This window comes from Cannabis sativa, chromosome X (assembly GCF_029168945.1).
Source record: "Cannabis sativa cultivar Pink pepper isolate KNU-18-1 chromosome X, ASM2916894v1, whole genome shotgun sequence".
Taxonomy (NCBI): domain Eukaryota; kingdom Viridiplantae; phylum Streptophyta; class Magnoliopsida; order Rosales; family Cannabaceae; genus Cannabis; species Cannabis sativa.
This window is the reverse complement of record NC_083610.1, coordinates 42,164,219-42,308,397: the sequence shown is the minus strand read 5'-3', so window position 1 is coordinate 42,308,397 and position 144,179 is coordinate 42,164,219. Positions and strand designations below refer to the sequence as shown.

Below are 144,179 nucleotides of genomic sequence, written 5' to 3'. Positions count from 1 at the left end.
TCTGAAATTATTTTTATTGGATAGTATGAAAAAAATTAAGCAAGTTACTTTTTTACAGAACTCAATTTCGATTTAATTTGAATTAGTTATGATTTTTTGAAGTTTCGGAAAAATTGGGGTTGAGCAACAGGGCACGTGCGCGCGTGGAGAGGCTGCTAGCAGCCCCCTGCACCGAGGTTACACGCCCATGCAGCCCCTTGCGCGCCCATGGACAGTATGCCAATACTGTCCGTACAGCTCGCAATTTTTTTCGTTTTTCTTCGTTTTTTCATGCTTTTTCATGGAATTAACTTCCGATTTTGTGTAGTTCTGTAATTATACATTTACTATTCCTAATTCAATTCTAATTATCATGATTAAATTAATTAATATTTTTTAAATTTAATTCATGATATTAGTGTAATTTGAATTTGAAAAATAGTAAATATCTATCTTTTTTGCTTAATTATCTATCTTATTTTTAAATTTGATTATATCTTATCTTATTTTTAAATTTAAGGTCAGATTTTAAATTTTTAAATTAATTTTTTTTAAATAATTTGACCTTATTTAAATTTAAAATAAGATAACCATAATCATGTAATTTTAAATAGATGTAACATATTTTGCAAACTTTTAAATTTTGTTATTTTATTTATTTAAATTACATTTAAAATCTGAAAAAGATATTCATTTATCTTTTTTTTTAATTTTTTATTTAATTTTTATTTATAAAATAACATTTAATTTTTTAAAAGTAGTTAGCAAATTTTGAAATGATATTTAGGTTGGTTGAAACCTAATTTTTCAAAATTGTAGGTTTAATTTTAAATTTAATTTTTTTTTTAATTTCGAAATTTTTCAAATTTTTTAAATTTTCGAAAATATTTTATTTATTTAATTAATTCTTTAATTAATTAATTATTTATTTTTTGAAATTATTTATTTAAAATTAAATAAATCCTACATCCTACTATCCAGCTAACCTTGTTGCAGGAGTATGTGTTTTAGCTTGTTTGTAAGTTTTTAAAACCTATTATTGCTTGATTGCTAATAGCCATGGTTAACTTGTTGACAGATCCAATGATTTGATTTTAACTCATGTCTCCCTTGGTCAAGTAAATAATTTGTAACAGGTATATTTACAATTTTCTTTCATCTGTGTATGACCTAGCAACATGATAGGACTCATCCAAAGTGTGCCTGTGTGAGCCTATGTGTTTAATTTCATTATAGATGCATATAGGTTGTTGTTGTTAAATAAATATCATAGTTCTTGATAGATTTTATTTAGGCCCATTTAGTTTTGGGCCTATTCAATTAATAACAGTTGTTCATTTTAAGGTTAAATTCCTCTCTTTTGGGCCTTGTGTGAGAGTTGGGAGCCATAGTAGTGGGTACGACATACTGAACCTAGCACCCCCTCACACAAACCACCCCAATTGTGAAGGCCCATTTGCCTGATTTGAATAACTGTACTAGGTTAATTAAACTAGTTTAACCTAATAAAATTGATTAGCAACATAATTAATTTCATTTATTTTGAAATTAATTTAAGAAAATCATAGTTTAAAGAATTTTATTCTAAGCTAAACTATGTGTATTTTCTTGTATTTAATTAAATATAGAATTATAACCATCTAGATTCTTTCTGAAGCTTAATTTAAAATTTTCATTAAATATTCCTATTTAAGTTGATATTTAGTTATCTCTAACTAATCAACTTAAATCTGAATATCATTTGGATTTAAAATTTCAAAATTAAGTTGAGGAATTTTAGGCATTGGTTATTAAGATTCTTTAGATATTTTTTTAAGTTAATATCTTTTCGAATATTAACTTAAAATGGAATATTTTAGATATTTTTTAAGTTGATATCTTTTCGAATATTAACTTAAAATAGAATATTTTCAAATTAAGTGGTTACAACTTAATTTTTAATATTTAATTAAATTTAAATTTGAAAATATTTAAGTTCTAGATTTTTTCTAATACAACTTAAATTAGATATTTTTTTTTTCAAATTTTGTGGAAAAGATACTTAGTCAAATAAGATATTTTCTAGATAGTTATTTCTAGACTACTTATTATTTCTAATATTAAATAGGAAAATATCATACATTGTGAAATTAATTATTTAAATAATTAATTTTGGTACAACTTATTTTAAGTATATTTTTCCTAGTATTAAACTAGAGATTAATAATTAAGCCTTCTCTACACTTAATTATTTATTTATTGAATTTAATACATTTAATTAATTTGAAAATTAAATATCTAAGTTGATTTTCATCATGATACTTAAATATTTCTTTTTCAAGACATTTAATGAAATAGAAAATTATTTTGAGTTGAAATTTATTTTTTCAACTTAAATTTAAATAATTTTTCAAAATATATTTTTCTTTATTTTATTAATCAAATTTCGAAATTGCATTTTTTAAATGCTGGAATTTCGAATTTTATTTGAAAAATAGATTAAAGTTGTAAATTATTTATTTTAATTTTGGACCAACTTAAATCAATGATTTTTTCATTTATTAATTAATTTAAAATAAATGAATTAAAGTATATTATTAGAAATTGAATTAATTAGTCAAAGGAAAATCTAGATAGATATTATCTCTCTATGCTTGAAGTATTTTTCTAGTGTATTTAATTAAATAGAAAATTAATATTTAAGTTGATTTTCATCATCATACTTAAATATTTGAAATTTTTCTTATATATTTAATTAAATAGGAAAATTAATTTTTTTGTTGTAAATTAATTTTATTAATTAATTTTGGGCCAACATTAAATTAGAATAATTTTTCCAGGATTTATTTTTTTTATTTATACATACATTTTCGAAAATTGTATTCTTAAATACTTTAATTTTTCGAAATGCAATATATATTTATAGAAAATTAAATTTGAGTTGTAAATTAATTTTGTAACAACTTAAATTGAATATTTTTCTAAATATTTATTGGAAATTATTACTAAGATGGAAATAATTCATGTTATTTTCATATCCATCTAAGTAAAATTTATAAATATTAAATTAAAATTTATATTCAGAATTTTCCATTATAAATTGGAAATTTTAATTAAATAAATATATATTTAAAATAAATAGATTAAATAAAGAGAATCAAAGAAAATACAACTCTCTTTAAATAATGAGCTTTATTATTAAGATATTCGATCTCCATTATTGGTTTTACATCGCGTTTGTTTTAGTGAGTAATCCTCCCTAAAGGAGGAACGTTCATTAGCAATTTCGCACCGTTTAATCTCGAAAGATAAGTAGTTTGTAAGTGTTTTATATGGTATGGATCACCCTAATGGTGGCGACCATATTTGACTTGCAAATTGTGAAACAATGGTGGAAGCTCATAAGATAGAATTACCTTGACTCTCGCCTAAACGGGACAACGCTGAATTCCAATCTTGATCGAATAAAAGGTTGCTAGAATGTTTAACATTTTAGATGAGCTGACAACTCTATTCAATGGATGGTAGCTTTGACTCTCGCCTAAACGGGACACTGATATCAGTTTGTTGAAAACCTTGGAAATTATTTAGGATTGTATGTTTTAGTATTTTCACTTGTCATTCCTACTTGCTATATGTTTAATAATTTCTGAATTGTGTATGAATTTATATTGAACCATGTTATTTTCTGTTATTAAGTTGTAGTTTAATTTCGAATCTTCATTGTTGGTCTAACTTGGTTTGTTTATCTAATGAGATAAATCCCTAATGGATTTTCACCATTAGACATACATAATAGTGTTAGATATCGACAGATAAATATTGTATATGCGACATCTAGTTGTTCATCAATTGATGACACCTTAGACTAGTATTTTTACGATATGAAACAAGAAGATTATATAAATAAGATTACTTTGACTTTCGCTAATCAAAGCATCGTTGGATTCTTATTTAAGCAACGAAATTATCCTAATTCCTCTTAGCTTATTCATTTCGAATTAGCTCAATAACATATCATTGGATGAATGGTCTATAAATCATTTCATGTCATTCTATATTTTCTCTTAAAAATTAAATGACGCATATGATTATAATCCCAAAATTCTATTCCCAATTGATATAAATCCTCAATCTTAGAAATTTCCTACTTGTATGGGCAAATCAGACTTAGAGTTAAATTAGTAGTGGTGGTTCAAGAAAGAATTACTCAATATATTTGGTTAAATTTAAGTCTTTGACTTTAATTTTAGAATCCAAACAGAAATTTTCTTATATTTCTATTTCCAGGAAGCAATACAGTTACACTTTCCAAGTGTTTAATATCCATCTTCTATTAATGGATTCAAACTGTATGAAATATGAGTTTGGTATTCTATGACCAGGATCCACTTGCACTATTCTAAGAACTCTTTGATGTAACTAAACCTAAGTCATCAAAACGACACAACCACATTTTTATTAATCTATGGCATTGTATCTTGTTCATAGTGGATTTGACAAAATCAATCTCTGCAAAGAGTTAATATGCCTATATTTACTGAAAGTAGTTCATCTCATTCGCAGATGGATGTACATTCAGGGGTGGATATGAGTTTTTCGTTGTATTCTTAAAACGATCACTCTAGATTATACCTTATGCAAAGAAATTTGAAATTTTTGAAAAATTTCATAAATTTCTAGCAATGGTTAAAACCATTAAGGTAAGTGGTTAAAGATCTTGCGAACTGATAGGGGTGGAGAAATAGTTAGTAGATATGCAGTTCAAAGATCATTAAATTGATTTTTTTGAATTATATCCAAACTTACCTCCCCAGAAATTTTGAGTTGCATATTGATGATTAGTTACTAGTCGTTGCCTAAATCCTTCTATGGTAATACAATTTCAGAATGATGTAATGGTTGTATACTTAATGTAAATCATTACTAGATTCATGGATGACCTAATCAAAATCTTAAGAAAAGCTAGAACTGTTAACCATGGTTTGTTAGCTATTCTAAGTGATTAGGGGTGGGCCATCCCATTGTCAATAGATAAGAAAGTGTTTGTTCAAACAAATACTACTTTTCTAAGAAAATGACTAAGTCTGAAAATAAAGTAGCAAATAAAGGAGATATTTTTCTTGATTCCAAAAGTGTTCTATCATCTTATATGACATATCATGATCCCACTGGCTCTGTTGTCTTGTCACAAGCAAAGAGGTCAATACCATTTAGTTTTCTTAGACATAATTCACAGTACCTTGTCGTAGTGGGAGAGTTTCTAGGAACTCACCTTCTTATGACTTGGGAGACACTAGTGATTAAAATCCATTGTGAGTTTAAACAAGTAATGGATTGTCAAGATAAGAAACTAAGAAGAAAAGCCAATAGAACTATGGTTTAATCCATTCACATGGAATAACCTAAAGTTTTCTATTACAAGGACATAAAAGGAAATTTCAGTTAATAAGTCTATTCTATGGACTTAAGAAACTTCCTGTTCCAAGTATTATAGGTTTGAGTTTATATAAACCTATGGCTTGTGGTATACCTGATAATTACTAACTCTAATGCAAGCAACTTACTTTAGTAAGATGCTGAAGCATTTTCTTTCTAATGGCAATCTATAGAAGCTTCACAACTTCTTAGGCATAGATTTTATTTATCTAAGGAAAAGTCTCAACTATTCCAGAAAAGATAAAGCCATGAAAGAATTTCTTAAATCAACAGTGAGAGGTCTTAGATATGCTTTTGTATGCCTTAGACCAGACACCTGTTGTTGAGTGGGAGTAATGAGTAGGTATCAGATTAGTCCAGGAGAAGAACATTGGAAGACAATCAAGTAAATCTTAAGATTAAGAAGAGGAACTATATGTTAGTCTATAAGGGTGTGTTTAAAACTCTTAGACTACACCATATCAGATTTCAAAATTTGCCTTTGTGCTAGAAAATCTTTCTGATAAGATGGTGATTACTCTGGGGGTGGAATAGTGATTTTGGAGAAGTATAAAAATCTATCTGAAGTCTCTAGGTCTACCAGGAAGGGACTGAATGTTAAAGTTGCAGGAAAGGTACTTATTCAGTCTAAGGAAAGTTCTATACATTTTTGGCACCATTCTAAATTGCCTTAACTACTAGTGTTAATTTCCTGATTAACCAAAAAGTAGTTGCCAAAGGTATAGAATCCAGTATCCCAAGAGAGTAGACATATAGAGAGGAATTTCACATTATCAATGATTTTGTGATTAAGGAAGAGTAATGGTGGAGAAAAGGTTGTGTTTAATTCAACCTTTCAGATCCTATTACGAGGAGTTTACTACTACTTCACTTGATTTGTATATCAAGGTGTTGAGATTATTTGAAATGCACATTTTGTTTTATATTAGTGCAAGTGGGAGTTTGTTGGGTTGTATGCCCTAAATAAAACTCATTTCAATATAATCAAATTTACTTATTAATATAGATAAAAAATAACATTTAATGTTGCATGGTTCACATGATTTATTTCATGATTATATATACATAAAGTATGAATTCGTCTGAAACCCTTTTCACATACCTGATCCTGTTTATTGTGCTGTCAACACATTGGAAAGTAAACATGACTATGTGAATAAAGTTTCCTAGATTTATCAGACACAAGATTTTACTGATATGATAATCTACAACAGAGTTTACTTGCATTTGGAGAAATGCTATGTTCTTTCCAGAGCATTGGTTAAAGTAAAGCTCAGGTTGGATGCATGGAGTATGCATCGGAAGGGACCGATATTGAACTTTGACTTAGATTTATTAAACTTACCGTAATATCTATTCAAGTCAATATCGCCTAATTGATCCTAGATCAAATGATCTTAATCCTGTTATGATTAGGCTTAATCTCAAGAGGCTATTCGTGTTCCTTGATTTGTTAGTTAAGCCTACTTTTAGGTCAGGGTGATACGTACATTTTGGGAACACGGTAGGGCAATTGAGTGGGAGCGCTAACATGAACATGGAATCTATAGCTTCTATCTAGCGAATAGTAAGTACAGGATGATCTCCTTCGAGCTTGACCAAACGAAAATAAATGGTGGAGATCTCATTTCACATAAGCTGAAATATCATTTATACGGGGTTAAGTGTTTTAATGAATAAATACATTGTAGGGTGTAACGGTAATCTAATCCCTTTACAATGTAGATCATGTTAGGTTTTATGCCCTAAATAAAACTCCATTTCAATGTAATCTATTTTATTCAACATCAATAAAGAAACAGAAGTATTTTTCATTCATTTGTGTATGTTTTGGTTCACTTTATCAATTGCTTGTCTAATTGATTTATAAATTCATCTTAAACCCTTTTCACATACTTGATCATGTTTATTGTGCTGTCATCACATTGGAAAGTAAACATGACTATGTGAATAAAGTTTCCTAGATTTATCAGACACAGGGTTTTACTGATATGATAATCTACAACAAGAGTTTACTTGTATTTGGAGAAATACTATGTTCTTTCCAGAACATTGGTTAAAGTAAAGCTCAGGTTGGATGCATGGAGTATGCATCGGAAGGGACCGATATTGAACTTTGACTTAGATTTAATTAAACTTACCGTAAAATCTATTCAAGTCAATATCGCCAAGTTGATCCTAGATCAAATGATCTTAATCCTGTTATGATTAGGCTCAATCTTGAAAGGCTATTCGTGTTCTTTGATTTGTTAGTTAAGCCTACTTTTAGGTCAGGGTGATACGTACATTTTGGGAACACGGTAGTGCAATTGAGTGGGAGCGCTAGCATAAACATGGAATCTATAGCTTCTATCTGGCAAATAGTAAGCAAAGGATAATTTCCTTCGAGCTTGACCAAATGAAAATAAATGGTGGAGATCTCATTTCACATAAGCTGAAATATCATTTATACGGGGTCAAGTGTTTTAAGGATAAAATACATAGTAGGGTGTTACGGTAATTTAATCCCTTTACTGTGTAGATCATTCATATAGAGGATCATTGATCAAATTAGGATTATAACAATGGATAACTAATGATGTGTCTATATGGTGGAACATATAGAGCATTCTATATACTGAGAGTGCAATTCTAAGTTCTATGCGTGGATTCAACGAAGAATTAATAAGTTAGTGAATTTTAGTGCTAAATTCTTGATCTACTTATTGGAAGCTCGGTTATATAGACCCATGGTCCCCCCACTAGTTGAAATAATATTGTTTGTAAGACTCGTGTAATTGGTTTTGATTAATCAATTATAATTCACGAATTAGACTATGTCTATTTGTGAAATTTTCACTAAGTAAGGGCGAAATTGTAAAGAAAGAGTTAATAGGGGCATATTTGTTAATTATGATACTTTGTATGGTTCAATTAATAAATATGATAAATGACAATATTATTTAATAATTATTTATAGTTATTAAATAGTTAGAATTGGCATTTAAATGATTGAATTAGGAAATTGGCATTTTTGAGAAAATCAGATACAAAAGGTGTTAAAATTGCAAAATTGCAAAAATCAAGGCCCAGTCCACCTAGCCAGGGCCGGCCACCTATTTTAGCTTTTTAAATTGTTTTTTTTTCATTATTTTAATGCCATATAATTCAAATCTAACCCTAGTGGAATGCTATAAATAGATAGTGAAGGCTTCAGGAAAATTACACTTTCTGAATCAGAAAAAACTGAGCCTCCACTCTCTTCTCTAGCCGCCACTCTCTCTCTCTATTCTTCCTTCATATTTCGAACCTCTCTTAGTGATTAGAGTAGTGCCCACACACATCAAACAATACCTCAATCATAGTGAGGAAGATCGTGAAGAAAGATCATCAGCAAAGGAGATTCAGCATCAAGGATTCAGAGAAGAAGATCCAGGTTCAGATCTTGATAATACTCTGCTACAGAAAGGAATCAAGGGTTAGAGATCTGAACGGAAGGAGTCATTTAATTCCGCTGCACCCAATGTAAGGTTTCTTAAACTTTATATGTGTTTAATTTATCGTTTTAGAAAGTTCATATTTAGGATGTTAATAAACATACTTGTGAGTAGATCTAAGATCCTGGTAAAATAATATCCAACAGATCATTCATATAGAGGATCATAACAATGGATAACTAATGATGTGTCTATATGGTGGAACATATAGAGCATTCTATATACTGAGAGTGCAATTCTAAGTTCTATTGTTATATAGAATTAATAAGTTAGTGAATTTTAGTAATAAATTCTTGATCTACTTATTGGAAGCTCGGTTATATAGACCCATGGTCCCCGCACTAGTTGAGATAATATTGCTTGTAAGACTCATATAATTGGTTTTGATTAATCAATTATAATTCTCAAATTAGACTATGTCTATTTGTGAATTTTTCACTAAGTAAGGGCGAAATTGTAAAGAAAGAGTTATTAGGGGCATATTTGTTAATTATGATACTTTGTATGGTTCAATTAATAAATATGATAAATGACAATATTATTTAATAATTATTTATAGTTATTAAATAGTTAGAATTGGCATTTAAATGGTTGAAATAGAAAATTAGCGTTTTTGAGAAAATCAGATGCAGAAAAAATAAAACTGCAAAATTGCAAAAAGTGAGGCCCAAATCCACTTGTATAGGGCCGGCCACTTTTGTAGGGAATTTAAACTGATATTTTCATTATTTTAATGCCAAATAATTCAAACATAACCCTAGTGGAATGCTATAAATAGATAATGAAGGCTTCAGGAAAATTACACTTCTGATTCAGAAAAAACTGAGCCTCTCTCTCTCCCTATCTTTGGCCGACCTCTTCTCCTCTTTCTTCTTCATTGAAATTTCGAAATTCTTAGTGTGAGAATAGTGCCCACACACAACAAGTGATACCACAATCATAGTGAGGAAGATCGTGATGAAAGACTTTCAACAAGAAGGAGTTTCAGCATCAAAGAATCAGAGAAAGAGATCCAGGTTCAGATATTGATAATGCTCTGCTACAGAAAGGAATCAAGGGCTAGATATCTGAACGGAAGGAGTCGTTATATTCCGCTGCACCCAATGTAAGGTTTCCTAAACTTTATATGTGTATATTTCATCGTTTTAGAAAGTTCATATTTAGAGTGTTAATCAACATACTTGTGAGTAGATCTAAGATCCTGGTAAAATAATTTCTAACATTTTATTCAACATCAATAAAGAAACAGAAGTATTTTTCATTCATTTGTGTATGTTTTGGTTCACTTTATCAATTGCTTGTCTATTTGATTTATAAATTCATCTTAAACCCTTTTCACGTACTTGATCCTGTTTATTGTGTTGTCATCACTTTGGAAAGTAAACATGACTATGTGAATAAAGTTTCCTAGATTTATCAGACACAGGGTTTTACTGATATGATAATCTACAACAAGAGTTTACTTGCATTTGGAGAAATGCTATGTTCTTTCCAGAACATTGGTTAAAGTAAAGCTCAGGTTGGATGCATGGAGTATGCATCGGAAGGGACCGATATTGAACTTTGACTTAGATTTATTAAACTTGCCGTAAAATCTATTCAAGTCAATATCGCCTAGTTGATCCTAGATCAAATGTTCTTAATCCTGTTATGATTAGGCTCAATCTTGAAAGGCTATTCGTGTTCTTTGATTTGTTAGTTAAGCCTACTATTAGGTCAGGGTGATACGTACATTTTGGGAACACGGTAGTGCAATTGAGTGGGAGCGCTAACATAAACATGGAATCTATAGCTTCTATCTGGCAAATAGTAAGCAAAGGATGATCTCCTTCGAGCTTGACCAAACGAACATAAATGGTGGAGTACTCATTTCACATAAGCTGAAATATCATTTATACGGGGTCAAGTGTTTTAATGATAAAATACATAGTAGGGTGTTACGGTAATCTAATCCCTTTACAGTGTAGATCATTCATAAAGAGGATCATTGATCAAATTAGGATTATAACAATGGATAACTAATGATGTGTCTATATGGTGGAACATATAGAACATTCTATATACTGAGAGTGCAATTCTAAGTTCTATGCGTGGATTCAACGAAGAATTAATAAGTTAGTGAATTTTAGTAATAAATTCTTGATCTACTTATTGGAAGCTCGGTTATATAGACCCATGGTCCCCGCACTAGTTGAGATAATATTGCTTGTAAGACTCATGTAATTGGTTTTGATTAATCAATTATAATTCTCAAGTTAGACTATGTCTATTTGTGAAATTTTCACTAAGTAAGGGCAAAATTGTAAAGAAATAGTTATTAGGGGCATATTTGTTAATTATGATACTTTGTATGGTTCAATTAATAAATATGATAAATGACAATATTATTTAATAATTATTTATAGTTATTAAATAGTTAGAATTGGCATTTAAATGGTTGAATTAGAAAATTGGCGTTTTTGAGAAAATCAGATACAAAAGTGATAAAACTGCAAAATTGCAAAAAGTGAGGCCCAAATCCAATAAGCCATGGCCGGTCACTTTTTTAGCTATTATCCTCTGATATTTTCATTATTTTAATGTCAAATAATTCAAACCTAACCCTAGTGGAATGCTATAAATAGGTAATGAAGGCTTCAGGAAAATTACACTTTTCATTCAGAAAAACCCGAGCCTCTCTCTCTACCTTTGGCCGCCACTCTCTCTCACTCTTCTTCCTTAGTATTTCGAAACCCCTTTGTGATTAGAGTAGTGCCCACACACAGCAAGCAATACCTCAATCATAGTGAGGAAGATCGTGAAGAAAGATTTTCAGCAAAAGGAGTTTTAGCATCAAAGATTCAGAGAAAGAGATCCAGGTTCAGATCTTGATAATACTTTGCGACAGAAAGGATACAAGGGTTAGAGATCTGAACGAAAGGAGTCATTTAATTTCGCTGCACCCAATGTAAGGTTTCCTAAACTTTATATGTGTTTATTTCATCGTTTTAGAAAGTTCATATTTAGGGTGTTAATCAACATACTTGTGAGTAAATCTAAGATCCTGGTAAAATAATTTCCAACAACTGGCCTTAGAGCCATGGTAATTGATTTGCTTGCAAGAATTTTGGACTTTAAAACAATTGTTTGATGTTTTGGATGGTAGCATGTTGTATTGAGTGTTATTTGATGATTGATTGATGTTTGTGAATTTTCGTGAAAAATAATTGAATATCTGTTTCTGAAATTATTTTTATTGGATAGTATGGAAAAAATTAAGCAAGTTACTTTTTTACAGAACTCAATTTCGATTTAATTTGAATTAGTTATGATTTTTTGAAGTTTCGAAAAAAATTGGGGTTGAGCAGCACACCTCATGCGCGCGCGGATTTCATGCAAATCCTGCTGCCACCGAGGTTACACGCCCAAATCACCCCTATGCGCCCGCGGACAGGTATGCACAGCATCCCGTCCGTACAGCTCGCAATTTTTTTGTTTTTCTTCGTTTTTTTATGCTTTTTCATGGAATTAACTTCTGATTTTTTGTGTAGTTCTGTATTTATACATTTACTATTCCTAATTCAATTCTAATTATCATAATTAATTTAATTAATATTTTTTAAATTTAATTATTAGTGTAATTTGAATTTGAAATAGTCAATATCTATCTTTTTTGCTTAATTATCTATCTTATTTTTAAATTTGATTATATCTTATCTTATTTTTAAATTTAAGGTCAGATTTTAAATTTTTTAAATTAAATCTTTTTTTAAATAATTTGACCTTATTTAAATTTAAAATAAGATAACTATAATCATGTAATTTTAAAGAGATGTAAGATATTTTGCTAACTTTTAAATTTTGTTATTTTATTAATTTAAATTACATTTAAAATTTGAAAAAGATATTCATTTATTTTTTTAATTTTTTATTTATAAAATAACATTTAATTTTTTAAAAGTAGTTAGCAAATTTTGAAATAATATTTAGGTTGGTTGAAACCTAATTTTTCAAAATTGTAGTTTTTTTTTTTAAATTTTTTTTTAAATTTTCGAAAATAATTTTATTTATTTATTTAAATAATTATTTTTTTTCGAAATTATTTATTTAAAATTAAATAAATCCTACATCCAACTATAGTTAACCTTGTTGCAGGAGTATGTGTTTTTAGCTTGTTTGTAAGTTTTTAAAACCTATTATTGCTTGATTGCAAATAGCCATGGTTAACTTGTTGACAGATCCAATGATCTGATTTTAACTCATGGCTCCCTTGGTCAAGTAAATAATTTGTAACAGGTATATTTACAATCTTCTTTCATCTGTGTATGACCTAGCAACATGATAGGACCCATCCAAAGTGTGCCTGCGTGAGCCTATGTGTTTAATTTCATTATAGATGCATATAGGTTGTTGTTGCTAAATAAAATGTCATAGTTCTTGATAGATTTCATTTAGGCCCATTTAGTTTTTGGGCCTATTCAATTAATAACAGTTGTTCATTTTAAGGTTAAATTCCTCTCTTTTGGGCCTTGTGTGAGAGTTGGGAGCCATAGTAGTGGGTACAACATACTGAACCCAGCACCCCAATTGTGAAGGCCCATTTGTCTGATTTGAACAACTGTACTAGGTTAATTACACTAGTTTAACCTAATAAAATTGATTAGCAACATAATTAATTTCATTTATTTTGAAATTAATTTAAGAAAACCATAGTTTAAAGAATTTTATATTCTAAGCTAAACTATATGTATTTTCTTATATTTAATTAAATATAAAATTATAACCATCTAGATTCTTTCTGAAGCTTAATTTAAATTTTTCATTAAATATTCCTATTTAAGTTGATATTTAGTTATCTATAACTAACCAGCTTAAATCTGAATATCTTTTGGATTTAAAATTTTAAAATTAAGTTGAGGAATTTTAGGCATTGGTTATTAAGATTCTTTAGATATTTTTTAAGTTAATATCTTTTCGAATATTAACTTAAAATAGAATATTTTAGATATTTTTTAAGTTAATATCTTTTCGAATATTAACTTAAAATGGAATATTTTCAAATTAAGTGGTTACAACTTAATTTTAATTTAATTAAATCTGATTTGAAAGATATTTAAGTTGATTTTTTAGATTCTTCTAAAACAACTTAAACAAGATATTTTCAAACTTGTTTCATTATATTCGAATTTATTTTTCGAATTTAAATAATAATTGAAATTTAATTAAAGTTGATTTTTTATTTAAACCAACTTTGATTTGTAATTTTTCATTATTATAATATGGAACTTGTTCGATATTTATTCAAATTTATTTTTCGAATTAAATAATAATTGAAAATTAATTAAAGTTGTTTTTTTTTTATTTAAACCAACTTTAATTTGTAATTTTTCATTATTATAATATCGAATAAAATGATTATACAAAATACATATTTTTTTTTTAAATAATGAGCTTTTAATCAAGAGACATTCGATCTCCATTGTTGGTTTTACATCGCGTTTGTTTTAGTGAGTGATCCTCCCTAATGGAGGAACGTTCATTAGCAATTTCGCACCGTTTAATCTCAAAAGATAAGTAGTTTGTAAGTGTTTTGTATGGTAAGGATCACCCTAATGGTGGCGACCATACTTGACTTGCAAATTATGAAATAATGGTGGAAGCTCATAAGATAGAATTGTCTTGACTCTCGCCTAAACGGGACAACGCTAAATTCCAATCTTGATCGAATAAAAGGTTGCTAGAATGGTTATCATTTTAGATGAGTTGACAACTCTATTCAATCGATGATGCTTTGACTCTCGCTTAAACGGGACACTGTATCAGTTTGTTGAAAAACCTTGGAAAATAAACTATGTTAGATTTAGTATTTCTATAACATAAGTAATTATTTGTTATTTTCTGAACTGTGTATGAATTTATGAACCAAAACCTTACTTCTGTTTTATTGATGTGTTGTAGTGTCATTATGAATAACCCTCACCCCGATCCTCTCCTAGTTAATATCTTAGCAAAAGAACTCTATAGTGTGAAAATGCATCCTAGTAGTTGCATAAATCGCACCTATTGATGATGAATCTGAAGTTCCAAAAGGCAAATCTACTGGGAATTGATTTATCAAGAGAACAATGGGTCCAACTCATTCTTAATAGTCTTCCTCTGGAGTATAATGAATTTGTTATCTCTTACATGATCAACAATTTCAACTCATCCGACATGGACAAGCTCGAAGCAGAATTACGAGCCCATGAACGGAATCTGATTGCAATAGGTCCCCCTGGGTTTGCAATTCATAATAAGAGGAAAAGGACTAGGTATGAAGGATCTAGCAAAGCTGCTTCTTCAAGTACAATTATCAGACATAATCTTCTATGTTCGAATTGTAATGAAAATGGACATCAGGAAGAACGATGTCCCAAGCTTCTAAACAATTCAAACGAAGGTAATGCTTTTGTCTTTGAATCATGTGTTTTAAAGAACGACAAATCCGTCTGGATTGTTGATTCTGGGTCTACTAACCATGTATGTTCTTCACTGTAGTTGCTTAAAACTTGGGAAAATCTGCTTCCAAGAGAGTTAAAGCTTAAAGTTGGCAATGGCGAATTAGTGTCGGTCAAAGCTAGAGGAAAAGCCCGCATCAAGTTTCAACAAAGATTTTTTATTTTAAAAAATGTTTTATTTATTCCAAACTTTAGTAGAAACTTGATTAGTGTCTCATGTTTGCAAACACAATCTTATATATTGAATTTTTCGAGTACAAATTGTTCAATTTCTCGTAATGGATTTCAAATATGTGTTGCTACCATGGAACAAGGGCTTTATGTTTTAAGACCGAATACACAAATCTCACTAAATAGTGAACTTTTCAATGTAGCTAAACCTAGAAACCTCAAAAGAAAAGAGATTGATAATGATGATCAAACTTATCTATGGCATTTACGTTTAGGTCATATAGGCTTTGATAGACTCAATACGCTAACCAAAGGCGGTCCATTGAAAAATGTCGCCTTAGGTGAACTGCAGTATGCGAGTCCTGCCTAGAAGGAAAAATGACTAAACGTTCTTTCTCTGCAAAGGGAGAGCGTGCCAAAATCCCCCTAGGGTTAGTGCATTCCGATGTCTGCGGACCTTTGAATGTCAAAGCCCGAGGTGGTTATGAGTATTTTGTCACTTTCATTGACGATTTCTCTAGATATAGTTTTCTTTACCTAATGCAAAAGAAATCTGAAACGTTTGAAAAGTTTCAGGAGTTTCATGCTTTCGCTCAAAACCAATTAGGTAAATCATTAAAGATCTTGCGAACTGATAGGGGTGGAGAATATATGGATATGCAGTTCAAAGATCATTTAATTGAACTTGGAATTGAATCCCAATACACTGCCCCAGGCACTCCACAACAAAATGGAGTTGCAAAAAGAAGAAATCGCACTCTTTTGGAAATGGTTAGGTCTATGCTAAGTTATTCAACTCTGTCTACGTCCTTCTGGGGATATGCTATTCAGATGGAAAATGACATTTTAAATGTTGTTCCATCTAAAGCAGTCCCTAAGACACCCGTCGAACTTTGGAATGGTCGTACACCTAGTTTACGCCACTACAGAAGTTGGGGGTGCCCTGCTCATGTCTTAAGAAAGAAAGAAGGCAAACTTCAATCACGTACCGAAGTATGCATGTTTGTCAGAAATTCTAAAGAGACTAGGGGTGGACTATTTTATAGTCACAAGGATAACAAAGTGTTTGTCTCTACAAATGCTACTTTCCTTGAAGAGAACTATATTAAAGACAGCAAACCGAAAAGTAAAGTTGTTCTAGAGGAATTGTTTTCAGATATAAGTCCTTCCAATGTTCCGTCCTCTTCCACTCGTGAAGAAGACAATCCCACTCCCTCAGTTGAACCAACTGAGAAATCTACTACTAAAGTTTCTGTTCAGAAGATCACCGCTCCTCGTCGTAGTGGGAGGGTTTCAACAAAACCAGCTCGTTATGGCTTGGATGGTGAAATCAATATGGTCCTAGGTGACGGTATTGATGACGATCCATTAACCTATAAACAGGCAATGGCTAGTCCGCAACGGAAACGATGGTCGGCCAGCTTGGATTCAGAAATGGATTCCATGAAAAAGAACAAAGTCTGGGAATATGTAGACGCACCTGACGACTATCATCCGATAGGATGCAAGTGGGTTTACAAGAAGAAAAGAGGAGCTGGAGGCGAAGTCGAAACTTTTAAAGCTAGACTTGTAGCCAAGGGTTATACCCAAAGAGAAGGCGTGGACTATGAGGAAACTTTTAGTCCTGTTGCCATGCTCAAATCCATCCGAATTCTTCTCTACATAGCTGCTGCTTTCGATTATGAAATCTGGCAAATGGATGTCAAGACTGCCTTCCTTAATGGGGTACTTGAAGAAACCATCTATATGGAGCAACCAGAAGGTTATGTTCTTCCTGGGCAGGAAAAGAAAGTTTACAAATTAAATAGGTCTATCTATGGACTTAAGCAAGCTTCTCGCTCATGGAGCAAGAGGTTTGATGAAATCATCAAGACCTACGGATTTCTTCAGAATGAAGATGAACCTTGTGTTTACCAACTTAAGGAAGACCAAGTAGTAGTATTCCTGGTCCTTTATGTTGATGACATTTTGATTATTGGAAACAATGTCAAGAAAATGACTCACATCAAGGAATGGCTCAACACTCAATTCGATATGAAAGATTTGGGTGAAGCAGCCTATGTTCTTGGTATTCAGATTATCAGAAACCGGAAGAACAGATCTCTTGCTCTCTCTCAAACAACCTACATAGACAAAGTCTTAGAGAGATTCTCCATGAATAACACCAATGGGGCAAATATGCCTTCTAGATATGGTATTCGTCTATCTAAGGAACAGTCTCCGACTGATCCTCAAGAGATAGAGGACATGGCAAAAATTCCCTATGCTTCTGCAGTTGGAAGTCTAATGTATGCAATGTTATGCACTAGACCTGACATCTGCTATGCAGTTGGAATCGTGAGCAGGTATCAGTCTAATCCAGGACATGAACATTGGAATGCAGTTAAGTATATTCTGAAATACTTAAAGATTATAAGGAATCTTGTGTTAGTCTACAAGGGTGGTGCTTTAAATCCCATAGGCTACACTGGTTCAGATTTCCAGGCAAGTCTTGAAGACAGGAAATCTACATCTGGGATGGTGTTTACTCTTGGGGGTGGAGCAGTGGTTTGGAGAAGTGCAAAACAAACCGCGATATCGGACTCGACTATGGAAGCTGAATACATAGCTGCAGCCAAAGCTGCTAAAGAACTTGTCTGGCTAAGAAAGTTCTTCACCAGTATAGGTGTCGTTCCTGGAATGGAAAAGCCTCTGGTCCTCCTTTGTGATAACAATGGAGCAATAGCAAACAGTAAAGAACCTCGAAGCCACAAGAGAAGCAAACACATTGAAAAGAAGTATCACATTATCAGAGAATATGTGGCAAGAGGGGATGTACTAGTTGAGAAAGTTGACACAGAGGACAACCTAGCTGATCCATTTACCAAAGTCTTCGCCGTGACAGCTTTTGAAAAGCACCGTCAGAATTTAGGATTAATTGATATGTACTGATTAGTTTTATATTAGTGCAAGTGGGAGTTTGTTGGGTTTTATGCCCTAAATAAAACTCCATTTCAATGTAATCTATTTTATTCAACATCAATAAAGAAACAGAAGTATTTTTCATTCATTTGTGTATAAGATGGTTCACTTTATCAATTGCTTGTCTATTTGATTTATAAATTCATCTTAAAGCCTTTTCACATACTTGATCCTGTTTATTGTGTTGTCATCACTTTGGAAAGTAAACATGACTATGTGAATAAAGTTTCCTAGATTTATCAGACACAGGGTTTTACTGATATGATAATCTACAACAAGAGTTTACTTGCATTTGGAGAAATGCTATGTTCTTTCCAGAACATTGGTTAAAGTAAAGCTCAGGTTGGATGCATGGAGTATGCATCGGAAGGGACCGATATTGAACTTTGACTTAGATTTATTAAACTTACCGTAAAATCTATACAAGTCAATATCGCCTAGTTGATCCTAGATCAAATGTTCTTAATCCTGTTATGATTAGGCTCAATCTTGAAAGGCTATTCGTGTTCTTTGATTTGTTAGTTAAGCCTACTTTTAGGTCAGGGTGATACGTACATTTTGGGAACACGGTAGTGCAATTGAGTGGGAGCGCTAACATAAACATGGAATCTATAGCTTCTATCTGGCGAATAGTAAGCAAAGGATGATCTCCTTCGAGCTTGACCAAACGAACATAAATGGTGGAGTACTCATTTCACATAAGCTGAAATATCATTTATACGGGGTCAAGTGTTTTAAGGATAAAATACATAGTAGGGTGTTACGGTAATCTAATCCCTTTGCAGTGTAGATCATTCATATAGAGGATCATTGATCAAATTAGGATTATAACAATGGATAACTAATGATGTGTCTATATGGTGGAACATATAGAACATTCTATATACTGAGAGTGCAATTCTAAGTTCTATGCGTGGATTCAACGAAGAATTAATAAGTTATGTGAAATGAGACGTACATTTTGGGAACACGGTAGTGCAATTGAGTGGGAGCGCTAACATAAACATGGAATCTATAGCTTCTATCTGGCGAATAGTAAGTAAAGGACGATCTCCTTCGAGCTTGACCAAATGAAAATAAATGGTGGAGTACTCATTTCACATAAGCTGAAATATCATTTATACGGCGTTAACTGTTTTAAGGATAAAATACATTGTAGGGTGTAATGGTAATCTAATCCCTTTACAGTGTAGATCATTCATTTAGAGGATCATTAATCAAATTAGGATTATAACAATGGATCACTAATGATGTGTCTATATGGTGGAACATATAGAGCATTCTATATACTGAGAGTGCAATTCTAAGTTCTATGCGTGGATTCAATGAAGAATTAATAAGTCAGCGAATTTAGGTTATAAATTCTTGATCTGCTTATTGGAAGCTCGGTTATATAGACCCATGGCCCCCCCACTAGTTGAGATAATATGGCTTGTAAGACTCATATAATTGGTTTTGATTAATCAATTATAATTCTCAAATTAGACTATGTCTATTTGTGAATTTTTCACTAAGTAAGGGAGAAATTGTAAAGAAAGAGTTATTAGGGGCATATTTGTTAATTATGATACTTTGTATGGTTCAATTAATAAATATGATAAATGACAATATTATTTAATAATTATTTATAGTTATTAAATAGTTAGAATTGGCATTTAAATGGTTGAATTAGAAAATTGGCATTTTTGACAAAATCAGATACAAAAGTGATACTGCAAAATTACAAAAAGTGAGGCCCAAATCCAATAAGCCATGGCCGGCCACTTTTTTAGCTATTATCCTCTGATATTTTCATTATTTTAATGTCAAATAATTCAAACCTAACTCTAGTGGAATGCTATAAATAGGTAGTGAAGGCTTCAGGAAAATTACACTTTTCATTCAGAAAAACTTGAGCCTCTCTCTCTACCTTTGGCCGCCACTCTCTCTCTCTCTTCTTCCTTAGTATTTCGAAACCCCTTTGTGATTAGAGTAGTGCCCACACACAGCAAGCAATACCTCAATCATAGTGAAGAAGATCGTGAAGAAAGATTTTCAGCAAAAGGAGTTTCAGCATCAAAGATTCAGAGAAAGAGATCCAGGTTCAGATCTTGATAATACTCTGCGACAGAAAGGATACAAGGGTTAGAGATCTGAACGGAATGAGTCATTTAATTCCGCTGCACCCAATGTAAGGTTTCCTAAACTTTATATGTGTTTATTTCATCATTTTAGAAAGTTCATATTTAGGGTGTTAATCAACATACTTGTGAGTAGATCTAAGATCCTGGTAAAATAATTTCCAACAGGCCCAACACTAGTTAGATTTTTGCCATTTTTCTTAACCATTTATCTATTTTTCACAAATACCACTTTTTGCAATTTCAACTCTATAAATACCATAAATATTTATTTAATAATTAAAATAATTATCAAATAAAATTATTATTTATATTATTTATTAATTAGACTCCATAAAGTCTCTTAATTAATAAATAAACCCTAAAATTCTATTTTTTTTTCACAATTAAGCCATATCTTAGTGAAAAATTCACAAACTAGACATAGTCTAATTTTAAAATTATAATTGATTAACTAAAATCAATTAACTGAGTCTTACAAGCAGTTTGTCTCAACTAGTATGGGGACCATGAGCCTATATAACCGAGCTTCCAATAAGCAGATCTAAAATTTACCAAGTAAATTCTCTAACTTATTAATTCCTCCTTGCACCACTATAGATTTGGAATTGCACTCTCAATTATATAGAACGCTCTATATGTTCCATGATATAGATACGTTATGAGTTATCCATTGTTATAATCCTAATAATCAATGATCCTCTATAGATGATTTACATTGAGTAGAGACAAAATTACCGTTACACCCTTCAATGTATTTTATCCTTAAAACACTTAGCAACCTCTAAATGATATTTTAGTGAACTAATATAATCACTAAAATGAGCGCTATATCATTTATCTCTATTAAGCCAAGCTCAAAGGAAATTATCGTTTCACTTCTTTGTCCGGATAGAAGCTATAGATTTTGTATCTATGATTAGAGCTCCCACTCAATTGAACTACCATGTCCTTAATCTATATGTCACGAGAAAATCTATTGGTCGACTTTAACGAATAGATTGAAGAACACAAATAATACAATTAAACTAGAACCTAACCATCTCACAATTGAGATCAGTTGATCTAAGATCAACTAGGTGATATTGAATTGAATAAATATTACGGTAATTTTATTATATCTAATTCAAGTTCAATATCGGTCGATTCCGATGCATACTCCATACATCCAACCCAAGCTTACTTTAACCAATGCCCTGGAAAGGACATAGTGTTGGAATATGTTTTACCACGATCTAGATTTACTAACAAGTATGTTTTATTAACATCCTCATATGAATTTCTAAAACAATGAAATAAACACATATAAAATTTAGGAAACCTTACATTGGGTAAAGCGGAATAATATGTCTCATTTCACTCAGATCTCTAACCCTTGTATCCTGTCTGTCGCAGAGTATCACCAAGATCTGAGCCCGAATGTCCTTCTTTTCAATTTAGATTCTTCACAATCTTCTAGACTATGATTGAGATACCACTTGATGTGTGTGGGCACTCACTCTATCACTCAAAATTTGAAGAAGAAAATATGGAGAAGAAGTTTCGGCTATAGAAGAATAGTTGATGGCTCAATTTTTCTAAAGACAAAAATTTTTCTGATTTTCAATCTCTTTTAAGTGTGAACCATCACTATCTATTTATAGGTAACCACTAGGTTTAGGTTGAGAATTATTGGGCATTAAAATAATAAAAATATTAATTGGAAAATCACCATTAAGTGGCCGGCCAAGGGTTAATGGGCCCCACTTTGGTATTTTGCAATTTTGACAATTTTCATTGCTATTTTCTTAAAAACGCCAATTTTCCAATTATAACCATTAAATGTCAAAACTAATTATTTAATAACTAAAATAAATTATTAAATAATATTGTCATTTAATATATTTATTAATTAGACATAATAAAGTATCCAATCAATCAATATATATATAAAGGAGAAGTATAAGACAGTGACATGGCGCTTTAGAATTACTCTAAATACATTTATCTATTTTCTCTTTAATTCTCTCACTTTTTAATTTTTTATTAAGGTAAAATTATTTAAAATACATTTATTTATTTTAAAATTATTTATTTTTTCTCTAACAGATATTTTGTTTCAATAAAATAAGCTAGCACGTATTAAATATTTATTAGTTATTAATTAATAGTTTTTTTTAAAAAAAAAAATCTAAATTTTAAATCGCATTTAGTGAGAATTATTTATAACTATCATTTATTTATATCAATTATAACTCTTTGGTAATTGTGAGCAAATAGGCATCATGGCTACAATACTTTGTTATGCAACAAAGCTTTATTTTGATGGGTACCTATGAGACTTTTGAGTTATTTGATTTATAATTTTATTGATTTGTAGTTTTTTTTTTTTTTTTCGCTAAGGACCAATTTCAAAACAATACAATTGTGAAGAGTTTAATTATTCTTCTAATTATTATGATATTAACAGAGTTATTTTAAGTGAACATTGAGAGAAAATAGTGATAATTCTACATAGAGAAGTGTCCTCGAAGAAAAGAACGAACATACAAGTTTGATTCTTTCTTTTAGTTATTTTTTTTACTCTTGAATATTTTTTTTAGTGTAGCGTCAGTGACGGACCCAGAAATTTTTTTTTTGTGAGAGCTTTTTATTATTAAAAAATATTTGTACATATATTATAATCATTTTTACTAGATTTATTTAATTTTGTGGGGGCTTTTCTACTATTTTGGTCTATAATTATCAAATTAAAAAAATAATTTAATTTTTTAAAAGACAATATTTTTGTTAGTGGGGGCTATAGCTCCCACATTAAAACCGTCCCTGTGTAGCGTAATGGTATTTTATAAATAGCTTCAAAGTCCAAGGTTTGAACTCATGACTTCTCCCTTTTTCCCATCCCTCCCTCACCACTAAGCTAACCTTAGTGGCCTATTACTCTAAAAAAAAAAAAAAGACTACTCTTGAATCTTTTTTTACTCTTGAATCTTAACTCTCAAAAGACTACTCAAAACTTTGCATGAATAAAAATTTTCAGATTCAAATTATTTAGAAGTACTAAGTTATTGATCTATTTTCTTTCAAAAAAAAAAGTTATTCATCTATTTAATTTAATTTAATTTATATCTATATATAAAGGAGAGATATGAGACGACACTCTAAACTTTCTCATCTAAAATTTCTCTAATTAGCATTATTAATTTGTTTTCTCTTTAATTCTCTCATTTTTTAAATTTCTTATTAGCTTTATAAATATTAATTGATATAAAATATATATTTTTATTTATTTTCTCCGTAATTCTTTCATTTTTTTTTTATTTTTTTAAAAAATAATTCTTTTTTTTTTTTACTTTTTTCTTTTTTTCTTCTTCACCTTTTAATTGATTTTTTTTTTTTAAATTAAGATTGATGTATTTTTTTTCTTGTGCTTTTGACTTTTCTAAAATAAAATTGAAAACAAAAAAAAATTAAAATATTTAAAAATGACATTTTTTTAAAAAATGATAACTCCAAAATTTTTTATAGATGAGAAAATAATTATTATTTTTATTCATATTTTTTCTCCATTACTTTTTTTAATCAATTTATCAACTATTAAATACTCAATATGTCTAACATTTATTTTACAGGAAAATCTAATGCATACAACAAATAAGAAAAAAATTAGTTTCTAATTAAGTTTAAGAAGCTATTGAGTGAAGATTCTTTGTACTGTCTATAAAATTTGAAAATTGTGGTAACTACAAATGAGTACAGACCACTCTCAAATGACTATAAAATTTTATTTTTAGTTACCAACTTCAGTGGAGAGACTAGAAGGAGAAATAGTTAACATTCCGATCAATGAGTTTCAATTCATAACTCTAAATTTGACTCGTGTTAATGATAATACTCCTATTTTTCTAAAGAAGAAAAATTAAAGAGTGTTGCTCTGAAATTTTGTTTACCATATATTTCTTTAAATCTATTTTGTGCCTATGTAACAGAATTCTTAGTTTTTGAGAAATTTATGGGTGAGTTTTTATTTATATTAAAAATAAGATGGTTTATTATTAAAAATAAAATAGTTTATGAGAAATTCATGGGTCACTTTTTATTTATATATAATAAAATAAAAATAAAATAAATTCCATTAAATCCAACAAAAAATAGGGTTCTAGATTTTCTTTAATTACCGTATTTCTAACATATGGTTTATTATTAAAAATAAAATGGTTTATGAGAAATTCATGGGTCACTTTTTATTTATATATAATAAAATAAAAATAAAGTAAATCTCATTAAATCAAAAAAAAAAAAAAGATTCTACATTTTCTTTAATTACCGTATTTCTAACCATATTTGATTATTTATGCCTCTTTTATAAACCCTATTTGATTAAAGTTAAGATTATAAGATTAATTCAAATTATTATTCATATATTGATTAAAGTTAAGATTATAAGATTAATTCAAATTATTGTTCATATATTCATATTTTTCTTTCCAATAAAAGTTTTGAAACAGCCAAATATAATCTTTATGGCAGCATGTTATATCATTGTATTTGGAATTGGATGTAATTTGGTATATCAATGTCGGATGGTTCTTTATGGCAATGTACTTAGTTTTAAGCAATGTGTGTTATGAGATGTGTTTATGTTTAAATCGTATTGTTCTTTAGTTTATTTTTATGATAGAAAATAATAATACTAATAATTGAAACTATAAAGTCATTGTAAGTTATTTATTTATTTGATTTTTTTTTTTTAAAAAAAAAGTGAAACTATAAAGTGTGAAAATATCTCAAATTTTTTAAAGTACGATTTTCATAGTATAGTTTTCTTTTTAAATGTAATTTGAAAGTAAAATAGGATATTTTATGATATTTGATAACTTATTAATTGAAAATTCAAATAAAAAAAAAATAGTAGATGATATTTGGAACATGTATCATTGGAGGTACTTGGATTGTTCTACAAAATATTCTGTGACAACAAAATCTATAACATTTGCATTGTTAACTTTAGTTTGGATATTTGATCAATTATTTGTACCAGTATTTGGTTTCTTAATTACTTATTTTAGATTTTAGAATTTAATTTGGTTACACATTTAAAGATTAATCGATGCACTTAATTATGTATCACTCAAAATTTTTCTAAAACTTTTTTTTTTAATTATTTATTATTTTTATAATAATTTATGATCAATTTACAATTACATCATTATGATTTCTTCAAGTGTTAGATAGTTATATTAAATCATTAGAACTAACATATTGCAATTAGTATTTACTTTTAGATTGTAACACTATCATTTAAATTATTTAAATATGCATAAAAATTACTTCACGCAATAATTAAAATAAGTTTTTCTTGAATTAATTACTTTATTAAAAAAAATTAATTAAATTATAATAATAAATTAAATTATATCATCATTTATTAAAGCATTTTTAATTATATTATAACAACTAACATAAAACTCAAAATACGTGTCTTGCACGTAATTTTTTCCTAGTATATATATATATATATATATTAGAATAATAATTAGAAGATGTATCATTACTATTATTGTGTTTTTCTATCTTATCAAATTTAGATAGAAAGTGATAAAATTAGTTTTTTTTTTTTTAAAGAAAAAAAGTAAAACGTATTATTCTTTTTCAAATCTAAAAGGTTAAAAATTATACTCATCTCTCTCTTTCTTTTTTAACATTATTAAAAATAAATTATTTAATTATCTATCTATATAAATGAGAAGTATGAGGCGGTGACGTGGCGGTCTAAAATCTCTCCAAAGCTATTTTTCTTTTTTCTCCTTAATTCTCTCAATTTTTTAATATTTTATTAAAGCATAAATTTACAAATTAATATTTTACTATTATTTTAATAAATTTTCTACAAAAATATCAATCATAAATTAATTATTTTTTTAAAAAATACATAATAATAAATATAAATTAAATTAATAATATTAAATTAAATACTCTATCTATATATCTATAATCAATATATATAAATGAGAAGTATGAGGCGGTGGCGTGGCAGTTTAAAATCTCTCCAAAGTTATTTTTTTTCTCCTTAATTCTCTCAATTTTTTAATATTTTATTGAAGCATAAATTTACAAATTAATATTTTACTATTATTTTAATAAATTTTCTATAAAAATATCTATTTTAAATTAATTATTGTTTAAAAAATATATAATAATGAATATAAATTAAATTAAATAATTATTCAATTATTTATATATATTCATAACTATATATATGTGTGAAGTTTTCTTTTACTTTGCAGAATATAGGAAAATTTTTTTTTTTTTATAAAAAAAATTTATTATGAATTGAACAAAAAAATAGGTGTGAAATTATGTAGAAAAAAATAAACAAGTGTGAGATTATGAATCAAATTTTTTCATAATGCATTATTTTTATATTCCAATCATATAGAGTTGATGTCATCATTGTAGTTCCTATTGATATCCTCAAATTTCTAAACTTAACACTCAATTTATCGTTCTGTTAGTTAATCAATAAAGTGCTACATGTAAATATAGTACTGATCAAACTATTAATTCTATTAGAAAAAAAAAAATTAAAAAATAAAAAAAAATATTAAAATAAATTCATATTATTCAAAAAAAAAAAAAACATTATATACATATTAAATGAAATAAAAATAATTTTTTTTCATATTCTTCCACCCATATTATCTTTACAGATTAATAATAAATTTATTTTGTAAGGAGATTAACAATAAACTTTAATTTTCGATTCTGTTTTTCAATTCTATTTTCATATACTCAAAATTCTTATTCTATAAACTTTCTACTAATATTTTTCAATCAATGAAACGAAAAGGTAAATTTTAATTCCCTTATGAAAAATCAAACTTTCAATCTCAATAATCAATAGAAACAACATCAATTTTCAAGTTCTCAAAATCTATAAAAATAAATAAATAAAAACAGATCTCATAACACACAAACTCAAACATTAGAACCCCAGTAAAACACTAAAACTCAAACATTAAAAACACACCATAAAATTCAAACCCAGAACTTAACACACGCATCAGAATAAAAATTAAACCATAAATGAAGATTTAAGTTGCTATTTTTCGAATTTCGGTATATATTAGTAACAAATTTAATATTTAAGTATTTATGTCATAAATTTTTTAATAGTAAAGTTAAAATTTTACTATAATTTTATCAAGTAATTATTATTAATTAAAATACACAATTTATTTTTCATATATAATTTAAAATATTTTATATATTCGCCGCGAAGCGCGGGATATTTACTAGTTAATAAATAAAACCTAGAATCTCTTTTCTTCACAATTAAGCCCTTGCTTAGTGAAAAATTCATAAACTAGACATAGTCTAATTTTAGAATTATAATTGATTAAAATCAATTATTTGAGTCTTACAAGCAGTATGGTCTCAACTAGAATGGAGACCATGGGCCTATATTACTGAGCTTCCAATAAGCTGAACTAGAATTTACCAGGTAAATTCCCTAACTTATTAATTCCTTGTTGCATTCACTCTTAGAACTTGGAATTGCACTCTCAGTCATATAGAACGCTCTATATGTTCCACCATATAGATACGCTATCACATTTAACCATCGTTATAATCTCAATAATCAAAGATCCTCTATATAGATGATTTACACCGAGTAGGGATAAATTTACCGTTTCATCCCTCAATGTATTTTGATCCTTAAAACACTTAGCTACCTGTAAATGATGTTTCAGTGAACTAAAATATAATCACTGAAACAAGAGCTCTTCCATTTACATCTATTTAGCCAAGCTCGAAGGAAATCATCATTTAACTTCTTAATACCTATAGAAGCTATAGATTCCATATCTATGTTTAGCGCTCCCACTCAATCATACTACCATGTTTCCAAAATGTACGTATCACCTTGACCAGAAAGTAGGCTTAACTAACAACTCAAAACACATGAATAGCACTCCTGAGATTGAACCTAAGCATATCAGGATTAAGATCTTTTGATCTAAGATCAACTAGTGATATTTACTTGGAAAGATTCAACGGTAAGATTATAATATCTTAACCAAGATCAATATCGGTCTAGTCCAATGTATACTCTATACATCCAAAGCTAGTATACTTTACCAATATTCTGGAAAGAACATAACACTTATGCAAAGTGTAAGTACACTTCACCGCTGATTATCACATCAATGCAAATCCAATGCACTGATGAAACATGGATTTTGTCTTTCGAAGCATATAATCACAATCACATTCCACTGTGTTGACATCACTGTAATTGTAAATGACTATATGTTCTGGATTTAACAGATTTTTTATATATTAAACCACAAACATGAAAATAACATGCAAACATAAATGATTTCTAATCTTTTATTGATAACAAATCAGATTAGATTGTAATGGGTTTTATTTAGGGCATAAAATCCCAACACATAGCACTTATCCAAGGTGCAAGTAAACTACGTTGTAGATTATCTTATCAGTTAAACCCTGTGTACTGATAAATTATATGAATACATTTAATCACACAATCTTGATTATTTTCCACTGTGTTGACAACACAATAAACAAGAATATCAATGTGATAAGGATTTAGATGAATTTATAAATCAAATAAGTAAATAAATGATCACATGAACCACATAACACATTAAACAAGTAATGAAATTAAATCTATTTTTTATTGATAATTGAATAGAAAAGATTATATTAAAATAGAATTTTATTTGGGGCACAAAGCCCAACACATGTTTGGAGAGTTTTCTACCTAGTTATACTCAGTTGAATCCTCTCATTCATTCTCAGATTGTTGGTTGAATGGTTCGTTGTGTATTTGTTGAACCAGTTCTTCCACAATCTTATTTTGTATTTGCATTGGTTGTTCAAAAGAAGGATTTTCTACTATTTGTATAGTTGTCTCTTCTATAGTTGTGATGCATAGTAGAGAATCAGTTACTCCTGCCCATGTCTTTCTGAGCTTAATGTAGAACATGAGGGAATTATCACTTAGTAGCTTCATTGGTGTTGTTCCTGGTGATATCTGGTAGGATATGTCTATGGTATTTTTGTTGCATTATATCTTAGTTTTTATTAGCTCAACCAAGTTTTTTAGTGAAGAATTGATTGGAATTAGTATTCCAAACCTTGTGTAGTCATCATAACTTATATTGTCTGCCAATTGGCTCCCATACTTGATCACACACATGCTGTGTTCCATTCCTGCATTTTAAAAGGAAAAAATTGTTGGGTTTTATGTCCTAAATAAAACTCTTTACAATCTGATTAGTTATCAATATAAGAAATTTGAAGTGATTGATGTTTGCATGAATTTTACATGCTAATGGTTTAATATGTTTAATATGTTTATTACATACATACACACAAAATCAATTAAATCCAGGTCATATGTTTATTCACAATTACAGTATCGTCAACACAGTGGAATGTGATTGTGATCATATGAATCAAAAGTTTTGGTCCCTGTTTCATCAGTGTTATTGGATTTACACTAATGTGATAATCAGCGATGATGTGTACTTACACTTGGAGTAAGTGTTATGTTCTTTCCAGGACATTAGTAAAGTATACTAGTTTCGAATGTATGGAGTATACATTGGACTGGACCGATATTGCAACTAAGTTAAGATATTACAAACTTACCGTTATACATATCTTTCCAAGTCAATATCAGTAGTTGATCTTAAGATTAAAAGAATCTAAATCCTGATATGCTTAGGCTCAACTCAGGAGTGCTATTCATGTTCTTAGATTTATTAGTTAAGCCTACTTTTGGGTCAGGGTGATGCGTATATTTTGGGAACATGATAGTATGATTGAGTGGGAGTGCTGAACATAAATATGGAATCTATAGCTTCTACTGGTGTATAGAAGTCAAGTGATGATTCCCTTCGAGCTTAGCAAATAGAAGTAAATGGATGAGCTCTTGTTTAACTGACTAATCATTAGATCACTAAACACTATTTACAGGTAGCTAAGTGTTTTAAGGGGCAAAATACATTGAGGGGTGAGAACGGTAAAGAAATCTCATCTCGATGTAGATCATCTATATAGAGGATCTTTAAATCACAATAAGATTATAACAATGGTTAAATGAGATAGTATATTGATATCGTGGAACATACAATATGCTCTATATAAGTACGACGAGTGCAATTCTAAGTTCTAAGAGTGGATTCAACGAAGAATTAATAAGTAGGAATTTACTTGGTAAATTTGGTTCACTTATTGGAAGCTCAGCATATAGATCCATGGTCCCCATTCTAGTTGAGAATATTCTGCTTGTAAGACTCATTAATTGATTCGTGATTGATCAATTATAATTCTAAAGTTAGACTATGTCTAATTTTATGAATTTTCACTAAGCAGGGGTGAAATTGTAAAGAAAAGAGTTTCTAGGTTTATTTATTTATTAATGGACTTTATATGTCTAATTAATAATTAAATTAAATGACAATATTATTTAAATAATCTATTTTAGTTATTAAATAATTAGTTTTGGCATTTAAAATGTTAGAATTGGAAAATTGACGTTTTTGAGAAAATAGAGATAAAATTTGATAAAACTGCAAAATTAAGTGAGGCCCAATAACACACCATGGCCGGCCACTTAAATAGGTTTTTCAAATTAATATTTTCATTATTTTAATGCCAAATAAATCCTAACCTAAGCCTAGTAGTTGCCTATAAATAGAAAGTGATGGCTCAGTCAAATCACAAGTTTTCAATAACCTTTTCTGACAGAAATTTCTCTCTTCAGAAAAACTGAGCCTTCCCCACTTTCTATACCTGGCCGAAATCCCTCTCTCTTTTCCCTTCATCTTTTTCGTGACCCTAGTGAAAGAGTAAGTGCCCACACACAGCAAGCAGTAACTCAATCATAGATTGGAAGACTGTGAAGGATCAAACTTGAAGAAGAAGGACATTCGGGCTCAGATCTTGATTATACTCTGCTACAGAAAGGATTCAAGGGTTAGAGATCTGAGTGGAAGGAGACATTAATTCCGCTGCATCAATGTAAGGTTTTCTTAACTTTATATGTGTTTATTTCATCGTTTTAGAAAGTTCATATTTAGGGTGTTTAAACAACATACTTGTGAGTAGATCTAAGATCCTGGTAAAATAATTTCCAACAACTGGCCTCAGAGCCATGGTAATTGATTTACTTACATGAAATTTGGACTTTAAAACGATTGTTTGTTTGTTTTTGGATGGTATCATGTTGTATTGAGTGTTATTTGATGATTGATTGATGTTTGTAAATTTTCGTGAAAAATAATTGCGATTCTGTTTCTGGAATTATTTTTATTGGATAGTATGACAAAAATTAAGCAAGTTAGCCTTTTACATAACTCAATTTCGATTTTATTTGAATTAGTTATGAATTTTTGAAGATTTGAAAAAATCGGGGCTGTGCTGAAATTTTCCTGCGATCGCGAAACCTGTCCGTACAGTTCACAATTTTTTCGTTTTTCTTCGATTTTTCATGCTTTTTCATGGAATTAACTTCCGATTCTTGGTATAGTTTTGTATATATACTATTACTATTCCTAATTCAATTCTAATTATAATTTTGAATTAATTTAATATTTTTTAAATTTAATTCAAGATATTAATGTAATTTGAATTTGAATAGAATTAGTATCTATCTTCTTGCTTAAAAATCTATCTTATTTTTAAATTTGATTATATCTTATCTTATTTTTAAATTTAAGGTCAGATTTTTTTTTTTTTAAAAAAAAAATTATTTTTTTTTTTAGATATTTTGACCTAATTTAAATTTAAAATAAGATATTTATAATCATGTAATTTTAAATAGATGTAAGATATTTTGCTAACTTTTAAATTTTGTTATTTTATTTATTTAAATTAAATTTAAAAGTCTGATAAGATATTTCATTTATCTTTTCTAATTTTTATTTAATTTTTAATTTTAAAATAACATTTAATTTTTAAAAGTAGTTAGCAAATTTTTGAAATGATATTTAGGTTGGTTGAAACCTAATTTTTCAAAATAGTAGGTTTAATTTTAAATATTTATTTTTTAAATAATTTCGAAATTTAAATTTATTTTTTATTTTATTTTCGAAACTAATTTTTTTTAAAATTTTATTTTTTTTTGAAAATTAAAATATTTTTTATTTAATAATTTATTTTTCGAAATTATTTATTTAAAATTAAATAAATCCTACTTCCAACTATCCAGCTAACCTTGTTGCAGGAGTATGTGGTTTTAGCTTATGTGTAAGTTTTTCAAAACCTATTATTACTTGATTGCAAATAGCCATGGTTACTTTTTGCTAGATCTAATGATCTGATGGCTCCCTTGGTCAAGTTAATAATTTGTAACAGGTAAATTTTACAATCTTCTTTCATCTGTGTATGACCTAGCAACATGATAGGATCCATCCAAAGTGTGCCTGTGTGAGCCTATATGTTTATTTTGTTTTAATATAGATACATATAGGTTGTTGCTAAATAAAATGTCACACCATGATAGATTTTATTTAGGTTCATTTAGTTATTGGACCTATTCAATTAATAACAGTTATTTATTTTAAGGTTAAATTCCTCTCTTTTGGGCCTTGTGTGAGAGTTGAGAGTCATAGAAGTGGGTACGACATACTGAACCAAGCACCCCCTCACATGAACTACCCCAATTGTGAAGGCCAATTTGCCTGATTTGAATAACTGTACTAGGTTAATTATATTAGTTTGACCTAATAAAATTGAATTAGCAACATAATTAACTTTTAAAATATATGAAATTTATTTTCATTTTAATATTTTAAAGTTAATTTTAAGAAAAACACTTTTAGTTTAGATATTATTTCTAGACAAACTATTTGTATTTTTCTTGTATTTAATTAAATATAGAATTTTAACTAACTAAGATTCTTTCTGGAGCTTATTTAATTAAATATTCCTATTTAAGTTATAAATTAATTGTAACAACTGATTTTTCTAATCTAACTTAAATTTGAATATTTGATTTAAATTTTAAATCAAGTTGAGGAATCCTAGGCATTAGTTATTAAAGATTCTTAAGATATTTTTTAAGTTAATATCTTTTCAAATATTAACTTAAAATGAAATATTTTAGATATTTTTTGGTTAATATCTTTTCAAATATTAACTTTAAAAAGATATCTTCAAATTAAGTGGTTATACTTAATTTTTGATATTTAATTAAATCTAAATTTGAAATTAATTAAGTTTTAGATTTTTACTATCTAACTTAAATTAGATATTTTTTCAAATTTTTGAAAAGATACTTAGTCAAATAAGATGTTTTCTAGATAGTAATTTCTAGACTACTTATTATTTCTAATATTTAAATAGGAAAATTATACTTTGTGAAATTAATTATTTAAATAATTAATTTTGGTACAATTTTATTAAGTATATTTTTCCTAGTATTAAATAGAAATTAATAATTAAGCCTTCTCTACACTTAATTATTATTTCTTGAATTTAATACATTTAATTAACTTGAAGAATCTAAATATCTAAGTTGATTTTCATCATGATACTTAAATATTTATTGATTTTTCATGACACTTAATTAAATATAAAATTATTTTTAGGTTGAAATTTAATTTTTCAACTTAAATTTAAATAATTTTCAAAATATATATTTTTTCTTTATTTTATTAATCAATTTCGAAATTTGCATTTTAATTATGCAATATTTTTCGAATTTTTTATCTTGAAAAATAGATTGAGTTGTAAATTAATTATTTATTTTAATTAATTCTTGGACCAACTCAAGTCAATGATTTTTTCATTTAATTGATTAATTTAAAATAAATGAATTTAAAATATATATATATTATTAAAAATTGAATTAACTAGTCAAAAGAAAATCTAGATAGGTAATATTTTTGTTTGAAGTATTTCTTTTCTAATTTTATTATTTTCGAAAATAGTATATTTCTTTTATATACTTTAAATCTTCGAACTCAATAAATATATTCTCAAAGGAAGTTTTTAAGTTGCTAATTATTTAATTTAATTCAACTTAAATTAATTTCCTTAATATTTATATTTAAGATTATTACTAAGATGGGAATAATTAATTTTATTTCAATCACCATCTAAGTATAATTTTATAAATATTATATTAAATTCTTATTTTTGAATTTTAATTCTTAATTTAGAATTTAATGAGATTTATTTATTAGAATAATAAAGAAAATACATATTAAAGAATGAGCTTTATTATTATTAAGATATTCGATCTCCATTGTGGGTTTTACACCGCGTTTGTTTTAGTGAGTAATCCTCCCTAATGGAGGAACGTTCATTAGCAATTTCACACCATTTAATCTCGCATGATAAGTGGTTTGTAAGTGTTTTATATGGTATAGATCACCCTAATGGTGGCGACCATATTTGACTTGCAAATTGCGAAACAATGGTAGAAGCTCATGAGATAGAATAGCCTTGACTCTCGCCTAAACGGGACAACGCTGGATTCCAATCTTGATCGAATAAAAGGTTGCTAGAATGTTTAACATTTTAGATGAGCTGACAACTCTATTCAATGGATGGTAGCTTTGACTCTCGCCTAAACGGGACACTGATATCAGTTTGTTGAAAACCTTGGAAATTATTTAGGATTGATTTTTTTTTTTAAGTATTTTCTCATATCATTCCTACTTGCTATGTGCTTATAATTTCTGAATTGATTTTGTATGTTAAACCATTATTAATTTCTATTTGTTGATTTCTATTATTTTGTAGTATCCTGTTTTGACAAAATGAATCCCATGTTATCACTGTTGACTGAAAATAAGCTGAATGGATCTAACTTTAATAAATGGAATGAGAACATTAATATTGCTCTCAAAGGAGAAAGTGCCTTGTTTGTTTTAACTGAGCCGTCACCTGAAGTGCCTGGGGATAATGCTTCCAAAGCTGTGAAAGAAAAGTATGAGCGTTGGCAGAAAGCAAATGACAAAGCTCTATACTTTATGCTTTCTAGCATGGTTGACACCCTCAAAACTCGGTTTTCTAAAACCGAGAAGGCTGCTGAAGTTATGACGAAGTTAAATGAGCTATTCGGTAAGGCATCACTTCAGTCACGCTTTAACGCGACTAAGAAGTACATTAATGCATGGATGGAACCTCATCAAAACGTGCGTGACCATGTTCTCCTCATGTCTAGTTATTTCCAAGAAGCCCAGGATCATGGTGCTGAAATGGACAGTGCTACTCAAGTTAGTCTTATCTTGAATAGCCTGACTCCAGCATTTCTACCATATACATCAAATTATGTCATGAATAAGAAAGAAATTGACTTTCATGAATTAGTCAATGACCTTCAAACTTATGAAAATTTGATTGGAGGACCCAAGAAGAAAGGAAGTAAACCTCATAATCCTGGTAATGGTAATGGGACGATAAAACCTGAAGCAAATGTTGCCTCTGCTTCAAAGCCCAAATCGAAGAGGAAGTGGCACAACACTAAGAAGCGATCAAAAGCCAATAAAAAGGCTGCTCCTTCCGGTGATGCCACACTTAAAGGAAAGTGTTTCTACTGCAATGAGAAAGGTCATTGGAAACCCCAGTGTCCTAAACTTCTTGCAAAGAAACAAGGTATTTCCATTTATAAACTTTAAGAGTTTTAGTGAATTATTATCCAATTGGATTTATGATTCTGGACTAACTTTGTTTATTTGTTTTCTTCTTCTTATAGGCCAAGCTACTTGAACTCAATTGAGTTGGATCAGAAAGCTGGACCAAGGGTGAAATCGTCCAGATGAAGATGAAGCTCTTCAATTTTTTGAATTAATTGTTTTAGTTTAAAGACAATTTGGATTTCAAATTTTAGTCAGGGATATTTATCCCTGTTTCTCTCATATTGTTGCAATATTTTTTTTAATATTAATAAAGTTTCTAATTTTCGAAATTTACTATTGCAATTTATGAGATTGAGCTTCATTTAATTTATCTTCATCAATTATTACCACATTATATTTGTATGTTTGTATGTGTAAGTGTTTTTATTATTGATGCAAATTTTATAATATTTTCAACTCTTCATAGAGTTATATTAAATAAACACTAGAAATTATTTCTATGTTTATTCATAATTGTTAATTCTCATACAATTATTAAGAATTTGTTTAATAAAAGGATCTTATGATCTGATAGGGGTGGAGAAAAGTTAAGAAAACTATGCAGTTCAACGATCTTTTATATCTAATGAACTCTGGATAGTATTCAACTCCACATAAACTCTATCACACTAAGAGAATCATGATCTTTACAACCTTTAAGGGTGGATCATAATCTCTATATACTTAGGGGTGGAGGTTATCCATAGTACCCTATATGTATATTCTTAGGGGTGGAGTCCATTCCACAATTCCCTATGAAACACATATCTTGTTTAAACATGGAAGTAATATAATGAGTCAGCTATTGTCAATATAAATTCTTGATCTTGATTGTATGTTCCATTTCGATTTTACTGTTGTAAGTAAAAGTATGATACCTTTGAAAGTTCTTTGTTAAAGTTTCACACTACCTTAATTGAGTGGGAGAATTTTAAAATTCTATACCCATCTTCATTAGGTTGATAATTGTGATAGGTACTTAAGAACACTGCTGAAAAGAAAATCTAACCATTCACATGGATAGGTATAGCTTATCAGAATTATGAGAATAAGATAAAGAACTCTAGTTCAGTCCATTCAAATGACTTGAACCAAGAATTCTTAATCCTCATAAAATTTGATGGTATCTCAATTTTGATTACTTTATCTCTGGCATGTATTTTTCACTTCAAAATACTAGTCTGCTATGTTGATGACTTAGTCTTAACTTAAAGTTTCAGACTAATACAAAAGTCACAACTAGGTAACTCTCTAAATAATCAGAGGTTAAAAGTATTATTTAACCAGACATCTGCTATTGAGTGGGAGCTATCTGAGATGTAATCAAATAGGGAACATTAGAAGATATTCAAGAAAGATTTATGAAAGTGATCTATATGTCAGATATTAAGGAACTGTGTATCAGTTATCCTTGTATCTCACCATCTAATTTCGATTTCTATAAGATGGTGCTTACTTTGGGGGTGGAGGAATTATTGTATAATAATTCAAGCTCTACCAGAGAAGAACTATAACTTGGTCTATTCGAAAACACCAGAAAGTTATATCACTGAAGAAAAGTCTACACTGTATTATCTCAATAACATATTTTAAAATATGAGAGATATGTCTTCTGTTAATTCAGATGTACTTTTAAAAACAGTAAAGATTTCAGTATCCCTTGATGAGTAAAGCATATAGTAAAGGATGTTTCATAAGAGTTTTTATGAACTAGTTTCCAGAAGTTTGGGTGGATTCAAATATACTACACTTGATCTGAAGATCAAGACATCAGATTGACCTATTTGCACAGTTTGTTTTATATTAGTGCAAGTGGGAGTTTGTTGGGTTTTATGCCCTAAATAAAACTCTTTACAATCTGATTAGCTATCAATATAAGAAATTTGAAGTGATTGATGTTTGCATGAATTTTACATGCTAATGGTTTAATATGTTTATTACATACATACACACAAAATCAGTTAAATCCAGGTCATATGTTTATTCACAATTACAGTATCGTCAACACAGTGGAATGTGATTGTGATCATATGAATCAAAAGTTTTGGTCCCTGTTTCATCAGTGTTATTGGATTTACACTAATGTGATAATCAGCGATGATGTGTACTTACACTTGGAGTAAGTGTTATGTTCTTTCCAGGACATTAGTAAAGTATACTAGTTTCGAATGTATGGAGTATACATTGGACTGGACCGATATTGCAACTAAGTTAAGATATTACAAACTTACCGTTATACATATCTTTCCAAGTCAATATCAGTAGTTGATCTTAAGATTAAAAGAATCTAAATCCTGATATGCTTAGGCTCAACTCAGGAGTGTTATTCATGTTCTTAGATTTATTAGTTAAGCCTACTTTTGGGTCAGGGTGATACGTATATTTTGGGAACATGATAGTATGATTGAGTGGGAGTGCTGAACATAAATATGGAATCTATAACCTATTTGGTGTATAGAAGTCAAGTGATGATTCCCTTCGAGCTTAGCAAATAGAAGTAAATGGATGAGCTCTTGTTTAACTGACTAATCATTAGATCACTAAACACCATTTACAGGTAGCTAAGTGTTTTAAGGGGCAAAATACATTGAGGGGTGAGAACGGTAAAGAAATCCCATCTCGATGTAGATCATCTATATAGAGGATCTTTAAATCACAATAAGATTATAACAATGGTTAAATGAGATAGTATATTGATATCGTGGAACATACAATATGCTCTATATAAGTCTGAGAGTGCAATTCTAAGTTCTAAGAGTGGATTCAACGAAGAATTAATAAGTAGAAATTTACTTGGTAAATTTGGTTCACTTATTGGAAGCTCAGCATATAGATCCATGGTCCCCATTCTAGTTGAGAATATTCTGCTTGTAAGACTCATTAATTGATTCGTGATTGATCAATTATAATTCTAAAGTTAGACTATGTCTAATTTTATGAATTTTCACTAAGCAGGGGTGAAATTGTAAAGAAAAGAGTTTCTAGGTTTATTTATTTATTAATGGACTTTATATGTCTAATTAATAATTAAATTAAATGACAATATTATTTAAATAATCTATTTTAGTTATTAAATAATTAGTTTTGGCATTTAAAAGGTTAGAATTGGAAAATTGGCGTTTTTGAGAAAATAGAGATAAAATTTGATAAAACTGCAAAATTAAGTGAGGCCCAATAACACACCATGGCCGGCCACTTAAATAGGTTTTTCAAATTAATATTTTCATTATTTTAATGCCAAATAAATCCTAACCTAAGCCTAGTAGTTGCCTATAAATAGAAAGTGATGGCTCAGTCAAATCACAAGTTTTCAATAACCTTTTCTGACAGAAATTTCTCTCTTCAGAAAAACTGAGCCTTCCCCACTTTCTATACCTGGCCGAAATCCCTCTCTCTTTTCCCTTCATCTTTTTCGTGACCTAGTGAAAGAGTAAGTGCCCACACACAGCAAGCAGTAACTCAATCATAGATTGGAAGACTGTGAAGGATCAAACTTGAAGAAGAAGGACATTCAGGCTCAGATCTTGATTATACTCTGCTACAGAAAGGATTCAAGGGTTAGAGATCTGAGTGGAAGGAGACATTAATTCCGCTGCATCAATGTAAGGTTTTCTTAACTTTATATGTGTTTAATTTATCGTTTTAGAAAGTTCATATTTAGGGTGTTTAAACAACATACTTGTGAGTAGATCTAAGATCCTGGTAAAATAATTTCCAACAAAATTATATTAGAATTTTAGTATAAGTTGATTATTATAACCGACTTCTTTAATATGTCTTTATTTTTGTTACATTTCATTGTTTGAGTTGGTTTTTTATTATGATTATATTGTCAGACCAGTTTCTTTTGGTTGTAGCTGTTGTAATCAGATCGATTTCGTTAGTTATGGTTGTTATTTTTTTAGAACCGAATCTATTTATTAATTTGATTATTTTTAACTAGTTGCTTATTATATTTTTATTTTATTATAACAGTTTTGTTCCTATTTTTTATAACTGATTTTGTATTATTGTTATATATAGGAAATTAGGAATGCATAATTATTTTAAGTCTGCTTATAATGTTGTGCTTGTTGTTGTTGTTTTTTTTTTTTGTATTTTATTTGTTAATTTAATTGATTTTATTTTATTGATATTGTCGAAATATTTTTAAATGTTTGTATTTATATATTAAAATTTAAAAATTTGATTTCAATTCAATTTTCAGATAATATATATATTACACATATCGTAAGTTAATAAATCATTATGATCATATATAATTTTAATTGTTAATTATTGTATATACATGATTTGATGAGTTTGGTGAACTGTCGTAGAAGTTGTTGGTTGTATATACTCTGTTTTGAGGTTTTTTTTTTTTTTTTCACATTGAAAGTTCTAGTTTTTTAGCTAAGCAATAATGTATCGTTTAAGTTGCATGTAGTCGTTGCTGAAGAAGATGATCAACATGAATTAACGAAGCCACCGTAGCTGGGGAAGACGATTGACGATGGTAACTTTTTGTTAGAGGCTATTGACAACAATCAATTATGGAGAAATCACGAGAAAAGATGATGAAATTTCTGGTTTTGAGATTGAATTATTGAGAGAGAATTGTAGAGGAAGATTGCGATTTGGAAAGTGATACGAGGAGAGAGAATTCGAGTTTGTTGGTTTGGGGAAATTTTGATTTTTTTTTTTAAAGTAATTTCATTTATATATATTTTGTTTTCCCATATTTTGATCAATGATTTTTTTAAAGTAATTTCATTTATATATATTTTGTTTTCTCATATTTTGATCAATGATTTCTTTTTGTTCCCATATTTTCTTCAATTATTATTTATGCTATTAAAAAGTAAACTCCAATAATTTTTTTCAAATTTATGAAAATTCTCTTTTTAAATATTAACTTAAAAATGGGAAGAAAAATGCATATAAACTAAATATCACTCTTCATTTAGTTTAATAACTGATCCAATCTAATTAGAATCTACCTTTTAACATCCAATCCAATCTAATTATAATTAGATATCTATTTTTTTTTTACAATTGAATTGGATTGAATGGTAAAAAATACTAATTGAAACTCTCCAAAATAACTTTTTTCCTATCAAAAAATAAAAAATTCTAGAAAACAACTTGAATAGATGTATAATAATACATACCCCACAAAAAAGAACAAATTACATTGTATATCCACTTTACCTTACTTGTTTTAATTCTTACCTCCATTTTCATATTCTTTAAGATATACCCACTTTTATAGATGATGTCCCCATTAGACCACTTAGATTAATGTAAATTATATGCTAGACTTAAGTAGAAAGTAGGGGTATATTGGGCAACCTAATGATAAAACTAGGTATATTTTAATAAAATATAATACGAAGGTATTTTTAATTTTAATGAATATAAAAAAGAGGTATTTTTCAATTTTTGCTTTATCAGATTACAACAGCCCATATATTTATAAAAGCCCAGCCCAGTCAGGTAAATAGAAAAGCCCAGCCCACTAATTTTAGGGCAACATCCTTATGTTTATTCCCACTCTTTCTTCTTCATTCTTTCTCAGCGGTGGAACACATCTTCTTCATACCTAAACCTCTCCTCCTTCTTTGCGCAGACACCACCACGGTCGGCAGTTTTAGACTTGTGAGTTTCTTCTTCTTCTTCTTCTTCCGACCTAATCTCTTTTTCTGTTAATGATTTTGCTTTTAGCAAGTTGGAATCGACATTGTTGTTTGTTTGGTTTTGTCATAGTTTGAATCTGGTTGAATCCATATTTTCATATCTCATATTAGTTTATTTTATGAATAATTGTTATTCGATTTCATGTGTAAAAGATACCCTTTTGAAAAATAATAATCAGTGAATGCTTCCAAGTTGAAAAAAGTGATTCTTTTTGCGAATGGTTCTCATTTATATTATTCTATTATATGCAGAAGCAAAGCTACCATGGTGAGAATCAGTGTTCTTAATGATGCTTTAAAGAGCATGTACAATGCTGAGAAGAGAGGCAAAAGACAAGTGATGATCAGACCCTCCTCAAAAGTGATCATCAAGTTCTTGATCGTCATGCAGAAGCATGGTAAGTATATGCGGAACTTGGCTTTTTTCACACGTTTAATTCATTACATTGCTGTTGTGTTTAAATGTAAACTATTTATTGTGATAGGTTACATTGGTGAGTTTGAATATGTTGATGACCACCGCTCTGGAAAAATTGTGGTGGAACTCAATGGAAGACTGAACAAGTGTGGTGTCATTAGTCCCCGATTTGATATTGGAGTCAAGGAGATTGAGGGTTGGACAGCAAGGTTGCTTCCATCTCGTCAGGTTAGTCTAATCCTATGAATTATGATTACTAAATTGTATGTGTTTGCAACTTGAGCAGGTTCATTTATATTTTGTACTTTAGGGATTTTGTGAACTTGGGATTGTTGAAAAAGTAGATTTTTGGTTTTGCGAAATGCTAGGAAGTTTTGAAATTTTGTTTAGGGCCACACTGCAAATTAAGAGTTATATCTTCTTTATTGTATAGCTTAGAGTGTCTGTCTCATTCATTCTTTCATACAAGCTTTCTTACATTCCTCTTTATGTGAAAACTTGCAGTTCGGCTACATTGTTTTGACTACCTCCGCCGGAATCATGGATCACGAGGAGGCTCGTAGGAAAAATGTTGGAGGCAAGGTTCTTGGTTTCTTTTACTAGTTCTATCCATGTTACTGAGTGTGGGGTTGTCTTTTTGTCATCAATTTTGAGATTTTCTGGATAATACGCTATGTAGGTCGTTTGTTTTAATTTAGACGATATTTGTTCTTAAAGAGGGAGTTTTTGTTTTTGGAGTTTTGCTACTTTCATGGAGAAATTCATCCATGTTTCTGGTTTCATTTATCCATTAGCTCAATACTTAATGCTTCTACCAAGTTTCTCATTACTTTGCGGTATGTGTTAGTGTTACTGTGTTAGAATTGCTGAAAAGTGTTTACTCAAGTGATCTAAAATATAAGATAAATGCAAGAACAGATGTCTTGTTATCATTGTTAAACAATCTTCTATTTAAGAATTTTTAATGTTAAACAAATACATTTATTCTAAAAGTTTTGACATTAGTACAGTATTTTGTTTTTATTTTTTATACAAAGATGGTTTTGGTGTTAATAGTAGTGTGCCTAACAAATAGTAGACCGGATGTGCTTATAATAGTAGGGAAGTCACTTTTGTCACTGGGATATTATTATTGATTACTTGTCTCAGGAACCAAAAGATTGAATGGTTTCAATGATTGATTTAACAAAGAAGACAAAACCATTGTCATCTTGGGGACACAGAATTATAAGACAACTATTGAAAAACAGTGTAACATCATGGGACAGTGGGGGGTCATCTGGTTCAAATTTTTCATAGCAGATTCCAACTAGAACACCATTGGCTTGTGTTTTGTTGAGAACCAAATGCAAAGTAACCTGAACTAGATTACCAATATGAATAGGCTGTTTAGGGTGTTATTGATCTTTTGTTGAGATGTTAATGAGAACATAGTAGAAATCAGAAGCAGCCAATGTTGCAGTCATTAATTTTTTAATTCTTGTTGTCCCCAGATCTCAAAGAGAGGTTCTTATATTGCCATTGAGGGGTGTACATAAATTTTTTTAAACTGCTCAACCCGCCTAATGTTTATATTGAGTGGGTTGAAAATAATATTAATCCGTCCAATTAACCCGAACTAACCCGACTAACCTAACTGAGAGAGTTTTTTTTTTTTTTGAATAATTTATATATATATATTTATAAAAAAATAGAAAATTCAAATTACTATATTTGTTTTATAGCGGATGATTTGAACTTTAAATTCAATTTTTATATTTATCTCATTATCACAATAATTAAAATATAACAATTGAATGTAAAAAAATAAAAATAAACATTAGTGCTCGGTTTGGACGGGTTAACCCGACTAAATCGATCAATGGTGGGTTGAATTTTTTTTTTCTTAATTGGGCGGGTTGCACTTAAATTTTTGTAACTCGATTTTTATATTAGGTTAAAAAAATAGATAAGTTGAGTAATACTTCTTTTTTGTTTTCATTAATAAAAAATTAAAGTAAATAAAGTAAAATGGGTATACAATGCAATTTTCTCTAAATAAAATGTAACGTTAACTTACTAAACCGATCGATGTACACCTTTTAAAGAAGAAATATTGTTATTTGAGGTTTAAGACTTGAACAATTCAATAAGTTACTCCATTTTTTATTGTTAGTCTGCTGAAAACTGTACGAGTTTTTAAGTCAAAAATTGGATAGCAATACTTTCTATTCTAAAGTATAATTTCATTGCTACATTGAACGGTCTTAAATATAGTATATACACACTCAATTGATGATTGTGGTTAAATACCAAATGAAAGTAGTTTATCATGTTTCCTGTCAAGCTCTCAACCTAATAATAATGAGAGACATTTTAAGAAGGGTAATATACTAATATCATTGGTGCAACTAATTTTAATAAATATTATAAAAAATTATTAATTAATTGTTAGACAATATTTTATGGTGGTGCTAGACATAACAGGTCTCATAGCAATGAATCGACTATAATCCTTTTATATATACTAGGTAGGAGTTACGTGCCGAGGCACGTAAATGTTAGTTTTAGGTAAAGTTTACTTTTTTTTTTCTTCTTATTTAGATTGTATGTGAATGTATGATTACACGAATGATTTGTTTTAGCAAATTAATATTTGTGCTATTATAATTGGTTGGTAAAATATAATTAGGTATATATAAATCAAAATAAAATGATACTTATTATTTACTTCTAGAAAATTGGGTATATGAAATACTTGCATACAATACTCCATGTAAATCCGTAGATAACAAGTCAATAGAAAGTGAAAGAAGCTCGGCACCAAGAAAAGTCTTAACACTAAATAAAATAAAATTACTGTAAAAGAAAAATGGCAACTTCTGCCTAATCTTCCATTGGTTCAACTGCTTGAATGGTGAACTGATTGTGAACTGAGAAGTAAAAAGACAATGAAGACAGAGTACTCTTACCAGTACCAGTAGAAAGACAATGAGAAGAACTTGAAGTTGTCGAGGCCACGGAGCGAGTAAATTGGAGTGGAGGCTTCAGGATTGACCTTGATTGAGAAAGAAGAGGAGAAGATGATGATAAAGAAAGAGAGTTTTAGTGTTAGTTATTTAAATGTAAACATTATAAATATGAAAGTGAGATTATTAAAAATTGCATTACAGTGAGATGGAATTGAGACCTGAGAGCAAATCTATGGAGAGAGGAGAAGAAGAGATGAGCGGGCAGAGATATTAGGTATGATTAACCTAATATCACATCCCCAAGTTCAAATTCAAAAAATTAACAATTTTCAAATTAAAACTGCTTCTTTATTTCATGATGATATTTATGAGTATAACTAAAAATATTCAGTTTCTTAAAAAAAAAAATAAAAAATAATAACAATAATTTGAATAACATTCAAATAACTTTTAAATAGGAAACACATGTATATTTATATTTATTTAATATACACGTATATTACTTTAATTCAAATTCATATTTAAAAAAAAAAAAACAGGGGAATCAAGCTCAGCCATCCTTTTGTTGCCCATGCAGGAATCAAGTCACACTGAGGAGACCAACTATTAATATTTTAAGAAGTTACAGGGGAATTTAATAATAATAAAAAAAAAAAGGAACACGAGATGAGAAACAGACCTATTGTTTAACAAAAGAATCATGTTTTTGTGTTTGCAGTGCTCTTTCAAATGCCTTTCTAAGTGGTGACACTTGTTCCTTGTGGGTCCCTCGCATCCAAAACCTGTAAAATGAAAAATGAGAAGGAAATTTAGAGAAAGAATGAAGGATAAAAAAATCATTCAATAGTGAATTAGCAATTTTTTAAGATGATCATATATGGTAGGACAGCAGAAAACTATCTAATATAGTACACTAAGATACAGTGATTTACTGATGATGCTTCTACATCACTAATAAGCAGGAACTGGCACTAAACTAACTGGCAATGCTTCTACATCACTAATTGAATTAAAATCAAATTAAGTTAACAATCTAGAGTGAAGTACACACACCTGGACAACAACATCCGAAGTATCTATCACTTTGTAGAGTTCACCCCAAATACGTTTACTTTGACCCTTCTCAAACATATTATGTCGAACCAGGTCTCTGAATCCATCCCCTTCACCTTCGTCAACATTGACATCATCACCATGCTTCTCCTCAAAAGCATCTACACATTACCACAAAAAAAAATTATCCTCAAATGAAAGGAAAAGCAATCAGTACTTAATAGAATCTAATAAAGAGTAGAATGCTTATAGCAATAATTACCCTGGGAACCATCAGCTTTCTTGAGTAAAGAATCATAATCAGCAGCTAAGAGTCTTGGTCGCTTCCTCTTAGTCTTTGGTCCAAAAGCATCCTGAAAGGGCTCTCTGTCGAGCAGATGAACTCTCGCTTGCTTCACAAATATCAAAAGAGCAAAATTATGTTAAATATATACTGCTATATAATGTTACTATAGAAAATCTAAACATTACCATTAGTATACCTCAAAAAGGCAATGGCTATCTTACAATGCCCTCACAGAATGAAAAATAATGCTAGAGAAAGGCATCATTCGTACCTTGTGGTGATCATTCAAGAGAGACAAAGGCAGTTTTCTCTCCTTCAAAATAACATTATAGTTATTCGACATTCGGCTTTGAAGTTCTTCACGGAAAAACTCGAGCTCCTTCTGATTTACAACACGGGTATTTCCTATAAAATGCAAAATAAAAATTAAAAAACACAATTCCTTCGCACAATAACTGGTATCCAAATATAATGAACTCTTCACAGGGAAGAGTAAGTACTTCCACAAAGCACAAACAACAATTTCGGTAAGTACCCAGAACCCAATTTCTCACTTTATCTAAGCCCAATACTGTATTCTATAACAAGAAAGACAGTACCCGAAAACTGCCAGTGCGCCATGATTATAAATATACAAAAGTAGGACAATTGCGTACCAAACCATCGGCGGTCGGGTTGGATTCGGGTACATGGCAGCTCGTCAGACTGAAACAATTCATTTATGTAAATAAACAGAGCAAACAGAGCTACGATTGATATATTTTTATAAGAAAAAAAGTTGACGGCGTTAAAAGAACCCGTTAAAAAAAATAAAAATTATTTATTTTTGGGTTAAAAAAAATAAAAGAATCGTTAAACCAAGAATTCCCGTTAAACCAAGAATTGCCGTTAGATAGGCACTTTTAATATATAAAGATATTTGTTTAGTTTTGAAACCAAATCAATTATAATCCATTTATATTTTATGTATTTTTATATTTAGGTCTAAAACTTGAATACAAACATTTGTTGGGTAAATTTTATTTTTATTTTTGTTTTCAAAGAATGAGAAATTAAGGTGAGAGAAATTTGGTGAGGCTGGCTGAGTTTTGGGTCTGTCTTCAAAGCTGGAGTTTTAATAAGTGTTTTTTTATTTGTTCAAAATTTCATTTTAGAAATAAAAAAATTAAAATAGTTTTGTATTTTTTTTTTTGACAAAAAGAAATGTATTTTATTCATGATCGGACAAATTATCTACTAAAATAGTTTGAAAAATAGTAGGGACAAACCCTCACCATAGCCACGACTTGGGAAAGAACAAGCGACAGTCGCCAAACAATTGACTGACTTGTTCCCAGATCGTTTAATAAAAACACAAAAAACATTATTAAGATCAGAGATTAAAGTATAATAATCAAAAATAACTAAACCAAAATGAGATAATAACTGAGTCGAACTATACAGAGCATCAATGATGCTTTTACAATCCGACTCAACAACAACTTGATCTAGGTCCTGTTCTTTGATCCAGCTCAAAGTTTCTTTCAACCCAATTGCCTTCGCCAAAAAAAGAGAGGCATGATCATGCAATTGTTTAGAGCAATGATAAAGGACAACTCTATGATGATGACGGGCCAACCTTCCAATCCCAAAATAAAAAGGCCCAGACGTGATAGAGGAATCTACATTGACTTTAATCATATCAATACTGGAAACCGACCAATGCTTCACATGAACACAAGAACTGGAATTCATTGTGTTTGCAGAATTTTAGTGAGCGATCATCCATTGATTAAAGTTAGACAATACAGAAACCACCACTCCATTTGCAGCAGAATTTTACTTTGTCAAACAAGTCAATTTCTTGCTTTCCAAAGAGACCAACAAATCATCGCAACATGACAAACCAAAGTCTTCAAAAATCCTATGACCAGTTGATAAAATCATCCTGACAAATCTATGACCGAAAGGTTGGAAATAGCCCCATCAACCCGTTGTTAACAAACTTTGGCTAAAGGACACTCAATCAAAATGTGGAGAATTAATTCATTCATACTTTAGCACACCAGGCAAATGACGACTACATCAACATGCCCACCTTTTCAACTAGTTAGCTTGCAACTTTCCACTATTTAGCTAGCAACAGTAATGAAAGGGTTGTTGAAATATGATTTATTAACCTTTTTTTTTTTATCGATCTCTTGCTAAATAGAAAAATATCCAATATACTTTTGAGAAAATTACATTCTATACCTTTTTTATATTGTCCTCTTTTATTTTTAGTCTCTTTTTTAAAGTCTATCATTTTTACTTCTTTTTTTAAATATTGTACCAATTTCGCCCCGTCACTTCAAGATACTATCTTATGTCAGGGTATTTTGGGTACAATACATATAAAAAGAGGTATATTTCAATTAAATATAAAATCAGAGCTAAATTTAATTAATTAATTAATAAAAGTGGTATTTTTTTTATCTTTTTGAGAGTCAATATAACATTTATTAGTAATTTAAATTATGCAAAAAATTAGCATAGAGGTGTATACACATGACATGACCAAAATGGTTGGATGGTTGTTGGAGAAAAAGAAGTTTAATTGTTAAAACAATTATTAATATGACACAAGTAAAAAATTAAAATCAAACTCAAAAGTGAATTAGCCATGTAAGAGTTGTGAATTTGAATCACTTCCATAAGAAGATAAACTGGGTGGGACAGGAATATCGACAGACCCTTCAAACATGGACACAACTTTCTTCATTCCAGGACGAATTGAAGGCTCTTCTTGTATACACCACACTCCAATTTTCACAATTTTTTCAAACTCCAACATGTTCACTTCTTCATCTTGCACTAGATTCCTTACTTTATTAGCCTTGAAACACTCACAAACCCAGTCCACCAAGATGGCTTCTTTCTCAGGAACATTCACATCAACATGTGGACGACAACATGTGATCACCAACAGAACAATTCCAAAGCTGTAAACATCGGCTTTAGCTGTTATAGCCATGTTCTTATGCCACTCTGGTGCAACAAATCCTCTTGTCCCTCTAATACCAGTCATTGTCCTTGTTTGATCAGGCATCAGCAGCTTAGCCAATCCAAAATCCGCGATCTTAGCACAATGGTTTTCGTCTATTAATATGTTGTTGGGATTTATGTCACAATGAATGATTTGATTCTCACATTCTTCATGAAGATACAAGAGTCCTCTGGCTATTCCTTGAGCTATACAAACTCTTTCATTCCAGCTTGGCTTCACCTCAGATTTGTAGAGAAAATTTGCAAGAGAACCATTACTCATGAAGTCATAAACTAGCAGCCTGTTGGAGCCTTCATGGCAGAAGCCAAGCAAACGAAGCAAGTTTCGATGGTGAGTTCTTCCTATGGACCTCATTTCATTGCGAAACTCAACTTCTCCTTCGGCTGCAACTTTCTCTAGTCTTTTCACAGCAATGGCTCTGTCTCCATATGGCAATATTCCTTTGAAGACTGTCCCAAAAGCACCTCTGCCCAATTGCTCATTGAATCCATTGGTTGCAAGTTCGAGTTGGTGGTAGGTAAATGACTTCAGTGAGAGTACTTCTTTATCATTCTTTGAATCAAGCTCGTTTTCACTAGGCCTGAAATAGTTTCTGCAAAGAAAGAATAGAGAAAACAATATGATGATAAGGGAAAAACTTGTACAAGTAAGTCCAATGATCAATGTATCAATTCTATGCTCTTTCTTGACATGTTTACTTGTGCCAGCATCTGTATTGATGAAGCTGTTGCTTCCATTATGGACCTTGATTATGGTTGTATCGAAACCTATTCGCCCAGCTTTGGCAAATCTCAAGGGAAACTTTTGTTTGTAGCAACCATTTCTGTTAGAGAAAGCAGCTTGGCAATTACACTCATTCAAACAGCTTTGTTTACAAGTATCCTTGTCAACCAGTGAGAGGAATTCGTAAGTGTCCGGTTCCCATCTCAAACCGTCTAATTCAGCTATAGAAACCGCCTTGTCACAGCCTTCTATGGTTGAATTTCTGTTGCAGCCTAAAGTCTTCTGGTTTTTATCAATGTAATCTAAACCAGGAAGACAAAGACAAACAGGTTCTTGATTTATAAGCTGACAATATGAATTGATGCCACATAATCCAATTGGAGCACAAAGATTGGTAGTTGAAGACCACTCAACAAACCAGCTGCTGTTCTGAACCAAATTATGAGAGTACAATCTAAATATTCCATCTACATCTATTGTCAAACGACACATAACTAAGCTTCTACCTTCAATAACATTTTTAATGTTGAAACCAGTAGAGTTGACAAGGTATAATTGACCATTAGAATCAAGATTCAGACTTAAGTTGTCTCCTTCAGTATCTGAAGTCCAGTACTCTTGCTCAGGCAAGAATCCACCTTGAAAAGTTGCCAAGTACTGCCCGAGATTTCCACTTGTCTCCAACTGAAGCCGAAATCTTCCTGTGGAGTGATTCGTCTTTGACACGGCTGAAACAAGCTGGTTTCCAGCAACTAAGCTCTGTCCTGGCAAAAGGGTATCTGTAGGATGATCAAAACTCTGCCAAATGATGGTTGAATTTGAGTTGTAGAGGACAAAATTGCCCGAATCGAGCATGGATGCTGATGCAGCTGGCTGAGATGAATTTGCAATGAGCGCCTTTTGCAGGCCTTGTTCATCTTGCAAAACAAGTCTTCCTTCACTCCTTAAAATAAGTAAAACATCATTGGAAATTGGAGGTCCATCCCGGTTAGCTGTCCATGTAACCGTTTTCTGGTTTATTTTCTCAAACCAAATTCCAACTTCATAGCCATTGTTTTGTGTTTTGTAGAAACCAAATGCAAACTGACCAGAACTTGATAACCAATATGAGTTAGTCATATTGGGATTGAGAGAAGAGCCTAAGCTGATTTTGGTATCATTTTTTTGACAAGTTATCATAGAAATGTTAGTCATGAGAAGAAAGAACAAAACTATAAAAGCTTCCATTTTTAGTTTCAATGCCTTTTGAGTTTTTACTAATTCGTTTTAAGTATCACTCCCATGATGTAGAGACTTGGTCTCCACATTCAATCATGGGACCTTTCATCATTGAAAAGGAAAATAAAGCCATCACTATTGATAACATCAAATAATATCTTTACATTGAAGAAATTTCCTAGACTAGTAGTGTCCATACAGCTTGTAGTATATTTTATAAAAATGCAATTAAAAATTGGTTCTTTCATAGTAGTGAACCATTACATGGCTGCTATTGTTTTATAATAAGGAAGAATGAAAGATTTTTGACTTTCAACATAAGACAGATCAGAACACAGACTGTTTAAGATAATGAAACATTGGAAAATGTAAAAACATTTGTTGATTATAGAATTCTAACAAAACTAATAATTATTTTATTTGCTATTAGGACAAAAATAAATCTAATTAATTTTGGTGGAGCCAAACCTGGTCTTGAGGAAAGGCTCAGCATGTATATATACTAATATCTAGCATCATATTTTTGTAATAAAATATAATTAGAAATATTAATGTAATTTAGGCTTAGCTAAAGCCAAGGATAGGGTGTTATTGGGGTAGGTCAAACACACATTTTAAACAAAATTTCACATGAATTATAATTTTTTTTGCATCTTTTGACAATACTTTATCTTGAATTCCAATATTAAATTTATTAAATTAACCATCTTTTTCTCAAATAGTCATACAAATACAAGAAAACAAGTTATTACTTGAAGACTAAATAAAAAACAAGACTTTAAAAGGTTCTGAATCAAAACTGACCATTTAATAAACACAAATGCCACAAACCAGTAATGTAAGGCTATTATGAATTCGTACTTTATTTTTGACAGTTTTCAAAAGAAAGAAAAAAGAAATCCACAACCCATTTGACATGTAAAAAGGAACTTAAATGGAAACAAAAATATAATACACATGATTGGATGTTTGAAAAAAAAAATTAACTGGTTAAGATGTGTGAGGTACTGCTGTAAGAGGTGAACATGGGAGGAACAAGAATGTCTGCAGACCCTTCAAACATGGCCATAACTTTCTTCATTCCTGGACGAATTGTTGGATCTTCTTGGACACACCACAGTCCAATTTTCACCATTTTTTCGAATTCATGCTCGTCTACTTGTTCATCTTGCACTAGATTTCCCACTTCATTAGCCTGAAAACACTCATAAACCCAGTCTACCAAGATGGCTTCATTCTCAGGCACATTGACATCAACATGTGGACGACAACATATGACAACCAACAGAACAATTCCAAAGCTGTAAACATCGGCTTTCGCTGTTATAGCCATGTTCTTGTACCACTCTGGAGCAACAAATCCTCTAGTTCCTTTAATACCAGTCATTGTCCTTGTTTGATCAGGCATCAACAGCTTAGCCAATCCAAAATCCGCGATCTTAGCACAATGGTTTTCGTCTATCAATATGTTGTTGGGATTTATGTCACAATGAATGATTTGATTCTCACATTCTTCATGAAGATATAAGAGTCCTCTGGCTATCCCTTTAGCTATGCAAACTCTTTCATTCCAGCTAGGCTTCACCTCAGAGTTGTAGAGGAAATTCGCAAGAGAACCATTAACCATGAAGTCATAAACTAGCAGCCTGTTGGAGCCTTCATGGCAGAAGCCAAGCAAACGAAGCAAGTTTCGATGGTGAGTTCTTGCTATGGATCTCATTTCGTTGCGAAACTCAACTTCTCCTTCGGCTGTAACTTTCTCTAGTCTTTTCACTGCAATGGTTTTCTCCCCACATGACAATTTTCCTTTGAAGACTGTCCCAAAAGCACCCTTGCCCAATTTTTCAGCAAAGCCATTGGTTGCAAGCTCGAGTTCGCGGTAAGTAAATGACCTCTGAGAGAGTTCTTCATCAGCTATTGCATTATGAGGAACTTTGTCATAAGGCTTGTAACGGTTTCTGCAGAGAAGGAACAGAGAAAATAGTAGGAAACTTAAAGAAAAACTTAAACAAGCAAAGCCAATGATCAAGATTTCCTTTCTTCTTCCACTTCCACCTTGTTTGATTCCTTGATCTGAGTCTTCATTAGTGAAGCTTCCATTATGGACCTTGATTATTGTTATGTCAAAGCCTTTTCTCCCCACTTTGGAAAATCTCAAGGGAAACTTGAACTTGTAACACCCTTCACTATTAGAAAAAGCAATTTGACAAGTACAATCTCTCAAGCAGCTCTTTTCACAAGTTTCCTTGTCCACCAATGGCATGACTGCATAAGAGTCTGGTTCCCATCTCATCCCATCCAATTCGACTATCGAAACCTCCTTACGACAGTCCTCCATTGTTGAATTCCTTTTGCAGCCTGAAGTCCTCTTGCTCAGATCAATGTAGTCTAAACCAGGAAGACACAAACAAACTGGCTCTTGATCAACAAGCTCACAATATGAATTTAAGCCACATAAACCAATAGGAGCACACTTATTGCTAGTTGAACTCCATACAACTAACCAACTGCTGTTCTGAGCCATATCATGAGAGTACAATCTAAGTATTCCATCAACATCAATTGTCAAACGACACATAACTAGGCCTCTAGCTTCAACAACATTCATTACATTAAACCCTGTGGAATTGACTAAGTATAATTGGCCATTTGAATCAAGATTCAGACTCAAATGTTCTCCTTCAGTGTCTGAACTCCAGTACTGCTGCTCAGCCAAAGATCCACCTTGATACACTGCAGGGTATTGCCCCAACTCTCCATTAGTATGCAGCAATAGCCGAAATCTTCCTGAGGAGCGATTCGTCTCAGAAACAGATGAGACTAACTGGTTTCCAGCCACAAGAGGCTGCCTTGGCAAAAGGGTATTTGTAGGATAAGCAAAGCTTTGCCAAATGATGGTTGAATTCGAGTTGTGGAGGACGAAATTCCCCGAATCGAGCATGGAAGCTGAGGCTGCAAGCTCAGTGGAATTGGCAATGATGGACTTTTGCTGGCCTTGTTTATCTAGCAAAACAAGTCTTCCTTCACTGTTTAGAAGCAGTGTATCATCAATGGACAATGGAGGGCTGTCCCTATTGGCTGTCCATACAACTGTTTTCTGGTTTATTTTCTCAAACCAAATTCCAACTGCAAAGCCATTGTTTTGTATTTTGTAGAAGCCAAATGCAAACTTGCCAGTTTTTGATAACCAATATGAGTTATTGGTATTTGGAGTGAGAGATGAGCCTAAGCTGATTTTGTTGTCTCTTTGTTGAGCAAATACTATAGAGACTTTAGTCACTATAAGAATGAAGAAAACTAATGTTAATGCTCCCATTTTTGGTGTATAGAGTTCTGAGAGTTTTGTTTATGTAACTATATTTTATGCTGTGAAGAAGAAATAACTCTTCATGGACTGATTCATTGGTGGCACTGATATACAATAAATAAGCTAAAAAGAATTGTTACATATGTATGGACAAACAAGCTAAAAGAAAAGTCAACTTGCTAGCAAAAAGAATGAACAGCTGGCTAGAATAAAATCAATAGCATTTCTATAAAGCTCAACCTACATCTTTAGTTTTAATTCATCTATTTTGTCTTTTTGTATGGTCATTCTATTTTTTTCCCTATCAATAGGTCAATAAACGTAACGGGATAATTTCACAAATTTAAATAAATAAATAAATAAATAATATAATAATTATGAAAATACGGTTTTATAGAATTTTAAATATTTTTACAAATTTTTTAATTTTATTTACAGAAAAATACGGTTCTTTTATGTTATATTAATGTTAATTTATTGTTGATTTTTTATTATCTGCATGTTATTTTTTATTGTTGTTTTGATGTTATTTAGAAGTTATTTTCATGTTACTTTTATGTAGTTTCTTTTTGTTTTCGTGTTGTTTTTATGAGAAACCGTTAAAATATTAATAAAATGTATTTTTTTTTTTTATAAAAATTAGTGTCTTATACAATTATTGATTTTTTTTTATCCATTTCAAATAAATAAATTTATTGTATTTTATTTATAGGCTTTTGTATTTTGTCTTTTTATCTAATTTTATTTATCGTTAATCTTAAAATAAAAATGCAGAAGAAACACATTTTTTTTTTTTAAAATTACTTCATATACTATTTTTTTAATTTTTTTTAAAATTTACGGTTTGGGTTGTTTTAGTGGTTTATCCGATAATTTTTATGTGAGTTGTTAAACGGATTTTAGTTGCGATTTAGATTTGTTACGTTAGTTGCTATAGAGATTTTTGTGTGAAATTCCGTAAAAATACAAAAAAGAATTTTTTAAAGTGTAAAAATAATTTTTTTTTTGTAACTGTCTTTACTCTTACCTCATTTAATTAAGTTTTCATTTTTATTTATAACTAAAAATATAAACAAAATAAAATTTTTGACTTATTTCAAATATTAAATAATTATTATAAAGAAATTTAGCTTTCTATTGATTAAAATTATTTTTCTAAATTTAAGTTATTATAGACTAACATTTTATAAAATCAATTCTATCCCTCTATCTCATACACCTACCTTCTCTCTTCCTTCCTTCTCTCTCTTGCTCTTTGAACTCACTCTAAGAACTCGACCCACATACCACAACTCCGGTCCTTTCTCTCCATAACCACCGCGATCACAGACCCAACGACCCACGAATCTAATGACCACCGTGAACCTAACAACCCACAGACCTAATAATTTTTCTATCAGCCACAGCTTCTCCATTGAATTGTTTTTTATTATGTGCATAATTTAGAGTTAAAATATATAAAATTATTAATATGTTTATTTGAGTTTATGTTAAATTTTGACGTCAGAATGGTTTGATATATGTTTTGAGAAAAATTTGAATTTTTAACCTAGTTCGATGCAGCGTAATATAGACTCGATATATTTTTGTTGTGGAAAGCGAAAAAATTTGAAGACGATAGCACGATGTAGCCCCAATAATATCTTTATAAGTTTATTTAGATTTAGATACTAAAAAAATCGTTAGGAATTCTTCCAATCTTTTTGTGATTTTATTCCGGTTTAGTCTTTTTTTTTTTCGATTAAATTAAAGTCTTTTCTATGACATTTTTCTAATAGCAAAATGTTTGTTTGTGATAATCACTTAAGATAAATAAAGATTACACTAGGTTTATTCGTTTTAATCAATCCATCAAATTATTTCATATGTAAAGTTCCACTATTAATTGTATCAATTATTATTATTTGCAGCATAATACATTAAAGAGAAATGTTTGAGAATACCATACCATGATCAGGACCAAGAAGACAACTTTTCAGTTGGTTGTTTTGAGCATTGGTCACCTTATTACCCGCCAAAATTCGAAACTGAAATCTTGTGCTTTTCACAGTAGAAATGACACTGTTTTTGAAAAGCTTCAATGGGTCATGTCCCTTTTCAAGCTCTGTTCCACCATGAAACATTTGAACCAAATTCATGGACGCATTATTCGAGCTGGGTTTCAACAAGACCTCTTTGTTATGGGCAAGATCGTTGAGTTTTGTTCGGTTGGCCAAGGCAGGGACTTGGATTATGCCTTATTGGTTTTGGATTGTGTAGAAAACCCAGATGGATTTCTTTGGAATACTATGATTAGGGGATTTGGCAAGACTAACCAGCCCCAAAGGGCATTTGAATTTTATAAGATAATGCAAGAAAAAGGTGGAAAGGTTGATAGTTTCACTTGTGCTTTCTTAGTTAAGGTTTCTGAGCAATTGGGATCAGATATTTTGAGCAAGCAGATTCATTGTTCTTGCTTAAAACATGGTTTGGATTCTCATGTCTTTGTGAGGAACACTCTCATTCATATGTATGGTATGTTTAGAGATATTCAAAATGCAGTTAAACTGTTTGATGAAATGTCCAGTCCAGATTTAGTTTCTTGGAACACAGTTCTTGATAGCTATGTCTACTGCGAAAAACACAAGGAAGGTTTGGAACATTTGTTGAGAATGCTCAAGAGTGGTACACAACCCGACGAGGCTACATTTGTTGTGACTCTCTCAGCATGTTCTGCATTGGGAGCCTTAGATTTCGGGAGATGGATTCATTCTTATATTAAGAGAACTGGTTTTCGCGATATCACCTCAGTATCAAATTCACTTGTTCACATGTATTCCAAGTGCGGAGCTGTTGAAGAAGCGTATGAAACATTCAACAACATGATGATGAAGAGGCGGAATTTGATATCATGGAACACGATGATTCTCGCACTTGCCAATCATGGTCATGTAGACAAGGCATTGTCATTGTTTTCCGAAATGTTAGAAGTTGAGAGACCGGACAATGTAAGTTTCTTGGGAGTTTTGTCTGCTTGTAGCCATGGTAGGTTGGTCAGCGAAGGTAGAAAATACTTTGATATTATGACTAAAGACTACAACATCAAACCAACAATGAAACACTATGGATGTATGGTTGATATCTTGGGGCGAGCCGGGTTGTTGGAAGAGGCTTACCAATTCATTATAAGTATGCCAATTGAATGCAATGCAATCATATGGAGAACTCTTCTCGCAGCTTGTCGAACTCATGGTGATGTGAAGCTTGGAAAGGAGGTGAGAAAACATCTTTTAAGGTTAGACCCAGATCACAGCAGTGACTATGTTCTTCTTGCAAACATGTATGCAAGTGCAGGGGAGTGGAACCGAGTTATCAGTGTAAGAAATTCAATGAAGGACCGGCATGTTAAAAAACCAGAGCCAGGGAATAGCTTCATTGAAGATTCATCGTCACTCACAGTCACACCAGATTTAATATGAAATTAACTGGTCATTTCTTGTATCAAATTTTACTGTGTAGTGCACTTATTGAATTGAATGTTTCATGTATTTTAACATTTACACAATAAAACAAAATTAGATTAAAAAATTATGCTGAATGATAAACAGCTAGTATATTTATAAATTTTACATATATGTGTGCAAATTAGCTAGTCATTACTATTGAAACCAGCATATTTATATAATATACAAAAGCATATTATAAACACAGGAACACTAATTTGGTTTCTATACAAAATTTGTATCCATTACAATTTTTATCAAACAATATTAATTACACTAATAGAGGAAGAGGGAATTGGAGGTGTTGGAATGTCAACAATCCCTTCCAACATCATACAAACTTTCTTCATAGAAGGTCTCAAAGATGGTTCATGTTGAATACACCAAAGTCCCAACTTAATCATCTTCTTCAGCTCATTACTCTCCACATCTTCTTCATGCACTAGTTTTCTCATTTCACCACCCACAAAACAGTCATAAACCCAATTAGCAAGAACAATTTCATTCTCAGGAACATCCATATCCACACTCCTTCTACAGCACACAATCTCCAACAACATAATTCCATAGCTGTAAACATCTGCTTTCACTGTTATTGGCATGTTCCTATGCCACTCTGGTGCCCAATACCCTCTTGTTCCTCTCAAACCAGTGTATGTTCTGGTTTGATCAGGCATCAGCAGCTTTGAGAGACCGAAATCAGCTATTTTCGCGCATGCTTGTTCATCCATAAGAATGTTTTCGGGTTTGATGTCACAGTGGATTATCTGTATTTCACACTCTTCATGCAGATAGGCCATTCCTCTAGCTATGTTCAAAGCTATTTCAGCTCTTTCTTCCCATGTTGGCTTGGTTTCGAATTGGAACAAGAAATCTGCTAAAGAACCGTTTTTCATGAACTCATAAACCAAAAGCCTGTTAGCTCCTTCATAACAGTAACCAAGAAGCTTAACAAGGTTCTTATGATGAGTTTTTCCAATTACTTTCATCTCATTCCTGAACTCTCTTTCGTTATCTGCAACCATTTTCTCTAGTCTCTTTATAGCCACAACTCTCCTGAAACTGTTTGTTGGTATGACACCTTTGAAAACTGCTCCATAAGCTCCTTGTCCCACTTGATGTTTGAAACCTTCTGTCGCCTTTTCTAGCTCGCTAAATTTGTATGGACGAATAGCAACATCCTCAAGAAAATCATGGTGCCACTGATCTGTAATCTTTCTGTATTCCCACATTCTAAATTTGAATATAAGCGCAATTGAAATCGCCAAGGCCATAAGGCCAAAACATGAAAGCACAATGCCACTGATAAAAATTCCAATTTGAACTCGTTGACTTCTTCCTTTAGTTACCCCTGTTGTGGTTGCGAGCACTTTGACCATGGTCACTACATAGCTATTTGTCTGATCTGCTTTGGCATATCTCAGTGGCAACCTTAGTTTGTTGCATGTGTTGGTTGCATATATAGCAATTTCACAATCACAATCATTCAAGCAATCTTGCTCACAAACACTCTTGTTGTTCATTGGAACAATAGAGTAGGAGTTGTTTTCCCACAAAACTCCATTAAATTCCACTACCGAAACTGTATTGTGATTATCACTTTTGCAATAATCTATCTTACTCTTTCTTTCACAGCCCAATCTTTTCTGGCTTTGGTCAATGAAATCATGACCTGAAAGACATGTACAATTGGGTCGTTGATGTTGATCATATAAACAATATGCATTCATGCCACACAATCCAGTAGGATCACACCTATTGTTAGTCGAATTCCATTCGGCATTCCAGCTGCTATTGACCTGAACCAAGCTGCGAGAATACAATCTTAATATTCCATCAACATCAATTGTTAGACGAAATGTAACATTATTGTTGGGGCGTATCCAATCTGCAGGGTGAACTGTGTATACACTAGCTTTGCTTGTAGAATTGAGCAGCTCTAATTGGCCATTGGGATGAAGACTAAGTGTAATTTTTGGTGATCCTTTCCAATAAGTTTTGGTGTCCCAGTAAGAATAATATTCTGAGGTATGTTTGTTTACAGGGTATTGAACCAAATTACCATCGTCCTGCATCCTAAGTATAAATCCTCCAGACGAGTGATTTGACTCGGAGACAGCTGAGACAAGCTCTTTTCCTGTCTCCAAAATCTGTCCTGGCAAAAGGGTATCTGTTGGATTCTCAAAACTCTGCCATATGATCTTGGAATCTGAGTTGTAGAGGACAAAATTACCTGAATCGAGCAGTGAAGCTGAGGCAGCAGGCTGATCAGGGGAAACAGAGTTGGCGAAATCATTCAAAACAAGTGTTGTGATATGTGGGAGTGGCTGCTGTTGATCCCGGTTTGCTGTCCATACCACTGTCTTCTCCTTTATCTTGTCAAGCCAGATTCCAATGGCAAAGCCATTGCCTTGTTTGTAGAAACCAAATGCAAACTGGCCTGAATTTGATAGCCAATAGGAGTTATTGGTTGAAGTAGAGATTGAAGAGTTAAGACTGATCATTTTTGTGGTATTATTTTGTTGAGCAGTTGAGATGGAGAATAGTATTTCAGTGATTAGAAGAAAGAACAAAACTATTATTGCATTTGCAGCCATAGTAATCAGTTGATCAAGTGTTTGGTTTGCAGAGAAACTAAAGTGGTTTATCCTAATAAGTATCAGTGGCCAAGACTCCTTTATTGATTGAAAGGTAATGTATTTGTTTAGAAATTTCAAGACCTGAAAGTCTAAATTCTGAAGCTTTATTTAGGTTCAAGTCTTTGTCAATGAAACTTGGCCACATGCTTTGCTTTATTTGGTCAAAGGACAGTAGCTACTTCCTTTGAAAGTCAATTGTGGCCACTTAATGAATTCACACAAACACTTCGAATATGTATATGTTTTTTCCACTTCAGTAACTTTGAAAGTCAATTGTGGAACAATGATGTCATGTTTCAAAGAGAAATTTTAAATTTAGTCTATTAGAGAGGGACACTTAATAGGATTTCCCTTTGAGTGGTTTTTCAATATGGCTTTAAGAAAATAATGAAATTGCACAGTAGAAAAATATAACTATCATTATTAAGAGGAGAAAACAAAACCATAATGGATATAAACTAAGATTCTGGAAAATAATAATAAGTAGGGGAATTTTTATTCTTTTGGTTATTTTTTTTTGGGCAAATTTTATAAAAATATGGCTTTAAAATTACTTTACACGAAAAATTTAAAAAACTGTTAAAAATATAACCAGTTACTTAGCAATCAGGTCATGACCCGTTGATTTGACTACTTGAGATTTTATGGATTTGACATGATACGAAAGTTATTCGAATCATGTTCGTGTTTTATAAATAGGAAATTTGAATTAATATGCTTAAATTACCTAATAATTTTTCCCCTAAATGCAAAGTTAGTAAAATTGGTCATATATGACCACTTTTCCTATTTTCCTAAACTACCCCTCTCATTTGAAACCCTCTCTCTTCGTCTCTCTCAGCCGAACAAACCCAACACCTAAAACAACCCATTTCAGCCACCACGGTTAGCACACAGCCCAACTCGCAACCCACTCCGACGAACTCGCAACCCCAACCCACTCCGAAAATGTCAAAGGTATGTGATTTATTTTGTTTGAGATTGTTTGTGAAATATTATTGGTTAGATTTAAGAATTTTATTGTGAAAATGGGATTCGGATCCGTGAAAATCGGATTCCGACTGTGAAAATGGTGAAAATGGCCTTCGGATCTGGGGAAGAAGGCCGGCCCGATGGGGTGCAGGTCGGTCCGATGGTCCGATTGTGGGTCCGAGTATGGGTCCGATGGTCCCTTTGGGTCGGGTCCGATGGTACGATTTAAGGGGTCCGATGGGTGGGGGTTCGGAGTGATCTGTATGGGCAGCAGGAGTTATGTCCGATGGGTCCGATGGGTACCCTATCGGGCCAATCGGACCCGAGATTAATTTTTTTTTTTTAAATATTAATGATTTAGTAATTGTTTTAGGTATTAATTTATTATTATATTATTTAGTGATTGTTTTAGGTATTAATTTATTTTTAATGACTTAATAAGTATTTTTTAATTAATTATTGTTAAGTAATAATTTTTTATTTATTATTAATTATTAATTATTGTTTTAGTATTAATTATTAATTATTGTTTTTATTTTTATTGTTTTATTAATTATTGTTTTAGTATTAATTATTAATAAGTATTTAGTGATTGTTCTATTTTTTTTATTAATAATTGTTTTATATTATTTATTAATTATTGTTTTATTATTAATTATTAATTTTTGTATTAATTTTTATTGTTTTATTAATTATTGTATTTTTATTAATTATTAATTAATATTTTATTATTAATTATTAATTATTGTATTAATTTGTATTGTGTTATTATTTATTATTTTTTTACTAATTATTAGTTATTAATTATTAATTTTTATTAATTATTAATTAATGTTTTATTATTAATTATTGTATTAATTTTTATTGTTTTATTAATTTTTATTTTTTTTACTAATTATTAATTATTAATTATTAATTTGTATTATTTATTAATTATTGCTTTATTATTAATTATTAATTTTTGTATTAATTTTTATTCTCTTATTAATTTTTTATTATTTATTGATTATTATTTTATTATTAATGATTAATTATTTTATTATTTTTTATTGTTTTATTAATTATTAATTATTGTTATATTATTGTTTTATTAATTATTGTTTTTTTTATTAATTATTGTTTTATTATTAATTATTGTATTATTTTTTATTGTTTTAATAATTTTTAATATTGTTTTATTTTTTATTGTTTTATTAATAATTAATTATTGTTTTATTAATTATTAATTATTGTTTTATTACTTATGAATTATTATTTTAGTATAAATTATTAATTATTTTTTATAATTTTTATTGTTTTATTGATTATTGTTTAATTATTAATTATTAATCATGAGTTATTGTTTTATTTTTTATTGTTTTATCAATTATTGGTTATGGTTTTATTATTAATTATTTATCGTTGTTGGTTTTTTTTTTTTTTTTTTTTTTTTTCAGGGAACTGCACATCTTATAATTCCAGTGTTGGACCATTACACAGGCCGTGTCACATGGCGCGGGGGTAGTTACTACTACCCGAAGATTAAGGCTAAATTTGAAGCATTCAACCTATTGGACAGGGTGAGGGAATCCCCTTTCAAACAATTTTTCGAGAGAGAGCCCATACAATTTTCAGGAGCATTTTTTCATCAGTTGATGCTTCACAAAATAAAATCTGACAAGCCGGACGAGGTGCATTTCTATGTGGGAAGGAAGAGATGTAGATTTGGGAGGGTGGAGTTCGGCTTGGTCACCGGGTTAAACTTGTTGCCCGGCCCTACTGAGGAAGACATCAAACAAAATGGAAGCTCTGACCGGTTGATTATGGAATATTTCAACGGTAGTTCTTCGATCAGCTTTGGCCAACTGCGCAGAGTTTTTGAGAGCTGCACAGAAGCTGATGATGTCTACAAGTTGGGGATGGCCTTGTTTGTTATGAGCGTCCTCACTGGTAAGGAGGAGAAGACTGTCGTTCCTCCTTTTGTGATAAGAATGGTTGATAACCTTCCATTCTTCTACGAGTAGCCCTGGGGAAAGATTTCTTACACCAAGCTGATGGAAACTTGTAACAAGAATTACTTGGATGTGAAGAATAAGATGTTGAAAAAGATTGAGAAGGGAGTCACTCAGAAGGAGGCAAAATACTCAGCCTACGGCTATACTGCAGCGTTGCAGTATTGGGCATATGAGGCCATATTACAGCTGGGCAACGAGTATGCAGTGAGGAGGTCGCATAGCTTTCCGAGAATGGTCAACTGGGAGAGTTAGCCGAACACTACACTCGGGAAGGATGAAGTGACCAGATTATTTGCTAAAAATGTAAGTTTGTTACGCTTTATGTTGAATTCATGTTAATTTCCACATATTATATTAATATATTTGTTATATTTTTCAGTTGACAGTGTACTCCATGTTATGTCCTCGGCCGACCGAGATTGAGTTTGTGAGTTACATAACCGGGGGTCAGCCTCCGTTATTTGTTGACTTGGAGGAACTTATGTTGGGTGAGGATGGGCAACCAACACAGAATGCTTTGCGAAGCCAGGCCGAAAAGCTTGCCTTCACATTGGAAGAACGAGCGGAGGCAGCCCGAATATTTAAAGACTCTACACCACCTCCACCGTCTCCACCACGTGCACCGCCTGCAGTTCCAGATGGGTCTGGTGTTGACCCATCTCCAGCTTCAGTTCCTGATGGGTTTGGTGTTGACCCATATGCAGCTTCAGTTCCTGATGGGTCTGGTGTTGATCCACTTGCAGCATCACAGGATCCTCCTGTTCCCCCGTCAGCTTCTATTCCCAGCACCTCAGAGGCTCGCGATCCAGTATACCCTGCCATTTTGGCAAGGTTGGAGACTGTGGAGAGGGGGCAGGCCGCTCTGCTAAGAGGACAAACAGCGATTATGGATCAGTTGAAGACCATAATGACGCTCCTGTAAGATCCTGGAAGGCCGGCAGCAGATTCACAGCCACAGCCACAGCCACAGCCACAGCCACAACCAGAAGAGGAGGCTCGGACACCGGAAGATGACTTCATTCTCCCAAATGATTACCAACCGGATGATGATGACATGTTCTGTACACCTGAGAAGACGAATATCACCAGCATCGGGGATACTCAGGATTCTGAGGTGCATGTGTTAGAGATTGCTCCAGAAGTCATGGAGAACCGGAGGAAGAGAAGGCGGCCTAGGTGGTTCGCTGAGTACACTGAAATGAAGAAGAAGGCTAAGGCTACTTCGACACTCGTGAATGCGGACCCACTTAGAGTGGTTGATCGGAAGCTGCTCAAGACTTTTCACAATTGGGTACTCGGCCAGATTGGGAACAAGTACCCGAGAGAGTGCTTCACCGGTCGATACCATTCGTCTTGGTTCCTCGAACTACATACTCCGAAGTTTTGGCTTGGGAACGATGTAAGTTTTTAAGACTTTTTTACTGCTTTTGCTTTTAAAGACTTTATCTAACTCTTTTTTATTTAATCTCTGACATATTTAATTTTCATGTTTTAGCATTTGGATGCGGCATTCCATTTGATGAGGAGGCGACAACACTTCTATCCAGAGGTCTACCCAAATAGATGTGTCATCATGCCGTGTATTTTCCCAGCAGGAGTTATTGCTCGGTGGGAAGCTGCGGGTGATGACCAGGCTAACTATCAGTGGGACGAGGGCATATTAGATTTGATTTGAGGGGATGAAAGTCAATTCTTTGCCAGTTGGAAGAATAAGGAGAGAATATATATGGCCCTCCACTTCGATGGAGCACAGCATTGGGTGGCACTAGAGGTAGATCTGGATCATTGGTTGTTGAACATATTTGACTCCAGCCTCGGATCGATTTCCCGGAACGAATTGAAGAGTCACCTGGCAATGTGGGAAAAATTACTACCAAATTTGTTGCTGCAGGCTGGCCTATTCGAGACTCATGACATGATCCTCGTGCCTCAACTTACCGCCTCAGAGAGCCAGGTCAGAAATTTCACTTCAAAAGTCATGGATCGGGCCGTTGTTCCACAGACAAAGACAAGGTAACTTAATTACAATTGATTTTTTTGTCATTTAACTTGAATTTAATTTGCATACTTTTATTTATTTACTTTTTATTGTCTCATACAGCGGTAACTGCGGGATGTACGTGATAGAGCACATCGAGCATAGTATGCTGGAGACTACGTTTGATAATGTGCACGATGAGAATATGAAGAAATTTAGAGAGCGGTGGTGTGTAGATTTATTTTACCAGAATTTAGCATGAACAAATGTGTTTTTTATTTGGTATTTATTAAGATAACAATGTAACTGGTTTTTTTTTTTATTGGTATGTTTATGTTTTTTAAGAGTTCATACAAATTTTACGCCTTTCTTTCATGCAACAAATTATAATAATTATGTAAACATAAAATATTACAAATTCTAATGTTTAAATAGTCCAACATTAATTCAATAACAATACATAATAGTCCAACACATCACGATACAAATAAACTAAAACAACATTTTTTAACCTCGGTAGTTGCAAGTGCTTCTGTTGTGCCCCTTGGCACCGCACTTGCTACAATTTTGTGATTTGATAATCCTTTCACCGTTACAAGCAGTTCGGTTGTTCTTAATTCTTCCAACCTTTTGCTTCTTGGGTCGCCCTACTGGTTGCTTCTCAACAGGCACTCCAACTGTCATGTTCTTGATGTCATCAGGCGATTCCCAATCATCCTCATCACCAACTGGCATAATTGTTCCCTCATATGTCCTCCTCCAATATTCAGTCGTGTAATATGGCGAGCATAGTGTGTACGCGCTAATACTTCGCTCCTGAGATGCAGCACATGCATGAGGACAAGGAAACTTCATGCACTGGAACAAGCCGCAAGTGCAAGTATGTTCCTGCAAGTCCACTACGCCACCGGTCATAACTGTTCCTCCAGGGTGAACCTGCAACGTGTAAGGCCCGCATGAGTCAACGTTCAAATACCGACCTTTTTTAAAATGCAATGTCAAGTCCTCCTCCATTTCTGGTGCTAGGGGTTTCGTCCACTTGTCAGCTTTTTCTTTTCGTGAAGCAAACCACTTCTGGACTTTGGACCTCAGGAATGCTACAGCAGCAGTGATCGGGAAGCCTCTTGCATCCTTAGTTGTGTTATTGAAGCTCTCAGCCCAGTTGCTCGTCATTACATTGTAACGTACCCCTGGAAAGTACGACCGGACCCATTTTTCAAATCCAATTTCCTCAAGATATTGTGCAACCGCTGGATTCATGGCCCGAATGTTCTCAAATTCTCTGTGAAACTCTGATCTTGAATACGTGTAGGCACACGTGTAAATGTGATTCGTGAAGACGTCAGTCTTGAACTTGTGGTTGACGTTCATAATAATGTGGTGGTAGCATGCACCGTGGTGTGCATCAGGGAACACGATATCCAAAGCACGAACAATGCTTTGATGCCTATCCGAAACAAAAGCTAAGTTCTCAACATCACCAATCGTTTCTTTCAATTTTCTCATAAAGTAGGTCCAGGAATTGTGATTTTCACTGTCAACTATAGCAAAAGCTATCGGAAAGATATGACTCCCTGCATCCAAAGCCACTGCACACAACATTTGCCCACCATACCTAGTCTTCAAGAAAGACCCATCAACGCATACAACAGGTCGACAAAACCTAAACCCCCGAATAGAAGGACCCAGAGAGAAGAAACAATACTTGAAGCGACCATCTTCTACTACAAAATCCGTGATGGTACCTGGATTTTGCAACTGTAGCATGTGCAAGTAACTAGGTAATTTCGAGTACAAATCTTCAGGTGTACCCCGAGCTAGGTGTAGTGCCTTCTCTCTGCACCTCCATGCCTTTTCATAACTCATTTGGATCCCGTAATCCTTGTGCATACTTTTTCTTATGTCAGGGGGCAACTGATCCGAGCCGTCAGTTGCGAACTTATCCTTAATTAGATGGGCAACTATTACAGGTGATGCTTGACAGTTATCTTTTCCTCGAAGATCAAGGGAACATGTATGTACATTATGAAATGTACTCACCTCAAACATGTTAGAAAGTACGTTCTTCTTCGCTCTTAGTCTCCACCCACAATCTGTATCCTTACATGTGACGTACCAAATATCAGTGCTGGACTTCCTAACGTAGTAGTCAAACCCTTTCTTCATTGCATACAGGCCAACAACCATCTTTAAATGCTCTTTGTCTCTAAAAAACTTTCCCACATGTAACTCCCCGCCTGGTGTGCCACCCGTAGATATATAATGACTATGATCCTCAATGTCTTCTCTTGTATACATTTTCTCCTTGAATTTACCGTAACTTGTCGAAGGAGAAAATAGATCGCTCCATCCAGTCACATTGGTCCCTCGAGCATCAGTAGGACCACTAATATCATTGGTCTCTCTACCATTATTAGGACCTGTACTGTCAGTAGTTCCTCTAGCATGACTGGTTTTGCCTGGACGACTACTACTAGTACCAGGTGTTTGGCAATTTTCTCTACGGGGCATTATTTTCCGTGTCGGTGGCCTCGGTGGTATTTGGTACGATAGTGGAGTCAAGTTCAGAGGTACAGCAGCAGGGGCCTCTGTACCTTGGTCGTCTCTTACGACATCATTACCCTCAACATAACATTCAAGGTCTGGACCATTAAAAAAACCATCAATGAACGGCATTTGTGCTACAATATCAGCACTCGGCATCATATTGTTTAATTCAGGTAATACATCCGCAACCAACACCTCTGGATTTGTTTCTGGAACAAAACTCCCAACCTCGCTACAATTATCCTTAACAGAACTTGGTGTGGGACTAGGATCGACGCAAACATTCTTCTTTAACAAAGTCACAAACAAAGGAGTAAATTCATCTGGCTTCTTCGCAAGTGTAGATAAAAAGTACCTTGCACGCTTATCATTTCCAATAACTTCAGGGCGATACTCAAAGCCTTTCTTGTACTTGTAATGTACTTCCAATTTCAAGTCATACTCCACTTTGTCGACATCTAGTTCTTCGTACAAAACATCAACCAAACCTGAGTAGCTTAGGTTCAGATCAATGTCAAATGTCAAATTGTCGCCCCGTTTATAAACCCAATCTCTACCATCAAACTCCCAAACACCATTATACATAACACACGCATTAACAGTTGAACTTGTCACATACATTTAAAAAAACACAGTTATAATTTACAACAAAAATCTCACCGAAAAAAAATCTTAATTAATCATTAATAACAAAACAATAATAATTAATTGATAATAAAATAATAATTAATAATAATTCATAATTCATAATAAAACAATAATTAATAATTCATAATAAAACAATAATTAATAATTAAAAAATAATTATTAATTGATAATAAAATATAATTAATAATTATTACTCAAACCATAAAAAATATAACAATAATTAATAAAACAATAATTAATAATAATTCATAATTGATAGTTAATAAAATAACTAAAAATAAATAAATAAATTCTTAAAACATTAACTAAAATAATAATTAATAAAAAAATAATTAATAACATAAATATTAATAAATCAATACAAAATAAATTAATAATATTAAATAAAAAATAATAATAAATTCTAAAAAAAAAAAATTCCTGTAGGGTTCGATTGGTCCGACCATCGGACCCCACCACGGATCATTGGACCTTATTTTAAAAAATTTTTAAAAAAATAAAATTAATTCCAAAAACAAGTCGGGTCCGATGGTCCGACCATCGGACCCATATGGGGACCATCGGACCCAGGTTCCAAAAAATAAAAAAAATTCCAAAAACAAATCGGGTCCGATTGTCCGACCATCGGACCCATATGGGGACCATCGGACCCAGGTTCCAAAAAATAAAAAAAATCCATCGGACCCGATGGGGGTCCGACCATCGGACCCAGTGATGGACCATCGGACCATCGGGTCTTCGCCCCTGCCAACAAAATTTTTTCCCACATCGGGCCCCCATCGGGCCAGCATCGGACCCCATCGGGCCGACGAAAAAAAATGCAGAAAAACAGCAAAATTCCAGTTTTCACATGCAGCAAACATTATAACAGAAAAAATAGAAAATAACAGCAACAATCCACAGATCAATCATCAAACACAACATTCTTAATTAAATATGACAACAACAAACAAGATTTAAAAAAAAAAAATTAATTACTTACCCATTGATGGAGCTTGTATGTGTTCTAGCTTCTAATGTGGTGGATTAGTGTGGTGGCTTGTAGTGTGGAAGGTTGTAGCTTCTAGTGATGAGTGAAGAGAAGAAAAAAATTTTTGGTGGTTGTGGAAGCTTTCGGGTGGGGAATTCTCATGTGAAATTGATGAGAAAAAGGGTTGGAGTGGGTAGATGTAGGTGGGGAGGGTATTATGGAGAAAACACAAAAAGTGTCATATATAACTAATTATGCATAGTATTAATTTAGGGGAACAATTTATGGGTTTATTAAGCATGGAAATTCAAATTCCATTTATAAATTTTTTCGTGTCACAGGTCATATTCGTGTCAGCCATCTAAAATAAATTTAAGAACTTCACATGACACGATAACACTAAAAATAATAATTTAACTTATAACTAGCTACAAACACGACACGAGATTTCGCGGGTTCGACAAATTTTTTCGTGTCACGGGTCGTGTTCGGGTTAGCAGTTTTTCAATAAATTTAAGATTTCGACATGACCCGAACCTGACACGCCAACACAAATTGTTACTCCTAATTTTTTTCATATATATATATATATTTTACTTTTGAATTTTCCCTTGATTTTTTTTTTTTTGGAGAAAAACCCATATTTTTGCACATTGTTTAAAAATCCATAAAATGTGTAATTTTCACTAGTAAGTGGCTAGGAAAATAGTTTACAATTTTTTTTGATTTAAAACTAAAAATATTATAAGTAAATACATTTAGATGAACATTTTAAGTTGCAAACTCACTATTTTTGGCTCTCTTCTAGTTTCAACCTTGACAAATGGTCTGTTACTAAATTCTTAGTGTCCGTATCTTTGATTTCTAAATCGAATTCTTGTAGAAGAAGAACCTATTGAATCGGTCTTAGTTTTGCATTCTTTTTAGTCATTAAGTACTTGATTGCTGAATAGTTTGTGTGTATATTATCACCTTGTTTCCAATCAAGTAAGGTCGAAATTTGTCACTTGCAAACTATGGCCAGCATCTCCTTCTCCGTAGTAGCATAATTTAGTTGGACATCATTCAAAGTTCTACTTGCATTGTAAATAGTACGAAATACCTTGTCAACCCTTTGTCCCAATACTGCGCCAATACCATAGTCACTGGCATCACACATAATTTCAAAATATAGCTCCCAATCTAGTGTAGTGACTATTGGTACTAACATTAATTTTTCCTCAAGAATTTGAAAAGCTTCAAGACATTCTTTCCCAAACTCAAAAGACACTCTATTAGACCACTCCCAACAACTCCTTCAAAACTAGTTTTTCTTTAAAATGAAAAAGAGAGGAGGTGAAAAAGTGTAAAAATCATGATGGTCCAACAAGTGTTGTGTTTTAAAGAACAATATAAAGAAGAGTATCTACACATTTGGTACCCTATATTTTATCTAAATACAAGTTTGGTACCCTGTATTTTTAATAATGGTTATTTAGTACCTTGTATTTTAAAATCATACCCAGGCCCGGCCCAAGCATTTTGGGAGCCTTGTGCGAAATTTTAAAATTAGACCCTTTAGAAAAAAAAAAAAAAAACTATGTACATTAAAACTACAATTCTATTAGGTTTTTTTTTTTTTTTTTTTTTTTTTTTTTAAGATTGCTTCATAAATTTTTAAATATATTTTTTTTTATTTATGTATATATAATAGGGAAAAAAATAGGCATTTTTTTAAAAAATAAAAATAAAAATTGGGCCTTAAAAAAATGAGGGTCTTGTGCAATGGCCCAAGCTGCCCAATACTTGGGCCGGCCCTAATCATACCTATTTGGTACCCTAAATTCAAATTTTTTAAATAAAATTTTATCTAACATTTTATTAATTCTTAATTTAAATTTAATTATTTGATTACATATAACTGAGAACTGCTTGGTTAAATTGATAAAACTGTATTGATTAAGTTTTACTTTAGGGTACTAAATATGTACAATTTAAAAATATGAGGTACAAATTAAGTATTATTGAAAACACATGGTACCAAATATGCTTTTCATGAAAACACAAGGTACTAAATGAGTATATTCCCTATAAAGAATGCAATGATGCTTCTCTACATGTAAAGAATCCTTCAAAAATATTTTAATAATATATAAATAGTATTTTATTCTTATTTTGATATGTTATGTGTATTATATATAGGGACACGATTTTGTCCCGTGATGTACTTTCACGGAATGTATTTCGTGGTACATTAGATGGGTCTCAGGGTACATTAAATGAGTGTCAGGGTACGTTTCTACTTTTTAACCCTAATTACCCCTAGATCAATCTCTGTCGTCAGATCAAATAACTCTCTTATCTGACGGCTGTCGTACATCACGGATTACAATCCGTGAAAGTACAATAACGAGACAAAATTATATCCCTATATATATTAAAAAAATTATTATTTAAATGATATAGAGAAAAAATAGAGAAGTTGTTGTATGGTATAATGTAAAAGTTTGATGTAAAATAAAGAAAGTAGAGTTTTAATGATGTATTTTGAAGAATAGAGTAAAGAAACTGTTGTGAGTGCTCTTAGCAAGTAAATTAGATAAGGATTTAGAAATTTTGGAGAAATCTTTGATAAATTTTCTATAGAATCCAACATCCCCCAAGAAACTTCGAACTCCCTTAACTCACACTAGAGGAGGTAAGTTTTCAATTGTCGATACCTTGGCTTTATCCACCTTAATACCATTTTTTTTTTTGAAATTTTAAATATTATTTAATTGATTTGTAAAAGTATATGAATTTTAAAAATATTATTAAAAAATAAAAAATAATCTAATGCACCCAAATGTGAACTATTATTATACACATATTCATTTGTCATCATTAGATCAAATATTTATGGCTTTAAAAACATCACTATCGTAGGGACAAAATCAATGTCCCTAGACATCCTATATATATATATAATTTAACTTCAAGTCTCAAGTTGTAACTGTTTCAACAGGACTTTCTCAGTCATTGTATATCAATCAACACTTAGTAGGTGGCTCAAAGAACTTTTATAAAGGCAAACTCTGTGTTGAGGTAGCTAGAGATATGGGGCTAAGACTGTTCTAACAAGAAAGTGATAAGTCTATTGTTGAGATTTGAGAGGAACACTAATTTGGTTTCTATACAAAATTTGTATCCATTACAATTTATCAAACAATACTAACTACACTAATAGAGGAAGAAGGAATTGGAGGTGTTGGAATGTCAACAATCCCTTCCAACATCATACAAACTTTCTTCATTGAAGGTCTCAAAGATGGTTCATCTTGAATACACCAAAGTCCCAACTTAATCATCTTCTTCAGCTCATTACTCTCCACATCTTCTTCATGAACTAGTTTTCCCATTTCACCATCCACAAAACAGTCATAAACCCAATTAGCAAGAACAACTTCATTCTCAGGAACATCCATATCCACACTCCTTCTACAGCACACAATCTCCAACAACATAATTCCATAGCTGTAAACATCTACTTTCACTGTTATTGGCATGTTCCTATGCCACTCTGGTGCCCAATACCCTCTTGTTCCTCTCAAACCAGTGTATGTTCTGGTTTGATCAGGCATCAGAAGCTTTGAGAGACCGAAATCAGCTATTTTCGCGCATGCTTGTTCATCCATAAGAATGTTTTCGGGTTTGATGTCACAGTAGATTATCTGTGTTTCACACTCTTCATGTAGATAGGCCATTCCTCTAGCTATGTTCAAAGCTATTTCAGCTCTTTCTTCCCATGTTGGCTTGGTTCCGGGTTGGAACAAGAAATCTGCTAAAGAACCGTTTTTCATGAACTCATAAACCAAAAGCCTGTTAGCTCCTTCATAACAGTAACCAAGAAGCTTAACAAGGTTCTTATGATGAGTTTTTCCAATTACTTTCATCTCATTCCTGAATTCTCTTTCGTTATCTGCAACCATTTTCTCTAGTCTCTTTATAGCCACAACTCTCCTGAAACTGTTTGTTGGTATGACACCTTTGAAAACTGCTCCATAAGCTCCTTTTCCCACTTGATGTTTGAAACCTTCTGTTGCCTTTTCTAGCTCACCAAATGTGTATGGACAAATGGCAACATCCTCAAGAAAATCATGGTGCCACTGATCTGCAATCCTTCTGTATTCCCACATTCGAAACTTGAATATAAGCGCAATTGAAATTGCCAAGGCCATAAGGCCAAAACATGAAAACACAATGCTGCTGATAAAAATTCCAATTCGAACTCGTTCACTTCTTCCTTTCGTCACCCCTGTTGTGGTTGCCTCAGAACTTTGATTGAGCACTTTGACCATGGTCACTACATCGCTATTTCCCTGATCCGGTTTGGCATATCTCAGTGGCAACCTTAGTTTGTTGCACGTGTTGGATGTATACACAGCAATTTCGCATTGACAATCTTTCAAGCAATCTTGTTCACAAGCAATCCTGTTGTTCTTTGACACAATAGAGTAGGAGTTGTTTTCCCACAAAACTTCATAAAATTCTTCAAGTGAAACTTTATCTCGATTATCAGCTGTGCAATAATTTATGCTGCTACTCCTTTCACATCCCAAACTTCTCTGTTGTTGATGAATGAAATCGTGACCAGGAAGACATGTACAATTGGGTTGTTGATTTTGATCAAGAACACAATATGCATTCATGCCACACACTCCAGTAGGATCACACCTATTATTACTCGAATTCCATTCGATATTCCAGCTGCTATTGACCTGAACAATACTGTGAGAATACAACCTTAGTATTCCATCTGCATCAATTGTCAGACGATAAGTAACATTCCCACTCTTGTGTCCCCAACCTACAGAATGAAATGTCTTTATATTACTTGAGCTAGTAGTGTTGTACATATATAGGTTACCGTTAGCATCAAAGTTCAGAGTTACATTTTGTGATCCTTTCCCATAAGTTTGTGAGTTCCAGTAAGCATGGTAGGCTTTTACATTGCTCATTCTCGGGTACTGGACCAGATTACCATCAAGTTGCATGACAAGATGAAATCTTCCGGGTGAGTGATTTGATTTAGACATGGCTGAGATGAGATCTTTTCCACTCTCTAAACTCTGTCCTGGCAAAAGGGTATATGTTGGATGATCAAATCTCTGCCATATGATTTGAGATTCTGAGTTGTATAGAACAAAATTACCCGAATCGAGCATTGAAGCTGAGGCAGCAGGCTGATCAGGGGAAACAGAGTTGGCAAAATCAATCAAAGCAAGTGTTTTGCTCTGTGGGAGTGGCTGCTGTTGATCCCAGTTTGCTGTCCATATGACTATCTTCTCCTTTATGTTGTTAAACCAGATTCCAATGGCAAAACCATTGTCTTGATTGTAGAAACCAAATGCAAACTGGCCAGAATTTGATAGCCAATATGAGTTATTGGTTGAAGGAGAGATTGAAGAGTCAAGACTGATCATTTTGGTGGTATTATTATGTTGAAATGAAAGGCCCAAAGTCAGCCCAATTAGAAGATGAAGAATGATGACTAGGCCCGAATTTCCTCTTACCGTTGCCAATCATTGGGAAATTGATTCCCTCATATCTTTACCTGATTGTGTGGGCCATACAGAATAAAATTCTGTTATTGTATTGTCCAATAAGAAATTAGCTTCTAGTATATTCCCCTTGCTTATAAAAAGGGAACTTTTAATGTTGTATCAATTGCAGAAAAAAGAGGCATTAATTTAGCAATATACAGAGCATTTCTTTCTCCATTTATCTTGCTGTTTTTCCTTCATTTTAGCTTGGTATCAGAGCGGGATAACCGCATCCCATGGAGAACCCTGTCACAGCCGAAATATCCTCAGCCTCAAATCCAGCTGATGCTGCACCCACTGCCGAACCTGTAGTCCCTCCAGTAATCACACCTGCACCAGCCATTCCATCTTCTCCCTTTCAGAACTTAGCCCCTCTTACCATCAAACTAGAAAGAGCTAATTACCCATACTGGAGATCTCAGGCTCTCCCTGCACTTCGAGCACATGAACTCGAAGGATACGTGCTGGGAACTAAACCGTGTCCACCTCAGTTTGTGGATAATACGATCGGAGGATTGATTCCTGGCGAGTCCCGTCAAATCAACCTTGGATACGCCATGTGGAGACGCATAGACCAGTCCATTCTCAGCTGACTTCTCAACTCAATATCCGAATCTATGTTTGGACATGTGATGAGTTGCCTTACCTCGTGTGACTTATGGATCACACTTGAACGTCTCTACACTACTAGCTCTAAAGCTAGAATACTGCAACTAAGATTTCAGTTGCAATCTCTGAAAAAAGGCAGCTTATCTATACATGATTACATTTTAAAAATGAAAAACATATCTGACAGTTTATCTGCTGCAGGACAATTACTCTCAGATGATGAACTCATTCTATACATTTTGGGAGGCCTCGGCCATGAATACGAAGCTGTCGTTGTGAATCTAACCTCAAGGCAAGACCAAGTCACTCTCCAAGAAGTGCAATATATGCTTCAGAGTCAAGAAATACGCCTTGAACAACTCAACTCAACATTGGGAGACTCCAACATGCCTGCTGCCCACCTAGCCACACAGATGCGCAGGTCTCTTAACATTGGAAGTCATGGACACAACTCGAATCAAGGTTCTTGTGACAGTCAGTAGTCCCGTGATCCGTAAGGGGAAATACCGGGTAAGCGCTGTACAATCCCACACCGCCTGGGGAAGGTCAAGTGGGATGATTCAGAGACTGTGTAGGTATGGGACTACACAGTTGAAGAGAGCTTAAATGGATTGATTGGTACTACCTATGTCAACAAGGTGCATCTTGTTTTTCGGTAGCCTATCTCGAAAGAACTCCATAGTTAAGCGTGCTTGGCCTGGAGCAATTTCAAGGATGGGTGACCTCCTGGGAAGTTTTCCTAGGATGCGTGTGAGTGAGGACAAAGCACGCTGAAAACACTCGTGTTGGTCTGTAGGGTCAGTCATCAGTCCATGAAGCAGCCAAAGTGACGTACTCGTGTATAAGAGCCATTCAGTCCGTGGGTGTAAGGACCCAATGGAGGCTTGAAGCGGGGACGTTACAAATGGTATCAGAGCCTTGACCCAGCCGGAAGTGTGGTCGACGAGGACGTCGAACCCCGTAAGGGGGGGTGATTGTGACAGTCAGTAGTCCCGTGATCCGTAAGGGGAAATACCGGGTAAGCGCTGTACAATCCCACACGTACTCGTGTATAAGAGCCATTCAGTCCGTGGGTGTAAGGACCCAATGGAGGCTTGAAGCGGGGACGTTACAAATGGTATCAGAGCCTTGACCCAGCCGGAAGTGTGGTCGACGAGGACGTCGAACCCCGTAAGGGGGGGTGATTGTGACAGTCAGTAGTCCCGTGATCCGTAAGGGGAAATACCGGGTAAGCGCTGTACAATCCCACACCGCCTGGGGAAGGTCAAGTGGGATGATTCAGAGACTGTGTAGGTATGTGTAACGTCCCCGCTTCAAGCCTCCATTGGGTCCTTACACCCACGGAATGAATGGCTCTTATACACGAGTACGCCACTCTGGCTGTTTCCTGGATTGATGACTGGCCCTACAGACCAACACGAGTGTTTTCAACGTGCTTTGTCCTCACTCACACGCATCCTGGGAAAACTTCCCAGGAGGTCACCCATCCTTGAAATTGCTCCCAAGCCAAGCACGCTTAACTGTGGAGTTCTTTCGAGATGGGCTACCGAAAAACAAGATGCACCTTGTTGATATAGGTAGTACCAATCAATCCATTTAAGCTCTCTTCAACTGTGTAGTTGTGACAGTCAGTAGTCCCGTGATCCGTAAGGGGAAATACCGGGTAAGCGCTGTACAATCCCACACCGCCTGGGGAAGGTCAAGTGGGATGATTCAGAGACTGTGTAGGTATGGGACTACACAGTTGAAGAGAGCTTAAATGGATTGATTGGTACTACCTATGTCAACAAGGTGCATCTTGTTTTTCGGTAGCCTATCTCGAAAGAACTCCATAGTTAAGCGTGCTTGGCCTGGAGCAATTTCAAGGATGGGTGACCTCCTGGGAAGTTTTCCTAGGATGTGTGTGAGTGAGGACAAAGCACGCTGAAAACACTCGTGTTGGTCTGTAGGGTCAGTCATCAGTCCATGAAGCAGCCAAAGTGACGTACTCGTGTATAAGAGCCATTCAGTCCGTGGGTGTAAGGACCCAATGGAGGCTTGAAGCGGGGACGTTACAGTTCTGGTGGCCGCTCCTTCAATCCAAGAGGCCGTGGAAGAGGCAGAGGACGCACTAACAATAACAGACCCATCTGCCAACTTTGCAGCAAACCATGCCACATAGCATCCAAATGCTACCACAGATTTGACATCTCCTTCCAAGCACCAGGTTCCAATCAGCAATCATCATCTCAGAATGCTAACAACAGTCATTCCAACACTGATCAGCAAGCTTATTTCACCAGCACAGAAGCCCATGTCGACAACTCCTGGTACATTGATAGCGGAGCCACAAATCACACCACATCTGAACCTTCCAACATTCAGCACAAATCTGATATGAAAGGTACTACTCAACTGCTAGTCGGCAATGGTTTTCCATTAGCCGTGACTAGATCTGGCTCAAGTACAATTCGAAACACTTCTGGTTGTTTAATATTGAATGATATTCTTTGCGTTCCTGAGATCTCCAAAAACCTTCTCTCTATTTCTCAACTAACCAAAGATAACAAAGTTTTTGTGGAATTTTATGCTGATTTTTGTGTTGTGAAGGATCTAATCACGAGGGAGGAGGTGCTTCGGGGAGTGCTTAACAATGGGCTATATCAACTGAAAATCACAGCATCATCAATGTCAAAAGTCCCTGCCAATACTGGTTCAAGCTTTACTGTTTCCTCCAAGAGCAAAAATATTGCCAAAATTCCTCAAATAGAAAATAAATTGAGTCAGTCCAGTAGCTGTGAATCCTTGTTTGCTGAGTCTAATTTCAATTCCGATGCCAATGTGTGGCACATGCGTCTAGGTCATCCTAATGTCAATGTATTAAAACACATGTTGGTTAATGAAAAGGTTTCTTTCAAAAACTCCACACCATTCTGCAATGCATGTCACATAGGAAAATCCAAATACAAACACTATGGCACCTCTCACACTAAATCTCACTCACCACTCGAGATAATACACACCGATGTTTGGGGACCCTCTCCCATTCTATCCAAGGAAGGATATCGATACTATGTGCATTTCATAGATGATTATAGCAACTTCACTTGGATCTTTCCTCTCAAATTGAAATCGGATGTCAAAAATACATTCCTCAATTTTCAAAAGTTTGTAGAAGGAAAATTCGACACCAAAATTAAGACTCTCCAATCGGATTGGGGAGGTGAATATCGTAAGTTGGCACCATTCTTAGAATCCATTGGAGTTCACTTTAGACATCCATGCCCTCACACACATGCTCAAAATGGCAAGTCCGAGAGGAAACACCAACACATCATTGAAATGGGTCTCACTTTACTATCCCAAGCTTCCATGCCTTTGAGATATTGGTGGGATGCATTTAGCACAGCCACCTATCTCATAAACCATTTAACCACTCCAACTCTAGCACATAAGTCCCCCATTGAGACATTGTTTAAAGTCACACCAAATCTGAAATTTCTCAAAATATTTGGATGTGCGTGCTTTCCTCACTTACGTGCGTACAACAATCACAAATTAGATTTTAGATCTTCAAAATGTGTGTTCCTAGGATATAGTCCTAACCACAAAGGTTACAAATGTCTCCATCCAAGTGGTAGAATATACATAGCACATAGTGTCTCATTCAATGAGCTTGAATTTCCCTTCTCTACTGGTTTTGGACAGTCCACAAACCAGTCCCCTTCCTCACCAATCATCCAATACAGTCATTGGCTTCCTTTCATCTCATCTCCTATTTTTTCGGACAATGATAGTGATGATGCATCTGATTTCTCATCTAATATTGCTCCTTGTGTTGCAGGCTCCACGGCATCTCCTCACTCTCCCACATCCGAATGTGCATCTACCAACTCTCAGCATGAACATTCCACCACATCTCAGTCATATGAAACCGTTCCTCCTGCCATACACCTTCCCATTCAACCCCTTTCACCCACATCCACGTCCAGCCACTCACATACACCTGTTACACCAGCAAACACATCACCTCATCAACCCGTGCCTTGTCCTATTCCAGCACCAACACTTCCCTCACATCCCATGGTTACTCGCTCAAAAGCTGGCATCTTCAAACCCCGAACCTTTCTCACATCCCTCCTTCAAAATCCTCATCTTCCAGCCCTCTCTCTCTCCACTCCCGCTACCCCAGAAATAGCCTTAACTATCCCAGCCTGGAAAAATGCCATGGATGATGAGTACTTTGCGCTCAAAAAGAACAAGACATGGTACCTTGTTCCCCACTTACCTCATATGCATGTTGTTGACAATAAGTGGATTTTTCGTCACAAATTCAACTCCGATGGGTCTCATCAACGATGCAAAGCTCGCCTTGTTGCCAAAGGCTTTCAACAACAACCGGGTGTGGATTTCTTTGACACTTTCAGCCCGGTTGTCAAGCCATCCACCATTCGTGTCATTCTCTCCCTTGCTGTCACCAATGATTGGGATGTTCAACAAATTGACATCAACAATGCCTTCCTCAATGGCACCTTGGAGGAAGAAGTTTATATGTCCCAACCAACGGGCTATGTTGATCCTGACTTCCCTACAGCCGTGTGTAAGCTCAATCGCGCCATTTACGGTCTCAAACAAGCCCCGAGGGCATGGTTTGACACTCTTCGCACAACCCTTCTTAGCCTTGGATTGCAAAACTCAGTTTCGGACACTTCTCTTTTCTACTTGGCTGAAGGTGATGCTCGGCTCTATGTCCTAGTGTATGTTGACGATATTTTGCTTACCGGCAACAACTCCAACCGTGTTCTTCACATCATTTCTCAGCTGAACCAACAATTTTCTCTCAAAACGCTGGGCTCAGTCACTTATTTTCTTGGTTTTGAGACAAGTAGGGGGCAAGATGGACTTCACTTATCTCAAACCAAATACTCTCTTGACCTTCTCAAAAGAACACACATGTTGGAAGCCAAACCAAGTCCTACTCCTATGATTCAAAGCAACAAGCTTCATCTTCAAGACAGTCCACCATTTGAAGACATAACCCAATATAGAAGCATCATTGGGGCGCTGCAATACCTGACATTAAGTAGACCCGACATTGCCTTCTCCGTCAACAAACTAAGCCAATTCCTCCAAGCTCCTACCCAAAATCATTGGCTTGCTTGCAAGCGCATACTAAGATACATTGCTGGAAGCATTGGCGAAGGCATTCAATTCACCAAAGCAACCAATCCAGTCATAGAAAGCTTTTGTGATTCGGACTTGGCCAGTTCTATAGACGATCGAAAATCCACCTCGGGCATATGTGTGTATTTTGGAGGAAATCTCATTAGCTGGAGCTCAAGAAAACAAAAAGCAGTTGCTCGATCGAGCACGGAAGCCGAATATAGATCCTTAGCTCAAGCGTGCACAGAAGTCACCTGGCTACAATCCCTCTTTGATGAAATTGGAATAGAGCACAACCGCACGGCTGTAATCTGGTGCGACAACTCCGGGGCAAGACAACTCGCATCTAATCCTGTGTTTCACTCACGAACCAAACACATCGAAATCGATGTCCACTTCATTCGAGACAAAGTCATGGATAAGTCGGTTGAAGTAAGGTACATACCATCTGAAGAACAAATAGCTGATATATTGACCAAGTCACTACCAATCACAACCTTTCATTACCTCAAAGACAAGCTTACTGTTTGTCACTCACCACAGCAAAGCTTGAGGGGGCATGTTGAAATGAAAGGCCCAAAGTCAGCCCAATTAGAAGATGAAGAATGATGACTAGGCCCGAATTTCCTCTTACCGTTGCCAATCATTGGGAAATTGATTCCCTCATATCTTTACCTGATTGTGTGGGCCATACATAATAAAATTCTGTTATTGTATTGTCCAATAAGAAATTAGCTTCTAGTATATTCCCCTTGCTTATAAAAAGGGAACTTTTAATGTTGTATCAATTGCAGAAAAAAGAGGCATTAATTTAGCAATATACAGAGCATTTCTTTCTCCATTTATCTTGCTGTTTTTCCTTCATTTTAGCTTATTATGTTGAGCAGTTGAGATGGAGAATAATAATAATTCAGTGATTAGAAGAAAGAACAAAACTATTATTGCATTTGCAGCCATAGTAATCAGTTGATCAAGTGTTTGATTTTGCAGAGAAAGGTAAGGTATTTGTTAAGAAATTTCTAAGTCCTGAAAGTCTAAATTCTAAAGCTTTATTTTGGTCCAAGTCTTGGTCAATGAAACTTGGTCACATGCTTTGTTTTCTAAACATATTTGGTCAAAATGAAATTAGCTACTACGTTTGAAGACTTTCAATAGCTTTTTTTCTTTTTTTAATATTTGTTCAAGTCATAAAAAAAAAAAAAGAAAAGAAGTAGATTTAAAAGAACAATATTATGTTGCTTATTGAAATTACACGAACACTTTTAATAAATTTTGAAGTCAATTGTGGAGCAATAGATGTCATGTTTCAAAAGAGAAGTTCTAGTCTATAGCATTACTTTCAGAAAATGAGAAATCATAAGATGCACAGCCTAAGACCATCTAAAAATTTTAACATTGTTATTGGTCTACTTAATTATAATAATATCCCACATGTTTAATTTATTAACTATTATAGAATACCACTAACTATTTATATAAAATGTCAAATCTAAATAGTAGTAGGTATATAAAATGTAGCATGATTTATATTAGCCAAGAGAAGAAATCATTTTAAAACTACATAACCAATCTAGAGAATTAATCTTGCTAGTAATTAATGACCTCATATAGAATTCTTTAAGCTTGTTTTAAATTTTTTTTGTTGTCTTTTCTGCGAGCTTTCTACTCACACTGTTGAACAAATACACGATGAACATGTAATAAGCCATCTCTTCTAATTTTGATTTCTTTTCTGGTTTCTTTTTTGTTGGACAAGTACACTGTTGTTATTAGTCAATATAATCTACAGCAGTAATATCTGTATTCACTCATTGTTTTTACTTTAATTTTAAATTTCTTGAAAAATATATATAGTTAAAAGTAAATTATTGCTTCATTTTCTTTTAAATGGAAATCAAATTATTACCTCTTCAAAGTGACAGATATTTTCTAATAATTTTTTAATTTATTTAATCACTTTCATAATTATAGAAATCGATCGGGGAAATTTAGTATTAAATTGATTTACATTTGGTATTTAGCTAAAGCTCAGGAACATAAAAAAAACCAGAATATTGTTTTTGTTATAAATATTATTAATTATGTGGATGTCCAAATCTTTTATTTATTACCATTAATTGTAATCAACATTCATCTTTTTCTTAGTTTTCCTTTTTCTTAGTTTCTTAATATCTCACTCTTGTATTTGTATAAATAGGGGTTCACCCCATTGGAATAAACAACTCAGAAATTCTCACACTTTCTCTTTCTCTCTTCATCTTCTTCTTTCTTCTCATCTACTTTATATTATTTTATATTATTTTATAACACGTTATCAGCACGAGTCTCTGCCCAAGCTTCAAGCATGAATCTCTGCCTAAGACCCAATGTAAGTATTTTGTTAAAGTTCTTGAATTGTTTCAAAGTCACGATACACTAAATATATATTTATATATATATACTCATCTGACTGAAACAATTTCAAGAATCATTTGGTTTCCCTTTTCTTTTTATCTATATATCTATATATTATATATGTGTGTATATGTTTTTATATATTTATTATTAATTTCATATATATATATTATGTTCTTATCATTCATAATATTTACAATATATGTGTGCCTATGATATGATAGAGAAAATCTATATAAATTATACATATATCCAAAAGATTATGTATTATCGATAAAATATTGCATATATCCTAAAGATTATGCATAATCGATAAAATATTGCATATATCCTGAAGATTATGCATCGTCGATAAAATATTGCATATATCCTGAAGATTATGCATCATCGATAAAAAATTGTATATATCCCGAAGATTATGCATCCTCGATAAAATATTGCATATATCCTGATGATTATGCGTCCTCAATAAAATCTTGCATATATCCTGAAGATTATGCAAACGTAATATTCATTATATAGTTGATGGATATATAATGAAAGAGATGAATACATATTTATATATATGTTCTTGTATTCTTTGAGGGCAATGAAAAGTAATCTAATATCGATATAGATTTTGACAAACATTTCCTGAAGTAAATGTTTTATATTTGTCAAAAAAAAAATGATTGTATTTATGTGAATACAACTAAAGAATCATTAAAAATGATTATTATTGATGCAATTTTATAGTGGGTTTTGAATATCCAAAAAGAATATTAAGAAAATTGCATTGAAACATCAAAGTATAAGAATAACAATGAGCATGACTAATGTTATTTAAATACATGAGGCATGTATTTATTGTTCATCATTCCCTGCAGAGAATGATACGAATTGAAGTCAATTACTTTTAAAGATTCCTCGTATTAGTCATGTTATTATACATTGTTATTACTTGCAATATTGGAAATTATTGAATCTGACATATATTAAAGATTAAATTTTGCATACATCTTGGAGACTATGCAAAAATTGCATTCATATATTCTTTGAAATATCGTAAAAGAAATTGTTGAATAATTTCTTATATTTTTATGGATGAACAAGTAATAAATTTTTAAGAAATTTATAATAATGTTCTACTTGTTCAACGTCATTCCCCGAAGTGAATGTAATGATTTTAAATAATCAATGACATTATTTACTACTCAAATATTTCCAGAAAAAAGTGGAAACAACCAAAAGATGAGATACCACACACAATCAAAGTGCATGAAATTTATATATCATGTGTGGAATTGAATAATAGTGGTCGCGTACCTGTAGTACGGACATACTTATAATCAAGATAAAAGTATACTTGATTATTGAATAGAATGTGAATTGTACAAATTTATTGTACATTTAGAATATTTAAATATCATTCCCTAAAGAGAATGAATAGACATGAAATTCTATTTCAAAGAATATAGATTTCACATATATTGGCAATGCCAAAAGTAAATTAATATATACATATTTTATTATTTCTTGAAATCAATAGTTTCAAACTATTGTTAGTACAGGATATGTATATATATAGTTACTATATAATTCAGTTTGCATATTCCCGAAAGTGGATATATAATTTACTAATATTTGTTAGTGATCAAATATAATCAAAGTGATAAAGAATCACAAAATGATTATTTGAAAAGCTTCCTGAAGAAGTACTCTTACATACAATTGCTACTTTGAGTAGCAAAATATCTTTGTATGTACCTAGATGTATAACTTTTATCTAGTTATGAAAGTAATAAGAGATGACTTATTATATGTACTGGTTGTACATTTAAATATATAATATATCAAGTCATGATAATTAGACTGATGAATAGTCTAAATAAATTAGACGACTTGTTAAAAAGATACCAGGAAAAATAAATGATATATTATGGTTATATCTATTTAACCATTACAATAACATGATGAAGTTGTCATGTATCTTTTAAATTATACACATCATTGAATTAATGATAGTGATTCCTGAAGAAATATAAAGTTTGATAAACATAATAGTGACTCCTGAAGAGTGTATATGTTTTGGAGAATAATATAATTATATTATTCGTGTTTATAAAAATGAAACTTATAATGATTATGTTGTAATAAATTTACATTACCTTTGAAAGTTTCATTGAAATACAAATTATAGTGAACCTGAAGTTCATTAATTGAATTATTTTGACATGATAAATCATATGCAATAAATTGTCAAAGGATTTGACTAAATTTTGTTGAAGAACCAAAAGATTCTTCTCATTGTTAATTTATAAGGCTCAAAAGAAGAATGTGCATATATTTGCACATAGAAAATATTTAAATTATATTTCTTTAACAATCTTGAGCCATTGTTAGATTTTTATTGCATAGTTTCTTATCGATGTGATAAGATTATATGATCATGCATTTACAAAATGTGTAAATTTATGTATTTCTAATTATACACGTATGACTCATTCTTAGAAATGAATTAAGTTCATAAGTATTGAACTTGAAACTGAAGTTATTGAACCTGAAGTTCAATGTCATATAATATATATGAGTTTAAATAGATATTGATTCATTGTGATATATTGAAATCCCTACAGGTGTATTAATATTATTAGATATCACAATTTCTTAAAAATTCTCTCGATCAGGGGGAGAGAAGCAGTTGGGATCGATGATAATTTTTGAAAAATGATCCTTGCTCAAAGTTACATAAGAACAATATAGTTCAAAATGATATATACCAACTGCAAATCAATATTACTAAAAGTTGAGATAGAATGAGTTGAAAACGCCTGAAGCGTAAATGAACAATGTAAAAATTATTAATAAATGTTCATTTGATTTGCCCTGAAGTTGTTAAATCTAGAGGTACTCATGGAATTACCTTAATGTTATAAAGTATTAAAATGATAACCGTGATGAAAACGGTACTCGAAGAGACTCCCAAGAGAAGTTAGACATAACACATTTAATCATAATTGAATCCCTGAAGTGATTCGTTATAGGTACCTATAAATGATAAACATATTTGAAAATATGTAATTTAAAGAGATCTCTATAAGTTATGTCAATATGGGAGGAAATTATCATTTATTGAAATTTTTGTCGACAATAAATATTGAATATGTGCATATGCAATAAACTAACATGAGATAGCAAGGATCATTGTATTAGATTTGTCGAGAATTATCGACATACATTTTGATTTTTGGCCAAAATATTATGACGCAGTCCAGGCAAATTTACTCACATAAAGTGAAGTAAGACCTGTAGGGTGTGCAAATAAATATTTCTAATGAGAAATTTGCATATATGTATTTGTACATAATGAATTGCTGTACAAAGTTTGCATAGACATGAGATTGATTAAAATAAGGCTTAAATATTGAGAAAATATAATCATGATTTGATTATAGCCTGGAATATATTTTATGAGGATTTATAAGCGTCACATAAATGTTGCAACAAAAGGTTATTTATTTGGAGCTCCTAATATAGTGAGAATTTGAAATAAGCCTTATCTAAAAATTCTAGAAGAATTTAATACATGTCTTAAGTGATATAAATTCTAAGTCGCGCGCACTATATGACAAAGATCTTTGTATGAAATAAAGACATGTAAGTAAATTATTGTTTGAAAAATATGTATGGTTGTCTATGCAGTATAAATACGTAAATTATACGTTGTGATAGACTCTTGAAGAGTTTTTGATTAATTGCAAAACAAACTTTTATTTCTTTTGTATATCGAGAAATATTAAATGTATAAAGTTTGTTCATTTGATATGAAAATTAAGATCATAAAACAAGATGGAATATATATATGGTATTGGAGTACCATCATTGTCACAAATGAAATTTATATTATCATTAATGTGTTATGTTCATATCTACTTGAAATTTTAAATTTTCGTATGAACAAAATTGTGTACACACATGAATGATACAATTAGTTGGATAAAGACTAATGTTCCACGAACCCCTCATCTATAATTTAGAAAGTCCATACATACTCTGGAAGAGTTATAGAAAATATATGATCAAAGATTATATATGGTGATATTTTAAAAGTGATAACAATAATCTGATGAGATATATTATCACCAAAAGAATTATGGATCATATGTGCATGAGGGGGAGACATATTCATGTTGCACTCTTTTTTCCTTAGTTCAGGTTTTGTCCCTATGGGTTTTCCTGGCAAGGTTTTTAACGAGGCAACTTGCAAATAATTATGAATATGAAATATATATTGTACTCTTTTCCTTAGCTCAGATTTTGTCCCACTGGGTTTTTCTGGCAAGGTTTTTAACGAGGCAACTATAAATCATGTTAACATACTTGCATTTTATGAAGCAAGTAGAAAATGTGTGTGAGTGAGATCATTGACATAGCATATTCGGGAAACATATGGATTACACTCAATAAAGAAGTATCAACCCAAGCAATTCTCTATGGATAATATTGCTTGCATCGCTCAACTAAAAGGATGGTACATTGAAGGAGATAGAGTTAGAACACATTCCACGAAATTCTTCTTTATACGCTTCAAGAAAATACATATTGGTGTTCAACATATTTAATCAAGTGTCAATCTTGTAAACTTATTCACAAAGTTATTACCAACATCAACATTTGAGAAGACGGCAGACAAGATCGAAATTCGTCGATTAGAAGATCTCCACAAATGCTTAAATGAGGGGGAGTTAGTTTACACTATACTCTTTTTCCTTTGATCAAGTTTTCAGCAAGATTTTTAATAAGGCAGTTATTATGGACATCCAAGGGGGAGTGTTATAAATATTATTAATTATGTGGATGTCCAAATCTTTTATTTATTACCATTAATTGTAATCAACATTCATCTTTTTCTTAGTTTCCCTTTTTCTTAGTTTCTTAATATCTCACTCTTGTATTTGTATAAATAGGGGTTCACCCCATTGGAATAAACAACTCAGAAATTCTCACACTTTCTCTTTCTCTCTTCATCTTCTTCTTTCTTCTCATCTACTTTATATTATTTTATAACAGTTTTTTCTTTTCTTCTTAGGGAGAATATTGAGCCATTGAGGGTTTTGATGAGATGTTACGTGGATGATTAATCGTGGCTAGTAAACAATAAAGTCATGATATGTAACATATCTAAATGATCCATAATATATTACAAATTACCTGAATTCATTAATTTTTTTGGTGCAATAACAGAGACCATTGAAGCCATATTATTATTATTATTCCTAAGACAGATTGGCAAGCATACGCTGAACGAACTTTCCGGATATAAATAGTAATAATTAGAGTCGACTATTGCGGAGGGAACAACTAACTATTCAGAATTTTTTTTGAAGGAAGACTAAGAGCATGTTTGATATTGTTTTCTGTTTTTGGTTTTAAAAAATTGTTTTTAGAAATGAGAACAAAAAATAGTTTTTGAAGTTTTTAAAACACAAGTCACGTTTGGTTAGTGATTTTTAAAAACAATATTGACCAAAAGTGAATTGGTTTTTAAAAAAACAACATTTTGTTGTTTTCAAAATTTTTGTTTTTTGTAACTTTGTTTTCTGAAAATTGTTTTTAAAAAACAAGGCCAAACAAGCTAAATTGTTTTTAAAAACAATTTTCAGTTTATAAAAACAAAAAACAGTTTTTTAGTTATGATGCCAAACATGCACTAACTTTCCTGAAGACTTCACCCGGAACGGACATGATAGACTTCCAAGAACGCCCTTCAGACGACATCTATCATTCCATAAAATTTTTTTTGGATGGACAAGTTAGACTTCCGAAAAATACCTTTTCAGATAACATCTAATTTTCTAACTTTTGGAAATATTTTAATTTGAAGGAACTATACCACACATTTATGTTTATATAATTTGTAATACATGCACATTGCATATATACATGATTGAATTAGTTTCCAAACACATAAATAATACATGCAACTTTTGATGTCGAATTTGTTTTCCAATTTCTACAATTAAAAAGGCATTTACATATTGATAGTCCTAAAATCGAGATCCCCCAAGCATATGTAATGTTGATGCTAATCATGAGAGATAACGAGGGAACAAAAAAACAAGGAAGAGAGGAGTGCAAAAACAGTGGAACAAGTTTTTACCATTTTTTTTTAAATAAATTTAATTACAACACACAGTACTTATCTAATTACTAAAATTTTATCATAAGGTTAAAACTTGATAGTTGCTAATATAATAAACTCAAATCGATCATGAGCAATGTAAGACCCCACACACTTGACACTTGTCTTTATTTTTATTTTTTTTGATAAATTTATCTCACACGTGGAGTTAAAGCTTAGTAGTTGCTAAGTATAATAAAATAAATTTTACCTTAAAGAACAATTTTGGCTACATGTGCGAGACGCTATAGTATGCTATAAAAATATAATAGCTCACCTGTTGAAAGGTTAATTTTGCTGTTTTTTAAGCTAAATTTCAAAGTTTAAAGTATTTTAAATCAACGGTTGGGAATGCTCTTCAAATATTACCATCATCGTAAATATATATTGAATTGGAAAATTTGTAGCTAAATTGCTAAAATTCTTACTTTTCTTGTACTAAGAGTAAGTACCAAAAATAAAAAAATTGTGGTACTTTTAGTCTTTTACAATCCAGTTTTTTTTTTTTTTTTTTTTTTTTTTTTTTTTTGAATATTTTGGTACTTTAGTTACAAATTTTCCTATTTAATTTTAGATTGTAGAACCAGAAATTTCTTCCACTAAGACATTAAACTAGAAGAAGAACCAGAATAAAGCTTTGAAAGTCTATATTTTCCAAGACCACAAATTTTGTTACAAATACCAATGAATGAGATGGCCTTGGAATCATATGTAGCTTTACCAATGAATAACTAAATATTATTATGGCTACAATACTTTTCTTCTTTCTTCTAATCACTGAAATGTTATTCTCCATCTCAACTGCTCAACTAAATAATACTACCAAAATGATCAGTCTTGACTCTTCAATCTCTCCTTCAACCAATAACTCATTGATTAAAGCACAAATTTGTATATTTTAACCCTTTAATTGTGCAAATAAAATTAATTTAATTAAATATTTTTATTGTTTTAATTGTAAAATTTATTTAGTTGGAAATATTTAATTTATTTTATTTTTGTATTATTTTTCAAATTTGAGCGAAATAGGAGAAATGAGCATAAAGTGTCAGGCCCAATTATACAAATAACCCAATATTGAAAAGAGACTTTTTGACATTCTACATTAAAATTGGACCAATATACTATGTAGAGATGTATAAATGTATGCGCCCATTGATTGTCAAAACTTTTGATTCATTTCAATTTAGATGCCTAATAACTTAGGCCCATCTTTGATCAAGCCCAACTATCTCTCCATTTCTCAGCAACAAACTACCGCAGAAGCAAAAGAGTGGTGGAACCCACCAACCAATTTCCACTTGAAGCATTGATGCACAAGTATTATAAGCTCATTACGTGGTCCAACTATTTCTTTCTCTCCAGTAGAAGTGGCGTATGCATGCCCCACTTCTTTCAACATTTAATGTCATTTTGCCCACTACTTGGAGCACGAAAACACTAATTTTGGGAGCAATATTTCACTATAAATAGGACCCAAATCCAATGTAAAAGGCATCAGATTTTAGAAGAGAGAAATACATTTTCTCATCTTGTTCTCTCTTATTACTATTTTATTTTACTTATTTTAGTGACAAAAATGAGTGAACTATTTTAGAAATATTGGTGAGGTTTGAGTGTAGCTTTTGTAATTCTTATTTCTATTATTGATATTGATTCTTTTGTGCTTCATCTCCATATCTCATTTATTAAATTGTTCTTCATCTTCTAATTTTTCTTCCAAATTTAATAGTATCTTTTATATAAGTTCAGTCATGCTTTTCTTATGTAAGTTAGGCTATTAATTATTTTGGTGTATTTATTATATTGTATGTCATTTACTGCATTCTGCCAATAGTGGTATTTTGTCGATTTATGATATATAATATGATATGTTGTTAAGTTAGAAGTGAGCTTCAATTTATGCAAGATTAATTAATTTGCGCTTTTATTATATACATCTTCAAGTTGTAATTAATGGTGTAGAATCACAACTGTATTTTGAATTAATATCGGTATTAAAATAAGATTTGCATAACTACATTTCTACCTTACCAAACTCTTTATCTGATCAACTTTCTCATCTCATCATTTTATTATTTCTACTTCATTCACATTTCTATCATTTTCTATTTATATTAATCTTTAGTGGTAATTTACCTCCTTGTGGATACGACATATAGCCCGTTTACTACTGCGACCGCAGTGTAACTAATTGGGCGACATCAATTTTTGGCACCGTTGCCGGGGAGGTTTCTGCGCTACAAAAGGTTAGTAAAATAGTTTAATTTTTTTTTAGTTAATTAGTTTCTTTGTTTATTTAATTATTTTTTTTTTTAAAAAAAAATATATTAAAAAAAAATCAATTTTTATTTCATTTTTATATACTAGTTTAATTATTTATTTTATTTATATTACATTCTTTAAAAAAAAGAAAAAAAAAACTTGTTGTTAATCGTAGAAGCATATATATGTACATATACATTGATTTTTATTTTGTTAAGTTCCTTAAAAATATACCTATATTCGTTAATTTTTTTTTTTATTTTCAAAAAAAAAAAACCTGTAACATTATTAGTCTTTTTTTTTTCTTTTATTTTATTGTATCATATTTTTATTTATCTATTGGAGTAGGTTGTTAATTGTTCTTTTATTTATTTATTTATTTATTTTATTTTCCTTATTATTTTTAGTACTTTCCTCTTAGGATTAGACTTTCATTTCATAGGCTAGTTAAGGCTTTTGTACTCAAAAAAAAAAAAAATTATTGTCAAGAATAATTGTGTAATAATATGAAAGTGGTAAAAAATTGAGATTATTCTGTCTAAGAAAAATTGGCTTTAAAGGTTTGTGGTAGAGTACCCTCTACACTTTCTAGCAACCTCGGGGAGTTCTAGTAAAGTGTTGGACGAAGCGGTACCTTGGTAACCTTCCCGATTGGCCTGGGAATATCTCATGTATATACCCTTAAATTATTACATAGTTGAACTTTATACTAATTAAAAAAAAAATATGAATGAAGAAGATCATCGCCGATTTGAATATTTGTATCCATTATATCTTGCTTCATTAAATGAAAATTCTAGTGCTACTGAAGGTACTAGTAATTTTATCGAACCAGAATTTAGTGACGGGGAGGAAGCTTTCCAATACTATTCTTTTTATAAGAGTGGTAGTTCCAAAAAGTGGAAGGCTTGGTACGAGTCTCATCGACCATGTCCTTGTGAACATACGCCATCTTTTGCACATCTTTATGATGACATGGAAGAACAATCTTACAACTCTTCCTATCAGAATAGTCTCGATGATTATAGTTGGAAGCCTGAGTACAACTATAATCCCTTATATGAGTGGAGTTGTGAAGAGGAAGATGCTTGGTTTAATCACAAAAGTTCTGATGATTATAGTTGGAAGCCTGAGTACGACTATAATCCATTATATGAGTGGAATTGTGAAGAGGAAGATGCTTGGTTTTCCCATAACTCTCAACATCTTTACAATCATTCCCTAAATGACACTATTGTTGAGTTACAAGCATCTATGGTGAAAAATTGTGAGATGATGAAAGACTTACTTGCCGAGCTGAAACAAATTAAGCAGGAATTGAGCAAGTTATCTGGTCACCTGGTACGTGTCACCTCTACCACTAGTGGAGAAAATTTTGAAGAATCTACTCTACCAAGTATAAATGAGGGTTATCATACTGATGTGGTGCCCACATTATTCATGGAGGAAAATGATACCACCACTATTCAGAAAGAAACTCTTTCTCATCCTACCTTTCTTCCCCTAATTCTGGATGAAAAGAAATATTATCATACTGATGTGATAGACAAAGTCGTTGAGGAAATTAGAAAATTATTTTTACTTAGTCATTTACACTATTTCCTCTATGACTTAGACAATACCCATTTTCTTTTTCATGAAAATGTAACTAATGCTTCTATTTTTGAGACACAGGATAAAAGAAAATTCATTTTTGATACTGGATAGTCAAGAATAATGAGTTGGTAAGCTCACCTGAGGGGACTTGTCTCTAGCTTGCCAAGACTAATCAGGTTCTATCTTTCCTTGCTTTCTTTTGTTTTCGGTATGTTTTAAATTTTATTTTATTAGTTTATTTTTTTTCCTTTATTTTTATTTTTCTGAGAATCAATATCATGTCATCTTACATTGGCTCACGCTCTAACTGTTCTCATTTCTTGCATTTGATATATATAATTTTAAACAATGAGGACATTGTCTGATTTTGGTTGGGGGTGGTGAGCATATTCAAGCATGTTTCTTAATTTTTGTCATATTAATATTTTCATGGTCAAGTTTTTTAAAAATTACTCATTTATTCTTGTAAAATGTTATTTTCAAGCCAATTTTTACTATCTTTATTGCTTAGAATTTTTCTAGAGTTATAGAATGCACATGCTAAACTTTGTGGTAAGATGGTTGTTAACACATATTTGCTTAGAAATTTTGCCAAGTTTAAGTGTTCATATTTTTTTTTAGTGGCGAGATTTGAGAAAATAACTTTTGAATTTTCATTGATTCTTAGAAATGGTTATAATTATTTTGGACATGGTACTAGGGTTTGATTGGATGTTGCTTTAAGGGATGAGTTTTTCTATAGACAAATTTTATTAGGGAGCCTTTTGTAATTATTTTCTTGTTGAATGAAAAAAAAAAAATACAAGAGCAACATTTCCACAATTATATGTTGCCTCTTAATCAAAAAAAAAAAAAAAAAAAAAAAAAAAAAAAGAGATCAAAAAAAAAAAAAAGAGCCACATTTTCCATCATATCTAACATGTTGCCTCTTGTTAAAAAAAAAAATTAAAAAAAAAAAAAGAGAAGAAAAAAAGTTTGTAGTATTTCATTTTTTTTTTGGCTCCTAGAATAAATGTAAAAGATTGTCTAGTTTCGTTCAAAAATCTCGAAAAGCTGGGTTGTGGTACTCTTATGGTGGTTTGTCCAAATTATTTTATAACCTATCTTTGATTCAATATTCAAATGTTTGTCCTAAATTGATCTATCCATTTTCATTTCGAGTGTTCACTTTCATTTTCCAACTCCATGAGTGAAATCCTTAGCCATGAATAAATATTTTTAACCTGTGAGGTTAATGGAGTTGAGACTTTTACTTGGTATATTATTTCAAAAGTTTGATGTGATATGGTTTTGCGGCAAGAAGGTTCAAGTTTGGTGCACACACACTCACAACTCTAGATTTATTCAAGGTAATTTTGTGCAGTTCTTATTGCCTTGTTACTAGCATTTTGCTTGAATAATTGTGCCATTTTTAATTTTATTTTTGACCTGAAAATATTATGTAGACATTATTATTCTTTCGCTTGAATTTCTAGAGACTAGCAATAAGCTAGTTGGGGGTTGTGATTAAAGCTCAAATTTGTATATTTTAACCCTTTAATTGTGTAAATAAAATTAATTTAATTAAATATTTTCTTTGTTTTAATTGTAAAATTTATTTAGTTGGAAATATTTAATTTATTTTAATTTTTGTATTATTTTTCAGATTTGAGCGAAATAGGAGAAATGAGCATAAAGTGTCAGGCCCAAAACTTTTGATTCATTTCAATTTAGATGCCTAATAACTTAGGCCCATCTTTGATCAAGCCCAACTATCTCTCCATTTCTCAGCAACAAACTACCGCAGAAGCAAAAGAGTGGTGGAACCCACCAACCAATTTCCACTTGAAGCATTGATGCACAAGTATTATAAGCTCATTACGTGGTCCAACTATTTCTTTCTCTCCAGTAGAAGTGGCGCATGCATGCCCCACTTCTTTCAACATTTAATGTCATTTTGCCCACTACTTGGAGCACGAATACACTAATTTTGGGAGCAATATTTCACTATAAATAGGACCCAAATCCAATGTAAAAGGCATCAGATTTTAGAGGAGAGAAATACATTTTCTCATCTTGTTCTCTCTTATTACTATTTTATTTTACTTATTTTAGTGACAAAAATGAGTGAACTATTTTAGAAATATTGGTGAGGTTTGAGTGTAGCTTTTGTAATTCTTATTTCTATTATTGATATTGATTCTTTTGTGCTTCATCTCCATATCTCATTTATTAAATTGTTCTTCATCTTCTAATTTTTCTTCCAAATTTACTAGTATCTTTTATATAAGTTCAGTCATGCTTTTCTTATGTAAGTTAGGCTATTAATTATTTTGGTGTATTTATTATATTGTATGTCATTTACTGCATTCTGCCAATAGTGGTATTTTGTCGATTTATGATATATAATATGATATGTTGTTAAGTTAGAAGTGAGCTTCAATTTATGGAAGATTAATTAATTTGCGCTTTTATTATATACATCTTCCAGTTGTAATTAATGGTGTAGAATTGCAACTGTGTTTTGAATTAATATCGGTATTAAAATAAGATTTGCATAACTAAATTTCTACCTTACCAAACTCTTTATCTGATCAACTTTCTCATCTCATCATTTTATTATTTCTACTTCATTCACATTTCTATCATTTTCTATTTATATTAATCTTTAGTGGTAATTTCCCTCCCTGTGGATACGACATATAGCCCGTTTACTACCGCGACCGCAGTGTAACTAATTGGGCGACATCACTCATATTGGCTATCAAATTCAGACCAGTTTACATTTGGTTTCTACAAACAAGGCAATGGCTTTGCCATTGGAATCTGGTTTGACAAGATAAAGGAGAAGACAGTCATATGGACAGCAAACCGGGATCAACAGCAGCCACTCCCACAGAGCACAACACTTGTTTTGAATGATTTCGCCAACTTTGTTTCCCCTGATCGAGCTGTCGCCCCGCGCCCTTCACTGCTCGATTCGGGTAATTTTGTCCTTTACAACTCAGATTCTGAGATCATATGGCAGAGTTTTGAGAATCCAACAGATACTCTTTTGTCAGGGCAGATTTTGGAGACAGGAAAAGATTTTGTCTCAGCTGTCTCCGAGTCAAATCACTCCTCCGGAACATTTCAACTTAGGATGCAGACTGATGGTAATCTGGTCCAGTACCTGAGAATGAGCAATGTAGAAGTCTACCATGCTTACTGGGCCTCAAAAACTAATGGGAAAGGATCACAAAATACAACTCTGAAATTTGAGGCTAACGGCAACCTATACATGTACAACACTACTAGCTCAAGCAATATAAAGACAATTCATTCTGTAGGTTGGGGACACAAGAGTGGGAATGTTACTTATCGTCTGACAATTGATGCAGATGGAATACTAAGGCTGTATTTGTTGGATATTATTTTACCAGGATCTTAGATCTACTCACAAGTATGTTTATTAACATCCTAAATATGAACTTTCTAAAACGATAAATTAAACACATATAAAGTTTAAGAAACCTTACATTGGGTGCAGCGGAATTATAATGACTCCTTCCGTTCAGATCTCTAACCCTTGATTCCTTTCTGTAGCAGAGTATTATCAAGATCTGAACCTGGATCTTCTTCTCTGAATCCTTGATGCTGAATCTCCTTTGCTGTTGATCTTTCTTCACAATCTTCCTCACTATGATTGAGGTATTGCTTGATGTGTGTGGGCACTACTCTAATCACTAAGAGAGGTTCGAAATATAGGTGAAGAATAAAGAGAGAGAGTGGCGGCTAGAGAAGAGAGTGGAGGCTCAGGTTTTTCTGATTCAGAAAGTGTAATTTTCCTGAAGCCTTCACTATCTATTTATAGCATTCCACTAGGGTTAGATTTGAATTATATGGCATTAAAATAATGAAAAAATTATTTAAAAAAGATAACATAGGTGGCCGGCCCTGGCTAGGTGGACTGGGCCTTGATTTTTGCAATTTTGCAATTTTAACACCTTTTGTATCAGATTTTCTCAAAAATGCCAATTTCCTAATTCAATTATTTAAATGTCAATTCTAACTATTTAATAACTATAAATAATTATTAAATAATATTGCCATTTATCATATTTATTAATTGAACCATACAAAGTATCATAATTAACAAATATGCCCCTATTAACTCTTTCTTTACAATTTCTCCCTTACTTAGTGAAAATTTCACAAATAGACATAGTCTAATTCGTGAATTATAATTGATTAATCAAAACCAATTACATGAGTCTTACAAGCAATATTATCTCAACTAGTGGGGGGACCATGGGTCTATATAACTGAGCTTCCAATAAGTAGATCAAGAATTTAGCACTAAAATTCACTAACTTATTAATTCTTCGTTGAATCCACGCATAGAACTTAGAATTGCACTCTCAGTATATAGAATGTTCTATATGTTCCACCATATAGACACATCATTAGTTATCCATTGTTATAATCCTAATGTGATCAATGATCCTCTATATGAATGATCTACACAGTAAAGGGATTAAATTACCGTAACACCCTACCATGTATTTTATCCTTAAAACACTTGACCCCGTATAAATGATATTTCAGCTTATGTGAAATGAGATCTCCACCATTTATTTTCGTTTGGCCAAGCTCGAAGGAAATCATCCTTTGCTTACTATTTGCCAGATAGAAGCTATAGATTCCATGTTTATGCTAGCGCTCCCACTCAATTGCACTACCGTGTTCCCAAAATGTACGTATCACCCTGACCTAAAAGTAGGCTTAACTAACAAATCAAAGAACACGAATAGCCTTTCAAGATTGAGCCTAATCATAACAGGATTAAGATCATTTGATCTAGGATCAACTTGGCGATATTGACTTGAATAGATTTTACGGTAACTTTAATTAAATCTAATTCAAAGTTCAATATCGGTCCCTTCCGATGCATACTCCATGCATCCAACCTGAGCTTTACTTTAACCAATGTTCTGGAAAGAACATAGTATTTCTCCAAATACAAGTAAACTCTTGTTGTAGATTATCATATCAGTAAAAACCCTGTGACTGATAAATCTAGGAAACTTTATTCACATAGTCATGTTTACTTTCCAATGTGATGACAACACAATAAACATGATCAAGTATGTGAAAAGGGTTTAAGATGAATTTATAAATCAATTAGACAAGCAATTGATAAAGTGAGCCAAAACATACACAAATGAATGAAAAATACTTCTGTTTCTTTATTGATGTTGAATAAAATAGATTACATTGAAATGGAGTTTTATTTAGGGCATAAAACCTAACAGTATTCTCACAGTATTGTTCAGGTCAATAGCAACTGGAATATCGAATGGAATTCGAGTAACAATAGGTGTGATCCTACTGGAGTGTGTGGCATGAATGCATATTGTGTTCTTGAGCAAAATCAACAACCCAATTGTACATGTCTTCCTGGTCATGATTTCATTGATCAACAACAGTGAAGTTTGGGATGTGAAAGGAGTAGCAGCATAAATTATTGCACAGCTGATAATCGAGATAAAGTTTCACTTGAAGAATTTTATGAAGTTTTGTGGGAAAAGAACTACTACTCTATTGTGCCAAAGAACAGCAAGATTGCTTGTGAACAAGATTGCTTGAAAGATTGTCAATGCGAAATTGCTGTGTATACATCCAACCCGTGCAACAAACTAAGGTTGCCACTGAGATATGTCAAACCGGATCAGAGAAATATAAATGTAGTGACCATGGTCAAAGTGCTCAAACAAAGTTCTGAGGCAACCACAACATGGGTGACGAAAGGAAGAAGTGAACGAGTTCGAAATAGATTCCTTATCAGCAGTGTTGTGTGCATTGTATTTTCTTTCATTTTCCTATTACTTTCTATGTTTCTATGTTGCAGAAGAAATTTCCACTCTCATACAAGAGTTTATAGAGAATCCAATAGAGAGATATTAAAGGTAGAAGAAGTACTAACTGTTCGATCATTTACTTCCAACGAGCTTGAAATAGCTACAAATTTCTTCATGGAACCATTGGGAAAGGGTTCTTTTGGAACGGTCTTTAAAGGAACCTTAAGATTTCCAGATGGGGAAAGAGCCATTGCTGTCAAAAGGCTCGAGAAAGTTGCAGTAGAAGGAGAGGTAGAATTCTTAAATGAAATGAGATCCATTGGTAGAACTCACCACAAAAATCTGGTTCGTCTTCTTGGTTATTGCCATGAAAATTCAAACAGGCTTCTAGTCTATGATTACATGAGCCATGGATCATTATCAAACTTTCTCTTCAAATCAGAGACAAAACCACATTGGAATGACAGAGTGAAAATAGCTTTGGGCATTGCTTGCGGCATCTTATATCTGCATGAAGATTGCGAGAATAAGATCATTCATTGTGACATAAATCCCAACAACATATTAATCGATGAGAATTGTGATGCCAAAATTGCAGATTTTGGATTGGCAAAGCTACTAATGCCAGATCAAACAAGGACACACACCGGGATTAGAGGAACGAGGGGGTTCGTGGCTCCAGAGTGGCACAAGGGCCAGCCTATTACAACCAAAGCTGATGTTTACAGCTTCGGAATTGTTCTTTTGGTGATCATATGTTGTCGTCCAAGTGTTGATGATAATCTTCCTGAGAAAGAAGCCAGTTGATTGGGTTTACGAGTGTTTCATGAATAATAATTGGACAAGTCTAATGATTGATGAAGAAGTGAACGAGGAAGAGTTTGACAGATTGTTGAAGATTGGGATTTGGTGTATACAAGAAGAGCCAACAATTCGTCCTCCTATGAAGAAAGTAGTGGCCATGCTGGAAGGAACTCTAGCTATTCCAATTCCTCCATGCATAGTTTCTTGCAATGATTCCTCCAAGTATTTCTTAGATATAGTTCATGCTTAAATTTGTTTATAGAATAATTATCTTTTTTACCCCCTGTACTTATGACACTATACTATTATGCCCCTTAATCTATTCAGCTTGTTACAAATAGTCCTTGTATAATTTTATATGCATACATTTAGTCCTTCTGTTTATTTTGTTTAAAAATACCGTTTGTATTGATGATGTGGTATTATAACAAAGGATAGAGTAGTAATTTCATCTCTTTTTAGAGGGAAAATTGACTATGAGGTGGCATAATAACTGACAATGAAAGATGATTAAAAAATGATTTCATAACCTTTTAAAAAAATTTAATAAAAATAATTTTATTAAAATAATTCCAATCATTTTTTAGCAGTTCAAATTAGAAAAAGGTATAAAATCAGGATTCTACAGTATTTGAAGAGATGGATATCACTAGAAAGAACATGGGATTTTCGGAAAATTAAGGTAATGATATTCTATTTTTTGGGATGTTATTTTTCATTTTTTTTTTCCTGTGATTGTAATTTTTATGACTTGTAATTTATTTTCCTAATGGTATATAATTTTTCAACTACTATCTATGTATAATGCCACATTATTAATTTAACAGTTAACTTTAGTCAATTTTAACAGAATTAGATAGAAGGATTATACTATTCCAACTGATATATTTTAGGGGGTATTTTTAACTACACTTATAAATTAAGGGGCATCATAGTATAGTGTCATAAGTACAGGGACTAAAAAAGCTAATTATTATTGTTTATAATGTTGTCATTGTGCTTTCTTTTTCTAAGAAAGGAATTATATTTGTAGTTTGATCTCTTTTTTTTCCTTTTTCCTTTTCTTCATTCTGTGAAGTAATGAAATAAAATCTTAAGATTTTACAATGTCATGTGGGCACGTTTAATTTAGTTGCTATTTAGTAACATTTTTACTTTCTAATTTTTTAATCATAAAATATAAAATAAATTTTTGTTTTTAAAAATTTTATTTTTGAAAAATAAAAAAGTGTTTTGTAATTACTTTTATTTTTAAATGTTAAAATAAAAAATAAAAGTATGTTCTATAAAGTTTATTTTTATTTTTATTTTTTACTTTTATTTAAGTTGGGTCTAGATCTGGGGTCGGATTTGGGTTCGAGTCCGAGGTCGGGTTCAGCGCCAGGACTGTGGGAGGATTTGAGTCTGGATCTAGTCAGAGTTTAAAATATTAATTAAGCAAAAAAAAATTGTTTAAAAAATATTGAAAACTATTGAATATATTTTATAGAATATATTTTTAAAAAATATTTTCATTTTTTTAATTTTAAAAATAGAACATTGATTAAAATAGTGTTACTAAAAATCACATTAATATGTGAAGGACACCTATACTGTCTAACACTGTGTTATATTGTTTCTAATATACAAAATTTATATGAGCCTTATAAGCTATTCAAAATTTGTATTGACCAACTCATCTTTTCCTCTCTTCTCTCACTCCATACTAACTTCCTCCTTTGAAGTCTCTAATTGTCTTACTTTCCCTCAACATAGCCTATGGAATTTTTTTGACTAAACTGTACACCTTAGAAAATATTTGAGTAAACTGTACTCTAAAATTAAAGATGCGTTAGAAACTAATGCACGTGGACAAAGTTTCTTTGACATCGACTTGGACAAAAGAATTTCAAAATTTCTAGAATTAAATAAATTTCTGAACAAATATCAGTCATTCATTCATGTATTATTATGGTCCTGTTTGTCTAAAATTTTACTTTTACTTATAACTAAAAGTAGAAGATAAGTATAAGTTTTAATTTATTTTTATCATTTGGATAATTATTATATGAAGATATTTTTTAATAAAAAGTGTTTTATAAAATATTTTGATATCATTAAAAAAAATCTTTTGTGGATAAATTAGAAATTATATAAATTATTTTAATTTTAAAAATAAATTCTTAAAAGCTCTTTAGAAGAAACTACAAATTCTAACTTCTTTCAAAAGACTTAAATTAAAAAAAGAGTTTTCATTGTTTATCAAAATAACTCAAAAAGAACTTTTTTTAATTCTAAAAACCAAGCTTAAATTTGGTGGCGTTTGGTAACACTTTTTTAATCAGTTTTTTGTTTTTAAAATTGAAAAAGTGAAAATATTTTTTAAAAAAATGTTCTATAAAACTGTTTTTACTTTTCAATTTTGTAATTGAGAATCAAAATTTTAAAAACAAAAGAAAATCACTTTCAATATTTTTTTAAACAGTTATTTTTTTTCTCAATCAATATTTTGGACTTCGATGAGACTCGGACCCAAATCCTCCCACGGCCCTAGCACGGAACCCGTCCTCTGACCTTAACCCGAATTCGACCCCGGACCTAGACCCGACGTAAATAAAATCAAAAAATAAAAATGAAAATAAACTTTACAGAAGACACTTTTGTTTTCTGTTTTTAAAATTAAAAATCAAAAGTAGTTACAGAACACATTTTTGTTTTTGAAAAACAAAATTTTTAAAAACAAAATTTTTACTTTCATTTTGTGATTAAAAAATTAAAAAAATAAAAGTGTTACCAAACAACACCAATTATCTTACAAATAATAAATATCATATTTCTCTACAACTTAATGTACTTTAATGCATTTGTTTTCACTTGCTTGATAGGACTCAATTGTATTTTCACACTAAAACCTTTCTAAGAAATTTTCAAAACTCTTATATGAAATTGACACGTATTCCTACTAATTCACCTTTTTCTCAGTGTCATTTTAGGTTTTATCTTCTTATTTTTTTTTTTAATTTTTACACAAGCAGTTTTTTAAATTCAGGTTCAGCTCTGGGCTAATGTTAGGCTATTTTTAGTACTAATTTTAGATTAAGTTTAGTATATTTTTAATTTAGTTCTACTCTTGTTTGGAGCAATTCTACGCTTTTTATCTTTTATTTTTACAGATTTAAAATAGAAAAATATTAAAAAATATCAAAGGAATAAGATGAAAAAAAAAAGATAAAAAGTTCTCATAAAAAGATGATATATAAAATAGAAAAAATTGTGCAAGAACACCACCAAATCTCCTTTATTGATTGAGTAAGAACATGGTACAATACACTCGAGATCGATTCTCTCAAAGTTTTTATCTCTCATACTCTTACCCAAGATTCTTCTTCATCTACAAAATATTCTTCATACGAAATCCGAACCCAGTCTCTCTCTTTTCTCTGTACCTCTCTCTCTACCTCTCAATCTCTTCCTTCAAAATTACCTCTCGAAACTCATCTGTTGATTTCCTTCTCAAATGATAAGTGTTGGTATTTATAGGTGGGGATCAAGATCCCAAAATCAGTGGCTGCAAATGCTAAATTGTTAAGTTAGTTACGACTTAACAAACTCCTTGTAACAAAAGTGTGTTCTGTAAAGTTCATTTTCATTTTCAGTTTTTGATTTTATTTAAGTCGGTTAACAGTTAAAACATGTGAAACCAGTTTCGACCTGTGAAACCAGTTTTGACGCTATAAAAATCATAACCAAATATAAATATTAATTATAAAGTTACCTGAAGCTAATTTCATCAAACAATCAAATAAAAAAAAAATACACACACAAAAATACAAAAAAAAAAAATACCAATCACAAATATAATCAAAACAACACACCATGCATACCAATATTAAAAACAAAATATAAGTGTAAGTTTCGAACTTAGAAACAAAATAATAAAAAAGTAACTTAAAATAAAAAATTTGTAATAACATAATGAAACTATTTTTTTTTTATTCATTTGTTATTAGTTTCTTTCAATATTGATAAAACTGATTTTTAAAGTTTGTATTATTTTTAGATTATATTTTTTTATATTATTTTTTTTTTCAGAATGATGTTGATGAAACTGATTTTTTTTTTTTTTTTTTTTTCTGCTTTTAATGAAATAATTAGTTTTTAACAAAAAAACAAAGAAAAACAAACAAACAGTAGTTTAAATAAAAAAAAACAAGTTTAATTTCTGTAAAAAAAAAAAACATCTACAGTTAAGATCATCTTTTATTTATTTTAGTGTTTTATTTTTTTTTTTAAAAAAAAAATAAAAAGAAACACAAATTTGAAGTTTTTATGGCATTCCTCATAACTTTTTCCTATATTTGTAAGTTTTTTTTTTAAAAAATACTATATTTAAGATAATTAAGTTTTTATACCATATATATAACAAAACATATATTCATTTTCCGTAAATTATAACGAAGATAACAGCTGCTGATTATTTTGACATTTTCTTTGATAACACTTAAACAAAACATAATAAATCTTTTTAGAATAATAACACAACTTTTCTTTTGACTTGAATTTTCTTTACAAATATAATATTCCTATAAATTAACGAGCTACGTTCTTGCCAATCACATACATAATTAGCTTAAACCAATTTCTCTACAAACCAAACACTTGTTCATTATGGCTGCGAATCCATTAACAGTTTTGTTCCTTCTTCTAATCACTCAAATATTATTATTCATCATCTCAACTGCTCAACAAAATAATACCACCAAAATGATCAGTCTTGACTCTTCAATCTCTCCTTCAACCAATAACTCATATTGGCTATCAAATTCAGGCCAATTTGCATTTGGTTTCTACAAACAAGGGAATGGCTTTGCCATTGGAATCTGGTTTGACAAGATAAAGGAGAAGACAGTCATATGGACAGCAAACCGGGATCAACAGCAGCCACTCCCACAGAGCACAACACTTGTTTTGAATGATTTCGCCAACTTTGTTTCCCCTGATCAGCCTGCTGCCTCAGCTTCACTGCTCGATTCGGGTAATTTTGTCCTTTACAACTCAGATTCAGAGGCCATATGGCAGAGTTTTGAGAATCCAACAGATACCCTTTTGTCAGGGCAGATTTTGGAAACAGGAAAAGAGCTTGTCTCAGCTGTCTCCGTGTCAAATCACTCCTCCGGAGAATTTCAACTTATCATGCAGACTGATGGTGTTTTGGTTCTATACCCTGCAATCAAAGATCACTTAGAATATCATGCTTACTGGGACACCGGAACTTATTGGAAAGTACCACCAAAAATTAGTCTGAGTCTTCGTCCCAATGGCCAATTAGAGCTACTCAACTCTACAAGCAAAGCTAGTGTATACACACTTCACCCTGCAAATTGGATACACCCCATGAACCATGTTAGCTTTCGTCTAACAATTGATGTTGATGGAATATTAAGATTGTATTCTCACAGCTTGGTTCAGGTCAATAGCAGCTGGAATGTCGAATGGAATTCGACTAACAATAGGTGTGATCCTACTGGATTGTGTGGCATGAATGCATATTGTGTTCTTGATCAAAATCAACAACCCAATTGTACATGCCTTCCTGGTCTTGATTTCATTGATCAAAGCCAGAAAAGATTAGGCTGTGAAAGAAAGAGTAAGATAGATTATTGCACAACTAATTATCAATATAAGGCTTCACTTGTGGAATTTGATAAGGTTTTGTGGGAAAACAACTCCTACTCTATTGTACCAGAGAACAACAGGATTGATTGTGAACAAGATTGCTTGAATGATTGTCAATGCGAAATTGCTATGTATAAATCCAACACATGCAGCAAACTAAGGTTGCCATTGAGATATGCCAAACCGGATCAGGGAAATAGCGATGTAATGACCATGGTCAAAGTGCTCAATCAAAGTTCTGAGGCAACCACAACATGGGTGACGAATGGAAGAAGTGAACGAGTTCGAAATAGATTCCTTATCAGCAGTGTTGTGTGCATTGTATTTTCTTTCATTTTCCTATTACTTTCTATGTTTCTATGTTGCAGAAGCAATTTCTACTCTCATACAATAGTTTATAGAGAATCCAATAGACAGATATTGAAGGTAGATGAAGTACTAACTGTTCGATCATTTACATTCAACGAGCTTGAAATAGCTACAAATTTCTTCATGGAACCATTGGGAAAGGGTTCTTTTGGAACGGTCTTTAAAGGAACCTTAAGATTTCCAGATGGGGAAAGAGCCATTGCTGTCAAAAGGCTCGAGAAAGTTGCAGTCGAAGGAGAGGTGGAATTCTTAAATGAAATGAGATCCATTGGTAGAACTCACCACAAAAATCTGGTTCGTCTTCTTGGTTATTGCCATGAAAATTCAAACAGGCTTCTAGTCTATGATTACATGAGCCATGGATCATTATCAAACTTTCTCTTCAAATCAGAGACAAAACCACATTGGAATGACAGAGTGAAAATAGCTTTGGGCATTGCTCGCGGCATCTTATATCTGCATGAAGATTGCGAGAATAAGATCATTCATTGTGACATAAATCCCAACAACATATTGATCGATGAGAATTGTGATGCCAAAATTGCAGATTTTGGATTGGCAAAGCTACTGATGCCAGATCAAACAAGGACACACACCGGGATTAGAGGAACGAGGGGGTTCGTGGGTCCAGAGTGGCACAAGGGCCAGCCTATTACAACCAAAGCTGATGTTTACAGCTTTGGAATTGTTCTTTTGGTGATCATATGTTGTCGTCCAAGTGTTGATGTTAGTGTTCCTGAAAAAGAAGCCATCTTAGTCAATTGGGTTTACGAGTGTTTCATGAATAATAATTCGAAAAGTCTAATGATTAATGAAGAAGTGAACGAGGAAGAGTTTGACAGATTGTTGAAGATTGGGATTTGGTGTATACAAGAAGAGCCAACAATTCGTCCTCCTATGAAGAAAGTAGTGGCCATGCTGGAAGGAACTCTAGCTATTCCAATTCCTCCATGCATAGTTTCTTGCAATGATTCCTACTCGTATTTCTTAGATATAGTTCATGCTTAAATTTGTTTATAATGTTGTCATTGTGCTTTCTTTTTCTAAGAAAGGAATTATATTTGTAGTTTGATTTCTTTCTTTTTCATTCTGTGAAGTAATGAAAGAAAATGGTAAGATTTGAGAATGTGATGTAGGCATGATACAAGTTTAATTAATTTGATGCTGCCTGTTATATTGTTCCTAATATCAATGCTCACAAAACTAATATGAGCCTTATAAGCTATTCAAAATTTGTATTGACCAACTCATCTTTTCCTCTCTTCTCTCACTCCTTACTAAATAACTTAGTGAAAAGTTACTATATCGCCATCAATCACACTACCCTTCCTCCTTCCAAATCTCTAATTATCTTACTTTTCTTCCTCTTTAACAAACATAACCCTAGGAATTTTTTTGACTAAACTGTATTCCTTAATAAATATTTTAGTAAACTGTACTCTAAAATTAAAGACGCGTTAGAAACTAACACCTAAATGGGCAAAGTTTCTTTGACATAGACTTGGACCAAAGAACTTTAGAATTTTTAGACTATACATATTTCTGAACAAATATTAATGAATCAGTCAATCAAGTAATATTATTGTCTCCTTTGGTTAAGATTCTACTTTTTTGACTTATTTTTACATTTGAACAATTATTATATGAAAATCTTTCTTCAATAAAAAATATTTTATAAATTAATGTTTCGATATTATTAAAAAAAAATTCTTTTGTGAGTAAATTAAAAATTATATAAATTATTTTAATTTTAAAAATAAATTCCTCTGTAAAAGAAGTTACAAATCTTAACTTTTTCTGAAAGACTTAAATTAAAAAAAGATTTTTCATTATTTTTCAAAATACCTCAAAAGGATCACTTTTTTAATTTTAAAAGTCAAGTTTAAATTTATCTTACAAATAATAAGTCTTTTATTTCCCTCTAGCTTAATTATTTATTTTCAGTTGACTCAATTGTATTTTCACACTAAAACTTTTCTAAGAAATTTTCAAAACTCTTCTATGAAATTGACACGTATTCTTACTGATTCACTCTCTTCTCACTGTCATTTTAGGTTGTTTTCTTCTTAATTTTGTTTTATTTTTATTTATTTTTTTTTTTATAATTTTTTACATTTTAAAGTAGTTTTTTTTATTATTTCTATAGCAATTTACATAGCAACTCACATAACAACTAATTAAATAATTTAAATTGCAATTAAAATCCACATAGAAACTAACATAAAAACTACCGAAACAACCAAAACCGTAAATTAAAAAAATAGTATATGGAGTAATTTTTTTTATTTTTTTTTCTTAAATTATATTCATAAGAAACAACATCATTTTGTAAGCTTTCTCATTGGCAGTTATTTGATTCTTTCATTTGCTCAATTTCTTTTGTTAGTACCGTGATAGTCTTTTGCAGATATTTTTTCATTTGTTCAAAGTAGAAGACCGAATGTATTGTAGGGCACTTCATCAACATATTGCCTTTCATTTTCAAGAGCTGGCATAAAGTCTTCTCTTATTATAATATGAGTTTTCTATCGAGCATTGCTATTAAGCATCAGTGGTGTCTAGCAGCTTTTCGACATGTCGCATTACAATTGGCTAGCGATACTCCCTAAAAGCTATTATATTAAATTATATGAGACCCGATATTTAGTTAGACCAATAGCGATATTGACACATAGGAAAGTGCTAAGCACCAGTGCTACCCTTTAGCATTAGTTTATCTTTTGGGAAAAAAACAAGAAAATTCCAAAAAGGGTAAAATATTACAATATTACTATAGACCGGTCCAATCAACATTTATACAACCCACATTGAAAAAATTACAAAAATACCACCTGGTCTATACCTTAAGCCGCACGTCACGAATGGAGACGATGAAGAAACCTCCATCGATCCAATCTGCAACACAACCAGAATGAAACCAGAACGAGTGTAGAACAACCATAAATTCCGGCAAAATTTGATTGGAAAAGAAGAACTTTAATGATCTAAACAGAAAATTATGAAAAAAAAAACCCAGAAAAACCGTGAAGAAACTGAAATTAAACATTTTATTTCGGTTTTAATCGTTCAAAATCACTCAATCCAGAATCGAAAATCCAGATTCAAGCAATGTAAATCTGTATTAAACAGATCTGGAGCTCCCCCTCGAATCCAAAACAAGGTATGATATGAAAATATATTCAAAAATAAAATACGCCATATACAGTTGCATTCTGGTTGATTCCCTGGTTTACAATAGGCAATTCAGATTCTTAAAAACAAAAAACAAGATCTGATTCTAATTAAGGAACCACATGTTACGAATAAGGCTGTTTTTAATTTTTTGCGTTGCCTTACAGTTGCAATATCGTTTTAAAATGGTTTACAAATTATGAAGGAGTGTCACTTGACGGGTACCAAAAACTAGCAGATATACAAGGTAAGATTAATTATCAAAAAAAAAAAATAGAAGGTAAGATTTATGTAAATGGTGGCAAATTAATTTTATAATAGTTGGAATTTGATCTGATTCAAATAAACATGATGAAAAAGGCACAATGACAACAACTATGTTAAATTGAGTAAAGAGTTATGGTTTTTAAAGTTGATGTACAGTTGCATAATCATTTTATAATAGTTTAATTCCTTTTTTTTGCAGGAATTTATTTTAGAAAAAAGAAAAGGAGAAAACACTTTGAGAAATGGTTAGTTTCTGAAATAATTTTTAACGTTTCTTAATAGTTTTATTTTAGTTTTCTAATAGTTTATTAACAACAAAAAAATAAAATAAAAATGGAAAAAGTAGGAATCAGGACAGGAAATACATGACTTGAACAAAGGAAAGGAAATAGAAGTAAGTTTGTACTCTATTTCATAACAAAATCAAACCAATTTTAAAATCGTTGCCTTGCACTAATAACCATTTCAAAATCACAGGAAAAGAAAGACATTCCATTCCTAGTCTTCTGCAATGGACAATTTGATGATCGAATGAATTATGAAAATTATGAAGCTAGTGGACATTACATTTCAGCCAATTGTAACTATGAAGAATTACAACGGAAGCTGGAAGATGTCCTGGAATGCAACCAAAAAAACACTGTTTTGCAACTGAAATATCAAGTCAAAGAAGGATACCAACCATTGAGGATAAAGGATGATCAAAGCCTGCATTTCTATATACAACTCAAACTGAAGGACCCCGACTTCACAACATACCCATTGTGTGTGAATGTCATCAACAACCCAACAACAACCATCAATCCATCATTCTTGGAAAATGTTAATTCATTAATTACACATACAAGCGCATTTGAACCGATCGAATACAATGCAGCAACAACAGAAGACTCAACAAATCAATAACATACAATTGAAGCTACAGAACCGGAAGATGGGGGAGAAAATTTTGACTTCATGGACTATGCAAAACTTGTGGCAGAGGAGATGGTTGAGCAACTGGAAAACAACAAAAGCAGGGAACCAAAAATCACAGATTATGACGAACTGCTAATCACAGATCCGCAACATCCTGAATAAAAGAAGCACAAATATACAAAGACATAGAAACACTCCAGAGTGTGCTTGGTTTCTATACAATTAGGAACAACTTCCAATTCAGAGTGAAAAAATCATGTGCAAGAACATACAAAATTTGTTGCTTGGATCCAAAATGCAAGTGGGCACTAATGGCATCCAGAAACGGGCTAACAAAGTCATTCATCATTCGAAAGTATGACAGGAAGGTGATACACACTTGTGATCTAAACATAAGATTTGCCGACAAAAGACAAGCTACAACGAAATTGATTGGAAACTACATCAAGCCACGGTTTACCAACATAAAAACAACTCAAACGCCACAAGACATCAGAGGAGAAATGAAACACAAGTATGGGGTGAGAATGAACTACATGAAAGCATGGAGAAGCAAAGAGCACGCACAAGAAGAATTACGAGGAAAAGCCAACGAATCATACAAGCTGCTGCCAAGTTTTTTGCACATGCTGCAAAAAACTAATCCAGGAACAATAGTGCCCATGCAAACAGAGGAAGACAACAGCTTCAAGTACTTGTTTGTCGCACTGGATGCTTCAATAAAAGGATGGAAAAAGTGCAAACCTATAATAGTTGTTGACGGAACTTTCCTTAAATCAACATATGGAGGTACATTGCTCTCTGCTTGTACACAAGATAGAAATGGGCACATTTTTCCACTAGCTTTTTCTGTTGTGGATTCAGAAAACAACAACTCATGGCAATGGTTTTTCACAAAAGTAAGAGAAAGATATGGGATTAGAGAGGAACAGTGCTTGATCTCAGATAGACATGAAAGAATAATTAAGGCAGCTGCTCAAGTATTTCCAGAAATCACGCATTGCTATTGTGTATACCACATGTTAAGCAACCTAAAAGCAACCTTCAAGAAGAATGCAAGCAAGCTGGATAAACCATTCTTCGCTACAGCCAGAGCATACACAGAGAGGAAATTTGAATACTATATGAGCGAGTTGGACAGCTTGGACATCCGTGTCAGACCATATTTACAACAAGTTGGATACCATAAATGGTCAAGATACCACTGCAAAAACAACAGGTATTCAACTATGACTTCACTGAATCTCTAAATGCAGCAAACTTAGCAGCTAGAGAGCTACCAATCACAACACTGATGGAGTCATTGAGAGCTTTGATACAACAATGGGCATATACAAAAAGGAAAAAGGCACAGAAAACAACAACATTTTTAACACCTACAACAGAAAAGAAATTAGTCAACAACTTTGTGGACTCATTGACATAAAATGTAAAATCTCTTAAAACTTTAAGTTGCATTACGGTTTCTTAATAGTTTATTTTGAGTTTCTGGAACATAATAACAATTTTATAAGTTGACTTAATTCAAAGGTAAAGCCAATAAACGAGACCATGTTCGAAGTGGTAGAACTAACCAGATCATGGGTCATCAATCTCAAGGAGAAAACATGCAGTTGCAACCGATTCCAACTTGACAAATTACCGTGTGCTCATGCGCTTGCTGTTATAAAAGAGATGAATTTGAATGTTTACAACTACTGTTCAGGCTATTACACAAAAAAAACATGGCTTGAAACATACATCGGCTCAATATATCCGGTACACAATCACACAACATGGGATGTACCACAAAACATAAAAGATATCATTGTTCTGCCACAAAACTAGAAAATTAGATCTGGAAGACCAAGGAAACAAAGGTTTTCATCTGAATGGGATACAAAAAAACATAATAGGTGCAGCAAATGTGGTCAAACACGGGCACTGTTGGAAATTATTTTACCAGGATCTTAGATCTACTCACAAGTATGTTATTTAAACACCCTAAATATGAACTTTTTAAAACGATAAATTAAACACATATAAAGTTAAGAAAACCTTACATTGATGCAGCGGAATTAATGTCTCCTTCCATTCAGATCTCTAACCCTTGAATCCTTTCTGTAGCAGAGTATAATCAAGATCTGAGCCCGAATGTCCTTCTTCTTCAAGATTTGATCCTTCACAGTCTTCCAATCTATGATTGAGTTACTGCTTGCTGTGTGTGGGCACTTACTCTTTCACTAGGGTCGAAAAAGATGAAGGAGAAAAGAGAGAGAAGTTTCGGCCAAGGTATAGAAAGTGGGGAAGGCTCAGTTTTCTGAAGAGAGAAATTTCTGTCAGAAAGGCTTATTCAAAGATGTGTATTTGACTGAGCCATCACTTTCTATTTATAGGCAACTACTAGGTTTAGGTTTAGAATTATTTGGTATTAAAATAATGAAAATATTAATTTGAAAAATCAACTTAAGTGGCCGGCCATGGTGTTGTAATGGGCCTCACTTAATTTTGCAATTTTATCAAATTTTATCTCTATTTTCTCAAAAACGCCAATTTTCCAATTCTAACCTTTTAAATGCCAAAACTAATTATTTAATAACTAAAATAGATTATTAAATAATATTGACATTTAATTTAATTATTAATTAGACATATAAAGTCCATTAATAAATAAATAAACTTAGAAAACTCTTTTCTTTACAATTTCACCCCTGCTTAGTGAAAATTCATAAAATTAGACATAGTCTAACTTTAGAATTATAATTGATCAATCACGAATCAATTAATGAGTCTTACAAGCAGAATGTTCTCAACTAGAATGGGGACCATGGATCTATATGCTGAGCTTCCAATAAGTGAACCAAATTTACCAAGTAAATTCCTACTTATTAATTCTTCGTTGAATCCACTCTTAGAACTTAGAATTGCACTCTCAGACTTATATAGAGCATATTGTATGTTTCACGATATCAATATACTATCTCATTTAACCATTGTTATAATCTTATTGTGATTTAAAGATCCTCTATATAGATGATTTATATCGAGATGGGATTTCTTTACCGTTCTCACCCCTCAATGTATTTTGCCCCTTAAAACACTTAGCTACCTGTAAATGGTGTTTAGTGATCTAATAATTAGTCAGTTAAACAAGAGCTCATCCATTTACTTCTATTTGCTAAGCTCGAAGGGAATCATCACTTAACTTCTATACACCAGTAGAAGCTATAGATTCCATATTTATGTTCAGCACTCCCACTCAATCATACTATCATGTTCCCAAAATATACGTATCACCTTGACCCAAAAGTAGGCTTAACTAATAAATCAAAGAACATGAATAGCACTCCTGAGTTGAGCCTAAGCATATCAGGATTTAGATTCTTTTAATCTTAAGATCAACTACTGATATTAACTTGGAAAGATATGTATAACGGTAAGTTTGTAATATCTTAACTTAGTTGCAATATCGGTCCAGTCCAATGTATACTCCATACATTCGAAACTAGTATACTTTACTAATGTCCTGGAAAGAACATAACACTTACTCCAAGTGTAAGTACACATCATCGCTGATTATCACATTAGTGTAAATCCAATAACACTGATGAAACAGGGACCAAAACTTTTGATTCATATGATCACAATCACATTCCACTGTGTTGACGATACTGTAATTGTGAATAAACATATGATCTGGATTTAACAGATTCTGTGTGTATGAATGTAATAAACATATCAAACATATTAAACCATTAGCATGTAAAATTCATGCAAACATCAATCACTTCAAATTTCTTATATTGATAACTAATCAGATTGTAAAGAGTTTTATTTAGGGCATAAAACCCAACAGGCACAGCCGAAAGACATGCAACAATCAAGCAATAAAATAGATACAGATGAATTATTTGAATTGTTTAATTCTGTGTGAGAATTCACACAGGTTGATATGTTATATTCTATACACATGGGATTTTATTTTTGAAAATTTTTAAACAGTTTAGTAATAGTTGCAAAATCGTTTTATGACAGTTTTGACACTTCTTAAATATTTAGTACGAAAATAACTTCTTTATTAAAGTTTTAAAAAAAGTCAGATAGGAATTTATAAAACATAATTAATAAAGGAAAATGGAGAAAGGGAAAAACAGTGAATAAATACATTGATATGCAATTAAAAAATACAAGTACGCTGAACAGTGTACATTGTTGTATATAGATGTAAAATAGTTTCTATATAGTTGTGCGACTGTATATAAAAACTTGAACAATTAGAAAAACATAAAACTTCTGCTGATACAAACATATAGAATAAACATATTATAAGGATTAATGTCAAATATCCTAAAAGTTTAAAACCAGATCTAAAGTATAAAACCAAATATAATAGCTAGAAACATAAAATCACTAACTATTGTCTGATAATAAATTCAACCAATAACACCAAATTGTCACTAAATTAAAAGACCCTACTTTTTCAATTTAGAAGCCTTAGAAGACTTTCTTTGCTTCTCATCGTCGCTATCAATGCTTTCATCAATTTTCCTTTGGCCATATGAGAAGAAAAGGGCAGCAAGTCGAGTACGATAAACTTCGATGTCAAAATCTGCAGGAACATCTTTTTCATGGATGAAGAACTCGACAAATGCAGCCACAAATGCTCCACAATCACTAAAAAAATAGAAAAAGGAAAAACAGTTAAGCAACTAAAAAACAACATAAAATAAACTTAAAAGAAACAACTTACTTTTTTTGCTGAGACGGAAGACCACTAATCTCCACAATTCTTAGAGGAGTTGTAGGGTCAGAACCTAAATCAGGAGCATGTGACCTATTCTTCCAGAATCCAAGGAGATCAAAAAACAAAGGGAGCAACACAGAATAAGCCTTCATTGCTGTAACGCCCGTACTTTTATAAAAAATATTAATTTTGTTTACAAGCGTTAAACGCGGAAAATCATATTGTCCCATTTTTATTTAATACTTGAAAATGTTCACAACTGGCCAGTTTTCGTACAAAAGACATAATAATTAATAACTAAAATAATTGCGACATAAGTTTAATAACATAAATAAATAAATAGAGCGCCCTAGACCGCCCGCAGTTATATGGCCCTCAGCGAGTTCACACACACAAGCATCCAAAGTTCCACTCGCCACCGACTTTCTAAACTTTCAGTTACCTTGGTCTGCACATGGTAATTTGATAAGGGTGAGCTACTAAACTCAGTAAGGAAATGTGTGTCAGGTAGTCACATAAATAAAAACAAAACTTAATTAAAATGCACATGCAAATATTTAGGCAGATAGCAAAACATAAACTTAATCATATCACCAGTCACTAATAATTAGGTTCTAAGCTAATTCACATAATAATGATTACGCCCGAGTCTAATTTTGGCAAATAAACTCGAGCTATTGGACTAAATGGCGGAGGGCTGGGTTCAGTAAAATCGTACCCACTACTAAATGGCCCCCTATCTACCATATAGACCCAACAGTCAAGTATTTAACCATTATCTTCTCGGTCAAATCATGTCACATAAATTATAATCTGCCTAATTTAAACAATGTCAAACTACTATACATTATTTAAATAACATAACAATCATAATTAAATAATGTGAATCTTATAAACACACTATTTACATACATACTTAAATAACATGAATCTTATAAAAACATTATTTAAATATATACCTTTAGCAGTGGCCATGCTCTAATACTGTAAACATACATAAATAACATGAATCTTATAAACATATTATTTAAATATATATTATACAGTACAATAAATAACAAACAATAAAGAGTCAGGCAGAAGACCTTAGTTAACTTCTCTTTTACTATTCCCACTCTTTCTATGAATGTTATTACATACAGAAAACTTATGTTATCTACTTAATTTCCTTACCTCGAATGTGGAGTTCTAGCCTTGATTGCAAAGAGAGTGATTCTTGAGAAATAATTGTCTTACGAAAAACCTAAATTTCATACTTATTAATTAGGATTTATCATAATGGTATATACATATATATATGAAATTTTAAACCTTGAATCTACAAATGTAAAATTATAAGATGATACCTTAGTTTCCCAAAAAAAAAAAACTAGCAGAGCACTAAAATTTGAATGTGAAAATAGTGGTAGTGGTGATGCCGATATGATGAAGGAAATAAATGTATGGGAGAATAATGGTGATGTTTAAGAGAGGTTGTTGATGTTTAAAGCTTCTAGTAATTATATTGGTGTGTAGGACTATTTGGCTCTTGGAGAAACAAGTGTTTGGCTATAAAAGATAGAATAAAATCACTTCAGTGTAGAGGAAAATGGTCGAAGGATATACTGGATAGCTATTTGACTATTTGAGTGAAATGAATAAGTGAGCAAAAGCTCTCTATTTATAGGCCTAGGTCTCTTACCCACTAACTCCAACACTGACCGTGCTTCACATAACAAGTATTTAAATAAATAACTAAACCCCTCAATCCCACCTTATTACTCGGTCAAAAGAGTTGATACTATTCCATGAAAATAGGTTTTAGTTGAGCCGAACCTAAGTCCTCACACAATTCTATGGCTAAATCTTTAAACTTTTCCAATCATGTCCCCCACCTAGTATCCACGTGTAGAGTAAAACAAATAAAATTTTTATAAATTTCCTTCAAGTCACACACGTTTGAGGTTCGGAAATGGTCTTTAACTAATTAAAAAAAAATATATGAGCTTATATCTCTATAATAGCCACGTGAATCATCTATCTACTTAAAATTTGAATTGATTCCCTTCTCATCTCATTTACACATAGCTAGTGGGAATAGGTCTCATACATATATAAATATATATATATATATATGTAGTTCATGCATTACCAATAAAATAGCACGCATGAAACTACTCTCTCTCCAATCTAATAAAATATTATTAATATAAGAATGATACCAAGTATTCTCCTAACTTCACTAACTATATCTAGATTAATTAAGTCCTATTTTTTTCTTTCCTAGTGTTGCACGTTGACTTCAATAAACTCAAGATAATAAGATTCTTTTTAATGCTAATCTTATACTTATTTAATTACAACTTTATTTAACTAATCAATTATAGCCCAATAATAACATAGTAATACTAACATAATTTATTAGATTTATAAGAAGAAAAAAAAAATATAAGGCCCAATAAATTAAAATTGTTACCACTTTAATAAAAGACATATGTAAACAATAATAATGTATTTTATGCAATCATTACTTCCACATCGAGATATTTAGACTATCATAAAAAAAATAATGCCTGAATATTTTTGGTTATTACAATTGCATTCCTAGCTGCAGCATTCATTTTGGCAGTCCTCAAAGAATTATAAAGAAACAAAATCCCATCATTCAAGTCAAGACGACCAAACACCCAATGACTTTCCCTCCTTAGATTTATGATGAATAACACATGATCGGCTTCATACCAAAGCTTAGAACACGGAATTCGCAAACCTCGGATGTAATGCGCTATTGAGTGGGCAGCATGAATGTGCGACATCTTAGTCTTTATTGCCTTGGTTTTGTTGAACTTGTGGTACAACGCTTGGATGGAATCATCAAAGAGACAATCAGTTGTCGCAAAATTCAATGTAATAGCAGAAGAATATTTACCTTTTTTCCTAAGGTAATAGAATATAGTGTTCATATGCTGAAACAAAAACATGACTGAAGCACAAATCAAAAGGTTGAACAACTGTTTAAAAACTTTAATACACTATCTAAACTTAAAAACATTTAAAAAGCAACTGAAACCAACTATCATAAACTATAATGGAAAATGGAAACTTTACCGAGTCATTGATAAACATGTCGCAGGTAGCCAAATGATAAAACCATGTTTTATCCTCAACATAATCAACACCTAACCTAAAACCTGGGGAAAATTTCTTCGCACCATCAACATAACAATTGTAATGCCTAAAAGAACAAACAAACAACAAAAAAACAATTTTAAAACCAAAATAAAATTGAAAAATAAAACAGAATACAAATACAAAAATAATAAAAATAGTCATCTAGGATGTTTAAGCAAGCCTTGACTAATCCACGCGTCAAACTTTGCCTCAATCTCAGGAGAGACTGGATCAGCAAATGAATCATTAAGAGCATAAAGGCCCTTCACATAAGTAACCATTTTAAAATCCCTATCATCCCCAGCTGATAGAGAACCTGAGGACATTACCTCCATTGGAGTACTCCCCACATCAGCCGACCCGAAATCAACAAAAGGAGACTTCAATGCCGGAGCACGCTTTCTCTTATCCAGCAGAGGAGTATCAGAAATAATGTCCTCAGTTTCTTCATCAGTATGAATGGCAGCTGACTTTTGACCAACAACATCTGGATTGGGTTGGGGGACCTAAAAAAAACAAAGTCTGAAATTAAAAGTTTCAAAACAAACAGAAAACTATTAAGCAACCAAAATAAAATATAATTTTCTTGCAAACAAATTAAGATACACTTACATGGATTTTACGAACAGCCTCTAAGCCAGCCAACACAACTTGATCATCATCAATTTCAAGCTGGCTTAACCCATCAAAAAAAATCGTCCCCCTTTAATCCAGACTCATTGGCCTTTGGCTTCTCAACATCCTTAGCCCTCTCATCACTGCCTCCAACAGCCTCAGATGGATTCACATCAGAAGGAGGAACATCATTAACAACCTTATCAGCATCATCAGCATCACCACCATCTTTCACCAACTCATCACCATCATCGGAGTCGGAATCAATTTTTCAGGATCAGGCAGTTCCTTCTCATCATCCTCAGCATCATCATCATCATCATCATCATCATCATCAAAATCTTGAGTTACTAACTCATCAGATGACTTTCCCTGATTCAAACAACACAAATGCAACTTAAATAAAACAGTAAAGAAACTAAAAACAAAGCATGAAAAAATAGAAACAATAAACTATGATTAAATACCTCATCAGAAGGACGACGATGAATGACATTAACCTTCTGCTGAATATCCTTAATTACAGTCATTACAGACTTGAAATTAAGATTAACAAAACACCTCAAGGATATGAAGTCTTCAGCCAATGATGTTTGATTCGAACTGACCATCTTCAACTTAGATTTCATCAAATCAATATCCTCTGAATTAGATTTCTTTGAAGATGAACCACTCTCAAATGTTTGCTTCGATATACCACGGTCATCAATAGATTCATCAAGAAATAAACCTTCAAGTTGAAGCTTCTGCCTCTCTTCATCTGTAGGACATATGTTTTTGATCTTTAACTGAACATCATAATCAAACAGAATATAAAAATGAAAAAAAAAACAATTAAATAATCAAAATATTAACAAAAGCACAAAACTGAAAAAAACAGTAAAGAAACTGAATTTTACCTTGTTCAACGGCAAATCAAAAATCTTGCCCTTCAAGTCTCGAAGAGTTAGATTTTTGGTCACAATGGTGTTGCTGTTGGGTTTTGTGCCTTAAATAAAACCCATTTCAATATAATCAGATTTACTTATTAATAAAGATCAGAAATAACATTTTATGTTGCATGGTTCACATGATTTATTTCATGATTATATATATAATGTATGAATTTTTTTAAGTCCAGAACATATGAATTTGTTAATGATTATAGTGTTGTCAGCACAGTGGAATATAATCTTAATTATATGTTCGAAAGTTTATTCCCTGATTTGTCAGAACACTGGATTTAGACTGTCATGGTATAATCAGCGATAGGTATTCTTACACCTTGGAAAAGTGTTATGTCCTTTCTAGGACATTGGCAAAGTTTACCAGTATCAGATGTATGGAGTATACATCGGAAGGGATCGATATTGAACTTTGATTAGATATATTAGAATTTACGGTAAAATCTATTCAATTCAATATCACCTGTTGATCCTAGATCAAATGATCTTAATCCTGATATGATTAGGTTCAATCTCAAGAGGGTTATTCGTGTTCTTTGATTTGTTAGTTAAGCCTACTTTTGGGTCAGGGTGATACGTACATTTTGGGAACACGGTAGTGCAATTGAGTGGGAGCGCTAACATAAATATGGAATCTATAGCTTCTATCTGGCGAATAGAAAGTAAAGGATGATTTTCTTCGAGATTAACCAAACAAAAATAAAAGGTGGAGTACTCATTTCACTTAGCTGAAATATCATTTATACAGAGTGAAGTGTTTTAAGGATAAAATACATTGTTGGGTGTAACGGTAATTTAATCCCTTTACAGTGTAAATAATCTATATAGAGGATCATTGATCAGATTAGGATTATAACAATGGATAACTAATGACGTATCTATATCGTGGAACATATAGAGCGTTCTATATGACTGAGAGTGCAATTCCAAGTTCTAAGAGTGGATTCAATAAGGAATTAATAAGTTAGGGAATTTACTTGGTAAATTCGGTTCGACTTATTGAAAGCTCGGTTATATAGATCCATGGTCCCCATACTAGTTGAGACCATACTGCTTGTAAGACTCAGTTAATTGATTTTAATTAATCAATTATAATTCTAAAAGTTTCGACTATGTCTACTTTATGAATATTCACTAAGCAAGGGCGAAATTGTAAAGAAAAGAGATTCTAAGTTTATTTATTAATTAAGATACTTTATATGTCTAAATTAATAAATATATTAAATGGCAATATTATTCAATAATTATTTTTAGTTATTAAATAATTAGAATTGGCATTTAAATGGTTAAATTGGAAAATTGGCATTTTTGAAAAAATGGGAATGAAAAATAACAAAATGGGAAAGTTGCAAAGTGAGGCCCCATTTCCTATTCTGGCCGCCCACTATGCAAAAGCCCTTTACCATTTTATTTTTTCATTATTTTAATGCCACACAATTCTAACCTAAACCTAGAGGGCATTCTATAAATAGAAAGTGTTGGCTTCAGGAAACTCACAACTTTGCACATTGTTTCCTTGAGAGAAAAGCCAAGCCGCCTCTTCTCTCTCTTTTCTTCTCTTCTAATTTCTAAATTCCCTTGAGTGATAGAGTAGTGCCCACACACATCAAGTGGTACCTCAATCATAATATGTAAGACCATGGAAAATCAGCATCAAAGAAGGAGAGAAAGAGATCCAGATTCAGATCTTGATAATGCTCTGCTACAGAAAGGAATCAAGGGCTAGAAATCTGAATGGAATGAGTCATAATATTCTGCTGCACCCAATGTAAGGTTTTCTTAAACTCTTATGTGTTTATTTCATTGTTTTAGAATTCATATTAGGGTGTTAATGAAACATACTTGTTAGTAAATCTAGATCCTGGTAAAATATTTCCAATAGTTGCTCCAATTCAGAATCCTTGGAATCGTAGATGAAACTCTTTTACACAAAGTGTTTACCATGGCAGGACAACATTCATAAAACCAAACAGTAAACACCCACGGACATCCCAAAACCCTATACCAACCATCATACTAGCCTCCCTTCTCTGCCTTCTTATTATTCATTATAATCCCATGCTGAATTCTACCTTTGAATTTTTCAATTGTCAATTCAAAGGATTCCCTACCCCAACAATACTCGTCCCACCGACCGCTATCCACAACATCTAGATTAAACCTAGATACTTCTTTATCAGGAGTATTACTAAGAAGAAAACACTGAATAAAATACAACACAACCAGTTTCAATCCAAGGGACTCATCCAAACCCCACCTACTACCCAAAAAAGCATCCTCAATAGCTTTGTGGTCAATGGTTTTTACACCACAGAAACAAATTTCTACCAACTGATTTGATTCCTGTGAAAACAACAACTTGTTGCAATCACCGAAACAATCAATTCCAGTAATCAAATAAAACTCCTCAGCACTAAATCGTATGCAACGGCCAGCAACCTTAGCCCAAAATTCTTTAGGATTGGGCTGGTAAACTTCCCTCAATAATAGACTATGAACAACTTGGGGATGGAAAACATACTCAGGCATATCTAGAAAATGACCAAATTGACTCTCACGAAACATGGACAGTAAATTGACAGATAAAGTTTTCTTAATATTATCAATGACAGAAAAAAGGCTAGTGCAAACACATTTAGATCTGTAATAATCAGAGGGACTAAATTTGTAGTCCCAGATCTCCAACATAACCAAAATGGCAACAATAAATATAAATTGTCAAAAATCAAGTATAGCAACTATAATAAAACTATAACAAAACTAAACACAAACTCCCAAACAGAAACAACCATACAAATATAAACTGCAAACATATGAAATCGTATTGATACCTAAAAAGTAATAGCAAACAACTATACCTAATAAAAATCCCAAAACACATCAAACATAAACATATTAAACTATAAACAAACTAAGAGGAAACTACAACCAACTGATTACACACACTAAAACGAAAACAGAAGTTTCAAAAATATCTAACAATAAATTACAAACACATAAAGAACCTAAAACACAAACGAACACTGTAACGAAAGTAAATACAATCAAATTAAAAAGCCAAACCCAGAAAAGAACAAAATAAATTGATCAAACAAAATTAAAGACCTAAAACATCAAACAACATCAAACGAAATTTTAAAAGCGAAACCCTAAAATTTCACAAAGTAGAATAAACAAAAACGTAGAAACTGGAAATACAATAAAATGTTCAAAAAAGGGGGAAACGAAAACGAAACTGAAAACCAACCTCGGTTTGAACATCGACAGCAACACTAGCTTTTTTTCTCAGAAACTTCATCAACCATTTTCTCTTCCACACTGAGCTTTGATTTCTTCTTAGGATGTGGCCTCCCACGCTTGGTTAAAGGAGGAGCAAAATCAGAATCCTCCTCTTCAATAATTGGACGTTTACCCTTAGCTTTGTTAGCTAGAGATTTCAATCCCATTTTGGATTTTTTTTTCCGAACAGGGGAAGGAGATGAGGATGAACGGGTGATAGCCATTTTAAAAAGATATTAGAAGCAAAAGGAAATAGGGAAACGGTTATGGGATTGCTTTTGTGGGAGTTGAAAAATTTTGGAAGAACAAAAAATTAGAGGGAAAAAACCGTGATGAATCGTGGGTAGTTATGCTTCAACAATGGAGGTTACTTGATGTTTCAAAAAAAAAAAAACTGAAAAGAAATCAAAAATCAAATGAAAACAAAAGGAAAAAAGAGAGGGAAGAGATTGGAAGTTGATTGATGGTTGATAGGGAAGCCACACGTGTCTGTGCATGGAATTGATGTAAAAGTAGTATATTTATAATAAAAGAAAGAGGAAAGGTAAAAATGATGATGTAAGCGTGTAGGGGTTTTTTTGTAATAAATTGTGTAAATTGTATTTTTGGTGTAAAAATTTCTTATCTTTTTGCTAATTTCTAAGAATACAGACAAAATTAATTTAAACTTTCAATTTCGTGTCCCTTTTCTTCATTGGTACATCAAAATTGCTTTCAATTAACCCATATTTTAAATAGGTTTTCCCAATCTTTTTTGTTATGATGTACTAATTAATTTAGGCTATTGTTATAAGTGTTATAAATATTAATAATTATGTGGATGTCCAAATCTTTTATTTATTACCATGAATTGTAATGAACATTCCTCTTTTCCTTAGTTTCCCTTTTTCTTAGTTTCTTAATATCTCACTCTTGTATTTGTATAAATAGGGGTTCACCCCATTGGAATAAATAACTCAGAAATTCTCATTCACTTTCTCTTTCTCTCTTCATCTTCTTCTTCTTTCTTCTCATCTACTTTATATTATTTTATATTATTTTATAACACGTTATCAGCACGAGTCTCTGCCCAAGCTTCAAGCATGAGTCTCTGCCCAAGTCCCAATGTAAGTATCTTGTTAAAGTTCTTGAATTGTTTCAAAGTCAAAATACACTAAATATATATTTATATATATACTCCTCTGACTGAAACAATTTCAAGAATCATTTGGTTTCCTTTTTCTTTTTATCTATATATCTATATATTATATATGTATGTTTATATTTTTATTATTGATTTTATATATATATATATATATAATGTTCTTATCATTCATAATTTTACAATATATGTGTGCCTATGATATGATAGAGAAAATCTATATAAATATCCAGAAGATTATGTATCATCGATAAAAATATTGCATATATCCTAAAGATTATGCATCATCGATAAAATATTGCATATATCCTGAAGATTATGCATCATCGATAAAATATTGCATATATCCTGAAGATTATGCATCATCGATAAAATATTGCATATATCCTGAAGATTATGCATCCTCGATAAAATATTGCATATATCCTGATGATTATGCGTCCTCAATAAAATCTTGCATATATCCTGAAGATTATGCAAACGTAATATTCATTATATAGTTGATGGATATATAATGAAAGAGATGAATACATATTTATATATATGTTCTTGTATTCTTTGAGGACAATGAAAAGTAATCTAATATCGATATATATTTTGACAAACATTTCCTGAAGTAAATGTTTTATATTTGTCAAAAAAAAAATGATTGTATTTATGTGAATACAACTAAAGAATCATTAAAAATGATTATTATTGATGCAATTTTATAGTGGGTTTTGAATATCCAAAAAGAATGTTAAGAAAATTGCATTGAAACATCAAAGTATAAGAATAACAATGAGCATGACTAATGTTATTTAAATACATGAGACATGTATTTATTGTTCATCATTCCCTGCAGAGAATGATACGAATTGAAGTCAATTACTTTTTAAGATTCCTCGTATTAGTCATGTTATTATACATTGTTATTACTTGCAATGTTGGAAATTATTGAATCTGACATATATTAAAGATTAAATTTTGCATACATCTTGGAGACTATGCAAAAATTGCATTCATATATTCTTTGAAATATCGTAAAAGAAATTGTTGAATAATTTCTTATATTTTTTATGGATGAACAAGTAATAATTTTTAAGAAATTTATAATAATGTTCTACTTGTTCAACGTCATTCCCCGAAGTGAATGTAATGATTTTAAATAATCAATGACATTATTTACTAATCAAATATTTCCAGAAAAAGTGGAAACAGCTAAAAGATGAGATACCACACATAATCAAAGTGCATGAAATTTATATATCATGTGTGGAATTGAATAATAGTGGTCGCGTACCTGTAGTACGGACATACTTATAATCAAGATAAAAGTATACTTGATTATTGAATAGAATGTGAATTGTACAAATTTATTGTACATTTAGAATATTTAAATATCATTCCCTAAAGAGAATAAATAGACATGAAATTCTATTTCAAAGAATATAGATTTCACATATATTGGTAATGCCAGAAGCAAATTAATATATACATATTTTATTATTTCTTGAAATCAATAGTTTCAAACTATTGTTAGTACAAGATATGTATATATATAGTTACTATATAATTCAGTTTGCATATTCCCAAAAGTGGATATATAATTTACTAATATTTGTTAGTGATCCAATATAATCAAAGTGATAAAGAATCACAAAATGATTATTTGAAAAGCTTCCTGAAGAAGTCTTACATACAATTGCTACTTTGAGTAGTAAAATATTTTTGTATGTACCTAGATGTATAACTTTTATCTAGTTATGAAAGTGATAATAAATAACTTATTATATGTACGTGTTTTACATTTAAATATATAATATATCAAGTCATGATAATTAGACTGATGAATAGTCTATTAATAAATTAGACGACTTGTTAAAAAGATATCAGGAAAAATGAATGATATATTATGGTTATATCTATTTGACCATTACAATAACATGATGAAGTTGTCATGTATCTTTTAAATTATACACATCATTGAATTGATGATAGTGATTCCTGAAGAAATATAAAGTTTGATAAACATAATAGTGACTCCTGAAGAGTGTATATGTTTTGGAGAATAATATAATTATATTATTCGTGTATATAAAAATGAAACTTTTTATGATTACTTATATGTTGTAGTGATTTTATATTACCTTGTGAAAGTTTCATTGAAATACAAATTATAGTGAACCTGAAGTTCATGAATTGAATTATTTTGACATGATCAATCATATGCAATAAATTGTCAAAGAATTTGACTAAATTTTGTTGAAGAACCAGAAGATTCTTCTCATTGTTAATTTATAAGGCTCAAAAGAAGAATGTGCATATATTTGCACATAAAAAATATTTAAATTATATTTCCTTAACAATCTTGAGCTATTGTTAGATTTTTATTGCATAGTTTCTTATCGATGTGATAAGATTATATAATCATGCATTTACAAAATGTGTAAATTTATGTATTTCTAATTATACACGTATGACTCATTCTTAAAAATGAATTAAGTTCATAAGGATTGAACTTGAAACTAAAGTTTATTGAACCTAAAGTTCAATGTCATATAGTATATATGAGTTTAAACAAATATTGATTCATTGTGATATATTGAAATCCCTACAGGTGTATTAATATTATTAGATATCACAATTTTTAAAAATTCTCTCGATCAGGGGGAGAGAAGCAGTTGGGATCGATGATAATTTTTGAAAAATGATCCTTGCACAAAGTATATAAGAACAATATAGTTCAAAATGATATATACCAACTGCAAATCAATATTATTCAAAGTTGAGATAGAATGAGTTGAAAACGCCTGAAGCGTAAATGAACAATGTAGAAATTATTAATAAATGTTCATTTGATTTTCCCTGAAGTTGTTAAATCTAGAGGTACTCATGGAGATACCTTAATGTTATAAAGTATTAAAATGATAACCGTGATGAAAACGGTACTCGAAAAGACTCCCAAGAGAAGTTAGACATAACCCATTTCATCATAATTGAATCCCTGAAGTGATTCGTTATAGGTACCTATAAATGATAAACATATTTGAAAAATATGTAATTTAAAGAGATCTCTATAAGTTATGTCAATATGGGAGGAAATTATCATTTATTGAAATTTTTGTCGACAATAAATATTGAATGTTTGCATATGCAATAAACTAACATGAGATAGCAAGGATCATGGTATTAGATTTGTCGAGAATCATCGACATACATTTTGATTTTTGGCCAAAATATTATGACGCAATCCAGGCAAATTTACTCACATAAAGTGAAGTAAGACCTGTAGGGTGTGCAAATAAATATTTCTAATGAGAAATTTGCATATATGTATTTGTACATAATGAATTGTTGTACAAAGTTTGCATAGACATGAGATTGATTAAAATAAGGCTTAAATATTGAGAAAATATAATCATGATTTGATTATAGCCTGGAATATATTTTATGAGGATTTATAAGCGTCACATAAATGTTGCAACAAAAGGTTATTTATTTGGAGCTCCTAATATAGTGAGAATTTGAAATAAGCCTTATCTAAAAATTCTAGAAGAATTTAATACATGTCTTAAGTGATATAAATTCAAAGTCGCGCGCACTATATGACAAAGATCTTTGTATGAAATAAAGACATGTAAGTAAATCATTATTTGAAAAATACCTATGGTTGTCTATGCAATATAAATTCGTAAATTATACGTTGTGATAGACTCTTGAACAGTTTTTGATTAATTGAAGAACAAACTTTTTTTTTCTTTTGTATATCGAGAAATATTAAATGTATAAAGTTTGTTCATTAGTATTGAAGTCCTGAAGTACTTCATATGTATTAAGAATTATAGATATATGATCATTTGATATGAAAATTAAGATCATACAACAAGATGGAACAAATATATGGTATTGGAGTACCATCATTGTCACAAATGAAATTTATATTATCATTAATGTGTTATGTTCATATCTACTTGAAATGTTAAATTTTAGTATGAACAAGATTGTATATACACATGAATGATACAATTAGTTGGATAAATATTAATGTTCCACGAACCCGTCATCTATAATTTAGAAGTCCATACATACTCTGGAAGAGTTATAGAAAATATATGATCAAAGATTATATATGGTGATATTTTAAAAGTGATAACAATAATCTTATGAGATATATTATCACCAAAAGAATTATGGATCATATGTGCATGAGGGGGAGACATATTCATGTTGCACTCTTTTTCCCTTAGTTCAGGTTTTGTCCCAATGGGTTTTCCTGGCAAGGTTTTTAACGAGGCAACTTACAAATAGTTATGAATATGAAATATATATTGTACTCTTTTTCCCTAGCTCAGATTTTGTCCCACTGGGTTTTTCTGGCAAGGTTTTTAACGAGGCAACTATAAATCATGTTAACATACTTGCATTTTATGAAGCAAGTAGAGAATGTGTGTGAGTGAGAACATTGACATAGCATATTCGAGAAACATATGGATTGCACTCAATAAAGAAGTATCAACTCAAGCAATTCTCTATGGATAATACTGCTTGCATCGTTCAACTAAAAGGAGGTACATTGAAGGAGATAGAGTTAGAACACATTTCACGAAATTCTTCTTTATACGCTTCAAGAAAATGCATATTGGTGTTCAACATATTCAATCAAGTGTCAATCTTACAAACTTATTCACAAAGTTATTACCAACATCAACATTTGAGAAGACGGCAGACAAGATCGAAATTCGTCGATTAGAAGATCTCCACAAATGCCTAAATGAGGGGGAGTTAGTTTACACTATACTCTTTTTCCTTTGATCAAGTTTTCAGCAAGATTTTTAATAAGGCAGTTATTATGGACATCCAAGGGGGAGTGTTATAAATATTAATAATTATGTGGATGTCCAAATCTTTTATTTATTACCATGAATTGTAATGAACATTCCTCTTTTCCTTAGTTTCCCTTTTTCTTAGTTTCTTAATATCTCACTCTTGTATTTGTATAAATAGGGGTTCACCCCATTGGAATAAATAACTCAGAAATTCTCATTCACTTTCTCTTTCTCTCTTCATCTTCTTCTTCTTTCTTCTCATCTACTTTATATTATTTTATATTATTTTATAACAATAAGTTATTTAATTTATTTATTGACTTTATTTCTAAAAACTGCTATTTTTATTTTCCTATTCCACTCTTCTTGTTATCCAACTTGAGGTTTAAATGATTTTTAGTCAATTTAAATTAATTAAATAAATGAGTTAAAACAATTAAATAAATGAACAAAAAATCCAAATATGCTATTCAATTTTGATTATTACGAGTGAAATTTATGTATTGAAATTTATAGGGGCTTTAAATATTGGGTAACATTTATTTTCTACCTAAGATCAATACACACAATTATGTTTATTTTGTTTCTTTTAAGTGTCTTTTGATAACATTTTTATTTTTTAATTTTTTAATCACAAAATGAAAATAAAATTTTTGTTTTTAAAAATTTTCTTTTTTGAAAAACAAAAATGCATTTTGTAATCACTTTTGTTTTATAATTTTAAAAAAGAAAAACAAAATTGTGTTCTGTAAAGTTCATTTTCATTTTCAATTTTTGATTTTATTTAAGTCGGTCTAGGTCCGGGGTCAGATTCGAGTTCGGAGTAGAGGTCGGGTTCAATGCTAGGGCTCTGGCAGGAGATTTAGGTACGTGTTAATTCCATTTTTGACATATTTAATTGACAAAAATATTTTATTATTTATTGTATATTTCGGCTGGAGTGTTTAATTTGGTTACCATATTTTGTGTATCTAAACTTGGAAGAAAAGTTGTCTAGCTTTCTTATTTTTGGAATTTGAGATAAAAATGGTAAGTTTTGATTACACATTTATTCTTATCTAACCAGCTGTTTATTCTGATCTTGTGTGAGTTTCCCATTTTCTTAGATCAGATTTCTTGAAGAGAAAATCGAAGCTGAACTTTCCTTTTCTATAAAAGGAAAGTTGTACTTACTGCCCATGATTCTGTAGGTACAGAAATGGAAATTCGTGGGCTGATTGAAGAATTATTTTAAGGAAGTTTCTAGTGGGCTGGGCTCTTGTTCAGACCGTGTGTAAGCTGTCAATAAGGTGTATATTGATTATAAATACACCTTATAACAGCTAGGTTTTGTATCTCTTTCATACACTTAGAATTGTATTCATATCTTAAGGAAAGAGTGTCTTTACCTCTCTTGTATTTCACTCAAATCTTTAGAAAAGAGAGTCTTTGGTTTGTAGAGAAGAGTTGTTCAACTCTTACTCTGTTTATTTGTAGTTTGTATTGTCTTGAGTCTGTATTCAAGTCTACATTGAAGAAGAACATCAGTGCAACCTTCAGGAGAAGGTTTTTCAAAGCTTTTGGGAGATTGCTTTTCAAGTCTTGCATCGGGAGGATTCAAGCACACAACCTTCGGGAGAAGGTTTTTCAAAGCTTTCGGGAGATTGCTTTTCAAGTCTTGCATCAGGAGGATCCAAGCACACAACCTTCGGGAGATTGCTTTTAAGTCCTAAATCGGGAGGATTCAAGCACTCTTCAAGGTGATCGAAGGGATTTCGAGCTCTTTGAGTTTTATAGAGATTTAGTTAGTAGGTGGAATGCATCAAGCTTTCGGCATACAATAAGAGGGAGTCTATTTATGCATTAGTCAATTACTTTGTATTTTTGATACTGATCTAATGAATCTTATCTCTGGGCGTGGCCTCGTGGACTAGTAACAATATGAAAGGATTGTTGAAACCACATACAAAAACCTTGTGTGTTTTTACTTTTATGCACTGTTTGTTTTTCTGGAGTTACAGAGTTGTATTCTGTAACTACAAAAAAACTTTTTCCAGTATCGGTTTCATTATTCCGCATTTAATTAATCACTTAATTAAATAATTAAACTGGGAATATTAAAATACGAAATTTCAGTACGGGTCTGGTCGGAGTCCAAAATATTAATTAAGGAAAAAAAACTTTTTAAAAAAGTATTAAAAGTGATTTTTTTTTTTATATTTTTAAAATTTTAATTCTCACTTAAAAAAGTTGAAAAGTGAAAACAGTTTTATAGAACATTTTTTTGAAAAATATTTTCACTTTTCTGATTTTAAAAATGAAAAATTAATTAAAAAAGTATTATCATTAGTGACGGACCCAAAATTTTTATTTTGTGGGGACTTATTTATCATTAAAAAATATTTATACATATATTATAATTACTTTTACTAGATTTATTTAATTTTGTGGGGCTTTTTCTATTATTTTGATCTATAATTATCAAATTAAAAAAATTGCATTTAATTTTTTTTAAAAGATATTATTTTTGTTAGTAGAAGCTATAGCCCCCACATTAATACAAGTGCGTCCGTCCCTCATTACCATACGCCACCTTAATTTCTAATTTTTTATGAGTTGAGCTCTACTTTGTTGTTTTTTTCTTCCTTTTGAGGCTATGGAAAATTTATGGGCTTGTGAAAAACCTTTTCATGGGACTGTTTGATTGCTTATTTGGCTTTCTGGAGATTTTATTCGTTGGGTGCGTGTAAAGATGATAATTTTTATTTTAATAACTTTTTATTATACAAAAAATTGGGTCTATTTGCTTTTTTTTTTTTTTTTTTTTTTTTTGAAAAGGATTGCTTTTGGGATTTTAGTTTAAATAAATATTGTTTGATTGTGATGCGTAGACGATTTATGTTTTAGCTTTATTTAATTTTATGTGTGTAAATGACAAATTAGTCTACTCTACATGATTAAATGGTTTGATTTGTAAGGCTTTTCTTTTTGAGACCAAAAATCAAATCTGTAGCTTTAAGAACTTAAAATTCTCTCAATATGGATATCTATCAGTAGTTAACATGCAATGATGTTGTTTAGATTGATATAATTGTTATGGTTGTGGCAATTTCAACACACAAGTATACGTATTGTTTGGACAAGTATTACTCATAAAGAGAGAGGTCGATTCCACGAAAATTGTAGTTAAGTACATTAAATTTAACTTTTACTTCTATTTTACTGAATAAAATTTAAGAGAAAATTTAAACTAGGGTTTCGATTTCAATTGTATCTGTTAATTCTATTTTTGGCATATTTAATTGACAAAAATATTTTATTATTTATTGTATATTTCGGCTGGAGTGTTTAATTTGGTTACCATATTTTGTGTATCTAAACTTGGAAGGAAAGTTGTCTAGCTTTCTTATTTTTAGAATTTGAGACAAAAATGGTAAGTTTTGATTACACATTTATTCTTATCTAACCAGCTGTTTATTCTGATCTTGTGTGAGTTTCCCATTTTCTTAGATCAGATTTCTTGAAGAGAAAATCGAAGCTACTTACTGCCCACGATTCTGTAGGTACAGAAATGGAAATTCGTGGGCTGATTGAAGAATTATTTTAGGGAAGTTTCTAGTGGGCTGGGGTCTTGTTCAGACAGTGTGTAAGCTGTCAATAAGGTGTATATTGATTATAAATACACCTTATAGCAGCTAGGTTTTGTATCTCTTTCATACACTTAGAATCGTATTCATATCTTAAGGAAAGAGTGTCTTTACCTCTCTTGTATTTCACTCATATCTTTCGAAAAGAGAGTCTTTGGTTTGTAGAGAAGAGTTGTTCAACTCTTACTCTGTTTATTTGTAGTTTGTATTGTCTTGAGTCTGTATTCAAGTCTACATCGAAGAAGAACATCAGTGCAACCTTCAGGAGAAGGTTTTTCAAAGCTTTCGGGAGATTGCTTTTCAAGTCTTGCATCGGGAGGATTCAAGCACACAACCTTCGGGAGAAGGTTTTTCAAAGCTTTCGGGAGATTGCTTTTCAAGTCTTGCATCGGGAGGATCCAAGCACACAACCTTCGGGAGAAGGTTTTACAAGCTTTCGGGAGATTGCTTTTAAGTCTTGAATCGGGAGGATTCAAGCACTCTTCAAGTTGATCGAAGGGATTTCGAGCTCTTGGAGTTTTATCAAGATTTGGTTAGTAGGTGGAATGCATCAAGCTTGCGGCATACAATAAGAGGGAGTCTATTTATGCATTAGTCAATTACTTTGTATTTTTGATACCGATCTAATGAATCTTATCTCTGGGCGTGGCCCCGTGGACTAGTAACAATATGAAAGTATTGTTGAAACCACGTACAAAAACATTGTGTGTTTTTTACTTTTATGCACTGTTTGTTTTTCTGGGTTTTGTCTGGAGTTACAGAGTTGTATTCCTTAACCACGAAAAAACTTTTTTCAGTACCAGTTTCATTATTCTGCATTTAATTAATCACTTAATTAAATAATTAAACTGGAAATATTAAAATACGGAATTTCAGTACGGGTCTGGTCGGAGTCCAAAATATTAACTAAGGAAAAAAACTGTTTAAAAAAGTATTAAAAGTGATTTTTTTTTATATTTTTAAAATTTTAATTCTCAATTAAAAATTTGAAAAGTGAAAACAGTTTTATAGAACATTTTTTTGAAAATTATTTTTACTTTTCTGATTTTAAAAATGAAAAATTAATTGAAAAAGTATTATCATTAGTGACGGACCCAGAATTTTTATTTTTTGGGGACTTATTTATCATTAAAAATATTTATATCTATATTATAATTACTTTTACTAGATTTATTTAATTTTATGGGGCTTTTTTTTATTATTTTGATCTATAATTATCAAATTAAAAAAATTGCATTTAATTTTTCAAAAGACAGTATTTTTGTTAGTAGAGGCTATAACCCCCACATTAATACAAGTGCGTCCGTCCCTGATTACCATACGCCACCTTAATTTCTAATTTTTTATGAGTTGAGCTCTACTTTGTTTTTTTTCTTCCTTTTGAGGCTATGGAAAATTTATGGGCTTGTGAAATACCTTTTCATGGGACTGTTTGATTGCTTATTTGGCTTTTTAGAGATTTTGTTCGTTGGGTGCGTGTAAAGATGATAATTTTTATTTTAATAACTTTTTATTATGCAAAAAATTGGGTCTTTTTGGTTTTTTTTTTTTTATTTTTGAAAATGATTGCTTTTGGGATTTTAGTTTAAATAAATATTGTTTGATTGTGATGCGTAGAAGATTTATGTTTTAGCTTTATTTAATTTTATGTGTGTAAATGACAAATTAGTCTACTCTACATGATTAAATGGTTTGATTTGTTTGGACAAGTATTACATATAAAGAGAGAGGTCGATTTCACGAAAATTGTAGTTAAGTACATTAAATTTAACTTTTACTTCTATTTTACTGAATAAAATTTAAGAGAAAATTTAAACTAGGGTTTCGATTTCAATTTTATCTGTTAATTACATTTTTGGCATATTTAATTGACAAAAATATTTTATTATTTATTGTATATTTCGGCTGGTATGTTTAATTTGGTTTCCCTATTGTGTGTATTCAAATTTGGAAGAAAATTTGTCTAGCTTTCCTATTTTTTAGAAAAAAGGTAAAAATGGTAAGTTTTGTTAATCATTTCTTTTTTATCTAACCAGCTGGTATATTCTGATCTTGTGTGAGTTTTCCATTTTCTTATATCCGATTTCTTGAAGAGAAAACCGGAGCTAAACTTTCCTTTTCTATAAAATGAAAGTTGTACTTACTGCCCATGATTCTGTACATATAGAAATGGAAATTACTGGGTTGATTGAAGAATTATTTTAGGGAAGTTTCTAGTGGGCTGGGGTCTTGTTCAGACCGTGTGTAAGCTGTCAATAAGGTGTATATTGATTATAAATACACCTTATAGCAGCTAGGTTTTGTATCTCTTTCATACACTTAGAATTGTATTCATATCTTAAGGAAAGAGTGTCTTTACCTCTCTTGTATTTCACTCATATCTTTAGAAAAGAGAGTCTTTGGTTTGTAGAGAAGAGTTGTTCAACTCTTACTCTGTTTATTTGTAGTTTGTATTGTCTTGAGTCTGTATTCAAGTCTACATCGAAGAAGAACATCAGTGCAACCTTCGGGAGAAGGTTTTTCAAAGCTTTCGGGAGATTGCTTTTCAAGTCTTGAAACAAGCACCACATGCTTTGTATGAGAGTCTAACTGAATTTTTTCTTTCTCATGATTATAAAAGAGGAAATATTGATAAAACACTTTTCATTAAAAACATTAATAACGATGTAATTGTTGCCCAAATATATGTTGATGATATTGTGTTTGGTTCTACTTCTAACCCTGAAGTGCAGGTTTTTGTTTCCCGAATGCAAAAGGAGTTTGAAATGAGCATGGTAGGTGAACTCACTTATTTTCTTGGTCTTCAAGTGAAGCAATCAGATGAGGGAACATTTGTCTCTTAAAGCAAGTATGCAAAGAACTTGGTTAAAAAGTTTGGTCTTGAGAATGCCAAACATACCAATACTCCCATGAGCACAACTTTGAAATTAAGAAAAGATGAACAAGGAGTAAAGCTAGATCAAACTTTGTATCGAAGTATGATAGGTACTTTGCTTTATCTCACTGCTAGTTGTCCTGACATTTTCTATAGTGTTGGTGTTTGTGCACGATATCAGGGAAATCCCATGGAATCTCATCTTTTGGCTGTGAAAAGAATTATTCGCTATGTAAATAGCACTGTTGATTTTGGGATTTGGTTTTCTAAAGACACTAACTCTAATCTTGCTTGCTTTAGTGATGCTGATTGGGCAGGTAATGCAGATGATAGAAAAAGCACTAGTGGTTGATGTTTCTATCTTGCAAACAATCTTATTTCATGGCACAGTAAGAAGCAAAACTCAAAACTCAATCTCTCTATTCACAGCTGAGGCTGAGTATATTGCTGCGGGAAGTTTTTGTACCCAATTATTATGGATGAAACAAATGATAGCAGATTATGGGTTTGATTTGAAAATTTTAACTATTTTCTGTGATAACTAGTGCTATAAACATTTCAAAAAATCATATTCAACACTCACGCACAAAGCACATAGACACCCGTCATCACTTTATTAGAGAGCTTGTGGAAAATAAAACTCTTGTCTTAGAATATGTTGAAACTAGCAAGCAAATAGCAGATATTTTTACTGAAGCTCTTCACTCTGTCCGATTTATCTCTCTAAGGAAATCCTTAGGGGTTTGTACTGTTTAATGTTTGTGTTCTTCTTGATCCTTGATATTTGAGTTGACTTAGGGTTCATAATGTCTTGTCTTTGTCTTTGTCGTAGAAGAAAATCTCAACTTTATAAGAATTACAGTCATTATTCTATTGCTATTATTTTTGGTGTTATGGTTTCATACAGGTTTGGTTCAGGAAAATTGTTCACTCCTCCCAGGTTTTATTCAGGTTCATCAAACAGTGTTATGTAAGCTACCAATTTTCAAAAATTGTTTAAAAACTGTGTGTTCAAGCTCCATTGGATGAATAGAGCTACCTATCTCAATGTGTGAAAGCCGTCTCTGAGTAAGTTGGAACTATGTAATTAGGAGTTATGTAGAAGATACGTTACCATTGAAAAGGGCTACCATTGAGGTTGTGTGACATCGTCTCCTATGGGTACAATCTATCAGAAAAAGTCCTTTTGACAAATTAGGCAATGTTCCCTGCTTACACTTTCACACACTTATGCTTGACACAGTTTGTGGTAAAATTTTCATATCCTCGAAAATGGTGTTATAAATCTATAACATACTGTTTGATTTGCTTTAATATTCTTGGTGACCGAGTCAATTCTTTTCCTACGTAACCGGTATGACCTCATTCTACTACTTCATTAGCTTGATAAAATAATTTTTGATTATTCTTGTGAGTTTGATTTTTTCACCAGGGACAAAGACAAGCGGACATTGTGTACTTTTTGTTGCAAAAATGTCAAGGTTATTTTATTTTTCTATTTTTTTTAAAAAATATAAATAAATAAATAAATAAATTTTTTGTGACCGATTTTGTCAATTGAGCTTTTCTAAAAATTCTTGTTATTTTCTTGTTATGCTTCATTATTTTCTTAAGCACTATTTTTGCTCTTAAGTGTTGATTGGTGCTTTATGTGTCATTATGTGTTGTCTTGTTCGTTCTTTGCAAATTAATATGGGGGGCATATTTTGAAAAAAATAAAGAAAAAGGGGGGCATAATTTTTTCAATTTTTTGGCTATTTTTTTTCTTTAATGGAAACATGTTTTCATTGCATTTTATCTTTTGTGTTTCCTTTATTTTTGTGATTTGGTCTTATTTTTTGTGGTGCTTTAGGAAACTTGTTTTTAATTAATTAATTATTTTGTGGTTTCCTTTTTGGTGGCAATTTCGGATTTGGTTGGGTTTTTAATTCTTAGATTTTGTGGGGATATGTTGTTTCCTCTTTCCATTTAAGGTAACCTTGACCAATTTTCGAAAAAAAAAAAATTGGTTTCCTTTTTTCTCTCCTCACATGGTGTCTAAGGTAAGGAAGTTACTTTCCTTTTTTCATTTTTTTCTTCTGATTAATGGTTAATTAATTTGAAATGCTATATATGTTGAACTTCCCACTTACCCACGATCACCACTATTCACACTTCTCTCATTTTTTTTTTTTCAAAGTCTAACCCTTTTCAAGTTTGAGAGTGTGTTTGTATTCTAGGGTTTCAAAGAAAAATGGCAAAAATAAAAAATGCACAATCTTCCAAGAGGCCCTCTCGTGGCTCTACTTCTGCATCTCCGATCTCCCCACCTGTGCCGCCTGCTTTAGTGATCGGAGTTCCTGGTTCGTCATTTGCTCCGACAAAAACTACCAGAAAGTCAAAGACCCAAGCTCGAAAGTCGACCTACAACCTCGCTTCTCCTCCTGTCATTGCTTCTCAGATTGCTACTCCAACACCTGGGTTTGGTGATCATGATGAATCTCATTCATCCAATCACACATTCTCGAAGTCTTCTTCTTCGAATGGTGCTCAAAATGTCGAGAAAGCAATGGCGACTTTGTCCACAGTGAGTTCTCGAACAAGGTCCAAGGTATCCACTCCTCAAAAACACGAAATGGTTCTGCCCAAAAATTTCTCCAAAGGAGAAAAGGTGGTGCCTTCATCTTCAAAGGCCAAAAATCTCAAAGAGTATCCCCCTTCTGTCTCATCTTCAGATTCTGAACCTAAAGAAGGAATTGAGGAGGATCACGAATCAGAGGGCTTGTCCGATTCAAGTGAAGAGTTTGTGTCCAAAGAACAACCCTCTGGTGATGATTATGGGTCTGGAAGTGAAGAACCTGAAGCTGATCTTGTCAGTACAAAACCTGTTGCTGTCCCTACTGCAATTCCAAAGAAGGACAAAGGAAAAAGACCCATTGTCTCTCCAAGTCCTATTCTTCCTCACAAAAGAAAGAGGCCCTCTGGTATTACTCTTGAAAACTTCAAGCCTCATTCTCATTATTTTTGTTATAATGGTCATGCTAGAGACATGAAATTTTATGAGAATAGGAATTTTACTGTTGAGAAAAATTTCAATGTCATTGCTTATAAGCCATTTGGGGTTTATAACATGTTGAAAGAAAGACAATAGGTGGATACTATGATTGGTTTGGATGGCTATGTGGATCTAATTGTGAAGGAATTTTATGCTAATATCACTGATGAGTTTCTCGATGAGGACTCTTTTATGTTTGGCAAAGTATTTGTCAGAGGACACTGGTATTCCTTTACTGTGAAGGATGTGGCTGCAACTCTCAATTTTCCTATGGGAATTGAGACAACTGATGTGGAGTTTGATCGTCAAAAGGTGTTCGGGTTTCTCACTGGTGATAATGATGTGGAACCCTCCAACACCATGCATATGTCTCAACTCACCTATCAACATGCTATTCTCATGAGGTTTGCCCTATCCAATTAGTTTCCTTGCTCCAATCCGGTAAATGTTTCAAATGAACTTGCCTTCTTTTTGTATAAAGTTTCAATTGGTGCTAAAATTAATTTGGCTGACATGATTTGGGAGAAAATTGTTTCTCTTAGAAAGGGCAAGAAACCTAGGCTCAATCTTATCTTTCCTCAATTAATCTATAACATTTTATCTGATCAAGAGGAATTGATTCTTGAGAATGAATCAATTGAGATGCATGCTGTTGGAACTACTTTCAAAGTTCCTGAGAAGCCTCCTCAAGGAAAAACTGCTCAGAAAAAGGCTCGGTCTGCTTCCCCTAGTATTACAAATGAACCTGCTGCAGCATCTGCTTCCACTTCTGCTCCTACAGAAATGGCTAATTCAACTTGCGTTTGGGAAGAATGGAGACAAGTCAAGCCTTGTTTCTCAGGAAATTTCCCATTTTCTGATCTTGTGTGAGTTTCCCATTTTCTTAGATCAGATTTCTTGAAGAGAAAACCGGAGCTAAAAGGAAAGTTGTACTTACTGCCCACGATTCTGTAGGTACAGAAATGGAAATTCCTGGGCTGATTGAAGAATTCTTTTAGGGAAGTTCCTAGTAGGTTGGGGTCTTGTTCAGACCGTGTGTAAGCTGTCAATAATGTGTATATTGATTATAAATACACCTTATAGCAGCTAGGTTTTGTATCTCTTTCGTACACTTAAAATTGTATACATATCTTAAGGAAAGAGTGTCCTTGTTTTGTAGAGAAGAGTTATTCGACTCTTACTCTGTTTATTTGTAGTTTGTATTGTCTTGAGTCTGTATTCAAGTCTACAATGAAGAAGAACATCAGTGTGTTGCGATAATTTGCACACGCAAGTGTACGTACCGTTTCAAGTAGTAGACTCACCAGGAGTGAGGCCGATCCCACAAGGAGTGTAGTTAAGTACGTTAAAATTAAAATTTTACTTCTATTTGGTTAAATAAAAATAAGAAAGAATTAAGAATAAGAAACTAGTAAGAAGCAATTATTCAAGAAAATTGAAAGTTAATAAAAACTAGGGCTTCGATTTCAATTGTTTCTATTGATTATGGCATAATATGATTATTTTCCTAATATTAATTTCTATGCAATAGTAGGTTAACTAAGGTAATTTATAGTCTTCTCAGATATATAAATCTCAATTACATGCAAACTTTCTACTCTCGTGATAAATTTAACATGCAACAGGCATTAAGCATAAAAACCCTATAAGCTATCCAAATCATATAGGTACTCTCGTCCTATATCGAAATTCAGTTCTATTTTACTATAGCATATGTAACGCCCTAAATAATTAGGCTCGCTACCCAAGAATGCTTATGAAACCCTAATCCCTTAAACGGGATAACTAATTAAAATAGCGCAGAATTTAAACTTTTATATTAAACAGACTGAAAATAAACTTGTAATATATTTAAACTTTTCAAACATAGTTGGGATCCCAAAAATATTTACAAAATTATTACAAGTTCTTTCTTACTAGCCGACCTAAGCGGCAAAACAAAATACAAAAGGGCAACACTGCTAGACCCACAACCCGCTTGGTCTTTAGTGGCGTGAACATGTACATTCTTCGTCTGCTCCTGAAACTCATGGCTGATCAGCTATTGCCTTACCCTTTCCTGCACAGTAGAGCACCCGTGAGCCAAGCCCAGCAAGACAGTATAAATCATATCAAGTATATTATGCTCATTCACATATATGTCCGTATAGCACAGACCTGATCACTATATCAGCATGCCCATTTATGTCTACGTGGCGTAGACCTATGTGTTGCGCTCACACATCTAATTAAATCTACGTGACGTAGACCCACGTGTTGCTCTCACACGTCTATATACATTAAGGCCTTAGAAGTGGTTCATCTCGGTTATGTGTACCGAGTCCAACCTGATTATGCCTTGAACGCATAATCCTTAAATTTCATTTCATTTAACATGGCATGGCATTTATACACATATTCCACTAGAGCAATAATCCTAGGCTAACAGACCGTTCCTATTAGGGTAATAACCCTAATCCCGGTTACAATAACACACATATATCATATTCACATAAGCGCCACTACGCATACTCTACGTGCAAATTACTATCTTACCTGTTGTCCAGCTATAGAAGGAGATTCCGAATCCCCGGGTGCTCCTGATCATGTGCCGGTAATCCTAGTCATACAAATCCGGGATCATTCACACTTAGGGTTAACCCGTGAATTTCAACTCATAAAAATTCAAGCATGGCATTTAAAATTCAGATAATCATACAGAGCTCGGAACGAGCTTTCCAACGATATAAAGAACTCCCGAATCAGAGTTCGGATCACAAAGTTATGCATTTTCAAAAATTCAACATAAACTGCCCAAAAATCAAGAGGGCAGGCCGCGACAAGCCCAAACCATGCCGCGACACCTGGGACCAATTCCCAGGTCCACTTAGAGGAGCGGGCCGCGGCATGCTCCAGAGCATGCGGCGGCATCTGTGTGCAGAACCCAGAAAACCAGCAAGCTCAACTCGAATTTTCAGCCCAAAACTCAATCTTTTCACTCCAATTTTTCAACCAAACTTTCAAATCAACAAATAAGGTTACTAACAATTATTAAGGGGTCAAAATAACCTATTTCATGCATCAATTCCAATAATAAATCCTCAATTTCAGATTACTCAAATAACATAAAATTCATGCTTAACTAAGCAACTTCAAGCTCTAGAACAAGAGCTTCATCTCCAATAACTGAAATAATTTCCAGCAGTAAAAACATCCTAAGAACACATGATTCCAAGCTAGAAAATAGCCTATAATCATAATACAAGCTCAACAACATAAATCATGTAATCTCTTACCATAAATCATCAAGATTAAACACCAAACTTAAAAACATGCATGAGCAAGAACATATCAACTAATTCATGCATTTTCACAATATTTTTCAGCAAAGAAAATTCAATTAGAAACTCAATTAAAACTGAAGAATCTACCTCAAAACCAAGCAAGAACAATCCCTTCAATCAAGCTCCAAAATTTGGTTCCAATTCACTCTAATTTTCTTCAAAATCAACTTGAATACAAAGAGGGTTTTGAGTAAGAGCGAGAGGTCGGTTAAGAGGGAGAGAATAAACAAGAAATTCTTTTGCATTTACTCCCAAAAATCAATATTAGCAAGGTAAATTCAATAAGGTCAAAAGACCAAAATACCCCTAGGGCCAAAACACACATAGTCTTCCTTACAAGGGTGTTTTAATCATTTCAAGCATATTTCATTTCAAATAAAATTTCAGATTATTCACCAACATTAAAATGCCAATTAATCAATTTAATTTACATTTCAGGCCCGAACTCGGTTCGGCCCGAAATTCCCGGGTGTGACTATACCGCGCCAACCTGTCAGAACACACCTGAAAAGACAACACAGGCATACTATATAATAATATAGTTCTATTAAGCACGTAATTAAATTAATCTCAACAATTTACCCTTCTCGGGTCATAATTACCAAAATGCCCCTGGCTCACCAACGGGGTCTTTAACATGTTAAATTTCATATAATTTCACATATATTGAACTATATAATAATATAATTCCTCAATTAACTCATAATTATCTAATTAGGGTTTTTCTAATCCTTTTCTTAATTCCGGGTATTACAATTACCCCCTCCTTATAGAAATTTCGTCCCGAAATTTACCTGAACAACTCCGGATATTTCTGCTGCATATCCGTCTCGAGCTCCCAGGTTGCCTCTTCTATTTTACTGTTCCTCCACAGTACTTTCACCAGTGCCACAGTCTTGCTTCTCAAGACTTTCTCTCTTCTATCAAGTATCTGCACTGGTTGTTCCTCGTATGATAAGTCCGGTTGTAGTTCCAACGTTTCATAACTCAGAACATGGGACGAGTCTGAGACATACTTCCGAAGCATTGAAACATGAAACAAATTATGCACAGCTGCCAGCGCGGGGGCATAGCCAACCTGTACGCTACTTGCCCTATCCTCTCAAGGATTTCAAAAGGTCCAATGAACCTCGGGCTAAGCTTTCCTTTCTTCCCAAAGCGTTTTATGCCTTTCATCGGAGATATTCGGAGAAATACCATGTCTCCGACCTGAAAATCAATATCTCGATGCTTTGGATCGGCATAACTCCTCTGCCTACACTGAGCCGCGAGCATTCGCGCTCTAATTTTGTCAACTGCCTCACTTGTTTTCTGAACAGCTTCGGGACCCAAGAACTTTCTTTCACCCACTTCATCCCAGTGAATGGGTGATCTACATTTCCTTCCATACAAAAGTTCATAAGGAGCCATCCCGATTGTTGCCTGATAGCTGTTATTATAAGAAAACTCGATCAGGGAAAGGTACTTTACCCACGATCCTTCAAAGTCAAGCACGCATGCCCGTAGCATGTCTTCTAAAATCTGAATGGTCCTCTCGGATTGTCCATCCGTCTGAGGATGAAAAGCTATGCTGAACTTTAACTGAGTTCCCATAGCTCGATGCAGACTTTCCCAGAATCTTAATGTAAACCTCGGATCTCTATCCGACACAATAGACTTTGGGACACCATGCAGACGAACAATTTCTCTGACATATAACTCAGCATACTGATCAATGGAGAAGTTCGTCCGAACAGGTAAAAAGTGAGCAGACTTTGTAAACCTGTCCACTATGACCCACACAGAGTCAAACAGTCCTGT

The 144,179-nt window shown here is 32.0% G+C and overlaps 10 protein-coding genes across 11 annotated transcripts; 4 read left to right on the top strand and 6 right to left on the bottom strand.

The window, feature by feature from the left end:
* Positions 1 to 41,723: 41,723 nt before the first annotated feature.
* On the top strand, positions 41,724 to 43,167 carry LOC115710452 (small ribosomal subunit protein uS8z/uS8w). The gene is made up of 4 exons (XM_030638817.2): positions 41,724 to 41,882; positions 42,173 to 42,318; positions 42,406 to 42,566; positions 42,843 to 43,167. The coding sequence occupies exons 2-4, from the start codon at positions 42,186 to 42,188 to the stop codon at positions 42,939 to 42,941; spliced, it is 393 nt and encodes a 130-aa protein (XP_030494677.1). The 5' UTR covers positions 41,724 to 41,882; positions 42,173 to 42,185; the 3' UTR covers positions 42,942 to 43,167.
* Positions 43,168 to 45,960: 2,793 nt separating this feature from the next.
* On the bottom strand, positions 45,961 to 48,362 carry LOC133032168 (nuclear/nucleolar GTPase 2-like). The gene is made up of 6 exons (XM_061106034.1): positions 47,991 to 48,362; positions 47,285 to 47,333; positions 46,900 to 47,033; positions 46,605 to 46,734; positions 46,343 to 46,503; positions 45,961 to 46,071 (listed from the first exon to the last, which is right to left on the bottom strand). The coding sequence occupies exons 1-6, from the start codon at positions 48,360 to 48,362 to the stop codon at positions 46,027 to 46,029; spliced, it is 891 nt and encodes a 296-aa protein (XP_060962017.1). The 3' UTR covers positions 45,961 to 46,026.
* A 726-nt stretch (positions 48,363 to 49,088) lies between these two features.
* Positions 49,089 to 51,603, bottom strand: LOC115710400 (G-type lectin S-receptor-like serine/threonine-protein kinase LECRK1). Its single transcript, XM_030638766.2, has one exon. The coding sequence runs from the start codon at positions 51,601 to 51,603 to the stop codon at positions 49,264 to 49,266; it is 2,340 nt and encodes a 779-aa protein (XP_030494626.2). The 3' UTR covers positions 49,089 to 49,263.
* Positions 51,604 to 52,187: 584 nt separating this feature from the next.
* Positions 52,188 to 55,213, bottom strand: LOC115710414 (G-type lectin S-receptor-like serine/threonine-protein kinase LECRK1). The gene has a single exon (XM_030638778.2). The coding sequence runs from the start codon at positions 54,908 to 54,910 to the stop codon at positions 52,577 to 52,579; it is 2,334 nt and encodes a 777-aa protein (XP_030494638.2). The 5' UTR covers positions 54,911 to 55,213; the 3' UTR covers positions 52,188 to 52,576.
* A 797-nt stretch (positions 55,214 to 56,010) lies between these two features.
* LOC115720032 (pentatricopeptide repeat-containing protein At5g66520) lies at positions 56,011 to 58,485 on the top strand. The gene has a single exon (XM_030649199.2). It carries the CDS (start codon positions 56,851 to 56,853, stop codon positions 58,357 to 58,359), a length of 1,509 nt encoding a protein of 502 aa, XP_030505059.2. The 5' UTR covers positions 56,011 to 56,850; the 3' UTR covers positions 58,360 to 58,485.
* Positions 58,486 to 58,539: 54 nt separating this feature from the next.
* On the bottom strand, positions 58,540 to 60,980 carry LOC115710405 (G-type lectin S-receptor-like serine/threonine-protein kinase LECRK1). 2 transcript variants are annotated; one of them, XM_030638774.2, is made up of 2 exons: positions 60,617 to 60,753; positions 58,540 to 60,533 (listed from the first exon to the last, which is right to left on the bottom strand). In XM_030638774.2, the coding sequence occupies exons 1-2, from the start codon at positions 60,677 to 60,679 to the stop codon at positions 58,641 to 58,643; spliced, it is 1,956 nt and encodes a 651-aa protein (XP_030494634.2). In that variant the 5' UTR covers positions 60,680 to 60,753; the 3' UTR covers positions 58,540 to 58,640. The 2 variants fall into 2 exon arrangements, with proteins under 2 accessions (XP_030494634.2, XP_030494629.2); XM_030638769.2 differs by having other exon boundaries at positions 58,540 to 60,980.
* Positions 60,981 to 72,610: 11,630 nt separating this feature from the next.
* On the bottom strand, positions 72,611 to 75,725 carry LOC115720036 (G-type lectin S-receptor-like serine/threonine-protein kinase LECRK1). The gene has a single exon (XM_061106425.1). It carries the CDS (start codon positions 75,570 to 75,572, stop codon positions 73,311 to 73,313), a length of 2,262 nt encoding a protein of 753 aa, XP_060962408.1. The 5' UTR covers positions 75,573 to 75,725; the 3' UTR covers positions 72,611 to 73,310.
* A 17,263-nt stretch (positions 75,726 to 92,988) lies between these two features.
* Positions 92,989 to 101,607, top strand: LOC133032167 (G-type lectin S-receptor-like serine/threonine-protein kinase LECRK2). The gene is made up of 3 exons (XM_061106033.1): positions 92,989 to 93,658; positions 96,612 to 97,233; positions 99,311 to 101,607. Exons 1-3 carry the CDS (start codon positions 92,989 to 92,991, stop codon positions 100,482 to 100,484), a joined length of 2,466 nt encoding a protein of 821 aa, XP_060962016.1. The 3' UTR covers positions 100,485 to 101,607.
* A 3,279-nt stretch (positions 101,608 to 104,886) lies between these two features.
* LOC115710421 (G-type lectin S-receptor-like serine/threonine-protein kinase LECRK3) lies at positions 104,887 to 107,691 on the top strand. Its single transcript, XM_061106419.1, has one exon. It carries the CDS (start codon positions 105,129 to 105,131, stop codon positions 107,511 to 107,513), a length of 2,385 nt encoding a protein of 794 aa, XP_060962402.1. The 5' UTR covers positions 104,887 to 105,128; the 3' UTR covers positions 107,514 to 107,691.
* A 7,010-nt stretch (positions 107,692 to 114,701) lies between these two features.
* On the bottom strand, positions 114,702 to 117,625 carry LOC133032603 (uncharacterized). Its single transcript, XM_061106616.1, has 3 exons — positions 116,758 to 117,625; positions 115,591 to 116,032; positions 114,702 to 115,514 (listed from the first exon to the last, which is right to left on the bottom strand). The coding sequence occupies exons 2-3, from the start codon at positions 115,812 to 115,814 to the stop codon at positions 115,313 to 115,315; spliced, it is 426 nt and encodes a 141-aa protein (XP_060962599.1). The 5' UTR covers positions 115,815 to 116,032; positions 116,758 to 117,625; the 3' UTR covers positions 114,702 to 115,312.
* Between the last annotated feature and the right edge of the window lie 26,554 nt (positions 117,626 to 144,179).

What these genes read in the sequence shown, in the direction of transcription:
- LOC133032168 (XM_061106034.1), bottom strand. Translation starts at nt 48,362, where the DNA reads ATGAATTCCAGTTCTTGTGTTCATGTGAAGCATTGGTCGGTTTCCAGT. An exon ending in ACCCGACCGCCGATGGTTTG is followed by an intron (nt 47,034 to 47,284) that starts GTACGCAATTGT and finishes TGCATTTTATAG; the next exon opens with GAAATACCCGTGTTGTAAAT. An exon ending in TCTTGAATGATCACCACAAG is followed by an intron (nt 46,735 to 46,899) that starts GTACGAATGATG and finishes ATATTTGTGAAG; the next exon opens with CAAGCGAGAGTTCATCTGCT.
- LOC133032603 (XM_061106616.1), bottom strand. Translation starts at nt 115,814, where the DNA reads ATGGGACAATATGATTTTCCGCGTTTAACGCTTGTAAACAAAATTAAT. An exon ending in CTTCCGTCTCAGCAAAAAAA is followed by an intron (nt 115,515 to 115,590) that starts GTAAGTTGTTTC and finishes CTATTTTTTTAG; the next exon opens with TGATTGTGGAGCATTTGTGG.
- LOC115710414 (XM_030638778.2), bottom strand. Translation starts at nt 54,910, where the DNA reads ATGGGAGCATTAACATTAGTTTTCTTCATTCTTATAGTGACTAAAGTC.
- LOC115720036 (XM_061106425.1), bottom strand. Translation starts at nt 75,572, where the DNA reads ATGATCAGTCTTGACTCTTCAATCTCTCCTTCAACCAATAACTCATAT.
- LOC115720032 (XM_030649199.2), top strand. Translation starts at nt 56,851, where the DNA reads ATGATCAGGACCAAGAAGACAACTTTTCAGTTGGTTGTTTTGAGCATT.
- LOC115710405 (XM_030638769.2), bottom strand. Translation starts at nt 60,980, where the DNA reads ATGGCTGCAAATGCAATAATAGTTTTGTTCTTTCTTCTAATCACTGAA.
- LOC115710421 (XM_061106419.1), top strand. Translation starts at nt 105,129, where the DNA reads ATGGCTGCGAATCCATTAACAGTTTTGTTCCTTCTTCTAATCACTCAA.
- LOC115710452 (XM_030638817.2), top strand. Translation starts at nt 42,186, where the DNA reads ATGGTGAGAATCAGTGTTCTTAATGATGCTTTAAAGAGCATGTACAAT. An exon ending in GATCGTCATGCAGAAGCATG is followed by an intron (nt 42,319 to 42,405) that starts GTAAGTATATGC and finishes TTATTGTGATAG; the next exon opens with GTTACATTGGTGAGTTTGAA. An exon ending in GGTTGCTTCCATCTCGTCAG is followed by an intron (nt 42,567 to 42,842) that starts GTTAGTCTAATC and finishes GAAAACTTGCAG; the next exon opens with TTCGGCTACATTGTTTTGAC.
- LOC133032167 (XM_061106033.1), top strand. Translation starts at nt 92,989, where the DNA reads ATGAATGAAGAAGATCATCGCCGATTTGAATATTTGTATCCATTATAT. An exon ending in TGAAGAATCTACTCTACCAA is followed by an intron (nt 93,659 to 96,611) that starts GTATAAATGAGG and finishes TATCAAATTCAG; the next exon opens with ACCAGTTTACATTTGGTTTC. An exon ending in GCAGATGGAATACTAAGGCT is followed by an intron (nt 97,234 to 99,310) that starts GTATTTGTTGGA and finishes ACAACAGTGAAG; the next exon opens with TTTGGGATGTGAAAGGAGTA.
- LOC115710400 (XM_030638766.2), bottom strand. Translation starts at nt 51,603, where the DNA reads ATGGAAGCTTTTATAGTTTTGTTCTTTCTTCTCATGACTAACATTTCT.